The sequence below is a fragment of the Pelobates fuscus genome, chromosome 12 (genome assembly GCF_036172605.1).
Source record: "Pelobates fuscus isolate aPelFus1 chromosome 12, aPelFus1.pri, whole genome shotgun sequence".
NCBI lineage: Eukaryota > Metazoa > Chordata > Amphibia > Anura > Pelobatidae > Pelobates > Pelobates fuscus.
The window spans coordinates 88,222,332-88,366,510 of NC_086328.1; the positions used below are offsets into that span (position 1 = coordinate 88,222,332).

At 43.2% G+C, this 144,179-nt stretch overlaps 4 protein-coding genes and 1 pseudogene across 4 annotated transcripts; all 5 read left to right on the plus strand.

Moving 5' to 3' along the window:
* Positions 1 to 692: 692 nt before the first annotated feature.
* On the plus strand, positions 693 to 44,488 carry LOC134579547 (EH domain-containing protein 1). Its single transcript, XM_063438876.1, has 5 exons — positions 693 to 1,291; positions 19,954 to 20,051; positions 40,178 to 40,590; positions 41,497 to 41,661; positions 42,764 to 44,488. The coding sequence occupies exons 1-5, from the start codon at positions 888 to 890 to the stop codon at positions 43,286 to 43,288; spliced, it is 1,605 nt and encodes a 534-aa protein (XP_063294946.1). The 5' UTR covers positions 693 to 887; the 3' UTR covers positions 43,289 to 44,488.
* Positions 44,489 to 57,809: 13,321 nt separating this feature from the next.
* VPS51 (VPS51 subunit of GARP complex) lies at positions 57,810 to 70,670 on the plus strand. The gene is made up of 10 exons (XM_063438320.1): positions 57,810 to 58,000; positions 59,753 to 59,882; positions 60,628 to 60,774; positions 60,939 to 61,158; positions 68,077 to 68,785; positions 68,945 to 69,160; positions 69,410 to 69,628; positions 69,764 to 69,885; positions 70,003 to 70,090; positions 70,324 to 70,670. The coding sequence occupies exons 1-10, from the start codon at positions 57,818 to 57,820 to the stop codon at positions 70,582 to 70,584; spliced, it is 2,295 nt and encodes a 764-aa protein (XP_063294390.1). The 5' UTR covers positions 57,810 to 57,817; the 3' UTR covers positions 70,585 to 70,670.
* A 20,580-nt stretch (positions 70,671 to 91,250) lies between these two features.
* Positions 91,251 to 97,852, plus strand: LOC134578505 (pre-mRNA-processing factor 39-like). Its single transcript, XM_063437494.1, has 6 exons — positions 91,251 to 91,333; positions 94,804 to 94,921; positions 96,276 to 96,380; positions 96,745 to 96,909; positions 97,054 to 97,180; positions 97,266 to 97,852. Exons 1-6 carry the CDS (start codon positions 91,251 to 91,253, stop codon positions 97,589 to 97,591), a joined length of 924 nt encoding a protein of 307 aa, XP_063293564.1. The 3' UTR covers positions 97,592 to 97,852.
* Positions 97,853 to 103,530: 5,678 nt separating this feature from the next.
* LOC134579288 (toll-like receptor 5) lies at positions 103,531 to 111,113 on the plus strand. The gene is made up of 2 exons (XM_063438514.1): positions 103,531 to 103,611; positions 108,228 to 111,113. The coding sequence occupies exon 2, from the start codon at positions 108,233 to 108,235 to the stop codon at positions 110,180 to 110,182; it is 1,950 nt and encodes a 649-aa protein (XP_063294584.1). The 5' UTR covers positions 103,531 to 103,611; positions 108,228 to 108,232; the 3' UTR covers positions 110,183 to 111,113.
* A 25,330-nt stretch (positions 111,114 to 136,443) lies between these two features.
* On the plus strand, positions 136,444 to 137,450 carry LOC134578506 (large ribosomal subunit protein eL32-like; annotated as a pseudogene).
* The last annotated feature ends 6,729 nt before the right edge of the window (positions 137,451 to 144,179 follow it).

The window sequence follows — 144,179 nt, forward strand, 5'->3', positions numbered from 1 at the left end:
GAGAGCACCCTCCCATAACATTACACATTAGTACATATTTTGGAAGTGAGAGTTTGGAAATCCCTTAGTCAGTCCCCCTCCTCCCCCATCCAAAAGTTATAAGTTATAAGCAACTACAACCCAGACCCTCCTATAGCTCTATCACAGCAGCTACAACCCAGACCCTGCTAGAGCTCTATCACAGCAACTACAACCCAGACCCTCCTAGAGCTCTATCACAGCAACTACAGCCCAAACCCCCCTAGAGCTCTATCACAGCAACTACAGCCCAGACCCCCCTAGAGCTCTATCACAGCAACTACAGCCCAGACCCCCCTAAAGCTCTATCACAGCAACTACAACCCAGACCCCCCTAAAGCTCTATCACAGCAACTACAACCCAGACCCCCCTAAAGCTCTATCACAGCAACTACAACCCAGACCCCCCTAAAGCTCTATCACAGCAACTACAGCCCAGACCCTCCTAGAGCTCTCTCACAGCCCAGACCCTCCTAGAGCTCTAATCACAGCAGCTACAGCCCAGACCCTGCACAGCGGGGTCCTATCAGTGAGTGACTACTATAAGAGTAAAGGACTCGTTTTGGGACCGTCACAAGAAAGTCGGAACATGACGTAAAGGCGCCGAGCTATCTGTCCATCCCATCCCTACAGACAGACAGACAGACAGGACCGCTGAGGTACCGTCCGCGCGCTCCCTACCTGACTGAGGGCCAGCGTGCACCCGCCGCGCGCGCTCCCGGACTGCCAACCAGCTCAGCGCGCCACGCCCAGCCCAGCCAGTGGGAGCTCGAGCCGGGTCCGTTACAGCGAGCGCCGCGTGCCCCAGCCCCGCAGCCCGTTAGAACTGGTGACGTCCCCGGGCCCCCTCAGAGTAACCCACCGCCGCCATGTTCAGCTGGGTGAGCAGCGATGCCCGGAGGAAGAAAGACCCCGAGCTCTATCACACCGTGTCCGAGGGTCTCCGCAAACTGTACACCCAGAAATTGCTCCCGCTGGAGGAGACCTACCGCTTCCACGAGTTCCACTCCCCGGCCCTGGAAGAGGCCGACTTCCACAACAAGCCCATGGTGCTGCTGGTCGGTCAGTACAGCACCGGCAAGACCACCTTCATCCGCCATCTCATGGAGCAGGACTTCCCCGGCATGAGGATCGGGCCCGAGCCCACCACCGACTCTTTCATCGCCGTCATGCACGGCCCGGTGGAGGGGATCCTGCCGGGAAACGCACTGGTCGTGGATCCCAAGAAACCATTCAGGAAACTCAGCGCCTTCGGCAATGCCTTCCTAAACAGGTAAACCAGTGTGACATTCCTGCACACCAGGTGGGGACTACAACTCCCAGTACTGCCAGCCTTAGAGGGGGCAGAGCACTATGGGAATTGTAGTTGTACAACAAATAGGCAGACTACATCTCTTACAGTAAGAATGCTGGCAAAGCATAATGGGAAGTGTAGTTCAAAACATCTGGGGTGCAGAATGTTGCCTACACCCTTTTGGCCATTTGTGATAAGTTTTTTTTTTTTTTTTTTTTTTTTTTTTTTTACATTTGAACAACTTTTAATGGTTGGCTGAGCATCATGAGTAGCACAAGCTATGCCATGTTTGAGATTTTTCATACAGATGTCATCTTTATTACAAAATTCTTAAAATGCTTTATTGGAATAGTACTGAAACCCTAACACAATCAGAAAACTCCAGGATATAGGTATGAATGAGTTTGCTATTGAATATGGACATTATTGGAGCTGAATGGACATTTTGCCTTTTAGAGGCTTCAGGGAAACAAAAATCAAAGTCCACACATAAAAGAGTGCTGTTTTAATACAGTTGGAATCCCCCAAACAACTGCATTGATTAACATTCCTGTGCACCAACAGGGAAATCACTTAAATACTACAAGCATCACTGTTATGCTGTCCATCAGTGTATAAAAGCAATGTGTTTAAAAATGCATGATGGCTCTAACAATAAGTTAAAGTCCACAACAGGTGGAGTGTTAAATGTTACCCATGCGTGTGCATGAACCTCATATGGATTGCAATGAGGATGTTAGATTAAGTGTGTGTGTGTGTGTGTTCTTCTAGATTGTGTCTGTGTTCTTGGTGATTTGCTAAACTGGTATCGGACTAAAATAGTTAATTTAAAGCAATACTACACACACAAACTTCAGTGGTCTTGCGGGATACTCCAGAGACCTTTTTGTGTTGTACTCACACAGGCTTCTGGTGGTTGAAGTTCCAGAAACTGAAGAAAGGTGTTTGCATATACCACCTGCACTGCACCAATGGGCCACTGTACACCAAGCTGCAATGTCACCGAGAGCGTCTTTGCAAAATATGTAAAGACCTCAGAAGGTTGACAGAGCTACTTTAAAGGACCACTATAGGCACCCAGACAACTGCAGCTTAACCCTTTAAGGACACAACTTCTGGAATAAAAGGGAATCATGACGGAATATTTCCGTCATGTGTCCTTAAGGGGGTTCCAGGTCCATCTAGGGGTAACCCTGCCTGCTGTAAACATAGCAGTTTCAGAGAAACTGCTATGTTTACATATGGGTTAATCCAGCCTCTAGTGGCTGTCTCATTGACAGCCGCTAGAGGCGCTTCTCACTGTGATTTTCACAGTGAGAAAACACCAGCGTCCATAGGAAAGCATTGAGAATGCTTTCCTATGGATGGACTGACTGCGTGCGTGGCTCTTGCCGCGCATGCGCATTCAGCCGATGACGTCGGAAGGAGGAGGAGAGTCCCCAGCGCCGAGGGAGCCTGGCGCTGGAGAAAGGTAAGTGTTTAACCCCTTCCTCCAACTTCAGCCATGAGGGTGGGAGGACCTATTAACACTATAGTGCCAGGAAAACGACATTGTTTTCCTGGCACTATAGTGGTCCTTTAACAAAACGGATTCCTTCATACTTATGCTCACCAGTTTGCTCTTTTAATTAGGGATCTTTATAAATGATGCGCACTCCCAAGTATTGGCTATTTTAGAACAGTTCTGTCCTATAATGTATGTATAAAGCTATGTATATATCAAATTGACACTATAACATCAGTTAAATCCTAAGATATAGACCATAACCCCACTCAGTTCAGGTCATATTTTGTATGACTTATCAGTACAGTATGTACTCGAGGAATGCCAGAGACAGCTTGGTACAAATAGTGTTTCTGAACGCCATACATTTTTCTGTGTGTCTCTGTTATTACACAACACAAGTTTCAATGCTGGCATATCTGATATTTGTGATTACCAACACTGTATAGAAAACACGGTTATGCACCATAGCCACAACAGCGAGCTCTGGTGGTGATGGAGAAAGTAGTGCCCTGGCTTCTCCCATTGTTCTTATCTTGGGTCTGCCAGGTGCTGCTCCCACGAGTGCAGGAGAGCTGGTGTATTTTAAGCAAGAATCTCTCCAGCATTAGTACTTGAGGTGGAGAGCAGCACCTGGCAGACACGATTCAGACTTAAAGGATCATTATAGTATCAGGAAAACAAACTCGTTTTCCTGACACTATATCATCCTTAGGACCCCCCACCCTCAGGGTCCCCCTTCCTTGGTGCTGAAGGGGTTAAAACCCCTTCAGTTACTTACCTTAATCCAGCACTGGGCTCCCCCGGCGCTGGTGACCTCTCCTCCCTCGCCGACGTCGACTCCCAAGTGGAGCGGAACGTGCAAGAGCCGCACGCGCATTCAAACAGTCCATAGGAATCAATCAATTTTCCTATGGACGTTCTGCCCGCTGGATGAGATTTTCACATCCAGCATCGCAGAAGCGCCTCTAGCGGCTGTCAGGAAGACAGCTACTAGAGGTTGGATTAACCCTGCAATGGAAACATAGCAGTTTCTCTGAAACTGCTATGTTTACATCTGAAGGGTTAAAACCGGGGGACCTGGCACCCAGACCACTTCAGTGAGCTGAAGTGGTTTGGGTGACTATAGTGTCCCTTTAAACTTTTTGACTTCTTTAAATGGGGAGGAGTCTGGGCACTATTGGCATTATGACCACTACAGCGAGGTTGTAATGGTCATGGTGCATGGATTGGTCCTTTTAAAGGGTAATGTTTTAATTTTTTTTTTTTTACACAACTACTAAAATTGCCTATTCCAATATGTGAAGCAATAACAAAAATGCTATTATGTTTTATTTCTTTATTTATTTTACAAACATTTTTGGCACCGAGTGGAGGGATGGAAAATAGATGGACACTGAGAAAGAACAGATATTTTAAACAAAATTGCAGCCCATGTTCAGTTATAGTGCCTGGTCCCAAGCTAACATAATAATATGCCTTATGTTCCACCTGGTGTCCTCTGTAAGATGAGGACCTGAGAGTAAAATATGCCTAAATAAATTAGAGTATGCCTGGTGAGGAGCTCAGAATAAGTTTGTGGTCAGGCTCAGCAATTGAACTCTAAATACAAAATTATAACTAGAGTCCATATGTCATGGCAAACATGATTTTATTTATTTATTCCTATTTAAAAGTCACACCACCCAGTACAAACTGAGTGTAATGTCTTTTTTGAAAGGAGCTGCCTCTAAAATAGTGATAGGCCTTCTTCAAAAAGGAACTTCACGAAGGTCATTTGTGTGCTTTTGTCTTGCTTGGATCATATCACTAAATATCTATACTGGTTTATACCAGTTTGTTTCTAGTCCCATCAGCATACTTCCTCTAATCAACACTCAACTAGTCAGTCACAGTAATTTAAAGGAATGTATTTGTATCAAAAAAACTATTTATTTGTTTATATTGGAGGACAAACTATGCTTCTCGTTTCTTCTGTGAAAAGTATTGCTACAACCAGTGCAGCGTGTGTATGAGTGCAGCGTGTGTGTGTATATGAGTGCAGCGTGTGTGTGTATATGAGTGCAGCGTGTGTGTGTATATGAGTGCAGCGTGTGTGTGTGTATATGAGTGCAGCGTGTGTGTGTGTATATGAGTGCAGCGTGTGTGTGTGTATATGAGTGCAGTGTGTGTGTGTGTGTGTGTGTGTTGCAGAGCCTTGGTGGGGGGGTGGGCAATGTTTTTTTAATTTTTTGTATTCTTTAAAAAAAATTTTTTTATTATTTTTTATTTTAATTTAATTATTATTATTTTAGTATTGTTATTTATTAATTAATTATTATTATTTTTTTATTATTATTATTATTATTTTTTATTTATTTTTCGTCCCCCCTCCCTGCTTGATACATAGCTGGGAGGGGGGCTCCTTCCCTGGTGGTCCAGCATTGGCAGTTCAGGGGGGGGAGAGGGGGCTGGCAGAGCTGTAACTTACCTTTCCTGCAGCTCCTGTCAGCTCTCTCCTCCTCCGCGCCGTCCGTGCAGCTCCCTCTGTCAGCTCCCAGTGTAAGTCTCTGTAAGAGCCGCGGCTCTCGCGAGATTTACACTGGGAGCTGACCGAGGTGCTGAACGGACGGCGCGTAGGAGGAGAGAGCTGACAGGAGCTGCAGGAAAGGTAAGTTACAGCTCTGCCAGCCCCCCTCTCCCCCAGTCTGTATTATGGCAATGCAAATTGCCATAATACAGACTATTGACTCGAGTATAAGCCGAGTTGGGTTTTTTTAGCACAAAAAATGTGCTAAAAAACTCGGCTTATACTCGAGTATATACGGTGTATGTATGTATGTATGTATGTATGTATGTATGTATGTATGTATGTATGTGTATATATATATATATATATATATATATATATATATATATATAGGGATAAACCGATTATCGGTTTTACCGATATCGACCAATAGTCGGTATTTTCGGTAATATCTGTATCAGTCAATAGAGATACCGATATTGCCGATAATACATACCAGGACCGGAGGAGCACGCAGCAAGCTGTTACTTACCTTTCCAGCTGCTCCTTTCAGCTCCCTGTGTAAATCTCACGAGTCAGAGCGTTGCCACTGGTTACCATGGCAACGCGGCACGCAGACCACGAGAGTTACACAGGGAGCTGCTGGAAAGGTAAGTAAGTTTGCTGCGGGCCCCCCCACTGCTCAGTACATGCCACTGGTCCACCAGGGAATGCCATAGCCCCCCTCCCTGGCCAGGTAACAAGCAGGGAGGGGGAAAAAAATAAAACCTATAAATATTAAAAATTAAATTAAAATAAAAAATACCGCGTCCTTCCCCCCCCCCCCCATTTTACACAAATTACATCTCTTCAGAAACACACACTACACACACTCTGCATTATATACACACCCGTTATGCAAACACTCTGCATTCATTATGTATACACACTACACACACACTTCATTCACTTTACACACACTGCATTCACTATACACACACACACACACACACACACTCTGTATTCACTATATATACACACTACACAAACACACACACTCTGCATTCATTATATACATACACAGCTCCCCTGTCTAAACACACTGCATCCACTACATGTGGTATGTATATTTTGTGCATTTACCTTTAGAAATAGTTTTTTTTTTTTTTTTTAAATTGTAAATTTACTGAATATCAGCAAGTTATCGGCCTGAAAGTTCACAGATTATCAGTATCTGTATCTGCTCTAAAAAATCAATATCGGTCGATCTCTAAAATATCTGTATCTATATATAAAAAATAAAGAGACCTTGCACTCCAACTTACTTTGTAGCAGACCCGGTGCTTGATTGCACAAAATAGATATAGCCAAAGGAAATCAGTGCTGATTTTCTTTGGAGATATAATCTATCTATATATCTTCATCTGACTAGGAGAGGGGTACAGGAATAACTAGTGAAAGAGAAATTAACCAAAAGAAACAGAAACTTGCTGGTACCATTTGTGAAAGTAAGGCATCGCCAAACCTATATGGGTAATAAGTACGATGTAAGGAATGGAAAATGAGGAACAGACACAACCAGTTGAATATACATTGATTCCAGAAAATGGAGAAAATAAGAGACATTCAACATATTGAAGATATAACATAGCATTAAAAGCTTAAACTGTCAGCTGGGATCAATATTGGGCTAAAACAGCAGGGATCTAGCATCCAAACACAAGATCTACATAGTGGCAAGGCAAAGTCTCAGATCCATTCCCAATTTGTTTCCCGTGTGTTGGATATCTGTGACTCCTCTTGGCTTATTGATTGAAATGGAACTTGAGCCCTGCCTATTGCTAGATATTGTCAAAGAGTGTGCTCCCTATAAAAAGTAGTCCTTATTTTTTTCTTAAAGCTTAAAAAAACTAAATTTAATGCAAATAAAAACAAGAGGCATTAGGGGGACAAAAAAGGATCTGTCACTTTCAGGGGTGTTTCCATATTTTGCAAAGACTTTTTGAAGGTAACCTCTCAGATTATAGTCTGTTGGATGTCGGGTGCAGTTGAGGGTAGGTGTACTTACCAGTTCTTCACAGCCACTGACTTCTTTTTCTGGGTCACTGTCCTCAGTTCCTGGTGTTTTCATTGCTAGAACTTGCGTTCGTGCTGTACTATCACACATGTAAGGTCATGCAGCCTCTAAGGAGGATTTTGCAACACTGCAGAAACCTCCATAGATCATGTACTGCCGTCACTTGTGACAGCCGATGGATTGGACAAAAGTTGATGGCAGAGCTCTGTCTTTTGTCGACCTCAGTTACCATAGTCCCTAGTTTGTCTTATACTCATGTTGACTGTGTTGAAACTTCATTTCAATCTAAAGATACAATTTCATAAAGGTTTATATCCTTATGAAATACTCGAAAGTGATAGAGCTGCTTTAATTTAAAATTAAAAGTTCTGCTTTACGTTGCTCAGAATCCGATCTTGTCGTGTTCTCACTCTAGCAGTTTCAAGAATTTACAGATAATGATGTAATGAACATCTCCTAAGTGGCCATTTTGTGGCAAAACTATCTTGATAATGAGAATGGCTAGGCTTGTTCAAATTGCAGATGTGTATGGTATTTTAGTTCTGCTGTTGGTCACTTACAGAAACTATATACCCCTTAACATGGCCAGGCACATTTAACAGTGTTCATAAAAATCGTGAGTTAAGCTTTTTTCCCAAGGTAACCAAAGCTCTGAAACTTAATTTCTGACTCATTTTGTTAATCGTGTGACTGCAGTAATGGTGGCTGCTGTAAGTGCCATCTTAGGAAACTGAGAGCCTATACAGCCTCTCGGGAAACTACAGGCAGGGAGTGTAAGCTATGTTTCTCCAACAGGTACAGGGCTGGACTGGCTCGTCTGGAAACTCTCTGTAACCTGGGCAGCCTGCTGCGTACTGAGTTAGTTACTGGTTGCTTTCAGGGAGGTGCAAGGAGTGCCAGCAGCTCCCTGCTTTGCACAGGGCTGAAGACCACTTTGAAAAAGCATGTTTTCATATTCCCGTGGCTGTGGAGGCAGCCGCTTGTAATTGAAATACTTAATGTGACTGTGCTGTGTTTGAGTGTCAGAGAATAGATAGTGAGTGGGTATCAGTTTGTGTATGGGTCGGTGTTTGTTTTAGAAAGTGTATCACAATCGCATACAGCGAGCACGCACACACATAGACAAACCAAGAGACTATGGGAAGGCGTTAACCACCCAGGGTAATTCCCAAAATTCTTAATTAATGCAAATTAAATCCAACTGGCAAAAATAGCCATGCTGTGACCATAGTAGAGTTGGGTTATGCTTCCAGATCAGCTGTTTGTGCCTCCAGAGTTTAGAAAATAGCCTTATTAATGTCTATGGCTTTTGGCAAGCACTCCATCCAAACTTTGTAATTGAAATGATTTTGTTTCAGGGCAAGTAGATTGGACTACTGCTTTATTCCTATGGGTAAGCAGATATTTTTGACACACATCTGTTGTGGATACAGCTCACTACATTATCTCTAACACATTCAATATTTAATCAAGCTATGAAATTTCACTATTTCCGATAAATGAACTACAAGCTAATTTTGACAAAAATAGTGCTCTCTCAGCATTTTAAACCTGCCCCCATTCGTTTGGATAAATGTTTCTTTATAAATGCAAGTAATTTTCCTCCGTGCGTAAATAAGAGCTGTATATAACCATTTTTCTGACTTGGCTCACTTCTACTCCAATGGGTTTTGCTTTGTCTCCTGTTAAAGGGACACTATAGGCTATAACACTGTCTCCCTATTTGGAGTTAAACCATTTTCAAACAGTTTAAAAAAGCGTCCCTGGCTACCCACAGCCCAGCACCCTAATGGAGGTATCCTAAGGCAGGGGAATAAATTCCACACTTTCTTATAACCATACTAATTAATCCCAGCAATGGGCAATCTGATAGATTAAAGCGGTCAATGGCACTCTCAGACCAGCACAGCCGTCCATTGCTGCTCATGCATAATTATTAGGCCAAACAGCACAGAGGGGATTGGAGTAAAAAATACACATACTAGAACAATTTTGGTTAGAAAAGCAGCTACAGTGCCTGCAGTGTCCCCTTTTTTTGTTTAAATGATGGGGGGCAGGGGTAAACACATTCTCTCTCCTTTTTTATTCATTTTGTTTAATCTAGGGATTCACACAGCATTATAACCTCCAAAGCTTGCTGCTGTGATTATGCCCTTGGGCATGATAATTAGTCAAACCATTTTGGAACAGTTTCACATATTATGGGCACCTGAAGTCCTGCACCTTCTTCAGATATAGCTGAAGAGAAGGTTTTCTTTCTGCATTATTCATTCTTCCTTAATAAATAGAGTTCACTAAGAGTGTCTGTATAAAACATTCGGATTCAACTGTGATATTCAGTAGATTGATGACACAGCTGCTCTCAATTAGATATAGCTTGAAGAGGCATACAAGTTTGCACACCTGTTGAATGGACAAGTGCTAAAAGTCCAGGTGTCCAGTTTTGTCTCAACAGAACATGATTGGAATTCCTTGGTGACAACATTGTTTATTTCACAGGGTGGTAGAACTCGCATTTGTTAACCCCTTCAGGACGGAGTCAATAGTGCACGTTCTGATCAAAACAAAACGTAAACAAAAACTGGAATTTGCGCTATATGTCTGTTCACCCGTAATTCACCGCTGTCACATTAAGTGCACCCACACTTATTATATATCATTTTGTTCAGGAGAAACAGGGCTTTAATCTATCATTAACTATTCATATATGGAACATCATTTATTATGAATAAAAGTAAAAAAAATGTGAGAAAATAAGATTTTTTTTTTAAGTTTGCATTTCCGTCTGACATTTTAACTGTGAATGTCATAATACTGTTAGGTTTTACTGCAAAGAAATGCACATATTTGTAATCAGCGATGTCTCACGAGTACAACAGTACCCCCCATTAACAGGTTTTATGTTGTTTTGGAAAGTTACAGGGTCAAATATAGAACATTACATTTTCAAATTGAAATTTGCCAGATTGGTAATGTTACCTTTGAGACGGTGTGGTAGCCCAGGAATGAGAATTACCCCCATAATGGCATACCATTTGAAAAAGTAGACAAGCCAAGGTATTGAAAGTGGGTATGTTTAGTCTTTTTTAGTAGCCACTTAGTCACAAACACTGGCCAAAGTTAGCGTTCATATTTGTTTTTGTGTGAAAAAAGCAAAAAACGAATATTTGGCCAGTGTTTGTGACTAAGTGGCTACTAAGAAAGACTGGACATACCCCACTTGCAATACCTCGGGTTGTCTACTTTTGCAAATGGTTTGCCATCATGGGGGTAATTCTCATTCCTGGGCTACCATACGCTCTCAAAGGCAACATAACCAATCTGTCAAATTTCAATGTGAAAAAAATGAAATGCAAGCCTTATATGTGACTCTTTAACTTTCCAAAACACCATAAAACCTGTATATGGGGGGTACTGTTATTCTCGGGAGACTTCACTAAACACAAATATTAGTGTTTTAAAACAGTAAAACATATTACAACAATAATATAGTCCATAAAAGTGCCGTTCGTTTGTAAAAAATGCAAAAAACGTCACTTTTACTTAAAATATCATCGTTGTAATACAATTTACCAGTTTGAAACATGAATATTTGAGTTCAGCGAAGTCTCCCGAGTAAAACAGTACCCCCTATGTACAGGTTTTATGGTGTCTTGGAGAGTTACAGGGTCAAATATAGTGCTTGCAAATTAAATTCTCTGCACTTTCTCCCTGTGTTGTCAGGCATGTCAATCAAATTTGAATTAATCAAATCACATAATTACGTTAAAAGATTATTTAAATATACATGTAGAATTTTAATATATATGCATTTATAGGTATTTAAATTCTACGTGTATACTAATGTAATCTTTTATGTAATTATATGTATTTATCTATATATATATATTTGCGGTTATTTGTATTTTATATATATATAGATATATATAGAATGTCATTCTAAGTGTATTTTGTTACCGATATATATATATTAATAACAAAATACAGTTAGAATGAAATTACATATGCATATATAATTTATATTAAATTTTGTTTCAATATTTTATTTATTTATTTTATTATTTTATTTATTTATTATTTTAATTATACGTATTTATATATAATATATATATGTACATCTATTATATATATAATATATATACATATTATATATATATGTAACGTCATTCTAAGTGTATTTTAATATTAATATATATACTTATATTAATATTAAAATACACTTTGTATGACGTTACATGTATATAATATGTATATATATTATATATATAATATATATACATATTATATATATATATATAAAAATATATTTCATTTATTTTTACACTTGTCTTTTATTTTTTTTTTATACTTCCCACCAGCAGGGGGACTGTCTGATATTTCAAACAGTCCCCCTGCTGGCATATCCACAGCCAGCTATAGGGGGCCATGTGATCGCTCTTTGAGAGCGATCACATGGCCCCCGGGGGCCTGATTTGCCGTGGGAGGGCTGCCTGGGCTGTGAGGCAGTCCTCCCGAAGCGGATCGCGGCGGAGGTAAGTATAACTTACCTCCTGGGGCTGCAAGCCGTTACGGCGTGCTATGCCGTCATAACGGCGTTAAAGCCCACTTAACCCGTGACGGCATAGCACGCCGTAACGGCGTTAAGGGGTTAAGACACTTTATAAACCCTGTATATGTAAAGAGAATTGAGTTTTCAAAAGACTCTTAACCCCTTAAGGACACATGACATGTGTGACATGTCATGATTCCCTTTTATTCCAGAAGTTTGGTCCTTAAGGGGTTAAGGGTCCGAAAAGATGGGTAATCTTTTATCTGAATTAGGGATCAACCGTTTATCGGTTTTGCAGATATTCTGTTTTTTTTGTTGTTGCAAGTATTGGTATCTGCCGATAATGAGGTGGGCCGGCGTGTCAATAAGGCGGCACAAGCGGTCGCATTAGGGCACACCAGCCTGGGGGGCGCTATATTGAAGTGACCGGCAGGTGGTGGGCGCACAGCGCTCCCTCCTGCCAGGCCATCTGTTTAGCGTGGCTGAGCGGAGCAGTGCACACCGCGGTTCAGGAACTTATGCTTCGGTCACACTACCAGGAGACACACCAGGAACCAAGGAGGGGGGAGAGAGGGGCACTATGGAACGGGGTTGTGGGGGTGGTAAGGATCACTATGGGTCGGGTGAGGGGGGTAGTAAGGAACACTATGGGACGGGGGGGGGGACATTATGGGGAAGGGGGGACATTAAGGGAGGACACTAAGCTACAGGGGAGGGAAGAGAAAATGAACACAGGGGTAGGGGGGGACCACTAGAAGAGAAGGGAGAGTAACATTAATGGAAAGGGGGGTGGGGGCACTAAGAGACAGGTAAGGGGTATGGGGGGGGGGTGAGTTCCTACCGCACATATTTACACACAAACAAACTGCATCCACTACACAAACACACACACACACACTGCATTTACTAATCAAATTCTCACTGCACCCACTATGCACACATGTAAATATTCTTGAAAACATAAAAAAAAAACCTCTTACTGGCATGTATATTTTGTGCATTTACCACTTAATAAAAAAAAAAAAAAGGATTACGGTAAATGTACAGAATATCGGTAGGCTATCGGCCTGAAAGTTCACAGATTATCGGTATCGGTTCTAAAAATATTGGTCGATCCCTAATCTGAATACCTTAAATAAAGCCAAGTGAGGAGTTACTGATAATCTGAGTTTTGGCTAGGGCAAAGCAAACGATGAGCTACACTTTCCTTTTTCCCAGATTTTTTTTTTTTTTTTTTTTTACTATTACATTTTCCCACCCTTGAGAGGTATGCATGAATCACGTTTAGGGATCAGAGCCAATTCTGTATTTTAGCACATAATTTTTTAAATTTTTTTTTTTTAATTCTTTATTTTTGTAGTGCGCATAAAGTTTACAGGCAGGTGTGAGGTGCCCCGAAAGCAGTCCTCAGGCATTTTCCTCGCTGAACATGCGGGACAAATGAAATACAGGCACAATTTTTATATTTATAGTAATGCTGAGTGATTCCACAGATAACACAGTGCGAACGGTAGTAGTAAAACATACGTTTACAAAAGAGAGAAACAAGATTAATGGCAAAACATATAACAGGCTGATCTATAATTGAGGATCAAAACATACCGAGTATGTGGCTGCACAATAGCTGCACGATTAACATTCTACAGTAGAACAGGCTAGTTACACATGCTTAGATTTGTTTGCTATCTAGTCTGAAATAAAACAGCAGAGAAGACTTAATCTCTTCCATAACATAACGGCAACAGTGCACCATTATATGTTTAGGTTAAGAGTTAACTCAGGTGTACATAAGTTTAGGTGTACGTGCAGGGAAGCCATCGGTTTCTCTATAGGTTTTAAACAGGCTGGAGTCGCCTACGTATTTGGCGCCATCCAGTGAAATGGTGCATAGTAATTGAGCATTTACGTGGCTAAATATGCGTAAATATGTGCTGCCAAGAGAGGGAAGTGTGTCGGTTAAAAAGCAGTTTCAGCTCAGCTTAAAATGTGAAAGAAAAGGGTGATGGTCGCATAGTACAGATTGAGTCAGAGGATCTGTTATGCGATATGCTGGCTCTATATATATTATAAGTAATAGTTTCCCCTGCATGTTATGAGTAGATATGGGCAATATCAGCATAGTGCATGGGATGATGCTTAGCTCAAAGATGGTAATTGCAGACATCTAAAATGAATCAGAGCATGCAGGTTTCAAGCTATAATGCAAGCTATGTATGCCATTGTTGTCTGGTCCTATGACTAGAGATTGCAGGACTTGGTATTTCAAATTGCTCATACAGAATTAGTGGGGTAGCAGAGCAGAGCTGTAAATGAACTGAAAATAAAAATATATAAAAAGGGACATTTATATACGACATCAGCATGGGATTAAAGGTCCCTTATCAGGTATGTCCAGTTACTCAGCTTCCCCTGTAAGTGATTAGACGTCCCTATTGCTGGTTTGGATACTTGATCAGCCGATTAGCACATCTCTTTATGGCTGTCTGCTGTGCTTCCATTAAAGTAATGCAGTGAGTTTTTACGCTGGGTTCCACTGACCGATGAAGTGAATAACCTTGATTATATAGTTACAATGGCATCTGTCAAGGGATGTGATATATAAGGCAGAAAGTGAACAGTCTGTTGTTGAATTTCATGTGTTGAAAGCAGAAACATGAGCAAGCAAAAATATCTGAGTGACTTTGAGAAGGGCCAAATAGTGATAATTAGATGACTGGATCAGAGCATCTCCAAAACGGCAAGTCTTGCTGTGTGTTCCCAGTATGCGATGGTTAGCATCTACCCAAAGTGGTGCCGGTGAACTGGTATTAGGGATCGCCCGATTATCGGTTTTACCGATATAATCGGCCGATATTCGGTATTTTCGGCAATATCGGTATCGGCCAATAGGGATACCGATATTGCCGATAATACCTCCCAGGACCGCCAGGCTCATTACAAGCCCGGCGGTCCTGGGGGGGGCGGGCAGCAAGCGTTTACTCACCTCCCAGCAGCTCCTCCAGCTCCCCAGTGTAAATCTCGCGAGACCCGCGGCCAGCTCTGACGGCCGCGGGTCTCGCGAGATTTACACTGGGGAGCTGCAGGAGCTGCTGGGAGGTGAGTAAACGCATGCTGCCCACCCCACTTCCCTTCCCTCCCCTTCCCCAGCTAAGCCAATGCCACTGGACCACCAGGGATTAACATATCCCCCCTCCCTGGCAAGGCAACAAGCAGGGAGGGGGGACAACAAAAAATAAAAATTAATAATAATTAAATATATATATAAAAAAAATAATTAGAGAGACCCACGTTGATGCACCAATTTCATTATGCCCAACTTAAACACTTCTATCACAACTTGCCGCATAGAACTAGACTGCACAGGGACTTAACGTGGTTTGAACAGTTATGCTTCCAGACACCCGAGGCGGAAGGTACAGTCTCCACAATGTACCAGCGACTGGCGACAGGAGAGAGGGAAAGGAAAGATACCTTCAAGAGGCGCTGGGAAGACGCACTGGACAGAGAATACACAGAAAGTCAATGGGAGCAAGTACTATTGCTGCAACATAAGAGCTCTTCTAGCTCACAATACCAGGAGACGAACTACAAGTTGCTATCTCACTGGTACCGCACCCCATCTCTGCTACACCGAATCAGCCCAGAAATTCCAAACACATGCTGGAGATGCGAGACTGAGACCGGGACCCTCCAACATATCTGGTGGGAATGCGACGGTATTAAGCCATACTGGGTGAATGTTGGAGACGAAATACGAAAGATACTAGGCGAACCTCAGAACCTGACGGCAGACCTAGTCCTACTGCACCACACGGACAAATCGCTCCCAGCATATAAAAAGTCGATCCTTCGACACCTCTTGAACGCGGCGAAGACACTGATACCACTGCTCTGGAAGAAGACGCACCCGCCGACGATCGGACAATGGAGACGTAAAGTGGACGACATCCAAAAAGCTGAATCCATAATAGCCAACCTGCTGGGCAAACAAGAAAAGCATGCAGATCAATGGGGACCCTGGTTCTTCTACCGCTCGCAACACACAGATGATGACTGAAGGGAAGTGGGAATACGGGGCCCGGGCTTGCCTGATACAACTTCCCTACCTCCCCACTGATCTGCCATATCCTCGCCAGGGGCCGGGGGACAGGTGGGCAGGGACCCCGGGGAGACCGGAGCGGAGACCTCGCCACGGGTGGGAATGGAAATTCGGGGGACGGGGTTAAGGGAACGCTATCAGCGCACAGAGTAACCAGAATTGCATGCAACGCGTATAGGGAGATAACTATTTTCTTAAAATATAGAATACACACACACTGACAACCGATGCAACATAAGAGAGACTGACACCACACAGAGCCGCACGGGGGAGGGCAGGCGGATGGAGAGACATGGAGAGGTACATCTGGGACGCACACCACACCTACCACCACATGCACATACCAGCACCTATGACCACCTAGATTGACACCCGAAGCAAGACTGGCCCAGAGATGACTCCCCAGGCGCTGGGTACCTTAGCAGACAGATGGATAGCGGGAACATACTGGCTATGGACCACAGGGAACGCACGACCCGACAGCTACCACTTAGATGGCAGGGACGAATAGGGGAGCAGGGGGTCCACAGACGCTACTCTAGCCCCGCTCTCTACAATGGACACCCTGGTACCAGCAGCACACATGAACAAACCACTGGTGAGTCATATCAACTCCCAAACGCAGAACTACCTCAAGGCACCACATAATTCCCACCGACGGCTACCGGGGAGGGGGTTGGGGGAGCGGATGCCTCATGCACCCAAGAGAACATATGGTAATTGGACCGTGACAGCTAACCCCTGACCCAGCCTAGTAGTAAACTGTGTCCTGTACTGCCATTCCCACCACAACTGCAACCTGATACCTACCAACCCAAGCTCAAGTAGGGATATATAGGCCCATACTCGAAATGCTGGACCCACTCTCCGAGCTCCGAACCAAGTCTTGCACCTAACATCATTAGACCCTGGTGTATGTTGTGGGTAGATAGGTCGCTAAACAGACACCTAGAGTATGTATCTCTCGACACATCCCTCTGTGAAAAGCTATGGATATTACGCTCAATGGCCCCACTTGTCACTTCCAATGGCTCTCCCCGAGATCTGAGTGGCCGCACGCGGGGGGTGGGGGGGGGGTTGGCAGGGGGGGGGGGCGGTATGGGGGGAAGGAAAACAGAAAACAGAATGTTAACATGTTGACAGTTAATGATGATAATTAATGTTAATTAATGATGATATGCTCGTGTTCAGAGGTGACCTGCGTGTCGCTTCAATTGGAAAGATAACTTCCAGTTTTTGCATGTTACCGTTGATGTTTTGATCGCCGGGACCTGCGTGTCCCACTTAATGTCTACTCAAAATTGACTAACTGAACATAACATCTCAATAAACACATATTTACAAAAAAAAAAAAAAAAAAAAAATAATTGAATATAAAAATTAAAAAAAAAATTTTTTAATAAAAAAATGCCCCCTCACACACACTGTATATAATTCAGTGTGTTTGTATAGTGCGTGTGTGTATATATAATGCAGTGTGTTTGTATAGTGTGTGTGTATATATAATACACACTGTATTATATACACACACACTATACACACACACTGCATTATATACACACACACTATACAAACACACACTGCATTATATACACACACTATACAAACACACACTGCATTATATACACACACACATACTATACAAACACACACTGCAGTATATACACACACTATACAAACACACTGCAGTATATACACACACTATACAAACACACTGCATTATATACACACACACTATACAAACACACTGCATTATATACACACACACTATACAAACACACTACATTATATACACACACACACTGCATTATATACACACACACACACTGCATTATATACACACACACACACTGCATTATATACACACACACTATACAAACACACTGCATTATATACACACACTATACAAACACACACTGCATTATATACACACACACTATACACACACACACTGCATCCACTACACACACACTGCACACACACTGCATCCACTACACACACACATACACAGCTCCCCTGTCTAAACACACTGCATCCACTACACGTGGCATGTATATTTTGTGCATTTACCTTTAGAAATAGTTTTTTATTTTCCAAAATGGTAAATGTACAGAATATCGGCAAATTATATCGGCTATCGGCCTGAAAGTTCACTGGATATCGGTATCGGTATCGGCTCTAAAAAATCAATATCGGTCGATCCCTAACTGGTATCCATGTCATGGCTCCCAATGTTAATTGATGTACACGAGGAGCAAAGACTAGCCATCAGATCTGATCAAACTGAAAAGCTACTGTAGCTCAAATTGCTCAAAAACTTATTGCTGGCCATGATAGAAATGTCAAATAAAGATTGTCCAGAAAAAAAGAAATGTCAGAACAAATAGTGCATTACGGTTTGCTGCGTATCTGGAGATCTGTCAGTGCCCATGATGATCCATGTCCACCACGAAAACTCCATTAGTGGGAAATGGGAATGTGAGCACCAGAACTGGACCATATAGTAATGGAAGAAGGTTGCCTGGTCTGAGTCAAGTTTTCTTTTCGTACAGGATGATGGCCAGATAAGTGTGCTTCATTTACCTGAGGAAGAGATGGCAGCAGAATTCACTTTGGGGAAAAAGGCAGGCCAGCAGAGGCAATGTTATGCTCTGGGAATTGTTCTGCTGGGAAATCTTGGATCCTGGCATTCCTGTGTATGTTATTTTGACACTTACCACCTACCTAGAGTGTTCCAATATTAACATTAAACGGAAATTGTCCACAATGAAGTGGTCTGAGTGCCAGGTCCATCTAGTGTTAACCCTGCAGCTGTAAATATAGCAGTTTCTGAGAAACTGCTATGTTTACACTAGGGTTAATCCAGCCTCTAGTGGCTGTCTCACTGACAGCCACTAGAGGCACTTCCGCGCTTCTCACTGTGAAAATCACAGTGGAAAGACGCTGGACCTCCATAGGAAAGCATTGAGGGAACCAGGAGCCCAGCTCTGGAGAAAGGTAAGTGTTTAACCCTTTCAGCCCAGCGGGAGTGGGACCCTGAGGGTGGGGGGGACCTAAAGACCCTATAGTGCCAGGAAAACGAGTTTGTTTTCCTGGCACTGTAGTGGTCCTTTAACTCAGAGAAGCAGTTCTGGTTTATAGATCTAAAGTTTCACTGCTCAATTCTCTGCCATGTAGGAGTTAAATCACATTGTTTTTGCATAAACAAAGTGATTTAACTCCTAAATGGCAGAAAATTGAGCAGTGAGACTTGCAGGGTCATGATCTATATACCAAAACTGCTTCATTAAGCTCAAGTTGTATTGGTAACTAATTATTTTTCTACAATTGAGTTTATAATTGTGGTTTACTTACTTTACAGATCACATGGTATTTTATTTTGTTCACATCACGCAAGTGGTTATTTTCAAAGATGGCTACTGACAAGAATATACATCGTTGGCGTCTTGATGTGTTGTCAAAAAAGAAAGTTACAGGTGTAAAAGTTAGTGGTTGCACAGCTGTCACTATTGTAGGCAAAAGGGGAAGTGCTTCTCAGAAAATGTCCTGGTTACTACTAGAATAATCAGCTGTCATTTTCTGAGCAAAGCTTTTGTGATGTACAATTTGAGGAAAAACTGTAATCCTATTCTGTCTCACTACATATTTGCATATTCAATATTTCCTATTCAAATATCTCTAAATGTGCCTTTACCCATACAGACATTGCAGCTGTTATTGACAGAACACTCAAAGTACCATAACCACTGCAGTTTGCTGTAATGGTTATGGTGCCAGGAGTGCCCATTCGCCACCTCTACTTCTAACTTCTTCCATTAGTGCTTATTATTGCTTTATGTGTGTTGTGCTAAAGTTTTTCTAGTCTAATTTGTTTCAGACTCATTGGTTTGGAGATAATAGAATTTCTTTTTCCATGTTGGCCAGGTTCATGTGTGCACAACTGAATAATCCTGTGCTGGAGAGCATTAGCATCATTGACACACCTGGAATCCTTTCTGGTGAAAAGCAGAGAATTAGCAGAGGTAAGTGTCCATTAAATTACAGCCTGCTTTTATGGATATTAAAGGAACACCCTGGGCGCCACAACTACTTCATACAAATAAAGTTGTTTTATTTGCTGGAGGTCCCTGGTGCTGGTCCACCTTTAGGGGTTAAACTGTTCTCAAACGGTTTACCCCAAAGTATGTGTTGCAGCATCCACGAACAGTGACACTGATTGGCTGAGAGTGATCAGCTGACTCTCATCCAAATAGTGACTCTCAATTCATAATACTGGCTTGAGAAAAGTACATTCCCTTTCCAGACCGTTTTATGACTGGGGAGTTAATGGTTGTCTGAGACGTCAACTGACCGCTTTCAGCCAATCAGCGATGCCACTACCCGATACTGCAAAGATCCTTCTGTTTATTTGATTTTGAGCACATGAAGGGCAGAGGGATCCAGTGCTGGAAAAAAGTCTTTGGGGGTAAACCATTTGAGAACAGTTTAACTCAGAATGATAAGGCGGGGACCTCCATTTCAATGAAGTTGTTGTTGTTGTGCTCAAACTTGAAAGCTTTTAAATCAATTCGTGTGGATAAAATGGTTTACCATTAAATGGAGTGTGGTGCCCACCAACATAGTGTGTACACTTTGCCTTTTACAGTACATTGAGAATACCAATTTGCATCACTGTTCATTTTAACTTACACACAAAGTAAAAGTTCATACAAATATTAATGCAGTGTTATCTCCACTTTGTTAAAGGTTATCAAATTCTCACTTCTTGTTTCTTAGTTCATTGCATTTAATGAAGATTAATGTATTTTATTAATTTATTTGTAAATGTTTGTTTTGTTTCTCATTTTTTTTTAAATTTGGCTGAGCAGCCATCTTGGGTCAGATTCTACTGTTATCCAACCAATTGCTACTACTTTAGGTTCACACAGGAAAATCACAGCTTTCAGGCAGGCGTCACTGTACGGGTGCTTCTGAACCCTGTGTAATCGGAGCACTTTCAGTTTCTGTGCAGTGCTGTTATCTCTCTGTCTCTGCTGCTGTCACTTCTGAAAATATATAACCTTTACTTGCTGTATGAGCTAAGGAGGAAAGTGACACATGCATAGCACTGTTTAAAGGGACACTATAGTCACCAGTGCAACTACATTTATTCCTAACCCATCTAGCCCCCTGGGCCCCTCATCCCTCCATAAATATAGTAAAAAAATCTTACTGTATTCAAGCCAGAAGCTGTAAATCTGCATGCTGAGACTCAGGAAAAACAAGCCGTCTGCTGACGTGGTAGCCTGATCCAATCACAGTGCTAACCCATAGGATTGGCTGAGACTGACAAGGAGGCAGATCAGGGGCAGAGCCAGTATGATTCAAACACAGCCCTGGCCAATCAGCATCTCTTCATAGAGATGAATTGAATCAATGAATCTCTATGAGGAAAGTTCAGTGTCTGCATGCAGTGGGAGGAGATACTGAATCACAGGATGCTCATGCACAGCAGATCTGAATGGATGGAGGCATATAATGCCTCCATCAACTCAGAAGTCCATCTGGTTCACTCTGAGTGACTCCAACTGGAGGTGTTCCTAGCTTTCAATGTAAACACTGTATTTTCTCCGAAAATACAGTGTTTACATGAGAGAGGCTGCAGGGAGCTATAGTTCTCACCTGAACAACCTCGTTAAGCTGAAGTTGTTCAGGTGACTATAGTGTCCCTTTAAGGACTGTGACGTTGTTACAATGAAAATAAATGTCAACACACTAACTCACTGTAAAATGATACCTTTTCAATTGGAAAGCAATTGATTGTGCTTCACCCTCTGTTTATTTGTTTGTATAAACATTGAGGTTTTTTTTTTTTTGGTTTTTTTTTTAAGCTGCTTGTAATAGGTTGAATCTAGCACTTTAGATCCCGAGACCGCAGGATCCTCAATAGACACAGCCAATTCCCTGCAGTTGTCACTGATGACAGCTGCAGGGATTGAAGATTGTGTCAAAAAAAGTAATTCGGAGGAGAAATGCAGAGACAAAGTAGTCCATACTACTTCTGTATATCTCTAGACTGGGTTGGAATTTCAGTGAAATGCCAACATTGTTATGAGTATTTCATATAGATGCTATCTTTATGAAATACTAATTTTTCAGTTTGGGAGGATGACAGTGTTGCTTTAATAATACTATTTATTTTAATAATAGTATTTTCTTTGGTTAATGGGCTGGGTCTGAGGAGAAAATATATATTGCCTAAATTGTCCCCTAATACATTGAATACATCATGTATCCAATGTCATTTTTTTGATAAATACCCAACTTGGCTCCGATCCAACGCCGCCTCATCTTTGTGCGTGTTATTCTAATTCTTCTGCCCTCCTGTCTAAAGCAGTGCAAATTTTTTTTTGACATTCTTTATTTGTAATAGTTTTCAAGACAGGGAGGGAGACAGAAAAAAGAAAAGGGAGGGGGGGGGGGGGAAGCAAGTTACACATTACAGAATACAGTGCATATATGAACAGTTTGACTGGCTACCTAAAGTCAGAAGCGATTACTGTAGTACCTTTGCGATTGATACATAGCCAGCCTGCACCTTGTCCGCATGAGCGGAGTTCCGCTGGGGAGCTGGGCCGTGATGGGGGTAATTGACACATAGAGTAGGCCGGTCTGGGGTTGGCAGAGGGGTGTGTACCTATGTCAAGGTCGGCAGGGGGAGGTCACCCTGCATGGGAGGGTTCCTGACTCGTAATGATGACAGGGCTCTAGCCACTGATGACCGTGGCTTGGTTCGGGCAATGGGGGGGGGGGGGAGTCTGGAACCAAGGTTATCCTCAGGGGGTGTGGAACGGTATAGTAAGTTTAGTCGCCTGGGGTTTGTCGGAGGTAAAGTAGGCTGGTCAGGCCTGTCCTCGGGTGATATAGGACGTCCAGGGATACCATAGGAGAGCACATTTGTCCGAGCGTTCCTGCAGGGACGCGGTCAACATTTCCATGTTGTGTATTTCCTCTACCTTATCCACCCATTGTTTGTATGTGGGCACTGCCTGGCTTTTCCAATTCAGTGGGATGAGACTTTTCGCGGCAGAGAGCAGGTGTATCGTAAGCATTTTCTTATACCTTTGGGCAGACATGGTTGTGTGGTGCAGAAGCATTGGTAGCGGCTGCAGTGGGAGATCTGGGTCTACAATTTCAGTGATCTTGGTATGTATCAACTGCCAGTACGGGACAATGCGGGGACAGGTCCACCATATGTGAAGGTTGGTGCCAGGGGCTGAGCCACATCTCCAGCATTCGCCAGAGGAAGAGCCATACATGCGTTTAAGTATGTCCGGGGTTCTATACCACTGTGTGAGCAGTTTATAGCTCATTTCCTGGTACTTAGAGCTAATGGAGCACTTGTGGGTTAAGAGGAAGATTTTGTCCCACTCCTGGGCCGTCAGGCGCACCCCCGTCTCCCTCTCCCACTTGTCAGTGAACCCCAGAGGGCATTCATTGCCCCGCGATTGTAGTGTAGCGTAAAGGTGGGATATAGCATGTTCTTGGTGTTTCCTGTCGGTGCATAGGCGCTCGAAATCTGTCAGTGGTCTATGTATGTGGTCTTTTCCTCGGACACTGGCCTTAATGCCATACTTCCTAGTCATGCACTATGGTAACTATGCTTGGGAGAGCAGAAAGGACACCGCTGGGTGGTCTCTTCTGCTTTTCTGTTCTCCCTTGTCAGTCGTTGACATAGACTCTATGCCGAATAATTGATTGGGAAGTGGGAGACATATTTTTTTTTTCTCTTCTCCATATGTATACATTTGCTAGCAACAAGGAGCACAATTAAAAATACACATGACCGATACCTTTTAAAGCGGCACTGTCATGCCGAAGCTACCTTTTCCCCAGTAAATTCCTCTTCTCTCCCTGTGTCAAGATCTGTTCTTTCTTCCTGTCTGCTCTAGTTTTCTGTAATACATAAGACAAAGTAGGGACTACTTTGTCTTATGGAGTTTTCCTACGCCTGACCAGCGGAGATGCAAAGTGTGCTTTATTTCCGGTGGTCAGAGCAATTTTCACCTTTCCGCTGTGTTCTTGCGAAACCTCCTTTCACATTTCCCGAACATCCTGTCATTTTAGACAGCACGCCGGTAAAACTACCGAATTGCGTCCTAACAGAAGGAGAACAGCCGCGGCACAAATAGAATCAGTGTTTCATTCAAATGAAATTCCGATGCGAACAAAGTCCAGAAGTACGTCCTAACACGAATGGAGAAACTGTTCTCATTCTGTTAGGACGAAATTCTGTAGTTTCGCTGGCATTTCTGTCTAAAATGACAGGACGTTCCTGAAATGTGAAAGGAGGCTTCGTGGGAACACAGAGGGACTTTTTACTCCGGTAGGGTGGGAGCTTCCCAGAAATGCTCTTATGCACAAGGCTGGAAAGATGAAGAGTGTGTCAGGATTCCAGCAACAGACAGTTTAGCTCTTTTAACATGTCACAGTGGTGGGTAAAGTAATTACATTCTAGTACAAAGCAGCAGAACAAATTATATAACGTATTAAGTTTATTAAGGTGGGTTTGCGGTGCAGGTGCATACACTAAATCTCCATAATCAATGACCGGCATTAGCATTTGTTGCACTATCTGTTACCTTACTGTAGTGCTTAGGTAGGGTTTGTTTCTGTACAGGGCATCTAGTTTTGGGTAAGGTTTTGAAGAGATATTTTCAATGTGAAGGCCAAAAGATAGATTGGGGTTTAGCAACATATCTAGATATTTAAAAGAGCAGTCTGCTGTCAGTGTGCTATTTGAATTTGTTCTGATACACAATTGTTGATTTTGTAGTTTACGTAATTTAGGTACAGTTCCAAAGATCATTGTAACGGTTTTGTCAGTGTTTAGAGGCAGAGTTTGTTATCCGCTATCAATCTTTCTACCTGTGTGAACTGGTTTTGGAGCACAGCCTCAAGCTGCGGTAGCTTGGGTTTACTGGTGTAGTGTACAGTTGAGGATTTGCAGATCATATATAAATAATGTGAATAGCAGGGGGGCGATTAAGGAGCCTTGGGGAACACCACACGTGACTGGAAGAGGGAGGGAAGCGCTATCAGAAATGGCCACATATTGCAATCGGTCTGAAACATACGATCGAAACCAGGTTAGCGGACGATCACCAATGCATGAGTTTTTTATTTTTTGCAAAAGAATGCCATGGTCTACTGTGTCAAGGAAAATAGCTCAAGTTATGTCTCATTGTTCCATGCCAATTTGGATGTCATGGCAAACTTTTAAGAGGGCAGTCGAAGTTGAGTTATTTGGACGAAAGCCTGATTGATCAGGGGTCAGATAATTTGATCGTTGATATTATTCACATAGTTGCGTGTGGACGCATTTTTTGACAATACAGGGAGCAATGATATCGGGCGATAGTTAGATACCAAAGTATTGTCACTATTTTTATAGATAGGTACAACTTTTGCAGTCTTCCAAAGTTTGGGTATGTATCCTGACACCAGGTATTCATTGATAAGGGTAGTGACAGGTTTAGCAATTGCTGGTGCACTGAACTTCAGCAACATTGCTGGGATTTGATCTGGTCCACATGGGTTTTTCATTTTTAAATTATTAAGATGTTTATGAACGACCCTAACAGGGGGTCTAAAATTGAGTTTCTCTCAATGATGATTTAGATGATTTGGCAGGGCCTGATCTTTATTTGCATTCTGAAAATGAGTGTCATTTGTTATCTTGGCAACCAGGGTGGTAGCACATCCATCAAAATATTAACCCTTTCCACTCAGATAAAATCTCAGTGTCGTTCACCAAATTTGGCAAATGTATTTATAGAAATCACTTTGTGGGTTCGTTTTTTTTTTCTTTTTTCTTCTTCAAGTCGCCTTTATCCGATAATGTTATGTCCCTCTGGGTGAGCTGTACGATCGTCAAACTTGTATGCTACTCATATGTCCCACCAGGTGAGACATACGATCGGAATGAGAAAATTAAAATGTCCCACCCTGTGGGCCAGTCGAGGGGAAAGGGTTAAAGGCATTTGCTACATATAGGGGGTGTTGCAGTGTTTGGTTGTCCATTTTGACAGTGGATTGTGGGGGTTTGTATGCTATTTATGATTTTCCAGATGTTTCTTGGGTTTGATAGGTTGTTGTTCAAATGTTCACTGAAATATTGGGCCTTTGCCATCTTTGTTTGTTTTGTGCATGCATTTCGTCTATGTCTGTAACGACAGTGATCGTTAATGGAGCCAGTACGCTTGAACTTTGACCACAGTGAATCTATAAACTGGTACATTTGAATGAGGTCAGCTTTAACCCAGGGCAGGTGTGTCCCTTTTAGTCACACTTTAAGCAGAGGGGCATGCAACTTCCAAACAAGCAAGAGCTCAGACTGAAAAAAATGCAATTGCAGAGTCTAGATCTGGTATTAGACCTAATCTGTGCCATGGTATGTTCTTGAGATCATTTATAAAGGATTCAAGATTAAAAATTTTTGAAAGCCCTTGTGATTATAATCTTGGGAGAGGGTTTAGTGGCCTTTATATTGCGTATGCAGTACACTAGCCAGTGGTCACCAAAACTTTAGTTCTCTGTCTCTGTAGTTGGGTCCAGTCTGATATGATGTAACTTCATGGTATGGCACAAAGTAACTGAAACTTGGAATCTTTGGTTTTGGTTAAAAAAAGACGGTCATGGCCCTTTTATAGACAAATGAATGGCAGGCAATATCTTGGTAGACACTACCATAGAGATTAGCATCGAGAGAGGATGCCCAAGTGAACATTACTGTAGGTAAGTTGAGTTTCTTAAGGAGAGCAACATCTTCATATTTTTCTAGATCAGTGGTGACCTATGGCAGATTCCAGAATATTATTGTTTCCGGTTTTAAGGTCTTTGTGTGATTGTGACTGTTTATGTTATGGTTTGCTACATGGGAAGTAAAATCATCTCTATAGTTGACAGTTGTGGCAAAATATGGGTACGGTCCAATTATTAAAGTGGCAGTCTAAGCATCGTATAGTTTTTATGGTGCCTGGAATCCCATGGCACCATCAGACTGTTAAGATTCAGTGGGTGTGACAGGCTTGACACTTACCTGGGTCCCCCAGGTGCCTGCGTGCAGTCTGGCTCTTCACAGTTCTAGCAAAAGCGAACTCTCCTCTTTTACATTAGAAGTATTGATTTTTGTCCATGTATGTATAGAATTTATTGTCCGCGAGCATAAGCTGACACTTCTGAAAGATGGATGGATGTGATATGGTGTAGTGGCTATAGAGGAAGGTACTTTTCAGGTGTTATTTCATATACATTTGCAGTGTAGTTTGGCTGCTGGTGTATTGCCAAAATATATTTTCCACTGACTTCTAAAGTTCTTGATCACTTGTTCCTGTATTTGTTCCTTTCTTCCTTGCTCGCTCAGCAATTCCTTTATTTCGGAACTAGTGTCCCTGGGAAGATAAGGCTCCAGCAACCTGTATCCAATGAACAGGAAGTTGCTAAACAAAGCTGCAGTCTCTCAGGGATGGTGTGGGGGTTAATTCTTTCAGAGATTCCTTTCTTCCTAGCAGAGTCTGCATACCCAAGAATGCTATCCTTTGCTCTGACGGTTCCCTGAAACCCCTGTTGCATATTTAGTTACTGTGGAAATATTTGTTAATTTTATAGATGTTTCCACTGATGTCAAGATTGCCAAATAGTGTAAGGTAGTGAGTTCACATTTTGATTTATTTAGCAACCTTTTCTGAGTTGTGTATGTATTCCAAATTTGTTGCATCTACACCAGAGTTTGTTGACATGGACTGCAAGTCTGGCAGAGGTTGGTTGAATTGCATTTCCTACCTAAAGTGCATCTGTCATTCCCAACATGATTTGGTATCTTTTTAAACAGCATTATATTTGATCTATGCATTATGTTTGAGATGTACTCACAAGTTTACTATTCTTATTATTTATGAATTAAAAAGCTAAAGAAGATATTGTTCTCCTTCCCTCATTTCTCTATCTATTTTTAGAACACAGAGGCTATAAACATGTCATTTATACTGGCAAGTGAGCTGAGACAAAAAGTAGGGCAGTCTTTTTCTCCTCCACATTCTCTTGCGCGCTTTCATGGCAGTTTCAGCGCATGCCAAGTTTCATGCTTTCCATAAAAGTAACAAATATCAGTCTGACTTACTAAAGCTCCAGCAGTGAACCCAGCATACTGGTTTATTTAATAAATATGTCCTACTTTGAAAAACCTTGATATGCTACCAAGCAAGGCCAGTCTGATAGGAAGTTAGGGTCAAGTAGGAGGAAACAGGGTTTGTGTTGTAGCTAGTGATATATGTGCCTGTTTAAGATTTTTGTCCATGTTGGTCTCCTTATAAAATGGGCATTCTAAGTGCCAGGTGTCTGTCCCCTGGCTCTGTCCCACAATTATAGGGTCACTATAGTCACCAGAACAACTACAGCTTATTGGTGAATAGAATCATTCCCTTCAGGATTTTTGTTGTAAACACTGTCTTTTCAGAGAAAATGCAGTGTTTACATTACAGCCTAGTGATAACTCCACTGGCCACTCCTCAGATGGCTACTAGAGGTGCTTCCTGGGGCAGTGACTGCCATTCAGTGTCTCCAGATCTGACTGATGCAGCCGGAAGTACGGCGAAACGCGTCATCACGTTGATCACGCACGACGCACGTTTTGGTGACCCCTCCCAACCCGAAAGTGTATGTTCGTGGATTTAGAGCGGCAGTATTGGAATATTGGCGGCAATATTGGAAGCACACGAAGGGACTGGTCGACACCCCTGAGTGGTAAGGAGCCTTCTGAATTGGGACATAAGGGAATAAGGAAGAAGGGTTACCTGTACCTGTGTTGGATTGTGCAATAAATTTATGAAAGATGATCATTGTCGTCCGCACAGTTATTACCCAAGAAGGGAATATATTGAAGAGGCTGTTACAGCTAGAGCAGGCTTCAATCTGCTCTACCTTTGTGAGTGCATCCCCCCCCCCCCTTTAATTTGATATAGTTTTTTAACGGTTTTATACTATTATTGTTTTTTCTTGTTTCTCCCTTACATGTATGGTTTGTTATTTGAAGAAGACCCTCAGATGTATGTATGAAATATTTGTTGTGACTTTTATATTATATTATTTAGCACTTGTGGCACTTTTTGAAATGTTTGTCTTAAAGACACAGCGCACCTTATTTGTAATTTTATATTGTGCAAGTGGTTTCTGGAGCTTTTCACTTTTTTTGGTGCAGCTTTTTGTATGTAATTTCTGGCATATTATTGTTTTTAGACTTTTTATTACTAGCGCCTTTATTCTACTTGTTTCTTTGTACATAATTGACTGTCTCAGCCAATCCTATGGGAAAACATTGTGATTGGCTCAGAACAACACTTCTGTTGATGTCGGTAGACAGCAGGCAGTTTAGGGGCAGAGGCAGCAGCTGCAGAGTTGAATACAAGTAAGATTTTACTATATTTAGGGGAGCTAGAAGGTGGTTTTAACCCTAGGGTCAGGAATACATGTTTGTGTTCCTGACCCTGTAGTGTTCCTTTAACAAAGCACCACTGAAATAGATTTTAATCCGTTTAGTAGATATTGGGGATTGGCAGATTATCAGTTTGGTTGATATTCCGCATTTTGGCAAATATCGGTATCTGCTTAAATGATCCTGATATTTGCCGATACCAGGGGGAGGGGACAGTCCGCCTTGGGTGCCCCTCACATTGTAGATGGGGCGGCTCGGACTCAGCACATGCTCTCTTCTCTTTCTGACAGATCCTCTCTCTAACTCTCGCTCATCAAATTGTTGCAGAGAGTTACCGCGGCAATGCTCTGCGCTACATACTAGGTTTGCAAGTGTTGGAAAGAGTACCTTTTGGAAAGAGAGCGTGTGCTGTCACGGCCAACGCCCTCTACAATATGACTTGCACTCAGGGCGAGCCGCCCATTTAACCCTCTCCCCCTTGGAGCGGACCTGCCAACTTTACATCAATAAAACATTGCTACCCCTCACTGTACCACCTGGCGGCCAGCGCACACGCAACCACTGATCCACCAGGGAGTGTAATGCCCCCCTCCTTGGCCACAGGTAAAAGGCAGGGAGGGGGGAAGAATACCGGTTATTGGACAAAAATAGATAAACCAAAAGAAAACCTGCATTGTGTGTGTATTTTTTAAGGTTTGACTCTTAAAGCAACTATGATCCCCTCTCCCTCCCCCTCTTCACAAAAGAATAACAAAAGAGAACTGTCTATGAAGTGTTTCGAGGGATCCAATGTAGACATCAGCAAGGGACAGATACAGGCAAGTATAAACTACCATCCGATGCACCCCTGGGCTATCACACTGCAAGTAGAGCAGTCACCATCTGAGGTCCTTGTAAAATATGCAAATACCCCAGAAAGTGACAGCCGCATTAACGGTAGAGCAGCACCATGGGACTCCTGTCACCATAACCACTACACGACGCCAGTTATGGTGCTTAGAGTGCCCCATTAAAGGACCTCTATAGTGCCAGGAAAACACTAATTTTCCTGGCACTATAGTGCCCTGAGGGTGCCCCCACCCTCAGGGTCCCATTCCCGCTAGTTTTCAAGTACGTCCTGGGGATGTTACCTTAGCCCAACATCCAGGGGTTGTTACTATTACCCAATTTAATGGTACTCATGTGTTGCATGTTCTCCTTACCTTTGCCAGACAGTTTAAAACTTCATTAAAGTATTTTGTAACTGTGTGCAGTGTTCCCCCTTACAGTAGAAGTGCAAATGCACTGGTAGTTGAGTATTACTTTCAGCCAAAGTACTTGAAATTGTTCCTAGTGAAGAATCGGTAATGTAAACATTTTAGAGCATCTAATCTGCAAGAGGATAAGGGTTGTGTTGAGGTCATTGTGGCTGTATGTCATTTAACAGCCACTGCTTTAAAATAAAATAAAGGATTTCCTTCATGAAGAAATGATCTGGTATTTATTAAATACCATAGTAATAACTACATCAAAGGGATATGCTGATGTTATCTCTGAAGCACACAATATTTCTCTATTGTTCATCAGGTAATAGAAGCCTCAGCAAGCTAAAAGTAAGATGTCAGTGATAACAGGTTTATTACTGAGATCGACTGCATTGTGATTGAACAGGAAACAGTGGGGGCAGAATGCTTTTGTGTTTTGTGTATGCGGAGACATCCCTAAGTAAAAGTCCTGCTTTTTCCACATTACTGAACAGAATAGGATACATAGCAGGGAGGAGGTTTATGTAATGCTAAAGGTATGAGGGGGAGAGGTTCATATTTTTTTTTTCTTCCTCTTAGGAGCCAGTTTGTTTAACCCCTTAAGGACCAAACTTCTGAAATAAAAGGGAATCATGACATGTCACACATGTCATGTGTCCTTAAGGGGTTAAACGAATGTTATGTTCCCCTTGATAACCTCTGTTTTCAACCCACACTTTAACCCCCGAACTGTCCAGGATTTAGGGATTACCCTGCTGTAATCCCTAAATCCTGGACTGGTAGGTGGTCCTTGAGGACTGGGTTGAGAACCCCTGGTATAGATAGAAAAATATTGTCATTAATTCACACATGATAGTTCTCTTCTGTAAAATGTAAGACTACATTTGGTTAGGTTTTGAAATCTAAACCATTTGCAGGTAGAATCACCAATTGTACATTTGCAAATGACAAATGCACTCAAGGCTATACTTTGTTCTTACCCAAAGGAGTTTGGCTCTTCAGCACCAGTAATTTGCCTGTAATTATTTAAAGGATCATTAAAGTCACCCAGACCGCTTAATCTCGATGCAGTAGTTCTGATCGCCAACAGAAGAAATAAAAATCACCAGGCAGTCCAAGTGTTCAAGCTACAGAAAGATTAAAGGACCACTATAGGCACCCAGACCCCTTCAGCTCAATGAAGTGGTCTGGGTGCCAGGTCCATCTGGGGTTAACCCTGCAGCTGGAAACATAGCAGTTTCAGAGAAACTGCTATGTTTACACTAGGGTTAATCCAGCCTCTAGTGGCTGTGTCATTGACAGCTACTAGAGGAGCTTCTTACTGTGATTTTCAGAAATGCTTTCCTATGGGCTGATTGAATGCGCGCATGGCTCTTGCTGCGGATGACGTCGGCAGGAGGAGGAGAGTCCACAGCGCCGAGGGAGCCCTTTCCTCCCCCAGAGCCCGGCGGGAGTGGGACCCAGAGGGTGGGGGGACCCAAAGACCCTATAGAGCCAGGAAAATTTGATCGAAGTGGCAAAGCAGCAAGCTTGACAAAGACCTCTTAGCAGGCCGAAATGTTGCTGCTCTTACACTTTGATCCAATGAATCTGCCTGTGGCTTGAATACTGAGTGCCTGGAGATTTTTTTCAGCGCAGTAGACTGTAGGCTTTCTTTAGCATAACTACGTTATAGATTTGCTAGCTGCTGGACTAGCAAAGTATGTAAATAACATTTGTCTCATGTGCGTGAAAATATAGCTTTTAAGGGGTACAATAGGCACCCAGACCACTTCAGCTCATTGAAGTGGTCTCGGTGCACTGACCCAGGTCCATTAACAATGTAAAGGTAATTTTGCAGTTTTTAAGAAACTGCAATAATTACTTTTCATTGATAACTCCACCTTTGGTGGTGGCCTACCAGACAGCCACTAGAGGGACTTTTGGTCGCCTAACGGGCGCTGGACATCCTCACACTATGCATAGCGTAAGGAAGTCCAACGCCAGGAGAATAAAAGCATCCCGCCCAGCGTTACCGGAAACCCCATAGCAAAGCAGTGAATAATGCGTTCAGTAATAAGGCGGACTTGAGCCAGCGCCGTGGGTTATCCGTGCTGGACCCAGGTAAGTGACAGAAGTGGTGTTTAACCCCTTTAGCACCATGGGGGTATGGGGGCAGGATCTGTGAGGGAAGGGGAAGCTAGTGCCAGGAAAACAAGTTTGTTTTCCTGGCTTCTGTAAAAGACCTTTTTCTAGGTTAAACACACTGGCTGTCTTCCTGACGGCTACTAGCGGAGCTTCTTCTACGAAGGCTGAATGAAACTGTTATGTGACTAAATGCAGCTCAGAGGAAAACAATTAATTTAATGGTTTTTTTTATGAAAAGCATTTGATTGGATGCATGTGCTATGCATGCATGGAACATCGGATTTTACCATCACCTAGAGAGCGATGCTTGCTGAAATATTAGCAGCAGGAAGAGAATCTTGTCACTAAAGAAAAGGGTTAGTAACTGTATTTTTATTTTATTTTTTTAAATTCTTTTTTAATAGGATTTTTAATAGGGGGAGGGGAGACACACTCTAATCTAACTGTGGTCTAGTGCACTATAGCATTGGGAATACAGGTTTGTATTTTATGATGCCAGGGATCGCAATTGCAAGAGTTTTTATTTTTTGTTATGTTGACTGTCATTCCTTATCTGATACCTGTGCGACACAAGCAGATTGAGCAGCACGTTCTACAAATTAATTATACAGCGCCAACATATTCCGCAGTGCTGTACAATATTTAAATACAAACTATTTTAACAAAGCATGTTTGATATACAGGAACAGTAGGTGAAGAGGGCCCTGCCCAACTGAGCTTACTGTCAGTTTATTTTTGTAGTCCTTTAAACCAGCTGCTATTTGTGCATTTATCCATAGCAGGAATCCCCTTTAAATAGTATTCCTCATAAATAGCAGCTGGCTCAGCTCATGCCTTATATGGAAATATGTAGTTGATCCTCAACATTGTATTCTTTTGGAAGAATCATGGAAAATCTGGAAATAGCCAGTTATCTCTAAGGGGTATAAAATAATCTACATGTGGGATAGTCTGTTGGTTACAGGGGAGATTCCCCTCATTATTGAAGTAGAGTTCCTTAGCGTGAGCACTGCATTCCTGGTACTGTTCTGGTCCTGCCTGAAAGTTAATACAAAGTAATCTTACTTGCGGTTGAGTAGAGATTTTTGGAATGTGTGTGTTAGGGTGGTTGTTTGTGTATAGTGCAGGAAGGTAGTGACCTACATGACTGACACAATTTATCAAAAAGTCAGCCTTTGTCTAATGGTTAGTATTGACATCCCATATAAACTACATGGCACTGGTGTTGTGTCATTGTTCCCTGTAGGGATTAGTTTCAAGAACACGTAAATATACAAAACTTTCAGTGACAGACTTATCCAAAGGTCAGGAAAAATTATTATCCAGTATTAAAAATAACTGAGGCATGTGAAGAACTGCTCCCTTGCGTATACAAAACACACGTTTATAAAGGATTAGAAATCTATCCATCCAAAGTGACATGATGTACGTTCAACATTAATGCTAGTCTGTTCCAAAGGCAGAAAGTTGGTTTATGAAGGTGCTTTTTTAATCTGAGACTGCTTGGATATATCATACTGGGAGGTTAATGCAAAATTATTTTATATTTTGTCTATGTACGTGTTTGTAATCTCACACCTTAAATGATCAACTTAAATATCAGGGAGTAAATACTTTATTTTATTTTTTTGTCAAGTAACAAAATTCAAACTTAACATTTCTGTTTTGAAAGTTTTTTTTACTTTACCCCATTTTGTAATCACTTTTGCACATTAGTGTGTATGTAAGTTTGTCAGGGTTACTCACTAAAGTGTGAGTTCAAACTCAATTTCCAATTTGTTTAATGCAGCCAAACATTAACAATTCTCTGTCAGCATAGCTTTCAGTTTGGTTACTCTGACCTGAAATCTGAAAATCACCTTGAATTCTCACGTCACGAAATAAGTGTGTGTGTGTGTATTATGTTCAGCAAATAATAAAATATATATATATATATATACAAGCAAAGGAATGGCACTCAAAGGACTTTTAGCAAAAATAATATAAATACAGTAAACCACTACATTTATTAGGTTGACAATTCAATTCAAAACCCATACTGCCATAGAACCCCAGACGTGAACACCACCTGCTGTGAAGAAACTTTTGTTTTACAGTGTTGACCTGAGGTGATAATAAAAGAAAAGATAAAATAATCAAACAATGTTTGCAATTAGCCTGAAATGTTGCTGACAATTCTGCTATAATAGGTGATCTGAGCACTGGTTCTAGAGCATAGTTTTGTGTTTGTTTCTGAATCAGAATCGTGTTTGTTTATTTGTGCTTGCTAAAACTTCAGATGTTCTGAAGAAAATTGATTTGTATAAACAGAAATGGTAAACAATTCTAGTATTTTATTTTTTGCGAAAGCCTTTTGAGTGCTGTTTCTTCACGTGCGTGTATGTGTGTGCATCTCTCTATATATAGCTAACCATCTATCTATATCGATCTCCACGTCCTGCACTGCGGAAGCCAAATAATTTCAATGCCCCGTCCTTATCAGCAAAAATAACAGAAAAGACAGCAAGCACTTCTGGGATGTGTTTTTTTAAAAAATGGTCAAAGTTTGTTATATATGCAAAAAAACTTTTAAATATTAGAAAAAAATGTGTACTTATACCTTGCAATAAGCCATTTTTTTGGCGTGTGTGCCAAAAACTGGCCTTCTGTGTGCCTGCCTGAGCGGCGGCGTGCTCTCCAGCTTGTAGCCATAGCAACTAACATGCTGGGATATGGTAAAAATATTATAGAGGCTCAATTGTCTAGAGAAAAGAGTCCTGTGTCCAGAATATGTTAAAACAACAAAGCACTAGAACTAGACGATGCAACCAAATGGATATATAGTTTGTAACAATGCAGTGTAACCAACGCAAAAGAGGCTATCTCTAGAATATTCACTATGTAGTAAAATGTATTTATATAATAGTACTTATTATTGACATCCCAAGCCAATGCAGGCCTGTATCTGAATATGAACAAGCCCCAGTAATGTTCAAGACAATTACTCAATGCTGCTATTAAAGGATCACTATTGGCACCCAGACCACTTTAGCTCAGTGAAGTGGTCTGGGTGCCAGGTCCCTCTTGTTTGAACCCTGCAGCTCAAAAAACATAGCAGTTTCAGAGAAACTGCTATGTTTCATTGAGGGTTAATCCAGCCTCTAGTGGCTGTCTCACATGTTACTTATATGTTTACGGAACCTGCACGTTCCACAGTTTTACTTCTAATTGACGCAGACCTGGAAGTCCCGCACTACACTGATATGCGAATCTCTTTACAAAGTTAATGAATGGACTCTCCTTTCTAAATAAAAAGATATTAAACAAAAAAAATTCAAGCCCCTTCCCCCCTCTGCACTGATTGCCTTCATACCTCGCTCAATGTCACTGATGGGGCAACGCTGATGTTGGTGCTACTAGTTAATGGGAGGTACATGGTTATAAAAAAAAAAAAACACAGTATAATGTACACTATTATAGTGGAGAGTCATACTAAAAGCTTTCAAAGAAGGCTATTAAAGGGACTCTATAGTCACCATATAAAAGCAAGAAAGACAGGTCCCCCAGCCTTCCTTCTTGCTTTTATATGAACTTTCATTCATTAAAAAAAAAAAAATCGGTGTTTTTATATTAAAAACTTACCTCCGTTCCAGCGCCGAGCTCCCCGCTAGGCCGCGCCCCCTTTTTCGTCAAAATGACGAAATCGCGGGGCCCAATGGGACGGCTTCGCGCTGGACCAATCGCGTTCTTCATAGAGCGGCATTGAATGCCGCCCTATGAAGAACCTGAGCGCTTTACCGCGCATGTGCGCGGAATGCGCGTTCGCGAGCTGAGCTGTCTGACTGACAGCTCAGCTCGCTTTCTAAAATTATCAATAATAATTTAGGGCCCCCACCCGCCCTGTGCGGCGGGTGGGGGCCCTAAAATTATAAATGGGGGGGGACCTACTGTCCCCCCCCCGGCCCCCACCCCTGTGCGGCGGGTGGGGGCCCTAAAATTATCAATGAGGGGGGGACCTACTGTCCCCCCCCGGCCCCCACCCCTGTGCGGCGGGTGGGGGCCCTAAAATTATCAATGAGGGGGGGGACCTACTGTCCCCCCCCCGGCCCCCACCCCTGTGCGGCGGGTGGGGGCCCTAAAATTATCAATGAGGGGGGGGACCTACTGTCCCCCCCCCGGCCCCCACCCCTGAGCGGCGGGTGGGGGCCCTACAATTATCAATAAGGGGGGGGACCTACTGCCCCCCCCCCGGCCCCCACCCCTGAGCGGCGGGTGGGGGCCCTAAAATGATCAGTAAGGGGGGGGGACCTACTGTCCCCCCCCGGCCCCCACCCCTGTGCGGCGGGTGGGGGCCCTAAAATGATCAATAAGGGGGGGGACCTACTGTCCCCCCCCCCGGCCCCCACCCCTGAGCGGCGGGTGGGGGCCCTAAAATGATCAATAGGGGGGGGACCTACTGTCCCCCCCCCCGGCCCCCACCCCTGAGCGGCGGGTGGGGGCCCTAAAATGATCAATAAGGGGGGGGACCTACTGTCCCCCCCCGGCCCCCACCCCTGAGCGGCGGGTGGGGGCCCTAAAATTATCAATAAGGGGGGGGGACCTATTGTCCCCCCCCGGCCCCCACCCCTGAGCGGTGGGTGGGGGCCCTAAATACAAAGGGGGGGGGACCCTAGTTAACCCTCCCCCCCCCCAAAAAAAATATCTCCCTACCTACCCCCCTCACCCTAAAAATAATGAGGGGGGACCATTAACTAAAAACCTGTAAAAAAATGAGATAAAATCAACTTACCATTCGATGTTTTCTTTCTTCTAAAATCTTCTTTCTTCAGCCCCAAAAAAGGCCAAATAAAAATCCATAATAACCGACGCAATTAAAAAAAAAAAAAAAAAAACCCGAGCGCAAAAAAAAATAATCCATCTTCACCCATGGAGGGCTCCGCGCAGACTGAGCTCCGCAGGGCGGGGGAAGGCTTATAAAGCCTTGCCCCGCCCTGCAATTATGCTAAGAACACTCTGATTGGTGGGTTTAAGCCAATCAGAGTGCTCTTTGTCATTTTACAAGCGTGGGAAAGTTCTTTGGAATTTTCCCACGCTTGTAAAATGACACAGAGCACTGTGATTGGATGGATTTCAAGCCATCCAATCACAGTGCTCTGTGTCATTTTACAAGCGTGGGAAAGTTCTTTGGAATTTTCCCACGCTTGTAAAATGACACAGAGCAATGTGATTGGATGGCTTGAAATCCATCCAATCACAGTGCTCTGTGTCATTTTACAAGCGTGGGAAAATTCCAAAGAACTTTCCCACGCTTGTAAAATGACAAAGAGCACTGTGATTGGATGGATTTCAAGCCATCCAATCACATTGCTCTGTGTCATTTTAAAAGCGTGGGAAAATTCCAAAGAACTTTCCCACGCTTGTAAAATGACAAAGAGCACTCTGATTGGCTTAAACCCACCAATCAGAGTGTTCTTAGCCTAATTGCAGGGCGGGGCAAGGCTTTATAAGCCTTCCCCCGCCCTGCGGAGCTCAGTCTGCGCGGAGCCCTCCATGGGTGAAGATGGATTATTTTTTTTGCGCTCGGGTTTTTTTTTTTTTTTTTTTATTGCGTCGGTTATTATGGATTTTTATTTGGCCTTTTTTGGGGCTGAAGAAAGAAGATTTTAGAAGAAAGAAAACATCAAATGGTAAGTTGATTTTATCTCATTTTTTTACAGGTTTTTAGTTAATGGTCCCCCCTCATTATTTTTAGGGTGAGGGGGGTAGGTAGGGAGATAAGTTTTTTTTTTTTGTGGGGGGGGGGGGGGGGGGTTAACTAGGGTCCCCACCCCCTTTGTATTTAGGGCCCCCACCCGCCGCACAGGGGTGGGGGCCGGGGGGGGACAGTAGGTCCCCCCCCTATTGTGAATTTTAGGGCCCCCACCCACCGCTCAGGGGTGGGGGCCGGGGGGGGGGGCAGTAGGTCCCCCCCCTTATTGTGAATTTTAGGGCCCCCACCCGCCGCACAGGGGTGGGGGCCGGGGGGGGACAGTAGGTCCCCCCCTTATTGTGAATTTTAGGGCCCCCACCCGCCGCACAGGGGTGGGGGCCGGGGGGGGACAGTAGGTCCCCCCCTATTGTGAATTTTAGGGCCCCCACCCACCGCTCAGGGGTGGGGGCCGGGGGGGGGGCAGTAGGTCCCCCCCCTTATTGTGAATTTTAGGGCCCCCACCCGCCGCACAGGGGTGGGGGCCGGGGGGGGACAGTAGGTCCCCCCCTTATTGTGAATTTTAGGGCCCCCACCCGCCGCACAGGGGTGGGGGCCGGGGGGGGGGCAGTATGTCCCCCCCTTATTTTTTATTTTAAGGCCCCCACCCACCGCACAGGGGTGGGGGCCGGGGGGGGGACAATAGGTCCCCCCTTATTGATAATTTTAGTGCCCCCACCGGCCGCACAGGGGTGGGGGCCGGGGGGGCAGTATGTGCCACCCTTATTTTTAGGGCCCCCACTCACCGCTCAGGGGTGGGGGCCGGGGGGGGGGGGGAGGAGAGTAGGTCCGTCCCCCCCCCCCCCCCCCCTTCAACCACTATTGTGGCCAGACAGCATCCCTGTGGGTTCGGGCTTCAGCTGTCAGCTGAAGCCACGCCCACAGCAGTGCTGACAGGCTGTCAGCACACAAAGCGCGTTCACAGTGCTTTGTGTGCTGATAGCCCGTCTGATGCATTCACCCAGAATGCATCGGACGAGAGGCCTTTTTAGGGCCTCTGAACTCGGAAGTCCCTCTGGTGGCCGTCTGATTGACTGCAACAAGAGGTGTTCCAAGCTTCCAATGTAAACACTGCATTTTCTCAGAAAATACAGTGCTTACAAGAAAAAGGCTCCGGGTAGCTGTAGCACTCACCTAAACAACCTCATTAAGCTGAAGTTGTTCAGGTGACTATAGTGTCCCTTTAAGTCGACAATAGTGCCGACGTTTAGTTAACCCCTTAAGGACACATGACGTGTGTGACACGTCATGATTCCCTTTTATTCCAGAAGTTTGGTCCTTAAGGGGTTAAAGGTCTTTGTGGTCTGCAAGGTTTTCTATATATGTAATATAAAATGTGTTGGACAATAATGGCTACAATGCTGTGCCAATCAAATTATTTTGTTGCAGCAACCATATATTAGAATATACTCTCTGCTTCGTAGCAACCAACATTAGATTGCTAGCATACAGTTTTGTGCATCAAATGTTACCTCCGGAACTAGGAAGAGCTAAACATGTTAAAGCAATTGAATGGCATCGTTAGTGGCAGGTCTAAAGATTATAAAATAGTCTCCACATAACCATATTGTTGTTTTTCAGGTTATGACTTTGCAGCAGTTCTGGAGTGGTTTGCTGAGCGGGTAGATCGTATTATTCTACTCTTTGATGCACACAAGTTGGACATTTCTGATGAATTTTCCGATGTCATCAAAGCACTGAAGAATCATGAAGACAAAATTCGTGTGGTACTCAACAAAGCAGACCAGATTGAGACCCAGCAACTAATGAGGGTGTATGGGGCCCTTATGTGGTCTCTTGGCAAGATTATTAACACACCTGAAGTGGTTCGGGTATACATTGGTTCATTTTGGTCACACCCTCTGCTTATCCCTGACAATCGCAAACTGTTTGAAGCAGAGGAGCAGGACCTATTCAAGGATATCCAGTCACTACCCAGAAATGCTGCTGTACGCAAGCTGAATGACCTCATAAAGAGAGCTAGATTAGCCAAGGTAAAATTACTTCATATATTTATTTTCTATTATATAGAATTCTGTTGCATATAATTTATAAACATCATAATTCACATCATCAGATGTACTTGCACTACCAAAACCCATTCCCTCTTAACAGTTAGTGTTCATTTAGTGGACTTTGTTTTGCATGGAAAACAGACAAAAGACGACTCTCCTTAGCCTCCATTCCATGTGTTCATTTAAAGGGACAGTCTAGTCACCCAGACTACTTCATCTCAGAGTTGAGCAGCACCAAGGAAGCCATAACGCTGGTAAAAGGTCTCATTATCTGGGTGCCTCAGTTTTTGTTCTCTTCTGTCCATGCTATCTGTAGTTTGCCCATCTGTGAAATGCTTTTGACTTATAGATTGTGGATACATTATCTTGGCCACTGAAACGGAACCTTTCCAAACTCTGCCGATTGCATAAGGTTTCCAAAGATAACAATCTACAAAAAAAGAAAAAAAATAGCCTGATGCTAGAGAGTCAGATAGCTATGGTATGCCGAGAAATATATCTCTCTACATCTCCCATATGCCTACTTCTCCTTAAGATTACACTTGGCAGTAAAAACTATTTTCACATATGTACTGGTGGATTTTTAATTATTGCAAGTGATGTAAGTATGCACTTTCATTTTAATAAAATAACAAATATATAATGCAAATATAATGACACCCATAAAGCACTTTAGCTTGATTTTTGTAAGAACTGCAGCAGTTGCAAGGTATTTTAAGATATACCCCATGAAAAATGCATGTATGTATTCATCGAGGGTATATGTTCTAAACAGTGATTTTTATTTTCTTCATAATTTTGTCTGTGAAGTGGTCTTTAATGTTCTCTTGTCATAGGCCAACATGCCAAATTTTCACACTTCTATATCAATTGTCACCCTTTAAGGTCCATGCCTATATCATAAGTGCTTTAAAAAAAGAAATGCCAAATGTATTTGGAAAGGATAACAAGAAGAAAGAACTAATTAACAATCTGGGAGAAATCTACCTGAAGGTTGAGAAAGAGCATCAAATCTCCCCTGGAGACTTCCCCAGCATCAAGAAAATGCAGGTATGCAACACTACTGTAAAGTTCTGCTATTAAAACACATTATATGCTATTATCCACTTCTAGCCAGTATGGCAGTGACTACTGCCATCTACAGTTATATCTACAAGATATTCCCTCCTAGTTAATGTAATAGATCAAATGGTTGTTGTTTTTTTATGTTTTTGGAGGATTTTTCCTTCACCCAAAAGTGAATTTGTTTAAAAAAAAAATTGGTGCGGTGAAGAACCTTAAAGATTTTATAATGCACTATTTGTGTGTGTTTGTGTACATGTACATGGTTTCTAGTTGTGGAACCTTTTGAATCACAACTCAATGCCATATTTTTTAAAACTGTGCTCCATCGTTAAGGGTGCTGACATAAATGTACACTGAAGTCTGAAACATGACGCCTGTCTGCACTTTTTTGCAGATTTTAGAAACATAATTTCTAGGGATTTTATATTTTGATGATTTTAGAAACATAAGTTCTAGGGATTGTTTTGCTCAAGCAGACGTGTTCTAGTGTCCTACTATGTAGGTGATGCACAACAGTAAATTGTGAATTTGCATAAACCAGTGGGGTTTTTACTATGTTTGATCTTGCAGTTCTAGGAACTGCTAAAATACTTTTAGCTATCTAGCCATTCACATAAATTATAAAAAATCTCAGTAAAATCACTTTAGCAGCACATCTGGTCTTAGTCACAGGATAGCTGAAAAATGCTATTCCCCCAATACAAGACATAATTGGTTAAATTGGCAGTAAACCTCTACATCTGTTTCAACCTATTTAATATCTAAAATGACTGGATTTTCTCACTACCCTCTTAACCTTGGTTTCTTTCTATTGTTGCTAAATAAAGAATTAAGAAAGGGGAAACTTATAAAAAAATATATATAATAGTTTTTTTTGTGTTTTAGTACAACCAGTGGGGGTGGGTTATTCAGCATGTCTTTATTCATATGCTAAAAAAGTAAATTTCACCCCCTTGTTTTTGCCAATTTGGGTGTTTTAGTATTAGGACGATACAAAATAGTTAAGCATGTTACTTTTTATATATTTTAAAATTGATTATACAGTTTTAATACACATTAAATTTATTATTATGTCTCTTATTTGTAGGAGATACTGATGACTCAGGACTTTTCCAAGTTCCAGAGCCTAAAGCCAAAACTTCTGGACACAATAGATGACATGTTAGCAAATGACATTGCTCGACTGATGGTTTTGGTGCGGCAAGAAGAGTCTCAGATGACCCACCAAGATGTCAAAGGAGGTGCATTTGAGGGTACTAAGAATGGGCCCTTTGGTCACGGCTATGGTGAAGGAGCTGGAGAGGGCATTGATGACATTGAATGGGTGGTGGCAAAGGACAAGCCAACATATGATGAAATATTTTATACATTGTCACCAGTTAATGGCAAGATCACAGGTGCCAGCGCCAAGAAAGAGATGGTGAAATCTAAACTTCCCAACACGGTGCTGGGGAAGATCTGGAAACTGGCAGATGTTGACCATGATGGGCTGCTTGACGATGAAGAGTTTGCACTGGCAAATCATCTAATAAGAGTAAAATTAGAAGGTCATGAGCTCCCAACAGACCTCCCATCTCATCTTATACCTCCATCAAAAAGAAGGAATGAGTAAAGTGGCATGATCTATTTTTCTTCCGCAGTCTTCCACTTTGCTTTTCTTGGTTGAAACAAACATTTGCCATGAAAAAAACTCAGACATAAGAAAAAGTGAGAAAAAAACATGTATAGCTATATTCCTATAACACAGCTTTAAATAAAAAGCAGGACTGTTTAAAATGTATGAAACAACATTTTTTTTAGTTCAGAATGACATGATTTGGGGAGGGTCTTTGATGCACACTTTCTTTAAACTGGGGTGGGGAGCAGAATATTCATAATAACCATCACATCTTAATACTTTCATTGTGTGCTCTGTGGAGGCCCAGTTGTAACTTCTCTTCTGCTGAATGGTTACCCTGTTTGTTAATTAGTCAGTCTTAACTTGCTTAATCTGTTCCCATTCCTCCATTTTACTTTTTTTTTCCAGCAAGTGTACCTGCTAATGTACACGTATTATACCAGCAACATGTCAAGTGATTCTTTAAGAGCTCTGTGCTTAATGATTTTATAGCATTTACAGCCATCTGTAATGATTTGCCCCATTTTTCAGTATTAGGAATGCTTAGAGTCTTTCAATGTTTTAAAGATCACATAGGAGCAGCATATGGCTTTGTTCTGGGTTTATTTTGTAGCGTGTATTTTAATTGGGGGGAGGCGAGGTGCCTCCTTTGCTTGGAGCCAATACATTTTGAACAATATCTGCAGTTTGCCTTACATACCCTTTTCTTTGCATAAGTGGAAGAAATTATTATTATTACACATTAACAGTATTTTCAAGGTGTATGTTAAAAAGTATTTGCACCAGACTGTGCCTATCCCTACACATGTGATTCGAATTTTCATCACTACTCTGTTGATATGTAATTTAATGCACTCCAGCCGTTAATAAGACATTTGAGTTTTTAAAGCTTTTATAAACTCTTTATTCGTAACGTTGGATCTCCTGCTTTGGTTGTGTGCTTGGATCAGTGTTTGTCAACAGACGGCCATTTCTCAATATTCAAGCAAGTTGTTGGTCTAACCCTCCGGGTGTTAGATGGGGTTATGGTTTTTTTGTGCATTTGCCAGTTGTATACAAGGGGCTTATTGACATTATTGGCTCTGTAAAAGTTAGCAATAATGGTTCTACACATGCTATGTGCCTCGTTGCCCCTTGGTATTCTTATATGAAATTCCTTTACTTCCTGAAACTAGAAGTGTTTTCAATCATTATTTATATATATATATATATATATATATATATATATATATATATATATATATATATAATTTTTTTTTTATTATTAAATAGATCTTAGCTTTATTTTGGAAGCAAGACTTTCAGTAACATGTACTGATTCTTGAGTTGTGGATGAATAGATTTCAGCTCTACAGTGCATACCAGAGCTCTGGAGTAAAGTAGAAACCTTAAAAAATATATATATATAAGTTTTTCTTTCCATTTTTACATATCTAGACCTCTTAATCAATAGGTAATATTTGAATATTATTTTACTGCAATCCTGTAGCAGTAGTGTACTGGAAACAAAACACGTAGGCTTCTTCAGCGCATCTGTTTTTGTCATAGCAATATGCCCAGCCCAGCATTACTGAATTATGAGATGGAAAAACAAATATACTGAGTGAATGGAAGCAATATGGATCTTCCACTCTTGGTGGAAATCACAACCACTATACCACACTTCCATATGATTTTTAATGAAGATGGTGGAGTGGGGGGGTAGAATTTTGTTATAAACAAAAAAATTGTGCTGCACATGGCAATAGGGTTATTTATTTTATTTTATTTTTAACACTATCTGTCCTTTTAAAAAAGATATGTATACATGTACTTATAGATCAAGTGTTACAGTGTAAGACCGAAAAACTCAATCACAAATGCATGGAATTTATAAAACCGTTCGGTCATGAAGGAGTTATGGAAAAATCAAAGCCAAATTATAACTATTTGTTATTTTATTTTTTTGTTAAAATACTCACTCATACTTGATTAAAAGGCTTTGGTTAAGAATACCAAAATAAAGTGAACAAACTGGTGCTCCTTGTGATACATTGTGTGAAATTAAAGACTTGACACTCACTGGTTTGACACACATGCTCACTAACATACATGCATACTGATTTGACATTTACACAGACAATCGAAAGGTAGTTTCTTGTTTTTGTTTTTTTTATAAAAAAATTGTCCACAATCAAGGAATAATGGTTTAACAATAACACTGCCAGGCGGGATAGCCATTTAGAAGCCACTCTTCACCAATCACTGCCTGCCAAACTATGTTGCTCTCAGGTACCGCTCTCCAAAAATAGAAAATAGCCTAAGAGGACAGGGGTGACTATATTGGGGGGAGGGCAGAACACAACGATCTCCACGATCTCTTTTTTTTTTTCTTTAAAAAAAAAAATCTCACAAAGAGGCATTGTCACTCGTTCGGCAGGCGTTCCGCACACATTGGGCAGTGTGCAGACTGCAGGGGCAAGTCTATGAAGAAGGGATGGTTAGTTGCCAAGGTGACAGCAGGCGGTGAGCGCTGCTAAAATGCTAAAAAATACATGGGGTGTGTGTAGCCATTTCTCCTTTACATCAGCATCACAGCTCTGGCTATGAAGATAATATGCTTATAGGAAAAAACAAAGACTTAATGCAGGTTACAAAAAAACAAAACAAAAAAATACACCCAAACCTTGTCTTCAAAAGTTGCTAAACAAAGTCCAGACTCCATGCCTTAGTGAGAGTGACTGGAAAGACACAAAAGGGATGGAGTGAAACACAAGGTGGGGAGGGATTTTTTTCACATCAATTTGCAGGGACATGAGAGGTTGGTCAATGATGCAATCTGTCACTGATGCATTCATGAATAGAAACTGGGCATTTCCCAGCATGGTAACTTGTTACGAGCAGGATCTTTATTAATGCCACAGGACTGGGTATCAGCCAGCATGTAATTACTGGGAGCCTATATTAATAGGCGATGCCTTGGTCTATATTATAACCCATAAGATAATGTGCGTTTGTGAGGAAGTGTGTAAGACCATTGTGCAAATCCCTATCTTGGCAAAGGGGGTCCTTATGGACCCCCAAATTAATTGCTTTTAAATTTCTATTCCACTGCCCTGGGATAGGAGAGTAGAAGATGGCAGTTTTGTCTGTTATTAAATGACCATCCTAACAGAAATACAGGCATGTATTTCTAATGTTAGGGTTTCCCTGCCTTTTTAGATTGAGTACCCTGAAAAATATTGATAATGAAGATTTTATTAAAGGACACTGAGGCTCCTATTATGCTTATTCTCTTTCTTTATTCCTCAGCAGCAAAAGGAGGGAGGTATTGTAATATTCAAACAAAATTTAAATAACAGTTTACCCTAAAGGGTTAACCCTATACAGTCTATTAACCAATGAGAGTGTTCCTAGCATAATAGAGTCCCATGTGACCTTAAGCCACTCCTCTTTCTTTTGCTGCTGCCTCCTCAGCTAAGTAAATTTTGTGTTTCTCCTGTCATTATTGAAAATATTGTATGGGTAATTTGCACTGTTTGGGCTAATTACCCTCTGTTTACACTTTTGGTACATTGATAACTATATCTAACTGTATTGACTTACTGTTTCTTTAATTTGTGTTTGTTTATTTTCCGACCGTTCTCTTTTTCATTGCGGTGTTACTGCCTCTTACCTGAGGCTCCCCTCACACACCGGGTACCTTTCCTCCCGGCGGGTCACAGCGCCAGCCGTGGCTAGTGCTGATCGCACATGCGCACACGGCGAGTGCGCATCGCGGCGGCCATCTTGCAGTTGGCGAGTTTGCCGCGCTTTTACTAGCGCGACCAATAACGCTCGCCTGAGGGGGTGGGAGTTAACTAGTGTTGCTGGGCAAGTCACCGGTGCTCCCCAGGACCTTATTCCTGAGGGAACACTCGGTGAGCTTGCTCTATTAATCTTTTTGTGCTTATTAAGTTTACACAGGAGCCTGTTTAGCTGTTGCTTGGCTTGTTTAAACAACTAATATACTGTTTTACTCCCTTCTACAACACATAGTGCCCTATTTAAGCTGTTATTTTCTGCCTGTCATTTAGCATAGTTCTGACCATGCAATCAAATAAAATGTCTGAGATTGCTGGCTCTGTCACCAATGCTACCATAACCCCTGACCCCCTTACCCAGTCCAAAACTCCGGCAGCCATTGCAATGTCACAGGAGCAAATGGACTCTGAGGAGTTACACTCTCTCCTGGACGTTGCTATGACAAAGTCCGTGACACAGGCCATCTTTAACGCTATGGGGGCCATGTCAGACAACATCTCGCACTCCATTTCCATGGCGCTGAAATCCACTCAGCTGCCACCTACTACCACTAATAACCCCCCTGAGAATAAACCGGTGGCCCCTAGTGGGCGTAAAGCCGCAAAAAAGTCCTGACACTTGGACGACAATACCTCCAAAACATTACAGACGGACAGGGTACGTCCTGTCAAAGAACATGTGGTTGCGCCCCAACTAAGAGCCCCCCACCGGGCAAAATCGGTGAGGAACTGGAAAAGGCGAGAGCCCTCATTGAATCCTCCGAATCTGAGTCGGAGCAAGAGGAGGTACAGAGCGAGTCCGATGAGGAGGACTCAGATGATCCCAGCACTTATCTTCCGGAACACAGTTCCTTAACTGGTATGGGAACAGACCCCAAAGATGAGGAATGAGTCCGCCCTGGTTGACCCGCAGGGCGAACTACTTTTTGACCCCGACACCTTACAACACCCGAGATCCTCGGAGTGGTACCCACTGGAGCACGTAGCGAAATACATCGCTGCTCGTATCAGGAAACCACTGGACAAGGTGACACGTAGCAAACTCCGGGCAGAATGCCCACGGCCCACTATCCCCGATATGGCATGCGCCACCCCGGACGTGGACCCAAAGATTGCCCAATTTTTGGGGAAATCTGGTTGGAAAGCCAAAAAAGGCCTGGACTTTGCCTGGCAGAATTGCCAGGATAAGGTCCTGGATGTGCTGGGACCAATTGCAAAAATGTTTGACATGGTCGAACTGGCACTGACAGGTGATACACCTTTGGATCTGGAAGCCCTCAGGGGGTGGATACAGCCAGCCGTATGCCTACTGGGCAACGCCAATACGGCAGTAGCCACTGAAAGGCGCAAGGCAATTCTGATAAAAATAGAACCCAAGCTAGTGAACCTAGCTATTTCAGAGCCTGGACCCCAGGCAAAAGCCCTCCTATTTGGTGATAGTTTTGTCAAGGAGTTGGGCACTTATGTAGGCACCTTTACGGCACTTGATAAAGTTTAAGCCAATATGAAACGAGTGTTCCACCAGAGAGTTTTTGGCGGGGCCGGCTGATATCAGGGCCTTCTGCCCGGCCGATCACCCCAGGGTTCATACCGGGGCTATCGAGGCCCCGCACAGTCCAGGATTACACCGCCTGAGATCAGAACTACCACACTGTTCTTCCCAGTTCGGGGCAGACCATGGCAGTCTCGAGGACCCAGAGGTTCTTCCTATGGCCGACGACCTTATGGTAAGTCAAATGCCTCGGCATTTGGCCTCATTGACTATGGTGGGGGGGCAGACTGTGTCACTTTATCAACGCATGGCGCAGGCTCACTGCGGATGCATGGGTCCTTCACACGGTTCAAGGTTACTCGATAGATTTTGTACAATACCCGGTTCAAATGCAGCCCCCCAACCGCATGTTTTTCCCCACCACGACCAGGACCAGATTTCTCCAGGCCCTAGTCTCCAAGGGTGCAATTTCAGAAGTTCACCCTCTAACACCAGGTTTCTTAAGCAACCTCTTCCTAGTCCCCAAGAAAGGCGGCGGCACCCGCCCAGTCATCAACCTACGACCCCTAAATATGTTTGTCACATACCATCACTTCAAGATGGAAGGGATACACTCTCTCAGAGACCTATTACTTATGGGGGCTGGATGGTCAAACTCGACTTGAAGGACCCGTACCTCACGGTCCCGATGGCCGACGAATGCCAAAATTTCCTTCAGTTCCAATGGAAAGGGACCTTATGGCGCTTCAAATGCCTACCATTCGGCCTATCATCGGCACCATGGTGCTTCAGAAAGCTCCTGAAACCAGTAGTCGCCCTCTTACGCAGCAGGGGAGTTCGACTCATAATATACTTGGACGATATCCTCATAATGGCACAGAACCCTCATATACTCCACGAACATTTTTCCTGGACAAGGACTCTACTAGAAAACCTGGGTTTTCTAATCAACTGGGAGAAGTTGGTCACCAAACCCTCTCAATCCATAGAATTCCTGGGATTCACCATAGATGCTGTGAACGGAGCACTCCTACTCCCAACAGCCAAAGTCAAATCTATCAAAAAGGAAATCAGGCGGACCTTAGCACGTCCTGTTCTTACCTTGAGACAGCTGGCCAGGATTGTCTGCCTCCTTTCAGCATCAATCCAGGCCATATTCCCCGGCCCTCTGCATTACAGAGCACTCCAACGACTGAAAGCCAAGTACCTTCGCTTGGGGCACTCATACTCAGACTCTGTTCCTCTCGACTGCAGCGCCAAAGAGGAACTCAAGTGGTGGCTTCAACACATGGAAGCGTGGAACGGCCGAGCGATCTTCGGCACCACCCCAGACATCATAGTAGAATCCGATGCAAGTATGCTCTGCTGGGGTGCGGACTGCGGAGCTACCTCCACCGGAGGAAAGTGGTCCTTAGAGGAACAGGGACTAAACATCAACTGTCTCGAACTGCTAGCCGGATCATTTGCCCTAGGGAGTCTTTTAAGTATATCGACCAATTGCTCCATTCTGTTACGCATGGACAACATGTCAGCGGTCCGCTAGATCAACCACCTCGGGGGCACGAAGTCAACAATACTAGCGGACCTAGCGAAAGAGTTCTGGCAATTCTGTCTGGACCGCAACATCTCGGTACAAGCAGAGTACATTCCGGGGATGTCCAACATTGTGGCGGATTGGAATTCCAGACACCTACAAGATGCCGGCGACTGAATCCTGTCGTCTTCAGCCATTTACAATCACTCTGGGGCCCCTTGGACATCGATCTGTTCGCATCACGCTTGAACACACAGTTGCCAAAGTTTTTCAGCTGGTGACCAGATCCGGAAGCTCTAGCGACGGATGCTTTCCTCCAACCGTGGCCGAATACCCGCCATTACGCTTTTCCTCCTTTCTCCCTCATTGCACGCACTCTACTGCATCTCAGACGTCACCGAACATCCTTGATCCTCATAGCCCCGTTTTGGAAGTCTCAGCCCTGGTTCCCTACACTCATTGAAATGTCCATAGACCTCCCGAGATTACTGCCGGTGACACCCGAGCTCGTACTGGATTCCGACGGGAACTTATACCCCCTTCTACGTCAGGGACATCTCAAGCTCTTAGCATGGCTCCTCTCAGGGGACCCTGCTACATCCCAAATGTTCCACAAGCAACTCTGGAACTCCTGGCAGGGGCTTGGGCCCCAGGAACGAGGTCATACCTACATGCCTGGAAAGCATGGAATAGTTGGTGCATGGAACAACACATGGATCCCGCATCTGTAAGTGTGTGTCAGGTTCTAACTTTCCTTACTTCACTTTTTGACCATGGCCTGGCATATCGTACAATCAACCTGTATAGATCAGCTATTTCGGCGGGCCATCAAGGCTGGAGTAGACTCCAGCCAGGAAAACACCCAGTGGTATGTCGACTCCTACGTGGCATCAAGTTTGCACGTCCACCACGACCTAAGTATGCAACCTTGTGGGATGTTGGCCTAGTGCTTCGACTTTTTGAAAATTGGCCAAAAAATGAGGATCTTTCGATCAAGCAACTCACAACTAAATTGGTGACACTGTTATGTCTAGTCTCATGTAAACGTGTCTCGGATGTCAGAGCATTGGATCTCACGGAACGCTCCTTTACACCAGAAGGCGTCTCCTTCGATATATCGAGACGGACAAAGACATCCATTGCATCAGTATTCTACCCAGCTTTTCCACATAACATCAATCTGTGTCCAGTGCTCTGCCTCAAGGAATATGAAGTAAGGACCGTGATTCCCGGAATCCAGATCTGTTTCTGGCTCTCCGCCAACCTTACCAGCCAGTTTCTACAGTTACCATAGCTCGCTGGGTTAAATGGATCATGGAGTCGTCTGGCATTGATACCTCCACGTACGGAGCGCACTCAGTGGGGGGTGCTATGGCATCAAAGGCTTTTTCTATCGGTTGTAGACTAGAAGACCTCCTCCGTGCAGCTGATTGGTCCAACGAATCTACATTTCGAGAATTTTATTTCAAACCGATTTCTCATTTTTCCTCTTCAGTGATCACACAGCTTTGAACTAGCATAATAGGAGCCTCCGTGTTCTTTAATAACATTACCAGATTTTACTAATTTCATGACGTAAAGTCATGATTTTATAAAGGACACGGCGGCGAGTATTATCCCGCCCAATCCAGGTAAGTGAGGCCCTCCCTGTGCATAATCTATCATATAATGGGTACGAAATGCGTAAGAATGTGATTTGGTTTTCACCTGATAACTAGTGATGAACTGACAGAGGAGTTTCTGGTAGCAAAGGTCGTTATGTGAGATGAAAACAATATCTAAGTCCGGATTTTACCATTCCTTTTCTTGTCTTACAGCTTCCTAATTGGGTTGCCGTCCTGGTCCATGTCTGCTTATGGAAGTTTTTCAATCAGAAGGTTGCCAGTTATATTCGGAGCTCCGTTGCCTGAATTACCCTGGGAATCTCGGTTTGGCACATCTTTGGTTACGTCGTTTTCTGTTTGAGGAAGTGTTCATCGACAACATCAAAAGAAAGAGGAGTGGCTTAAGGTCACATGGGACTCTATTATGCTAGGAACACTCTCATTGGTTAATAGACTGTATAGGGTTAACCCTTTAGGGTAAACTGTTATTTAAATTTTGTTTGAATATTTACAATACCTCTCTCCTTTTGCTGCTGAGGAAAAAAAGAGAAGCATAATACTCGCCTCCGTGTCCTTTATAAAATCATGACTTTACGTCATGAAATTAGTAAAATCTGGTAATTTACTTACATCTCTTCTCTCACAGTGCCAGTCTCCCTGCAGCCAACGCTCTCCCCTAGCTGACGTCATCAGTGACAATTATTTAAGCCAATCCAATGCTACTCCATGGGGAAGTACTGAGGTGTGATTGCTCATGCATGGCAATCACTGTTCTGCGCTAATCCGCATTTACGCAATGCATGCCTATGTGGAGATTTCACCAGCTTAAAAATTGCAGGACCGCAATGAGAAGGGTCTTTAGTAGCTGACTGAGGAAGCGTAGTATATATATAAGAAAAGGGCAGTGTTTGCAATGTGCAGACTGCAAGGACAGTGTCAATGCACCACACCAGAACCACTACATTAAACTGTAGTGTCCCTGTAAAGGTTCAGTTTAGGCACCATAACAGCTCCATCTAAATTAGTTATGGTGCCACGGCCCATTCTTGCCTTCAGGGCATAAACTGTTCTTGAACGGTTGAACTCCAAAGTTGCCTCCAGCGCCTATCTCAACTTCCCTCAAGGTACCATCTGGCTTCTGAAATCTCAGTTTCAGGAAGCGCAGAGTGCCACTGGCCAGTTGCGCCACTGATTGGCTGAGAGTGGCCAGCTAATGCTCTGAGCCAACCATAGACACCCCATTCAGAAAACTGACTTGACCTTTTTCAAGCCAGTTTTATAAATGGGGAGCCACTGATTGGCTCAGAGCATCAGTTGAACACGGTCAGTGGCACCCCTGCCTAGCAGCACTCTAAAAATGGAGATTCAAGAGTTTAACCCCTTAAGGTAAGAGTGTGCCCACGGGCATCTGAGTACTGTAACAACTTTGTTTAGATGAAGTTCTTCTGGTGCTCAGTGTTACTTTAACCCCCACCTTGCTACACTTTTGAACATTTTATTTTATCTTTTTAAGCATTTGTTGGCTTTTATAAATTTCAGAAAAAGTAGAGCTGAACCCCGCTTGAATCTATTTGGAGGAAGAGGAAGTCTTTAAATTTTAGAGTTTGCTAAATTAAGTGTGTTATTGACTGAATTCAACTGTCGATAACTGGCATCCTAATTTGTTGTTCATTGAAGTGTGAATTGTTAATGCAAGGAGAGTATTAAATATTGGTTCAAAATAGCTGAACTAAAAGCATTATTTGAGGGTTTGAATGTTTTTTTTTTATTTCAGACTCTTTGGCCATAAATTTGAAACTCTCTAGATTATTCAGTGAACTCTGAATCGTAGTGAATTACTTTGCTTAGAGCACATTTCTGAGAGTGAGCTTTGTTGGCAGCAAACTGTACACATTGCTGCAGTTATAAGAGAGTCCACTGGAAGCCTTGAACAATTTATTCCAGGCTGCCTTATATTAATTTCATCCATAATGTGCATGAAGTATGTGCACACTACACACTCGCACATTAGTTAAGGCTCTCTCTTGATGCTGGAATAAGCTGGGCTGTGGACTGCACATGTGTTCTATGTGGCTCAGCCAATAACAATACAAAGTCCAATTCACTAAATAGAGGACCAGGTTGTGTATAAACTGATAATAGACTGTATGGCTCCTATCAGTGTGTAATACCGTTCAATACGATCCTTCGGCATCCTGTGTAATGACAGAAACTGCAGGTTAGTGTTATACTGTGTAACATCTGTTTGACTAGAATGAGAGTTTCATGATTGGTGAATCTCTGCTTGATATAGAAAACCCACTTAGGGACACTTTTTTTTTTTGCAGTATTTTTATTGCACTGCCTTTATAATGCATCAGTATAAAGTACAGCTTTATCTTTTTTTCCACTTGGAATTCCTGGCAGTTTACCACTAATCTCTCCAAATATTTTCCTAAATGTTGCCATTTGGATTTTAATTTGCTTTCATTTGAAGTTTAGTGAATAAACCTGCTGGTTTGTGAACTACACCCAAAATGTATTCAGAATTGCCTCTTCCTAAATCTGTCTTGGCAAATATAGAGAGGTGTAATTGGCAAATACAAACCAGAGCTGCAGCACACTAATTATTATTCAACAATAATGCCTATGATCGTGACATAGATCAAAGGATTGGCATTCTGTATTTAGTTAGATCAGTGATGTTTAAAAGAAAGACTAACCTTAAAAATAAATTAATAACTTACATGTGAACTAAGAAATTGGGATAACAATGCAATCAATGACCACAAAAACTCACACAAATGTATAAGTTGATGTTGGGGTTTCACAGAGCACTAGAGGAAGAATATGTTGACAAGTAATATTGTAAAGTGCTACGGAATCTGTTGGCGATGATAATACGTGGTAGCTGATATTTGAATACTGATGCACTATGTTATACTATGCTTATGTCAACTATATAACCAATAGAAATTGAGACATGGGGAGAAAAAATTAATAAATAGATGCATTTATTTTTTTTGTCAATCTGTTTTTATTAGGTATTAGGCAGACATGCGACAAGTAATGACAACACAGCGGCAACATTAACAAAACATGATCGACCACATCATGTACTAGCAATTGCAAACAAATAGCTAATGGCAGCGAAACAAAATGTGTAAAACATTGCTGGTTGAACATGAGAGGGCTGCAAATGCTAACACTGTCTTATTGGTTCAAGCCCGTATCAATTTATGTAATTAAATGTGTGCTTTACAGTACCAATGCTTCCTGGGCATCACAAAAGCTGAAGCACGGCCCTTGCTGAGATTGTGCAACGGGGCGGCAAGTAGTCAGTACAATGAGGAAGACTTGGTAAGGCCCACCAAGATAATATGACAGGCTCTATCAGTGATAGTGTGCATATGGGTTCTATAGGTGAACCTAGGGGCATCCATATAGAGCCCAAAACCATTGTGCTTTGAAAAGCAGGAATTAAGATCTCTATAACCCTGGAACTCTGAAAGGAGAAAAGAGTCGGCGCAAGACTGTGGGCGAGCTTGGGGACTTGGAGGGCATTGTCTAAGCACACAACAGGTAAGGCAAGTAGGAGTGAAACGACTAAAAACCCCTCTAGGGTTCCCAGTAGGTAGATGGTAAGTTACAAATAAAAAACAAAAGGGAAAATTATTCAAACAATCAGCGGTATAAGAAGCTGAGTAAGGCAACTAAAACTGCAAAGTTTTGTATCAACTCTTCGTGCTGATAAATGTATTTTTAATGTTCATGTCACCTACTTTATGATTATGGACTCTTTCAAAAACACTCTGCACATATACTGCCCAAAACAAAAAATAGGCTGAGGCTTTTTCTTCAGACAGTCTTCTCCTTTCCAGGCAATGCTGCTTCTTTGAGGATTGCCACTAATGCTAGTGATGTTGCTGGCACAACCCCATAGACCCACCCCTATCAAATTGAATGCATCACAGTGTTGGGAGGAATGTACAAAGAATTGGTCGATGGACTCTGTGGCTGTCTGGCTTTTCTTATAGAGAAGTATTGTATTAAGTGCATCTCATGATACATGTTATTATACTGTATCTATAAAGTACCAACCTATTCTGCAGAGCTGTCCATGGTTACAAGGTACAAGTAAAACTAAACCGTACATTAGGACTAAGAGACAATACAACATTTGACAAACTAATATAGGAAGAGAAATAAAAACAACAATAAAAAGGCTGCGCCACAAAAAATAATAAGAGATTGTCAAAGTCCAATTAAAAGAAAGTCCAACTTGTGTCCTTACGATTGGTCTTAAGGGAGATTAGTGCAATGATGAGGTCTTCGGATATTGTAGTGGTTCCACTTATATAGAAGATAAAAGAGAGGGACAACCAGTACTATTCCATTTGATAAAGTCTGTTGACGAAACGCGTTATGGAAATTTTATATTGTGTATTTTTGTATTAAAAGTATTTTGGTTATTTGTTTGTGCCAATTATCTTTTTTTATATACACATAATTTGTATTCTACCCTGGCTTTTTATCATTCTATTTTTTTTTTTTAACCTTTTTTGGTTTTATAACCCCTGGAAGTTTCCTGCACCCCAAGAAATCCTAGGTGGGGATTAATCCACCTATGCTGATATCAAAGAGCAGTCGGTCTGCTCTCCACTTGTAAGTACGATTTTAATTAATTTATATTGAGACTGTCAAACAGTGAGCACTATTGGTTGTCTCTTTTATCTTCTCTTTTCTGAGAATTGGACACCGGTGACGGAGAGGTACACACTGCATATCCCATAAACAGAGACAGGGCCGGACTGGGAAAAAAATTAGGCCTGGGCATTTTTCAATCAGTGCAACAAACATTGACAATTTTTTTTTAAAAGCACTTTTTACTTTTTATTTTATTATTTCTTCACTTTTTATGGGACTTATTTCACTGTATTTTTAGGTCATTTTTGGCGCAGCCTTTTTCCTCCTTTTACCTGTACATCCTTATCCCAGAGGGTTAGAGGGTGACCCTCTGTTAGGTTGCTGCCTTTTTTATATATTATTAGCGCTAACCTACTCCCCACTTTTTTCTGATATCAAAGAGCAGTCGGTCTGCTCTCCACTTGTAAGTACGATTTTAATTAATTTATATTGAGACTGTCAAACAGTGAGCACTATTGGTTGTCTCTTTTATCTTCTCTTTTCTGAGAATTGGACACCGGTGACGGAGAGGTACACACTGCATATCCCATAAACAGAGACAGGGCCGGACTGGGAAAAAAATTAGGCCTGGGCATTTTTCAATCAGAGCGGCCCCCTAAGAAGGGGGCGGGGCCAGAGAGGGTGTGTTTTGTCATCACTAATGACAAGCACGCCACCTCTCAAAGTGAGCATGTTAGTTCAATGCGCAGAGCCCGCTGAAGAGCTCTGGCATTAGAAAAAGGCCCTGAATTTGTTCTGCGCAGCGCAAGCATAAAAAACTGCAATAATTACACTTGCAGGGTTAGGAGTAGTGGGAGTTGGCACCCAGACCACTCCAATGGGCAGAAGTGGTCTGGGTGCCTGGAGTGTCCCTTTAAACAACTCTAGCTATTTAGATGCCCGTTTCTCGGTAACACACTGCACATAGAACCAATACATACCAGCACTCTGGGTCTTTGCTGCAAAATCCCTTTATTATATTGCTGTGTCAAGAAAAGTCAACGTTTTAGTTCAGGACATAAAACATATATATTTATTTATTTATGCTATGTAGCCATTTTAATGCCTAATGATAATGGGAACCTAGTCCACACAGCGGCAGTAATGAAAATAGATTAAATCAACACGAATTTATTTTGATTTTTTTGTTAAATATTTATTTAAATATTTTATAAAACTGGGCTCACTTTTTTCTTTTAGACACATTAAAATCACCCGAACGCAGGAAAATAAATAACAAGGAAAACATAATTCAGAGCAATAATGATGGTAAGAATGTTATAATGAGTGAATAAAAGTGAATCCTATTCAGGGCTGCAGTCCTTCAGCTTGCATTGTACGCATGCGCACTGGGCGCGGTCCCATTGGACTGTGGCTCTGTACGAGTTGTCAAAGCGTAGTTACACCGCGCATGCGCACACTCTACATTGAAGGAGACGAAGAAAGATGGCGGCGGCCGCTGCAGTAGCAGCAGCAGCTGAGGACGAAGAAGTAGCCAAGAGGAGGAAGGCTCACGGAATGCTGAAGCTTTACTATGGGATAACAGAGGAGGGCAAAGGTGGCGAGAGGCTGCTCGAGCCTACCGATATCGATGGCGTACACTTCGATCCGGAGCTCTACCTCACCCAGGTGACGTCATGAGAACAAGTGATGTCATTTGTATACAAACACGGCGAACGTCATTACAGCGCACTAAAGAGAGAGTGCTAGGTCAGTCATAGGCAACCATCTGCACTAGATGATTTGGACTACACCTCCCATGATGCTTTGCCAGCATTATTGATGTAAGAGCATTATGGGGGATGGAGTCCACAACATCTGGAGTGCCAAAGGTTGCCTATCCCTGTTCTAGGTCATGGTTTGTAGCCAACCCTGTGTGTAAGATGTCAGAACTCTCCAATGATTACTTGGTGGTTGCACATGAAGCCAGGGATCTTTCAAAATGACACAGCCCCTTACTGGTCTTCTTTACTGACATGGGGGTATCTTTAAGTCCGGTCTGTAACTAAGAAATCCTAAACACCATACATCTGGTTACTTGGTACTCCAACTCTTGTGGACTACGTTTTCCCCAGAGTCTGCAGGGCCACACATTAGCAGGTTTCTTCTTAAATCAATGTGTTCATATAGGAGCCAGGAACCTTTCAGGTTGTGAGAGTTTATTGAGACAGGAAAGGGTTAATATCTCATTTAAACTCCTTATTTTTTATCAAAAGTCTCTTTTTGTGTGGTTTAAATCAATAAACATGCGCAAGGTGTGTGTCCACCCTAAGGTTGGCCGATTCTGCCTACTGTGCTCCTTATTTAGGTATCTTTTGCATCAAGTTTAGTTGCTCACAATCAAGCGAATCATGAAAACTTTACTGTATCTCTATATAATTGGTTATTGCTGAGCAAAATGAAGGCTTTATTTCTTAACTTGGTAAGGAACATTTTATTGGAGAATTTTTAAAGAGGTAATTGCGTATCAGTTTGCTTTGTGAATAAAAAGAAATGTCCTTTAAGAATAAATATTGCTGCGCATGCATAGCAGTTCCCCAAGTCTTCCCTAGAGAGAACCAGTGGAATTGATAAATAAGTGATTTCATTTGTTTTATTTTAGGCTAGGGGGTGCCAACTTTATTTTACCAGATGTTGGGGAATACATTGTTTGCAGTAATGGTGCTTTCGATATCCTTATTTTATTTAGCAAAATAAAATAATGTATACCAGATACATTTTTATACAGTCCCTTTTTTTTATTTGCTGATTCCTGTTTATTGAGGGGAATGTTCAGAACATTTATTGATGTTTATTCATCAAAATGTGGAGAACTGCTAAAGAAATTGCACATTTTACACCAAAATAGCTGAGCTTATGAAGCAGCAGAAACTGGCAATTTGTCTAATTTTAGCTGTTTTGGCTTAAATTTTTTCAAATCTCTTGACAATTCTGTGTTTAGTGACTAATTCTAAATCGTTCAAAGGATCGCTCTTTCATGCAATTGCATGTTTCCTGACTATTAGTGGAATTACTGCACAATCTGCGAGCCATCTTTTAGGGTTAGTCACTAAAGTAAGAAATCAAGGTGAATTTAAAACGAATTTTCGATTTAAGGTGAATATAGCCGAACTGGGAAAATTCTCTGTCGGCTCTGCTTTCAGTTTGGTTACTCTAGCCTTAAATTTAAAAATGAACTTTAAATTCTCATTTTAGTGAACAACCTATGTTCTCAACTGCTTCAGTACTTTGCATAACTGACAACTGGAGACGCATTAGAATTCTTGTATTGTTTTTTAGCAGATTTGTTTAGTTTTTTGGTATTTTATTTTATTACCCAACAGGGAAGAGAGATGTGTTGTTTTTATCTGTTCATTTTTAATTTTCAATTTTTACATGCAGTTAAGAAAAGAGAGGTCCCTGGCTCAGTTGATGGACGTGGAGTCCGACATGGTACGTCAGATCCGAGCCCTGGACAGTGACATGCAGACCCTGGTGTATGAGAACTATAATAAATTCATATCAGCAACAGGTAGGAAGGTCTTCCACTAAGTGAAGTTAGATAGTATTTTATTTAGCCGTCCTTACATTCCTGTCCTCTGCCATGTGATTAGCATTTCTTGTGGACACTTCTTAGCGCAGAGAAATCTTCCTCTATGATGCCAACGTGCTGGATTCACATCCAACACATTTGCAGCAGAATGGGCATCATTTTTATTTTTTACATTTTTTTTTACCCTTGACAAAAACAATACGCCTGAGATGATCAGTGTAGCAGTTCTGACCTATTACAGAGGGATGTGCAATGGATAGATGTATAAAATACATGAAAATGCCTTTTTAATAGTATAGTTCTGTCTAAATAAAACATTTGGGTCATATGCTGAAGCTACCATTGGCATGGGAAAAAATACAGTATTGCTTTTTTTCCCCCTCCCTTCGATATAACCGTGAAAGAAGGTGTTATGATAGAGTGCTTTATGTGTATTGGGGTGTTTGGTGTTTCTTTATAAAAAAAAATACAAGCTATTTTAGGTTTGTATGTAATAGATTATCCTACAGCAAATAAGGTAATCTGTTGATGTTTTAGTCTGTTCATGTCTCATAGTTGTGGTGCTATGGCCTCCATTCACTGGATTTATATCAAACTGTTTTTGAACAGTTTTGCAAACATCCAAGAGTTGTGATTTTTGTCTGCCCTCTTCCCTTATAAACTGTGTGCAGTGACTTTAAGGAAAAACGTGTTCTGATTTTCAATTGCTTTCATAATTCCTTAGACACCATCCGTAAGATGAAGAATGATTTCAAGAAGATGGAGGATGAAATGGATGGACTCGCGGCAAACATGGCAGTAATCACTGAATTTAGTGCTAGCATCAGTAGCACACTACAAGAGAGACACCAACACATTACCAAGCTTAGCGGTATGTATTATTGGGTACAAGACTTAGTTGGCCGATGAAAGGCAAAGTATGAACGTGGATAGCTAATTACTGATATATGATGAACCTTTTATGTAGGAGATGCATCATAAATAAAAATATAGCACATTTCTATACAGAAAATTAACATAGTTGTCCTTTGCCAGGTGTCCACACCCTTCTACGTAAGCTGCAGTTCCTGTTTGAACTCCCTGCCCGCCTAAATAAGTGTATCGAGCTCAAAGCTTATTCACAGGCCGTGTCCTATCACTCCAAGGCCCGCAGTGTGCTCCACCAGTACCAGCACATGCCCTCCTTTCACGGCATTCAGACTGACTGCCAGGCTATCATGGCAGGACTGGCAGATACTCTTCGGCAGAGGTTCAGGTACGGTTATTCATCTAATTTTGTTGGGTATGTTTGCACATAAAGAGTTGGAAACTGTAAGAAGGACCTAGCAATACTCAAAGCATGATTCTTCAAAAATAATGGTTTCCTTATCTTCCTAAAGGTTCATGTTATACATAAATACATAGAAAAAGAAAAACAGGTTGTGCTATTGTTGTTATAGTTCTCTTTAGTGTTGCACACATACATTGAGCGGATAGAGCCTAAACAGTACAGAATGTGAGTAGACGGCCTAAAAGCTCATCTAATTAGTATTTGTTAGATTCCACAGTAAGAGCAGATTAATTTGTGCCTCTAATGCTACTTCATAAACAGTTCAAACAGCTATGTTCATTCTTTGCGGCATAACCCTTTGTGACTCATTAAAAAAATGAGTAAGAAACCGAAGTAGAGTGATAATTTGATTTTAAGAACGATTTCAGTTATATTTTGATCCCATTCTCATATTTCCACTTGCCGCTATTCATAGGCAAGCTGATATAAAGCCCTGGTGAGTATGCCATGGACCCTCCTGACGTGCAGTGGATAGTGACATTTAAGACCTGGCTAGTAGCATAGGACTTGACTGTTTTTTGTTTTTTTTCTCTATTTCTTGGTGCATAGAATAAACTTTACATACGTGCTGGCAATGCCCCAACAGCTGTTGCTGGCGATTCAATCAACATATAACAGCAATTTTTTGGCATGTTTAACCGTGCACATTTTTTATTTTAAGTTATGTAGATAATAGTGTAATGCTAGCAATAAAGGTTAACTGTTCGTGTGGACTGACCAGTAGTGTGTGTATTTATAGAGTAGTCAACTGTTGGTCTAAGCTCGTAGATAGTCGAGTTTCCCCTCCGTAGCCGTGGGCCCCCTCTCTAATCATGAGGGTACTACGGTTGCCTGCCCCTGAGTACCGTTCCGGTTCGTTGTGGAGTGCTCTGTCCGTGCGAGGGTATTGCGTGCCTGTGTGTGTGTGATACCCCAGGTCGGGTAAGTCATAGGTGGCAGTGACTGCAGTGGGCCGTTCTTAGGTCCCTGTTTAAGCTCCTGTTGGTTGGGTATCTGCAGTTTGGTGCTTGCGGTGAAGTTGTCTTCTAGGGGATAGGGGGAAATACAGATCTGTGTGGGTAAGTGAGGGCTATGGTGTTAAGGCGGTTTCTTGGGATTCGATATTCGGGGTGAAACCCGTTGTGCTGGCCATAGGGAGAACTCGGCATGCCTGGGTTACCCTGAGGCGTTCAGGGGGAGGGGGTGTAAAACATCGTGAGGGTGGTTGTCAGGAGGCTGTTGGTGCATTGTGTCCTGGGTTGGGAAACTAATGGAGTGGTTCGTGTTGGGTACATACCACGGTGTCCCATAGAAAATCAAATTAAGTTAAGTTATGGCTCTGACTTGTGGGTTCAAATTGTTGCAAATTGTTTGTCTATCCACAACGTCCCGGGTGGCTGGGTCCCAGCCATGAGGGTTCGAGTGTCCCGATTTCCTGGCCCTGTTGGGGCCAGGGAATCAGGATGAAGGCCCAGTGCTTGTAGGTGTGTAGTCTCTTCAGCTTGGTCATGGATGGAGATGGTGGAGTCCCCCTGTGTGATGACTTGGCTCCATCGGTAGCCAATATTCTTTGCTTGCAGGAGTAGTGTGAACTTGCGAAGTAATCGCCGCCAGACCAGAGACCCCCGGAGAGATCCGCATAAAAGGCTAGGGACATCCCCTCGAAGCTGTATGGCGACTGCCCCTTGATGGCGGACAGTACCGCTGCTTTATCCTTATGACTTTGAAACTGGACTACCAGGTCCCCTGAGGTTGCAAGTGGTGCTTTGGTAGGTCTCGGGAGTCGGAATACTCCCTCTCAGGGCCGGATTAACATAGGGGCTGATGGAGCTGCAGCTCCAGGCTCAGGCCCATGGAATAGGCCCATTTAAAAAAAAAAATGAAAAAAAGTTTTTTGTTTTTTTTTTACACACTACTCTTAGGTTTGCCGCCTGACTGGTATTTTACTGGCACAGCTGGTATTTGAGGCTGCCTGGCCAGTGACAGTATTGCAGTTATACAGGCAATACAAATGCAGGTATTTTTCTCAGTATAAACGGAAATTACTCTGCAATACCAGCACCGGCCAGTAGGGGTCACTGTGTGTGGAGAGAGGCAGGGATAGGTTATAGGTTAAGTTACAGCATATCCCTCCCTGCCTTTCTCTACTACTCACTAATCCATGGGGGAGCAGCTACACAGCACAGAGAGTCCAGACAGGAGCTCTACAGCTCAGGTAAGTGAGGGATGGGGGGAAAGGTAATAGGGAGACATGGGGACACTGAGACACTAGGGAACACATGGGGACACAGACACTAGGGGATACTGGGAGACACAGGGACACTGAGAGAAATGGGGACACTGAGAGAAATGGGGACACTGAGAGAAATGGGGACACTGAAAGACATAGGGACATTGGGAGACACTAGGGACACAGTGTCCCCATGTCTTCCAGTGTCCCCTAGTCTCCCAGTGACTGTGTCCCCATGTCTCAGTGTCCCCATGTCTCAGTGTCCCCATGTCTGTGTCCCCATGTCTCAGTGTCCCCATGTCTCAGTGTCCCCATGTCTCAGTGTCCCCATGTCTCAGTGTCCCCATGTCTCAGTGTCCCCATGTCTCAGTGTCCCCATGTCTCAGTGTCCCCAGTGTCTGTGTCCCCAGTGTGTCTGTGTCCCCAGTGTGTCTGTGTCCCCAGTGTGTCTGTGTCCCCAGTGTGTCTGTGTCCCCAGTGTGTCTGTGTCCCCAGTGTGTCTGTGTCCCCAGTGTCTCTGTGTCCCCTAGTCTCCCAGTGTCTGTGCCCCCATGTCTCCCAGTGTCCTTAGTGACTCAGTATCTCCATGTACAAGTGTCCCCAGTGTCTCCCAGTGTCTCTGTGTCCCCAGTGTCTCTGTGTCCCCAGTGTCTCTGTGTCCCCAGTGTCTCTGTGTCCCCAGTGTCTCTGTGTCCCCAGTGTCTCTGTGTCCCCAGTGTCTCTGTGTCCCCAGTGTCTCTGTGTCCCCAGTGTCTCTGTGTCCCCAGTGTCTCTGTGTCCCCAGTGTCTCTGTGTCCCCAGTGTCTCTGTGTCCCCAGTGTCTCTGTGTCCCCAGTGTCTCTGTGTCCCCAGTGTCTCTGTGTCCCCAGTGTCTCTGTGTCCCCAGTGTCTCTGTGTCCCCAGTGTCTCTGTGTCCCCAGTGTCTCTGTGTCCCCAGTGTCTCTGTGTCCCCAGTGTCTCTGTGTCCCCAGTGTCTCTGTGTCCCCAGTGTCTCTGTGTCCCCAGTGTCTCTGTGTCCCCAGTGTCTCTGTGTCCCCAGTGTCTCTGTGTCCCCAGTGTCTCTGTGTCCCCAGTGTCTCTGTGTCCCCAGTGTCTCTGTGTCCCCAGTGTCTCTGTGTCTCCCAGTGTCTCTGTGTCTCCCAGTGTCTCTGTGTCTCCCAGTGTCTCTGTGTCTCCCAGTGTCTCTGTGTCTCCCAGTGTCTCAGTGCCCCATGTCTCCCAGTGTCTCAGTGCCCCATGTCTCCCAGTGTCTCAGTGCCCCATGTCTCCCAGTGTCTCAGTGCCCCATGTCTCCCAGTGTCTCAGTGCCCCATGTCTCCCAGTGTCTCAGTGCCCCAAGTGTCTCAGTGTCTCAGTGCCCCAAGTGTCTCAGTGTCCCTGGGTCTCTCAGTGACATGGGGACACAGTGAGATATAGGGACACTGGGATTAATGGGAAAACTGAGACACTGGGAGACTAGGGGACTGGGCGACATGGGGACACTGACACTGTGATGCATAGGGACACTGAGAGACTGGGTGACTTGCAAGACTGAGACACAGGGAGACACTGGGAGCAATCCATCTATACAGCAGAATCAAACTGTGAGTAGTTTGTTGGTGATTTTACAGAATTTTCTCTTAGGTCACTCCTCATGTGATGTCACGCATAACTAAGTAATTATTCAAATGTATAAGGCTGGTTTTTTTTTTTCCAAGAAAGGTGGCAACCCTAACTACTCTTCACATACTCTTGCTTAAAGGAACACTAGAGGGTCAGGAACACAATCATGTATTTCTGACCTTATTATGTTAAAACCACAATTTACCCCCCCCCCCCCGGCCCCCTCATGCCTACCTAAATATATTAAACTCTTACTTGTATTCAAGTATGCAGCTGCTGGCTCTGTCCCTGTCTGCCTCTGAACTGACTCTGTCTGCTGACACCATCAGAAGTCGTGGTCTGCGCAAATTACAATGCTTCCCCATAGGATTGGCTGAGAGTGTCAACTAGGCAGATCAGGGGAAGAGCCAGCACAAGTCAAACATAGCCCTGGCCAATCAGCATCTCCTCATGAAGATAAACTGATTCAATGCATCTGTATGAGGAAAGTTCAGTGTCTGCATGCAGAGGGTCGAGACACTGAATGGCAGTGCTGCACACTAGGCAGTACTGCCCCAGGAGGCACCTCTAGCAGCCATCTAAGGAGTGGCCATCATAGTTATTTTCTCTGAAAAGCCTGGAGGGAATGATTCTACTTACCAGAACAAATACAATAAGCTGTAGTTGTTCTGGTGACTATAGTGTCCCTTTAAATTTTGAAGCATGAGAACAAAACCTGTGTGGACTGGCTGACAATAAAATAAGTTTAGATAATGCAGACTTTGGTCTCTCTAACACTGTGGCATGTCCCCTTTCTTCTACACTCACTACACCCACCTTTTCTCTGTCCCAGACTATATACCAGGAACTTCTGCCTGCTAGTAAGATGATAAGGAGACAAGTGGACATGTGAGTGCTAGGGGACAGTCTTTAGAAAGCGTGGAGTAGGTGCATCATCAAGCTCAGGGGGCTGCCTGCATAGTATGCCCTTAGTTGGACAGCCTGCATGATTGGTAGGCAGCCTGACCTGCATTCATGCCAGGCTGGCCCTCCAGTTTTTTGGGCAGTTTACCCCTTTTGGCAGGTCTGGGCACGTGATTTGCGCCAGTGGCACAGTCTTTTACCCTGCACATTGACTTCCTGTTTCACCGGACACTGCTGTTAGGGGATATGGATTTACTTGAAAGATGAAAGCATAAATTAGAGAGAGATTAGCGTAGAGTATGTGTTTTCGTATAGCTACATCCTTTGAGTTTCCCTCCAACACCATCTCCATCAGATACATGATCCTTGGGAGGTATTATTGTTTTAGTGTTTTTGGTCGATAAGATTCTGTAAATAGGCCCATCATAACTGTCAGCACCAGGCTCTCTCTAGAGACACTGCCTTTGCTTGTTTTGGGGTTAGCAGGGCTGCTATGAGGAGTCGGCGAGGTGTGGGAGTTCAGCCGTCGAGACCTTTTCCGGGACACCCCTGATTTTCAGCTTTTTCTGCCTTCTCTTATCCTCCTGGGCGTCAAGCCTGTGTTCAAAGGCTTTGCTCCGTTGCTGCATCTCTTTCATCTCTCTTTGAGTGTGCTCTTGTGTGGTACTTTTCACTAGGCCAAGGCGGCCGGTCAGGCCCCGCAGGTCTTCCCTTATCTGGGCCACATCCGCTGATATTTTTTTGTGGAGGTCCAACATGAGCTCTTTGATAGCCGTCAGTGTCGCTGGTGCGACATCTGTTCCCGGTGGTGGGGATTGCCAGGTGGGCCGTCGCTGGTTTTGGAGTGGAGTTGGTGTGAGAACTTCCTCTGCTTCATCCCACATGTCAGAGCAGCCGCGGTGCCTGCCGCCACAGATCACCAATGCTCATACCCTGCCGGGTTTGTCAGGTTTCCTTTTTTTTGTTTTCCGTCCCATGGGGCAGGTGATGGGTTCTCCCCGTGAATTTTTCAAGCGTTGGCTGGCTATTTTAGTCAGTTTTTCCCCTCCGATATTCCAGAGCTCAGAGGCCATGCGACTGTCTGCTTCAGTAGTTAGGCCACACCCCCAGGACTTGACAGTTTAAGCCTTGTTTTAATTAAAGGGACACTATACTGACAAGAACAAATACAATAAGCTGTGGTTGTTCTGGTTATTATAGTCAGTCCCTGTACGCTTTTTGCAGTAAACACTGTCTTTTCAGAGAAAAGGCAGTGTTTACATTACAGCTTAAGGATATCTCCAGTGGCCATTCCTCAGATGGCTACTAGAGGTGTTTACTGGGGCAGTGCTGCACACTGTGCAGCATCTCCACCCTTTTACATGCAGACACTGAACTTTCCTCATAGAGATACATTGATTCAATGCACCTCTATGAGAGATGCTGATTGGCCATGACTGTGTTTGGCTTGTGCTGGCTCTGCCTCTGATCTACCTTGAACATCTCAGTCAATCCAGTGCTCCCCTATGGGAAAGCATTGTGATTGGCTCAGAACACCACTTCTGATGATGTTAGCCAAGCAGGCAGATCGGGAGAGAGCCAGTAACTATAGTGCTCCTTTAATTAAATTTTTCGCTATTTTTTTTCTTGGCTCCTCTATGCCATTTACATTACCTTTTGAGTTAGCAAAAATTATAAATTGTGCAAATTAGATTATTTATTACACATGGAATGATGGAAAATGCTTTTTTTTGTTTTGTTTTCTGTTAAACGTTAACGTTGGTTAAGCAAAAGTCGGTGTTCTTTAAGCTGTATTCTTAAATTCCTTCTGAAATAACCTTAGACTTAAGCATCCAGTATTACTTCCTTATATAGTTATGTCACATTTGCTCATGTAATGTCCTATCACTTTCTGTAAAATCTATTAAGGTTTCCATTTTTCTTCAGGTGTAAAATTTCAAGCACTTTTCCCTTCTAGAGATGTGCTGATGTCATCTAAATTTGATATATTTCTGATTTACTGAATTTCAGTTCCTTTAGGCACTTCTGATTTTTCAGTGATCACTATATGTCAGCAAATTATTGGTATATTACTTTTTGCACAATTGGATAATCGTTATTATTATTATTTAATATTTTTTACTTTACAGGGATTCTTCATCATCCACGCAGGAGCTTTCAGAATGTGTAGAGTTGCTTCTAAGTCTGGATGAACCTGCCCACCTTCTATGCGATGAGTTCCTTGCCCATGGTCGTGGACGGCTGGCTTCCCACCTTTCTGATTTGGAGGGTTCTGGTGATGTCTTGGAGTTTGTTGATAGGGGCTGTGGTGGTTTCATCAGCGATTCCTGCCTTCTTGCAGCTTCCTACCAAGCACTCTTTTGTAAGGAACCTGGCAGTACAGCACAAATGGCAGAGCAGAAACTGACAAAATTTTTAGAGGAACTAAGTGAAGGATATTTCGAGCTGGTAGAGATCAGACTTCGGCAGGAAAAGAGTCTAGGAGACAATTCTCTGCTAGTGCGTGCCTTGGATAGATTTCACAGACGGCTACAAGCACCATCTAAGCTAGTGCCAGGGTGTGGTTTCAATCGACGAGGCACAGAGATCGTTGTGAGAGTAGCACAAGAAAGATTAGCTCAATACCTGCAGGCACTAAAGGACTTTTTCCAGGGCTGCCTTACCGATGTTCGACAGGCTCTGGCAGCTCCAAGAGTACCTGGGAAAGAAGCTCCAGCACTGGGCGAACTCCTGGCAGGGCTGTCTGCTTCTGTTCTCAACCAGATAAAGACTGTATTGGCTGCTGTGCATCTCTTCACTGCTAAGGATGTGGCCTTTTCTGATAAACCATACTTCAAGGTAAGGAGGTGTCATAATGATAAATATAGGCAAGTACAATGGGGCGTCGTGTTTTTCTTGGTTTTGTCCTGCTACATCAATGCACATTTTCTCCTGGATATTGGTACCTGTTCTGTATATACCCACCTTTCCCCTGTTTTCCTCTTATTCTTTCTTCAGGGAGAGTTCTGCAGCCAAGGTGTCCGCGAGGGACTGATAGTAGCTTTTATCAAATCCATCTGCCAGACAGCACGGCAATTCTGTGAGTCACCTGGAGAAAAGGGTGCAAGTACTCCACCAGTCCTCTTATTACTTCTCTCTCGCCTCTGTCTGGATTATGAGACATCAACCATCAGCTACATCCTAACTTTGACAGACGAGCAGTTCCTTGGACAGGTAATGCTTGAGTACCTTCCAGCACCAGAAGTCTTTTTTTGTTGAGACTTCAAGACATGTGGTGTGTCATTTTTGTCTCTTTTTTTTTTTTTTTTTTTTTTAAATGTTCTATCAGTCACTGTTTTGTTCAAACATCTGTCATCGTGCTGTTATTTTTGTCTCTTTGATAAAGCAGTACCACCATGGGTTATTTCATCTCTCTCTATTACTTAATATAATTTTAGTTGTTTTCCTTGCTAATCTTTTCAGGATCATTCTCCAGTTACTCCTGTGAGTTCTCTCTGCTCCCTGGCTCGCTCCACAGCACAGACACTTCTCAATCAGTATGTCAAGTCTCAAGGTTTAGTTGTGTCCCAGATGCTTCGCAAGAGTGTCGAGACCCGGGATTGGGTGGCAACCATTGAGCCAAGAAATGTTCGAGCTGTGATGAAGAGGGTAGTAGAAGATGTCACTGGTGTTGATGTACAGGTAGTAGAAACAGTTTTTTTTGTTTGTTTTTTTTCTAAAACTAAATCTTTATTTTTAAAATACTCAGAGATGGTATCATACAGTTCAACTCTTTCCTCAACATTTGAACACTAAAGCTATTTCTTGCTTACACAGGTGGGTCTCCTGTATGAGGAGGGAGTACGGAAAGCACACAGCAGTGATTCTAGTAAGCGTACCTTCTCTGTATATAGTAGTTCTCGTCTGCAAGGAAGATATGCACAGAGTTACACCCCAAGGTTAGTTTGTTTGTTTTTATCATGTTATCTGTCTCCGTGTTAGTCCTTAACTGAACATTTGACATGGATGATAAACTTTGTAAGATGTTAATATTGGTCTCCGTTTCTCTGTTATAGCGCTCCCTTGGATACCAACCTTCTGAGTAACATTCAAAAGTTGTTCTCCGAGAGAATTGACATCTTCAGTACTGTCCAGTTCAACAAGGTACTTTGCTTCATTCCATGTGTCTCCATCAAAAACGGTATCTTTACTCATTCAATGTAAACTGTAGCAACAATAATTGTATGTTGAACTCCCTGTCTTTTTAAATAGTTGGCTATGATCGCAGCTGTTACTATGAAAATGTGCATGAGGAACGCTTGTTCTCTCTCATTAAAAAACGTCCTTTACTGATTTACCCAGTGGCCAGTAACACTGCGATAAAATTCTCTCATCAGGTCTCTATCCTGACTGGTATCATTAAGATCAGCCTGAAGACATTCCTGGAATGTGTTCGTCTGCGCACATTTGGTCGCTATGGATTGCAGCAGATTCAGGTGGACTGTCACTACCTGCAGCTATACCTGTGGCGTTTTGTAAGTGATGAAAACCTTGTTCACTGCCTGCTGGATGAAGTGGTAGGCAGTGCGGCACACCGCTGTTTGGATCCTTTACCCATGGAGCAAAGTGTCATTGAAGTCATCTGTGAACGGGGCTGAACCATGATTTAATATTTCTATTCTGTATATATTTCCTTAACACTAAGCCGTATCATGTATATATGGAATAAAGAACTGTAATGCAATCTGTGGCCACTAGGTGTCTGTGTAAATTGCAATGCTGTATGTGTTCACAAAGGATTCTTGACTTTGAGATATTGATAAATAATGCAAAAACATTTAACTTAAACTTAATTGTGTGTGTGTATATATATATATATATATATAATTTTTTTTACATTTTTTTTTTTGTCAATCTGTCTTTTATTGAGACTGCAAGATATAACAATAAAAGAAACTGAGTTGATGCAGATGGTTATAGTGCAAAATTACAGATACATGCACAGTATAGTAAACTCCTGCGTACGTCAGTCTCATTTTTAGTTGCGTAGATTAAACAAATAGGATCAATAGTGCTACCAGGACTGAACATGTGTATACGATATGCTAACATGAAAATTGCAATCAGTCAGGCGCAGTAACTAAGACATAAACTTGTTAATCCTCTAATTTCTTAGAGAATATATAATGCAAGCTGTCAGGCACATCTAGGCTAACAGTGGACATCAAGGGACATTAAGCAAATGTTAACTGGATGTGTGTAGATTATACGGTTGGGTTGAAAACCACTGGACTATGAATTAGTATTACCTGGTTGCACCTAGCTATGTACGATATCAAACAAATGGAAAATTGCGGGCACAGCAAACTTAGAAGCAGGTATAGAAGGGTCGCTGCTAGACAAGCTGATAGTGGTCACAATGGCTATATGGAACCGAATAGCCATCCGAGCATGCGGGTAAGTCCCAGAATGTACGTGGTGGAACTGCTTTGTAAAGTAAGCAGTCAACCTATGCCCAAAACCGGAAAGCATAAGGTATTCCTCCAGCCCCAGGCCGGCATCTTCTTACCAAGGACTCAAATTTCCAAGCTAATCTTACCAAATGTGAACTACTCCCCATACAAACGACACAAGATATAGACACACAACTCCGAGACAAATTTCACTTTGCTTGGGCTCCAATTTCAATAAAATACCTAGGAATACATATCCCACGAAAATTGTCCCAAGCATACAATCTAAACTTCCCGCCCCTACTAACAAACATAATTAATGACCTGAAAAAATGGCGTAAACCTTGCTATGGATGGTTCAGTAGACTGAACATCTTAAAAATGAACATACTTCCACGCATTCTTTACTTATTACAAACTCTCCCTATACTTATCCCAAAAAAGTACTTTGATACCAAACTACATCATACCTCTGGACAGACTCTCACACCAGAATAGCTTACCCTTCTTCTTACGAACCCCCAACAGGAAAGAGGCATTGGACTCCTTAACATAGAGACCTACCACAAAGCTATTCACTTAACAAGACTATTCGAATGGACAAAAAAACAATCCGATCTAACAATGGGTCTCCATAGAAGAAGCCTCCTTGAAAGTCCCCATTTCCACAATCCCATGGCACAAAAATGGACTTGCACAGCTACTGCACAAGCAACACCCAACAATTACTGCCACCCTGAAAACATGGTCCAAAGTAGCTCACCAACAACACCTAGCACCCTACCCCTCACCTCTATACCCACTAACGCACAATCTTCTACTTCAAATCAGTGCCCCACACTGGACAAAACAATTAAGCAAGACAAAACCCTACCTACAACTGTGAGACGTCAAATAAGGCGACACGGTCAAGTACATAAAAACCTTACTCCGGTCCTCCACCCTCTCAAGCACCCATCACTTATTTCACAATCAAATATGTCACATTACTCGTACCCTTTCACTACTCCCAAAGGGTGCAAGGGATATCATGTTGTTTGAACAACTGTGCCAGTCACACTCAATCAAGAAAAAAACCCTATCCACGATGTATAAACTTCTCCAAAAAGAGCAAACTCAAATTCTTCCAGCCTTCACAAGCAAATGGTCGTCAGTTACAATTGTCACTTTCCAACTCACAATGGCATTGCGTCTTCATTAGGGCCCACACAACGTCATCGAACCTAACAACACAGAGTAGAAACCTTTATTTTAATACAGGACTAGATGAGGTTAAATCCTAGAGAAAACTTCTAGAATATTCCAACACACTCATTGGTCCATAAGAAAAGAAAGGGAGAGCTACAGCCACAGAATACTGATTAATAATAGTATATCTGGGATAATCATCCCTGTTTTTCAGGCACTTGATAGGATGTGCCTTGAAGGACCACTATTGGCCGTGAGAAAAGAAAGACCTCTTCCACCGTACACCTGGGATATGAAGGATGTACAGCAAAATCTGAATATACAAATTGCAGGGCAGGGATCTGTAATGTTAACTTTTATAGCAACCTTTTATTTTTCACAGTCGCCAGTAACAATGCATTATATGGTACATGTATCAAAGCACACTTGATCTCTATTTTTAGGTGAACAGAAAGCTTAGGCCAAAGTATATAATCTCTTACAGGTAATAAAAGAGAAACCCTTGTAGTGTACATTGAACAAATAGAACTTGTCAGCACGAGCCAAAGATACACTATAGTTTTGCCAGAGGCATGAGTGGCCATGTTAAGTGAAATGATATAGAGAATGGGTGATCCTGAGCTGGTTTTTTTTTTGCACTTTGTCACTGATTTTATTTTTTTGCCAAACCTTTAGACATTGACAGGTCAGATATCTTTCTTCTAAAGGCAATCGAGCTGTCATTGCTGTTTTAGAAAACAATTTCATTTTGCACACAGCTTGTTTTATGTCATTATTATAAATATTTTATGGGAACTATTGTAAAGAGGTACTGTAACCTAAAAACAACACTCAACGTACCGACTTTATGATGTATGTGAAACAAATGCCGGCTTTTATACATGTTATGACCGTATTGTGCACATTGTATGTCATGTGTCACTTTGAGACGTAAATCATTGTCTCCATGAGATTGAAGTGATCTATATTTACAGTGCATTCAGAGCTCATTTTCACATTTCTTTAATGTTGCAGCAGCAGTTCCCAAACTGGGCTGTGGGCGGCTCCCTGGGGCGCTGCGATGGGCACATGGGCGCCGCAAGATATTTTCATGGTGTTATGATGATAGCACCGGGAACCATGCCTCCCTCTCCCCTGCTGGCTCTGCAGCGATGTAATGCTGGTAGCTGGCAGGGGAGGGAAATAGGACTCGGGGGAGCTCTAAAATGCAGCTCTGCCGGGTTCTCCTCTCGTGAGCTTTGAGCGTTGCCATGGTTACTGCGGCAACGTTCCGAATCTCGCGAGAGTGAACTCTAGCAGCTCCTGAGGCTGCTGAAGTTCACTCTCACCACTTGGACAACCAGGGCTTCTCCACCGGACCACCAGGCATGGCCTTGTACTGTCCCCCTTCCCAGGCAAAGGTAAACAGGGAGGGGAGATATGAAAATAATAGTTTTTAATAAAAAATAAATAAAATGTAAGTATATATCTGCCCTCCTACCCCCCGCAGACCCACAATAACTCCCCTATACACACACTGCCCCTCCATACACACAAACTGTACCCCTCATACAAACTGCCCCACATACACACACTGCATCCTTCACAAACACAATGCACACTGCACCCCTCTCTCACACACACGTGCACATTGCACCCCTCACACACACACACACACACTACTGCCCCTATTCTCTACTACAGCCCTTATCTCGGTAGATCCCAGGTAAGTTGTCAGACTGTTCTTAAACATTTTGACTACTTACTCTGGGAGGGCACTACTAGCACCATAAACACTACAAATATATATAGATATATTTTTAAATCTACCAGTGCCCCTCCCAAGATTAGGTTCTGGATCTGCGCTTGAACAGCAAGCATTTCTGCTGAAAAGGGGCCCAGTATATGCCGCTGCTCTGTACATATATACAACCTAGGGAAATGTTTCAATTTGGGGCACTTTGGAAAAATATTGAAATATTAAGGGCGCCTTAAACCTAAAAAGTTTGGGAACCACTGTGTTGCAGCATTATGCTACAATTATTTTAATTATTTTCTTTTATATCTGTACAAAATACCCCATAACAACAGCAAACAAAACTGATGTTTGAATAAATATTCAGACCCTTAACTCAGTACTTAGTTTAAGCACCTTTGGCATAGATTACAGCCTTTTGGGTATGGCATGAAAAACTTTGTACACCTGGATTTGGATAATTTCTGCTATTTATCGCTGCAGATCCTATCAAGCTCTGTGAAGTTGCATGTGGGCAGCGAATTTCAGGTCTTTCCAAAGATGGCTTATTGGGTTTAAGTTTGGCACTGGCTGGACCACTCTAGGACCTTAATAGCCCCGAAGCCACTCTTTCGTTGTCTTGGGTGTCGTGATTAGGGGCTCGTGATCACCTGTCTTACCAAGGCGTTTCTCCCCTATTGCTTTGTTTTGCCCAACGGCCGTTTGTTTTGCCGTTGGGCAGCTCCAAACTAATTCCTTTAAGAATAATGGAGGCACTGTGCTCTTGGGAACCCTCTGTGCTGTAGGCTTTTCCAGATCTGTAACTCAACACATTCCTGTCTCTGAGCTCTGCAGGCAGTTCCTTTGACCTTTTGGCTTGGTTTTGGCTAGGGATGTGCATGGGCAAAAAATTTGGTTCGGTTCGGCATACCCCAACCCCAATCCTACCTCTATCCGTTTTGCCACTTTTCAGAAGTCCAAAGCACTTTGGCACTTCCGAAATTCGGCACTTCGGCGGTTCGGTTCGGAACTTTGGCCATTCAGAAGTATCCGAATGTCCGAAATTTGTCCTAATTTCCATTCGGACCGTACCAAATTGCACATGTCTAGTTTTGGCTGATAAGCATTTACAGCTGTGAGACCCTATATAAACAGATGTGTGCCTTTCCAAATCATATCCAATCAAATGAATTTGCAGCAGGTGGACTCCACTCAAAGTGTAGAAACATCTCAAAGGTGATCAAGAGAAATGGGAAGAATATGATATAAATTTCAAAGCAAAGTGTTTGCATACAGATGTCAAGGTTTCCTTTTTCAAAGGGACACTATAGTCACCAGAACAACTACAGCTTACTGTAGTTGTTCTGGTAAGTATAATCATTACCTTCAGGCATTTTCATGCAAACACTGACTTTTCAGAGAAAAGGCAGTGTTTACATTACCCCTAGGGACACCTCCAAGTGGCCACTCCTCAGATGGCAACTGGAGGTGCTTCCTGGTTCAGTGCTGCACAGTAGCAGCACTGCCGTTGGAGCGTCTCCACGCTATGCATGGAGATGCTGAATTTTCCTAAGAAAGATGCATTGATTCAATGCATCTCTATGAGGAGGTGATGATTAGTCAAAACAGTGTTTGGCCCTGCCTCCTTGCCAATTCCAGCCAATTCAATGCTTCCCCTATGGGAAAACATTGGATTGGCTAAAAATCGGCAATTCTTATGATGTCATCATGGAGGTGGATCAGGACGGGCCAGCATCGGCAGACCCGTGTGGTGCTGGAAATAAGATGAATTTTCACCTTTTCTAAGGGTGGGGGGAGGGGGGGGGGGTTAGCCACCTTAATAGTGTCTTAAACAGTATAGGGTCTGGAATACATGTTTGGGTTCCTGACCCTATAGTGTTCCTTTAACCCCTTAAGGACCAAACTTTTGGAATAAAAGGGAATCATGACGTGTCACACATGTCATGTGTCCTTAAGGGGTTAATAAACTTGCAAAGTTTTCAAAACTATGATTTTTCCTTTATTGTGGGGTATTGAGTGTAGACTGAAATGAAAAAAAATAATTAATTAATTTATAGAGTTATAACATAATGCTGCAACATTAAAAAAAACATGAAAACATTAAGAGGTCTGAATACTCTCTTAATGCATTGTATGTGCATGAACATCACAAGCAGTTTGCCCTTGGACAGATCTGCAAATTTATTTTATAGTTAACATAATGGTGTCCTCATTTACCCCTCTAAGTTAATGCCATTCACTTGGCATTTTGTATAAACAATCTAGCCCTACCCTGCTTTAATCCTTTTTTCCTGTGCAGAAAGGAAAGAAAAATAAGCCAAGTTTACATTTTGTCTTAGTTTTGCCTCGCGGGCTCCAGTGCTAATGTTGAACCTGCCTTTCATTTCTGTTTGTACACTTACATCTCACTTTGCAGCCAGGTGCAGTATTAATACTGTGGTCGTAAATGATCCAACCTAAGGAGACTTTCCCTAAATGACGATATGACGGGAGCAATGCTGTATTGATGTGTCATGTGGATTTGATCCCTGTATGACAGGAGAAACACCCAGTGTTTGGCTATTGGCCACCTCTGGAGTAGGAAGGGGCTACTTCCGATTTAAATAGGAGTGCCAGTGAGGTGTACTGTTCAGTCCTTTATTGGTCCTTGACGAAGGTGCTGATGGGGCACTCATGCCTCGTTTCCACTAAACAGTATGGTTTGGGTCGGTACGGTTCGGAAGGGTTAGAATGGTCCAGCCTATTCAGTTGAGCGTTTCCACTGCAAGTCTGACTGCCAGGGGGCACGCAGGGTTTTAGACCAAATGCTAAGTGTGTCATTTGTCATTATCATTGATGGTTTCCTGTCCGCCAATCAATGGATTGTATAGTGCAGTGGTAGTCAACCCTTTTCTACCTACCGTCCACTAATTCATCTTTCTTGATGGAAACATTTGCAGAACATGTGAAGAATATTTTTTAGAAAGGAGGGTGTTTTAAAAAAAAAATGTACGTACATTTATCTTTTTATTTCTACTTTATGCATGTTTATACTGTTTTAACTACACAAAGTTTAATGAGAAAACAAAGTAAATTGAAATTACCTTTACTAGTGATTAATTAGATCCTTGAGGTTGATGCTGCAAGACTAAATATTTGATATCTGGTTCGATTTTCGTAAGGAAAAAACAAAGGTCTCCTCTTTCGGTGATATTCAGACGATTTCTCTGTTTGCTCCCCTCCTCAATTCCCCTCCCCACCTTCCCCCCCCACCTTTTTTTCTATACAGCAATGCCCAGTAGGAAGGCTGAGCTAGGTAGCCCACTTACTATTATTAGCCAACAACAATTCTCTCCTTTTTACAAGTACTCTGCTCACAGACACACACACACACATACACACATATACTTACAGACACACACACACACACATATACTTACAGACACACACACACACATACACTTACAGACACACACACACACACACATACACTTACAGACACACACACTCACAGAGAAACACACTCACACATACACTTACAGACACACACACTTACAGAGAAACACATACACACAGACAAACATACACACACTCACACATACACATACACTTACAGACTCTGCTCTCTTACAGATCTCTGCTATGCTCCCTCGCGGGTTGTCTACTGATGCCAGGAGCCGGAATATGACGTCATATTCCGCGGCATCAGCAAACATCGCGCGAGGGAGCAGAGAGGTTAGAGCTCCCTCGCCGCCTCGGATTAGAACTCTGCCGCGCCGGGGGGTCCAGAAGGTGGCCTGCAGGTCACTGAAATCTTGGGCCCCCCAAGCCGCTAGCACCCGCTCGCCCACTCGCCCACTCTAAAAAGGAGAAATCCTCTCAAAAAGAGGATTTAGCCGCCGAAATCCCTGCCGCCCACCTGGAATCCTGAAACGCCCACTTGTGGGCGGTAGGGACCAGGTTGACGAGCCATGGTATAGTGTGACGCCAGTAGCTCTGCCCTAACCATACCGCACCATTTCCTATGGACCTACATCTAAAGGGGGCCCTGGAATGGTGTGGTTTGGTTCACTTATATGGGCCATTTTCATAATGGAAACACTCAAAATAGTGTACCAGACCGTACCGAACTTTACCGCTCAATGGAAACAGGGCATTTAATGAGCGTCAGGCTGCTTAAATATTTTTGATTGTATCCTCAGTCTGTATGTGAATTAGAGGTGTTCGGAATGGGAGATGTATGCACTGCAAGCCTCATTACCATGGAGTAGCCGTTAGTGTGACCACAGCCGCCTTATACATTTTAATTGTTGAGTTCTCTGCAGCTGCTTACAATTTGTAGGCATGCCTTTAATTAGTCTGAATAAGAGCCGAACTCTCTTTACTAACTTTACCTTACTTTTTTTTTTTTGGGTCAATCTGTTTTTATAATAGTGCAAGCATAAACAGTTGAGATAAATATGCCACAACAGCGACATCATAGACAAAGAAAACATAGAATGTGATGGCAGATAAGAACCATTCGGCCCATCTAGTCTGCCCAATTTTCTAAATACTTTCATTAGTCTCTGGCCTTATCTTATAGCTAGGATAGCCTTATGCCTATTCCACGCATGCTTAAACTCCTTTACTGTGTTAACCTCTACCACTTCAGCTGGAAGGCTATTCCATGCAACCACTACCCTCTCAGTAAAGTAATACTTCCTGATATTATTTTTAAACCTTTGTCCCTCTAATTTAAGACTATGCCCTCTTGTTGTGGTAGTTTTTCTTCTTTTAAAATAGGTAATCTATCATGGCATGTAGAACATTAGCACACATTTATTTATTTTTGGGTAAGAGTTGTGACATATTAGCCTAGCAAGTAGAAATCAAAATATATATAGATCACAACCCCTTTAGGATCCCCAATGGGACTAGGCAGGGGTGCCCACTCTCCCCGCTACTGTATGTACTAGCTCTAGAGTCCATTTAAAACACTATAAGGGACCACCCTGACATTTATTGGATAGAGGTCTGTGGACGAGAAGACAAGATTAGTTAATTTGCAGACGATATTCTTCTCTACGTTTCCCAACCCAAAACCTCTTTACCCTCACTCATGGACCTCATTAAGGAATATGGCCTGCATTCATATTACTCCCTTAATACGTCCAAGACCCAGGCATTGAGCATAGAATTACCACTAGCCGACACAGCTACCCTTCGGGATCAATACTCCTTTGAGTCGACGAAAGATAATATTAAATACTTAGGGTTCACCAAAACGCAGCGGAACTGTATACAGGGAACTACATAAGAGTATGGAATGAATGCAAAAAATTTTCCAGCGTTGGGGGGCCACTGTACCTGACATGGATGGAAAGGATAGTGGCACTCAAGATGTCTATCTTACCCAAGCTACAATATGTCTTCGCACACTCCCTATATCAGCCCCTTAGGCTTACTTCAAGAATGTTCACAAAGATATGACTAGATTCATTTGGGCAGGCTCCAGACCTAGAGTGGCCATGAAGGTGCTTCAAGCACCAACGAAGGCAGGTGGTCTGTCGGTCCCAGATGTTAAAACATACTATCACACCACTATCCTAGCCTCAGTTTCTCAAAGGCCCTCTGCCCCAATGGGTGACAATGGAATGCAATTTAATACAACCTTTTGATCTCCCCGGCATATTGTGGCTGCCTCGACTGCTCAGGCTGCCCCTAACTACAGCGCCAACTCAGATAACCTTAAGCATCCAGGTTTGGGATACCCACAGGTCTTACCTGAGCTCCTCGAGTCACCTCTCTTTGACTACCCCCATCATGGCCCTCCCATATTGTATCCCTACCTTTCATGCTAGACCTTGGCAAGATAGGAAGTTGACGCACCTATACCACATCAATTCTCAAGGGAAGTTATTAGGCTTTCCGCTCTTACGAGATATCCATGGGCTACCACGACCCTCACAATTTTCCTATATGCAACTGAAATCATTTTTAACCTGGGGCAACCCACAGGTCCTTTTCTGCACACCAATGTGCAAAATATTACTATCTGGTAACAGATTTGTATCAATAAGCAATTGCCGCCAACCTGTAAGCCCTTCTCCATGTGTTACAAGTTGCTACTAGATTACCTTCCATTCTCCAAATCTACACCTGCACGGCATTGGAACACAGACTTAGAAACTGAAATATCCCAACAACAATGGGGTTTGCTGTTTCACATTAGACAACAATTAATTAAATCCGCTACCCTTCTGAAGCAGCAATGGAAAATGATTTATAGCTGGCATATGGTGTCAACACGTATTTATAATATCTACTCCGATAGTTCTCCGAAGTGTTGGAGGTGTAATTTGGAAGAAGGGACATTCTACCCATTCTACACATTTGGTGGCAACGCTCGGTCATCCAGCCATTGTGGCAAAATGTCCAGACCCTTCTGGGAGCAATGATGGCATGGACATTACCCCTTCGTCCACTCACATACTTAACTATGCTTCTCCAGGAAGGCATCCCTAAATTTAAACAGAAGCTCATACACCTTGTCTTATAATCAGCTCAAAGGTTGATAGCCAGAGCATGGAAGTCTCCACAATGCCCTTCTATGTCCACTTTAATAACGGACATTGATAAACAATGCACTTACAAACTTTGCTTCCACAAATTATGGCCGCCATCTAGGACAGCCCTAGCGGCATGGGCGACTTGGGACACAGAGCCGACCCTATTGTACCTCTGCCTGCACGAATGTAGATTATAATCAATTGAGCGAGGTAAAGTCTTTATCCCGTGGGCTGTAGCACTATACCCACCCCTTGAATTTTTATGTGTAACATTGCTGGTCTTGGAAAACTGCATAATCTCCGTTGTATTTTTTATGTGTAACATGGCTGGTTTGGGAAAATTGCATAATGTAAGTGGTATTGACTATGTATCTACTGAAACCCCCCCCTTCCCTACCCATACCCTCTTTCCTTCTGTATCTCCATTCCTGTCCTATCTGCTTTCTTATTGTGGAAAGGAAAAATTGTCAAATGAAAAAAATAAATAAATATATATGTATATATTTATATAGACCTGAGAACAGCAAGTAGCTTAAATGCCACTGGACATCCAGGCACCCTATTGATATTATAATGTATGCAGGTGAGTATTGCAGAAAACATAATAAAACTATATTAAGCAAGATCAAAAAATAATTTGCGAGCATGAAGTAAAGGATCACACATTTTACAGAACCTAGTGCATAGTGTCCATGGCAAGTAAAACGGAGCTCAAGCATTGGGCCCAGCATCAAGATCAGCCGATCCCTGTCAACGGTAGTGATGGTACCTGTTTAGGAAAGTCGAAGTATGGCATACCAGGGTATTCCTCCAGCCCCGGGCCTGTTTGAGGTGAGGGCCAGCATCCTTGGTCCACGGAGGACTCGACTTCTCTTCTTTACCAAGTCCATCTCCCTTTCGGGGTGTGCAGAGGGTTGAGGTGCTGGGCGCCTTTTACGGCTAATTATCCTCCGCTTGTATGGCAGAGGCAGTGGGGTATAGCCCCGGGGAGCACTCGGCCCAGGCAGGTGGACATGAGGGTGAGTATTCACTTGTGAGCAGAGGTCGCCCGCAGGGGTCCTGTTCCTCCTCTTCAGCGTATTCCTCCCAGAATCTTACCGGTAGTTTGACTGGGTAGCTTAGGACCTCTCCTCAATGTTTTGCCAGAAGGCTCAAAACACCTCCTCCAGCCTTAACAGGATGCTGTCCGAGGAGCCTCCCTGAGGACCGTGGGCTGGATGTATATTTTAATTATATCTTGCTGACTATCTACATTTTATTGAGAGTACTATCGTTGCCCTTTTTTTTTTTTTTTTAAATCTATTTCTGGGTTCCTGATACCATCACTCAAGAACACTCACATCTTAAGTGGAGATTATACTGCTGTACGCCATATGCTAGAGCTAGTTTAAGCTCTGTTAAATGTGAGTTCATCTTTATTATTCTATTGTTTTATCTACTAAAATTAACATATTACACTATTAATTTCTCTGTCTTTTATCATTCCTTCCTATATTTATGAACATCTAAGAAGCACAAAGACTACCAAATTCTGGCTTTAAAAACCCACGTGGTAGCCAAGTATTTTATAAAAGACTTTCTTAATCTGGGACTATATATATCATATACTTTGTACAGCGCTTTGGAATTTGCTGGCGCTATATATATATAATAAAATAATAATAATAATAATAATATACTTTTCTTTTTTTCTTTTTTTATATACATAATTTTATTCTTTATTTTTTTTATTTTTTATTTTTGCAGTGCATATAGTGATTACAACTGGCTCTAGGTACCCCAACGGCATTCCTCGAGCTGCTTGGCATAGATAAGTAGGGTAGTTGCTAGACAGTGCACATTTTTTTGGTATAATAGGAACAGGATAAGGTTACATGCAGATATTACACTCTTTTTGACATTTGCTGGATACTTGCTTTAGTTATGAGAGGCAATATATCACCCCTTAGACCCCTTTAGCTACGCATGAGTGAAGTGAGTAAGGCTGGTGCATTGTGACAGGTAAAATTTCGATATTGCCATGTTTACACCAAGACAAGATAAGATTAGGAGATTTTCAAAGAGTCCCCTTGTGTCTCTGTTTAGCTTGTGCCCTCTGTGGGCTCTACACGTTCCCGCAGCTGTCCGGTGGTCTGTCTGTGTTGCGACTCTTGCGGGGTTGGTTGGCAGGTGCTGTACGACAGTCCGGGAATGGTATGCGGCATCCAGCTCGATGGACCCAGACTGGAGAGCGGCATGTTGCGGGGTAAGGGCTGGTGATCCCTGCTGTTGGGCGAGCGCTGGCTTGCTGTGCCTCTTTCTCCGCCGCCGATTGCTGGCCCATCTCCTTAACGGAGCCGAGAGCTGGTGATGAGGCTCCAGGGGTAAGTAACTCATTAGGGTGCCAGAGTGTGTGCGTGCCGCCAAACTCGTGGGTGTCAGATTTGCTGGTGTTTCTGATCCGCGTTAGTTGCGGCTGATGTGCGGGGACCACTTTCTTGCACTCTGTTCTTGGTGCTGTTGAGCGCGGCTTCCGCCATCTTAGGTTCAGCTCCTGGGTTGTGGGTCGGTTTGGCAGTATTGCTAGGCCTTAGTCATGTAGTAGTGGTTGGGGCACCGGGGTGAGGACCGGGATGACCCCCCCGGTCCAGGGGGGGGGGACAGGACCGGTTCCTCGGGGGTCTGAGCTCTCGGCTGGGCACCGTTGGGCGGGATAGCAGGGCAGCGGCCGTCTGCTCCACTCACCGCCGGAGTAGGCCCGAACTTTGGTAGTGGAGATTTCTCCTCCAGGGGACTAATACTCGTTGAGCCAGCCTCACCCTGGATCCAGTGCACTCTGCCCGTCGAGGGCCGCTGTTGCTGGTCAGCAGAAGGGACAAAATCGTGTTTTTGGTATAATGGTTTAGGTTTTTGCAAGAGCTGGTCTGTCTTGCGACCGACCAGCTTGGCGGTCCGGCCCCGCCCCTGATAATAATATACTTTTCATTGCTATATTGTATTCCTGTGGCGCAGCCCTACTCCAATTTTGTAATTTTCTGTTAGTGACCTGCACTGAAGCTACATTTACACATGTCTTTCTGTATTTGTATGAAGTCACGGTCACTTACTGTGTTGTTGATAATACATTGTTAACATATCTTGCTGGTCAATACTCAATGCAGATTTTTTTTGTTTTAAATTAAGGTTACCTACCATTACCAGTTCTATTTTAATTTAGGAAGCAGTTCCATTTCTGGGGTCCCCCCTTGGGGAACACTTTATGTATGTGTTTATGTCTAATATGGTTTACATGAGATAGTTGGGATAAATAAAATGTAATCCACAAGGTAGCCACAGCTGTGTGCAGTGATGTCTAAAATTATTTTTTAAGATTATAACAAAACATTGCTATGTGCTAGGTCTATATAGACAATGGTAATAGAATGCTAACCATTCCCATGCATTTTTGCCAATGTGGGTACTTCCTATGGAGAAGGAGGGATACTTTCTGATGCAGCGGGTACAGTAACAAACGAATATCTCGAAAAAAAAAGGAATCTGCACTACTTGATGCCCCGGTGAGTGTCATTACTGTCTAAGTTCTGGTTCAGTAACACAGTGATAGAAATTTATATATTTTAGTAACGTGTCAAATTATCTACGAAGTTCAATACACCGTAAATAATATTACGCTACATTTGTTCTCCTTTTTATTGTGCCATTATTCCAGGTATTTTAATATGCATACCGCAAGCGTAATTCATAGGACATTAATGCATTCTAATCATTCTAAAGGCAATGTCAGCAAGGACAGCGAGACAGGTTTTCAGATTTTAATCTACTGGAAAACCCATTACTACAAATATTACGCAAATCACAATTTTATGTAACAGGAAGCGTGTGCTCCATGAACACTTCCTTGAGTGTGTATATATTATTATTATTTTATATATGTATTTTTTTTACCAGAAATATGGATCCTACATGTTTGCTGTTTTCTTAGATTTTTTTTTTTAGCCATGTAGGAGGCTCTTGTAGTTATCTGTGAGAAGAGGGTTAAAAACATGGCGCTTTCCCTGGTGAGCGTTGTGTATGGGTAGGATGGTCTGATGTGCGTCCAGATGTGTGAGTAAATAGCTCCACCTTGGTGTGCGTGTTGTGGGTTTACATGATGGGAGCTGGGGGGTATTAGCTAAGAAATGGAGCCAGCGTGTCCGGGGTGTATGTTTTCTTAGATTGTAATAACCATTAATAACATGGAATCCATGGCCAGAATGGGCACACATTATTACTGAGTTTTGCTATTAGAATTCCTTTCTGATTATTTTGGACTCTTATCTTTGAATAATGTCTTTTCAGTTGTAGACCATCAATGGTGCTGCTATTTTTGGTGCTAAGGAGCAGTGAGTATTTTATTTAAGTATTTCAATCAAGAAAGTTGGGGTGCATACATTACAGTTCTTCTGGGGCACCAAGAACTATATGTTTATTTGTATAAAAGTTACATTTTTAATTTCAGCCCTTTATCAGTACTGAACCAGACGAATTTCAATAATGTTTCTATTCTTTTTTTTTTTTTTTTTTTAATTCTTTATTTTATTTGTGCATGGTTAGACAGTGAGTATGCAGAGCCACGACAGCTGCTGCAGACAGTTTCATAGTATCACATTACGTGGCAGATTAAACAGCACAGTTTTTCTTTTTTCATCATGAAGTTAACAAGCTATAAGACAATTATGGTTTGTGATAAACATGCTAGGCTAAGTGTGTGCATAGTGGAGTCGTAATCGTTTGGTGTTACATTGTGGTAGGTGTCTATGCTTTACTTGTGAAGGAAGATGATTATAACTAGGGCAACATTGCAAGTAGACCTCGCTTGGTGGATTACATGAGCTAGGCTTTGTGTAGACAAGCTTTGTGTAGACAAGCATTTAGAAACTTAGATATTACATGCAGTGTGTCTACATCTAATGTGCTGCATCGCTTTCTCTGTTAACAGCGCTAGTGGAGCCTCTGGGGCAAGCCAAAATTTGCATACACAGGTTATGTGTGAGATACCACCAGGGAAACAGACAGGCTAGCTAAACATGGGGATATATGTATAGGAAAACCAATTCGGTCTAGCTGTCAACACCCAAACACTTTTGCTTATTTATGTGGAGTTACGTGGTATCCGCCCTTGAATGTGTAAGTAATCGAAATAATATAACATAACAAGGAGACAACAGGTCACCAGAAGTTAGAGACTGAGTCCATGCTGGCGTGCAGCAGTCATCCCCCTTGTTAGGGTGGATTACTTTGACTTGTGTCCTCAGCGTAGCCCGAAGTCAGCCAACTCCCGATCTGCCGAGCCGCAGTGGTTGCAGGTAAGCCGGGTTGGAGTTTCTGTGCCCATACGCTCTGTCCTTTGGTGCCCCTGCGGTGGTTGTTGTTTGCACCGGCGTCCGCCGACTGCTATAAGCTTGCAGGAACGTGGAGGCAAAGTCCTTCTGGAGGCTGGTTACGGCTGAGTAGTGCCATAAGCGGGTGATGCGCCGATATGCCTTCCTTGCGACTTCTGCCGACGGCCGTGTATAGGTCCGTCGGGTGTGTTTCCTTTGTAGTAGCGTGCTGTGGGGAGGTGATCTCCGAACCTGGCGGTGCTCGGGCTGATGATGTCGGGTAAGCGATGTGCGGCTTTGAGGTCCGGGCTGAGCCCTCTTTGCCCCCTGCTGTCGCACTCTGGTTGGTGGCTTGGCTGTGCGTTTTAGCGCCGGGCCATGTGCAGGTAGGTTGGTGGACATTTGGGCGGCCTGTATTGCTGTTCGGGGCTGTGTCCGTGCGATATTTTCGAGTGGGGGCTCCTGCTCTGTGGGCCACTGGAGCGCCTCCAGCTTCTCCCAAAAGGAGCTGAATATGCCGTTGAGTCGTAGCTCGGTGGCCTTCCAGGCTGTGCACAGGGTTGCGTTGTGTGAGCCTTCCGCCATTTTGTAAGTTGCACTGTTGCCCTCTGAACTCGGTAAGCTTGTCGCTTGGGCGTCTCTTAATGTGGGGATCGTGTGGGGGTGGCCCGGGATAACTGTCACGTTTAAACATTTCATATGAAGGAACACAACTGCAGATTTCTTATAGTTCGAATATTTATTAGGAGTAATTGGTATTGACTTTAATTCCAATATACAGGTACTGTAGCATTAAGTATTAAACGATAAATGAAGTCCACAGTTACATGCACTGTAGCTTTAAGGAGTAAACGGAACTGAAGCAGCAAGAGTCCTTTAGTAGTATTAGTTAATTAGATGATAAAAAGTTACAATAGCTGTTCCATAGACTTTAAATGAAGAAAGATAGATGCAGCTAACTGAGACAAGTATGTGTTGAAGTTAGCTGTAACGGTTGGCTTTAACGAAGGACTTTGGAGACAGGAAATAACAGCTTTAGATGCAACGTTTATCAGAGAAGTTTTACTTAGCTTCCGGCTTACAGAACACTGGTTCCCGAGATTCCTCAGAGGCAGATTATCCTGCATGGATAGAGTTCAGCTTTAGCCGTGGATGAGGAAAGGTGAAGGGAACTTTGCAGAGTCTTTCAGTCCGGTCTGGTAGCAGAGGCTTTCACAACGAAGTTGTAGCCGGGTTGTGAGTAAGGAACGTAGTTCAATAATCCAGCCCTGATCAGCTGGTGCAGTCAGATTAAATAGGGAGACCGAGTCATGAAGAGGTGTGGCTAAGCTCCGTGGAACCAGGAAGTAAGGGGATATTATAGTTAAGGCATGACAGTATCCCCTCCTTAATGAGCAACCTCTGGGTGCTATTGACTTGGTTTAGAAGGGTAGCGTTTGTGAAACTGGGAAACTAATTTGTCAGCATGAACGTCAGAGGAGTTTTCCCATGTATCTTCATCAACTCCATATCCTTTCCATCTGATGAGATATTGTAAGGAGCCACGATGGAACCTTGAATCCAGTATACTTTGAATCTCGTATTCTTCTTCACCCTGGACCAATATGGGATCAGGAGAAGTAGTGAGATTTCTTTGGAAAGGGTCAGGATGATGAGGCTTCAACAAGGACAATTGATTGGATCTTTGGCATACAGAACAAGATTTGACATAAGATTCGATAGTTTGGTCTTGACGAGGCCACCAACAGTATCTTTTAGACAATTCAAGGGTCCTTTTCATATCTGGATGACCTGCCAGAGGAGAATCATGAATTAATTCAAGTATTTTAATCCTGAAGGAGGGAGGCACGTAAATCCGGTCTTTGAAATAGTAGAGACCGTTTTTCTTAGATAATTTCATTGATTTAGGAAGTTCAAGAGCATCTTCACTGAGACCTTTAATGTCGTCAATAAGAGAAGATAAGATTCCAATGACTTTAGGCGAAGGAGGTACTTGAGGAGTTTTGTGTTGAGAAAGGACAGCTCCAATTGCAAATTCCGAAGCATCCGTTTCAAGGACATAAGGATATGAAGGATTTGGAAGTTGAAGGATAGGAGCTGTTGTAAACTTTCTCTTTAATTCACCAATGATTGTAGGAGGAGGAGACTCCAGTTCGGTGTCAGAACAACATGAGGTTTTAGCTAGTTCTTTCGTAGACTGAAGAATTGGAATACGTTGCAAACATGTTTTCTTGCAATAATCAGAATCAAATGCAAGAGAGAAGGGAAACCATGAGATTTGAGGGTTGTGGTTCCTTAACCAGTTGATCCCCAATATAATAGGAAAAAATGGTGATGAGATGACATCAAATATAAGACTTTCCGTATGAGTATGATTGATGGTTACTTTTAGAGGGATGGATTCATGAAGTATTGGTCCCGATGAGATGAGGGACCCGTCAATCACTTTAACAGGTACAGAAGTTCTTTTACGAACACAAGGAATTTTATTCTTTGTTACAAAGGCTGAGTCGATGAATACTCCATTTGCACCGGAATCGATAACAGCCTTGGTTATAATTCTTTTATTGTCCCACTGTAATACAAGAAAGATAGGGGACATTTGAGTATTTGCTGTAGAGGGAAGTACACTTAGGATGGAAGAGGCATGAGACGGCCTTCTGCCTTTTGTCCGTTTCAATGAAGGACAATCAGAGACTGAATGAACTTGAGAGGCACAATACATGCAGAGGTTTAACATACGTCTTCGATTTTTCTCTTCAGGAGTGAGGGGACTTCTTATTATCCCTATTTCCATAGGTTCGATTGGTTCAGATGGGTTGTCAGGAGGCTTTGGAGCCCCTATTTCCATAGGTTCACTTGGTATGGAAGTCTTATCTGGAGCTTTTGAGGGAGTGAAAGGTTTGCGGTCTTTTGAATGTGAAAGGGCTTTTTCGGCATTTCTTTCTCTTAATCTTCTGTCAATGCTGATTGATAGGCGAATTAGAGCGTTCAAATTAGTAGGGAGTTCTGTTCTAGATAATTCATCTTTTACAGCTTCCGATAAACCAATTCGAAATTGGTTGCGCAATGTGATGTCATTCCATTGCGTTTCTATAGCCCATCTTTTGAATTCAGCAATGTAATCTTCAACGGGTCTATTTCTTTGCTGTAGTGTTCTGATTGTTAAATCAGCTGTAGCTTGTTTGTTAGGATCTTCATAGAGAAGAGACATGGCTTCAAAAAATTCATCCAGTGAATCTAAAATGGGGTCATCGTTTTCCAGAAAGGAATGAGCCCATGACATAGGTTCACCTCTTAGAAAGGAAATAACCGAACAAACTTTAGTTCTTTCTGTAGGATAGGATCTAGGTTTCAAAGCAATTAAAAGTTTGCAAGAGTTGAGGAACTCCCTGTATCTGGAACGATCTCCATAGAACTTTTCAGGGTTACACACAGCAGGATCACTAGCCGAGTGCAGAGTAGTATGAGGAGTATGAGTTTGTAAATCTCTGATATAAGTGAGAAGTCTTTCATTAGTAACTTGCAGGTCTTGCACACTTTGGGCTAGTGCATTAACTCTTTGATTCAGCGTAGCTATAGTAGAATCGAAATCTGCTGGATCCATTACAATGGCTGGATTATTCTGTCACGTTTAAACATTTCATATGAAGGAACACAACTGCAGATTTCTTATAGTTCGAATATTTATTAGGAGTAATTGGTATTGACTTTAATTCCAATATACAGGTACTGTAGCATTAAGTATTAAACGATAAATGAAGTCCACAGTTACATGCACTGTAGCTTTAAGGAGTAAACGGAACTGAAGCAGCAAGAGTCCTTTAGTAGTATTAGTTAATTAGATGATAAAAAGTTACAATAGCTGTTCCATAGACTTTAAATGAAGAAAGATAGATGCAGCTAACTGAGACAAGTATGTGTTGAAGTTAGCTGTAACGGTTGGCTTTAACGAAGGACTTTGGAGACAGGAAATAACAGCTTTAGATGCAACGTTTATCAGAGAAGTTTTACTTAGCTTCCGGCTTACAGAACACTGGTTCCCGAGATTCCTCAGAGGCAGATTATCCTGCATGGATAGAGTTCAGCTTTAGCCGTGGATGAGGAAAGGTGAAGGGAACTTTGCAGAGTCTTTCAGTCCGGTCTGGTAGCAGAGGCTTTCACAACGAAGTTGTAGCCGGGTTGTGAGTAAGGAACGTAGTTCAATAATCCAGCCCTGATCAGCTGGTGCAGTCAGATTAAATAGGGAGACCGAGTCATGAAGAGGTGTGGCTAAGCTCCGTGGAACCAGGAAGTAAGGGGATATTATAGTTAAGGCATGACAATAACCCCCGCCGGTCCAGAGGGGGGGGAACGAGGGCTCCAGGGCAGGATTCCAGCCGTATCCGGCGGCAGGAGAGCGGCTGTCTCTCCCGCGCCAGCCATGCTGGTAGGCCTCTCCAGGCTGGTCGGTGTGCGCCGAGGCAGGTGTCGCTTAAAGGGTATCATTGTGTGCCGCTCGGTTACTCCTTTCCCCAGGAGGCCTTTCGTCGCTGTTTTAATAGCTTTTCTGGGTTTTATTCTCGCTTTTTTGCCCCAGTATGCAGGAGCCGTCGCGGTGAGCGTCCTCTTGGCTCGGCTGTCAGGCCCCGCCCCCTCTATTCTTTTTTTTATTTTGTTTTATTCTTTATTTTTATTGTGCAAGTGTTAACAAAGAAGCTTGATACGCAATGACAGCTATAACAAGCCTAGTAAAAACAAGTAAAAGATATTATCAGCATGGCCTTCATAGAAGCTGCACATTTTTTATATTGAAATAATAACAAAATAAGAGACTTGTGTAAACTAAACTTGTATGGCACATAGAGTAGTCATGCATATTTTAAAGAAATTTATAGAATAACTTGCGGACAGGCGAGTCTAAGTGAAGTGCCAGAGACAGACATGCAATACAAGCTGGTTATGCATGGTTCATCTCTAGGATAAGGGTCTACAGTGTGCTAGGGCAGCTACATAGAGTAAGGAGTACTAAAGAACATGCTAAACTGTGATTGTAATATAACCTGCTTAGTGTGTAGTGTGTAACTGATAGAAACAATAATGGTATCACTGGACCTGAGCCCCCGAAGCGACATCAGCAAAACAAAACTAGATGATTGCCCGCTGTTGAGAGATTTAACAGGGTGAGATGGCCAAATTGGGCATACAAACAATAGCTCGGGAGGGGCGGGGCCGGGCCGCCGGGCCGGCTGGCAGCCATGAGCTTAGGCTCCAGATCCGAGCGCATGAAAAAAGGCATTAAAAGTGGACAGAGCACTCTAAAGATGGCATCGCTGCAGTCAGGGAGAAGAGCATAACCTCAGCATTGAAACAATACCCGCAAGTCTTCAAAGGCAAGCCGGGAGAGCAGATGCCGACATCCCCGGCCTACTCACAGCCAAGAGCCTGGACGTAAGCAGCATTTGAGTGGAGCGGGTGGCGTGAGAGTGCCCCATAAGGACGGACACCACACAGACGGGGCTTGCCTGGCGGTACGGCCCCGCTCCCCCCCATGGTTGGTGGGGGTTAACCCAACCTCATGGCGATGGCCCTCGCAGCGACGGGGCCCCCATGCTGGTCTTGGGCTGCTCGCCTGCACTTGCAAAGGCTGCCCGAAGAACAGCCCGCCAGAGGTTCTGATCAGATGGACATAGGGGCAGACACAACGGAGATCACTTACCCAGATGTAGAGGCTCTTCACTACAGCTCAGAGGACCCGGACGGCTGCTGACCTGCCAATGGGCCCCCGGGCGGCCCAACCCCTGGAGAAGCAGAGGCCCCTGCATCTGGGTTTTGGGGGGCCCAGAGATGGATGTCCCTGGTGCTGAGAGCACTGCAGGACTGGGGTTTACAGATCCCCGGTATATCGGTGGCCAGGGGGAATGTACCGCAGGCTTGAGTGTGAGACCGGCGCCGGGTGAGACACACAGGACCAAACGCTTCATGGAGGCCCAGGTGGCGCTGGGGAGGTGCAGGAGACCGTCAGTACATGGACTTTTGGTAGGGAGTCCAGTGGGCTGATCTGGACTCTGAGTGCCCACGGTGCCACGTAACGCCCCGCTGGGTGTCCGGGCCCGACACGGGAGGCACCGGTGGAGGACTGGCAACCCAAGGGTCACGTGTAAATGAGCGGGAACACAGCTCCCTTGCCTCTTTATTATGCCCAAGCAGCCTACAAACGAACGCTTTCAGAGTCCTTAGCCCTGGGAACCCAGGTGCACAAGTGCTGCAAGTCAGGTCCATTAAGTCAGAAACATGTCTTTAATGTTGTTCAGGTTTCACAGTAATGTTTAATTCCAAGGTTAATTTACATATGTTGGCTTATTTACATACATACATACATATACTTTACAGAGTTCCATGCATATACTCTGCATTGCATAACGACTGCTCACATTCTCATAATTCGGTTGCGATACGAACACTTCCCATACGTGACATTGCCCTCAGAGGCCTTAGCTCAGTGCTATTTGCTACAGCTCACTCAGTATTAAACAGTATACTGCTTGCCTTCTGCGGAGGCCTATTTCTGCCACAGTCGGAGATACATACGAGCATCAATGTTAAGCTTTCTCACATGCATCGACATGCTACAACATATATCGCTCATGTAAGGTTATTTATCAATGAATGACGCCCTATGCGGACCACTGGATACTTGTTATAAAATATAGTTGACGTTGGCGTTTTCCTTTTTTTTTTCTTTTTTTTTTGCATTATTACCTGACAACACTTTTGCAAAGTCCTTATCCGCTGACTAGACGATTTTTTCTTTAAACACAGACCAGTTATTGACACGCTCACACAGCCCGCCTTAAATTCACTTTTTCACTAGGTTTGCCTATATGCATGTTCTTAGCAGGGCACAGGAGAATGTACTTATGCTGTATCTGCCCCTGGCAATATGTCCTTAAATCTGCAACATGCACGTATGCTTGTTTAATATTGGTTTAGGCAATATGCATATGTTTGAATGGATAAGCCTCTGAGCAGGCGATCATATGCTTTCTACAATAACTTGTATTGATATCCGCTTTCGCACTGAGATGGAAATATAGCCTTGTACTCCAAAAAAATAAATAAAAAATAAATAAAAATAACAATAGCTCAGCACCTAAGTAAAGCGGACCCTCACAAAAGACCGCCACCCATAAACCCAGTTCGTCCCGTGGGAGATTGCAGAGTAAAGTCCCAGCACGTTGTCAGCATAGTGTACTCAATACAAGCCGTCCACTGATGCCCTCTGATGCCCTCAGGTCCAGTCCTCCAATGAGCCGTGATGGTGGTGGTTTACTGGTGGTCTTAGCATTGGCGAACACCCTCCAGGGTATAGGGCCGCAATGAAGATTTCCACTCCACTTGGCTTGAGGCTTGGGTAAGCAAGCCTGGGCAGTCTGTCAAGTGTACAGTTTGGCAATGAGCTCTCACAGACTCTCCAGGATATATTGGCTTGGTAGCGAGACCTCTTGGCCTGAGGTATAGCTTGGGGTGTGTCAGGCCGTCTCCTCTCTGTAGGCTGAGTGGTGGGGTCGATCCAGTGGGAATCACTGCGGGGGCCATCTTAGTTCCAGGACATTGGGGGCAGTCTCAGCCAATCTCACCGATATCAGCCCCGGACCCGTCCCGCTGGGACAGGGATAACCCCCTCCAGTCCAAAGGAAGAGGGGAGTCTGTGAGGAGTATTAGAGATCCATTGTGTGGCAGCCAGGTAAGTGAACAGGATGGCGACTGCCCGTCTCGCTCTTCCCCTAAGTAGGCCGCAGGCACCAAAGCTTTGTGTAGCCTGGGAGGGGGGCACAGAAACTCCCGATCTAGGAGTCAACAGTGGTACCAGCAACTGCCTGTGTACTGTACTGCTCCTTTCTGGCTTACATTATTGTTAAAAGTCCAGATTATCAGCCGAAAAGGCCTGAGTCTGCAGGAGCCTGTCCCGCATGCGACCGGTCAGCATGGCGGTCAGGCCCCGCCCTCGTTTCTATTCTTCTTAAATACGTGTACTTGTGTGAGCAAAAAAGACATACAAAATTATTCCACAATCAAACTCAACGATACACCTATTTTAGTGCCTCTACACTAAATGTCTAGGCGCCTCCCTCAATCAATTTAATCATAAACAACACAAAGAGAATTCTATATTTAAAGGACATCTTTCTACTCAAAACTATTATATAATAAACCTTCAAAAATGTTTTATTTTTTTTATGAAAAATTTGTGTAAAAAATGAAGAAAACGCAGTCTACTTTTAGTATATGTCAGTATCCTTCAGATATGTACATGGACCTTGGGTGAGACAATGTTTGAAAACCGACAGTTACAGAGTTATCACTGAAGTTGGAATTCAAGGTCAATTTAAATTTAAAGGGTCCAACCACTACGACCACTTCTGCTTTTCAGAGTGGTTATGGTGGTAGGAGCCAGTAAGTGCATTTTTTTAGCTTGAAACACTAAACATACTGAGATATTGGCATTTGTGTACTGAGGGCTAGTTGCACCCTCGGCACATGTGACTTTGGCAGCCCGTAACTCACTTCCAGGCTACCAAATATAATTTCTGTGCATAAAACACATCCTTTTCTGTTAAATAAAACATGTAAATAAAAAAACTTCCTCCAGCTTCCAACTTAACTTTCATGAGGTAACTGAAGCTGATCTGCAGGCTTCCCCCAAGCACATCCTGTTTCACCCTTCTGCATTCCAGCATGGTACACTTCTTGTGTCTGACCTGCTATTGGTGAGGGTATCTATCGGTTATTTGATTGGCACTTTTCTGGCCGCTCATCCGGAGTCTGGTGTAGTGAACAGTGAGAAATGTAACATAAGGCTCTTTATGAGCAGCCCAAAAAAGTGCCGAGTTCAAGACTGCAGGTGCTCTCACAACAGCAGGTTCAAAAAGAGCATCCTATAGGCTATCTAATGGGGGAATCTGAGGAGTAAACCTGAATTGCCGGAGAGGACCCTACAGTTCTGCATCACCTGCCTGATGAAAACTCAATAAGAATTTTTAGCACAGAGTTTCTTTGTTTTACATTACTGTTTACATTATTCTGTTTTCTCATGTGTGAAATGTATACTACAGACATCAAAACAACTTTAGCTTACAGCTTTTATTGTATAGATCATGCCCCTGCAGTCTCACGGCTCAATTCCCTTCCATTTAGGAGATAAACATATTTTGTTTCTGTTTATACAGTCCTAGCCGCACCTCCCCTGGCTGTAACTGACACAGCTGCATGGGAAAAAAAACGTTTAGTTTTCAGTCAGATCTTAACTTCGTTTAGAAGTTTTTATCTTCTGGTCTATAAGTTTAACTTTAATCACACACAAGAGGCTCTGGCAAGCTATTAACGTAGCAGGAGATAAGACATTCCAAATTAAACAGACTGCAATATAGGAAGTTTAAACATTAGACCTCACTTAAGAATGCTAAATTTGCCTGCATTTCAACAAAAGGGGTCAAAAGAATATCTTATGTTCTCTCTCCTTGTAACTTCTGGGTTTATGTGTATCTTTTTTTTTTTTTCAGTTACAAACAGGCCTTGATTTCACATTTTTGGATAACCTTTTCAAATGATTTTATATTTTTGACTACATGTTTAAAATATCTAAAAATATATCAAACTATTAAAATATTTTTCAAAATATGAAATCATTTGATAAGGTTATCCAAATATATTAGATTTAAGGCTGTAATTTGTTAAATATTCATCCTAGTTTTTTTTTTTTTTTTGAACTTCACATTATCATGTGCAAATTGCAGTATCTTGGAATACCGTTTCCTTTGAACAAATACTATTTATGCTGTTCATCCAGTGGTAAAAATACAAGATGCTGCACTTTTGTTTTGAATACAATCTCAATGGATATCCGAAAGAAATTAAATTGGCATATCAAAGTGGAGTAACATACAAGCTGGATAAAAGGAGGGCCTACGCGGATTTACAGTAAGCTGGATGCCAGGGCAGTTAGTTGGCTATTGACTAAGGTTTCCCAATTGCAGTGCAATATCTGTGTAACGCATGTAACATCCGATATACGGAGGCAAATTTTATGCCAACTGTAAATATTTTCCACCTCTAATTTTCTAGCTCTGCTGCTTTGACCTTTGTTTCCTTGTGCCATGTGCAATATCTTTTATTCCTTTCTGTGCCATAACGAATTTCCATCCTTTGTCTGATAGTAGCAGAACTATGGTAACACTTTCTAACTGACTAGCGCTCAACACGAGCAGGGATTTTCTCTTCTAGGTATCTAGGTATACAGATAAAGTATTGTCGTGCTACAAGCTTCAAACATCTATTATCCCACCATTACGGGAACTTTTCGCTTGGCCTGTGTGAAGATATCCCAGATGGAGAGCTGCAGTTGCTGACTGGTTTCTAAAAGCACAACCAATCATACTTGCCATTGACTTCTGCAAAGTGGCATGTACACAAATAAGTACAATCAGCATATATACATAAACTTGGAACGTTTTTCTTCACTTTACTCATTGACACATCCCTTATACTGCCACCAAACTCTCTTTATAACCATGTCTTACATACTTTTCCGTAGATACTTCGCCCTTATTTCCATGCATTGCCACTCTATCATTCTGAGCTCCAAAACTGGAGGAAATATCTGGAATTTGAGATCTCTGAAGGTCACCACAACCGTATAGTGACTTTATATGAGCGTTGTTTGGTGGCCTGCGCACATTACGAGGAGTTCTGGCTATCTGTAAGTAACGTATTGATTTAATTTGGCTGTGTAGAATGACAGTATCTGCAGTGAACGATAAACGCATTAACTGAGTCACAGGGTGTACCACAACTGACAAATCCTTTTATTTCCTATAATCATGCTACATATCTTTATATACAGTATGCAAAATATATGGAAAATATTTCAGTGGAAGAAACAAGCTCAATATTTCAGCGAGCTTGTCAGATCCACTTACCAAAGAAACCAACTCTAAATTTCGAATGGGCTATGTTTGAAGAAAAGCATGGTAAGTCTTGATGTAGAGACCAGCACTATAATTCACAGTTAGCCAGATGCAGCATCAGCCCATCTGTTTATTCCTCTCCCTCTAGGGAATCTAGATTCTGCACGTTCCATCCTCTGTGACCTAGAAACGCAAGTTCCTCGCCTGGCTATTGTGCGCATGAAGAGGGTGAACTTGGAGCGAAGGAACGGAAACCTGGAGGAGGCAGAGCGGCTCTTGCAGGAAGCTGTAGAAAAGAGTTTAGGAACTGAATTGGCAGCCTTTTACTCTATAAAGCTGTCTCGATTTCTTCTGAAATCTCGAGAAGAGCTTGAGAGGGCTAAAGAAGTAGTCATTCAAGCTTTGAAAGAAGAACCGGTGAGAAAGGGAGTCAATCACTGGGAAATGCAAACGCTTTTTTTAGATTTGGTATAGATCGATTGTTTTCAACACTTTGGTAATGCTGAATGATTTCCCTGTAATATTTTATATTCTTAAAAGGTATCCAGTAATCATTCATCTGCATGCGCTGCAATGCTTTCAAGGTAATGAATATATCTCTCTCTATATATATATATGACTTATCCCATAATCATATAGTGTAGGTCCAGCACTCATATTATGCAACTGATAATGTCTCCCGTCACTAAGTTAGTAGAAACATTACTCGCAGAGTTTAAAATCTCCTATAAAATGCACACTAAATACTGATCTTGTGCATCTTATACTTCAGGATCTCTCACTCCAGAACGTTTTGTTCTGCCAAGATCACCATATAATGCTCTGTTAATAAGGTTGTTTTTTCGGGGAGCTCATTGCCTTGAAAAGCTAGTGAGTAAACATACTGAGATATTGGCATTTGTGTGCTGAGGGCTAGTTGCACCCTCGGCACATGTGACTTTGGCAGCCCGTAACTCACTTCCAGGCTACCAAATATAATTTCTGTGCATAAAACACATCCGCTGTCAGCGAGCACTACAAGCTGGCAAGGAGCATTTTGAGCTTTCCCTTGCTAAATCTGTGCTTTCTAGTCACCGTACAGATGTAGGTACTGCCTAAAAAGCCCAGCTACATACAGATTTTAGCCAATCACAAATAGGCTTTATTACATGTAAGTTTATCAAAACACTTTATATGTTTACTATTTTGGTTACACTATTTGATGTTCATTTTGTTTTTCATGGGCACCCTGTGATACATCCGCTTTAACAAATCGTTAAGGGTAAGCGTAAAATATTTAGAACTCCACAAATTGTTTGGGGTAGTTTCACTGAAATTGCATTTTTTTGTCAAGATCCAGGTGTGGGTTTAAGGAGGTATACCTGCATGAGTGTTTTGAGAAACTTATCGCACTAGTTTAAAATAAGCCATTGGTAACACACAATTTCTTTATTTTTTGGGAAGAATATATATTTTTTTGTGGTGATAGAACTATAGCCTGCCTTATAACCGCTATAGAAAGCTTGCGTGTTTACACACTAATGGTTCTCCCCATCCACTCTAGCTTTGATCATTCTTACAGCATCCATTTAGGCTGTCACACTCCTTTAAGTGATTTATGTTTGTGTTACAAGTGTTTCATACCAACATCCTGGGGACAATTACCTTCTTTACAAACATCCTGCGTAACCGTCCGATGTCCTTAAATAAAGGAAACCCTTATTGCAAAAAAATGCTTACCTCATTCATTGCCAATGGAACATGATATCCTGGGGACATAACTGTATGTCTGCAGGACTTACTTCCCCCAAAAATGGAAAACATGCCAAATGTTGCAATTTCATTTTCTTATCATATTATCTCAAAAAAAAATTTTTTTTATATAATTATTGGTTTTCAATACACTGTAATTTTGTCTTTAGTAAACAAGCCCCTCTAGTATAAAAGGTTTTGCCACAGTTTGGATGGCCGGTCTGATCCAGCCCTGTATGTGCTTCATTGCTACCTTGAGCTTACGTTGCATTACACTCCTCACTTACCGACCGGTTTCCGTTCTTAGTACTCGGTTGTAAAACAAATTTGTCAGTAAGTGAGGATGCGCTACAGAACATGCGCACCAGTGCAGGTCTATGTTCGGGGAAATTTCCCAGAAAAAAGACCAGCGCACCATAATTCCTTGGAATTCCTCCAATCTCTGTCTGGGGAAAATTCCCCGAACATAGACCAGCTCTGTAACGTGGGGAATTCCTCTAATCCCCGCGCTTAAAAACTAGTCGTAGGTCTGAGCAATCGTTAAACACTACAGATTAAAATGAAGACTAACTGTACTGCCCTACTACATCCCTTACCTATACTAAGGGCTGCTGTCCATTTGGCATGTACTCCTGGGAAGCGGATTTGAAATAAGAAAAAGCCAGTGTCAAGATCTATTGTAGTTATTATTTTCTTTTAGACATATTTTATATCCAGACCTGTGAAATTATATAAATTACTTTATGTTATTACAATGCCCCTAGTTATAGCAGCATTCTAGGCAGGTTTAGTGAGAGAAATTCTGGTAGTGTATAACTGTGCAAGGATTCAGGGGAAATATCAATCAGAGGGTAGACAGTAGATCAATTTGAAACTTCTTACTCATAGGAAAATCAGAAAGAGAAGCGCATTGTGTGAGTTCACAATAATTTCTTATTTTATATTGAGAAGTGCCGAAACCAATGTATCTGTGCATGTTAACTCTTATCTTATAATTGTGCAGCACTTAAATTAATAAAAGAACAAGGATTGGAATTTAAGCCGTTTTTTGGTGGTAGAACATTTAGGTGTTCTGAAATTTTATTTAAACGGTCTTGAAACTGTAGACTCTCCCAGGTGATCGGCCCTTGTAGCCTGCCTCTCTGCAGCCTCTCGGACATTCTTCAATATCTGTCTAAAGCCGTGCATGAAAGACAATAAACAGCTGATGGGCCGGACAGTGCGTTTTAAAGATAACGCAAAGTGCGCCCTATATGCGCAGCTGTGGAGGTGCTAGGCTAGGAACCAGGGTGAGGACTGGGTTTATCAAACTACTTGAAAACAATGAATTACAATACCAAGGGACAGAACCATAAGACTGAACACCATAACAAGTCCCTGCTTCTCCTCTATCTCAAGCTTCCCCTGCTTCTCCCCTGCCCTAGGCATATATATTTTTTCTATATATTCTATATTCAGTGCAGATACACAGACACACACATGGACACACATGTAGATACACATTGACAAACACTGACACACATACAGATACAGTCATATGGAAACAAACATTGACATATAGATGCACAGATACACATGCAGATACACGGACAGACAGATGCAAACACTCCCACAAACACAGACAAGCACAGACGCACAGATACAAAAAACTGTCACACATTCATACACACAGACAACCGGATACAAAACACTGGTACATATACAGATACACACAGGAACACATACAGATATACAGACACACAGATGAAATGACACACATAGATACACAGACATATTGATACACACTAGCACAAATTTAGACAGACATAAACAAACAATGAGACACATATAGACACCCAGATGCACACACTTACATGTATAAAGATGCACACATACACCGACACGTGTTGATACACATCCACACAGATACAAACACTGACACACATACAGATGTACAGACATACAGATATAATGACACACACACAAATACACAGATATACAGATGCACACTGACACACAAACAGGTACAGATATACAGGTACAAACACTGACACACATACAGATACACAGATACAAACACTGCCATATATATACTGTGACAGAACAATGTTGTTATTGATACAATGACACACACCCACACAAACACAGACATACAGATACACACACTGACACATATACAGACACACATATTCAAACATGGACTTACATGTGGTTACAAACACACAAAGACATACATACAGACACATAGATACAAACACGTAACACACATGCAGGTACAGACAGACAGAAACAAACAATGACACACATATAGACGCCAAGATACACACACTTACACATATACAGATACAGACACATAGATACAAACACTGGTACACATACAGATAAACAGACACATGACACACACACACACACACACACAGATATACAGACATACAGATGCACCCTGACACACAAACAGGTACAGACATACAGATACACACACTGGCATACATACAGATTCACATATACAAACACTGACATATATACTGTGACAGAACAATGGTTGTTACTGGTCTGTCATCATGTCAGACCTATGTTATACTGTGTTTTGCAAAGATGCCAGGGATCATAACCATGTTCCCCTATTGCTTTATGTACAAAGCATAATTCTAAAGGTAAAGCAGACTCTGCAGGCTTACATTGTAAACGAGTCAGGAGCAATGGGTGATGATGTACCCTCTGCAGTGCAGGTATGTCCTGTTTACACATTTAGGGAGAGAGAGTGGGGTTTGCTAATTGGTTTCATTGTTTCCCCCTATGTCTGGAATTACTTGTACCTGATTCCTTCTGTTAATTATCATTTGATATTTTAATAACACTACTTGTTGTGTGTTGTACCTGAAATTGAATGACCTGTTTTAAATTTGAGATTCACCATGTTATAATTGATTTAATTGTCTCCAATCTGGTGTTGATTGGTCACTGTTGTTTATGTGTTATTTGGAGATCTGCTATATATTCTGTCTATGAACCAGAATAAAGTGTGCTCATGATTTACCACTAATGAGCTTTTGTGTCTTTTGAAGTATCCAGGTATATTGCTGTTTGTCGTCCAATAATAGAGTAGTTACTCATAGAGAATTGCCAGTGGACTAGATACATAGAATATCCTATATGAACCAGTGCTGTCAGTGCAGTATAGCCGCTGGATACACGACTTAAAATTATCAAAGTACTGGATCTTAGTGCCTACTATAGCAGTTAGCTGTGCAGGATTGCAAAAGAACCCCACAGATGATAACTTGCCTAAACTGCTACATCTTCTCTAGCAGAGACACCAGGGCCAGATCGTCACACATACAGATACAGACACACACACACACACACGTAGATACACCAACACACAGATGCATACACTGTCACAGACACACACAAACACACAGATACATACACTGTCACAGATACACACACAGATATAAACACTGACACACATACAGATACACAGACACACAGATACAAACACTGACACATACAGATACACACACATATATAAACACTGACACACATACAGATACACAGACACACAGATATAAACACTGACACACATACAGATACACAGACACACAGATACAAACACTGACACATACAGATACACAGACACACAGATATAAACACTGACACACATCCAGATGCACAGACACACAGATACAAACACTGACACACATGCAGATGCACAGACATATGGATACAAACACTGACACACATGCAGATAGACAAACACACAGACACTCACAAAGACACATACAGATACAGACGGACAAAAACACAAATACAGGTAAAAATTTTAGCCTCCAGTTTCCTATATTTTTAGGTGCAGGAAAGTGGCTTCTGCTGGCTGGGGCTGTTGGCAGTTAGGGGCTTGCTCTCCTGGTCCGCCACCCACCTCCTCAAACAGTGCGGCTCAGTCTCTATTAGCTGAGAAGAAGTGGCAGACTCTCACTTGCTCCCTGCGCTGCCATCATTAAAGGGGCCCGGTCACACTGTTAAAGCACTGCAGCTCACGACACATGTCCATCGGGTAGCCCTAAGTACATGGACCAGCCAATGGGCCCCCTCAACCCGCAGTTCCAAACCTGTACGGTGCGGCTGCACCGGCGGCAGTTCCACCATTACCTATTTATTTTTTCCTGTATCCCTGGGGGAGCTGGTTAGTACCCCTGGTGGTTATGGTATCACAGGTTGGGAATTGCTGTTCTAAAGGTAAAGTGTATTGAAGTACAACTGTGTGACTGACACAGATATGGCGCATGTATGCAATTTATTCTGTTCCTTTGCTGTCTATCAAAGAAGCCAATTCTGGGGCACACACCCCTTCATTTTTATGTTGCACTGGCTAAAAAAACAATACTCCTTAATCTAATGTTTGTGTTTTCTTTTTGGCTGTTATATATAGCATTGCATCACATTAAGGCTTTTATTATACTATTACTAGGATGGGATGAGACGTCATTTGCCTTGATGGCTTTTAAAGTTTGCTCAGGGTGTTTTCTGGTCACTGGAGTAAAATCTTAGGATGTAATCTTTGAATGGTATATCTGGGAATTCCCTCAGAATTTCCTTTGTTTGGTTACTAAAGATTTATTATGTGCTTAATCTACGTCAGTTCATTGTTTCCTCATTGAGAAGTTGCATCTGCCAGAGCCTTAAATACAGAGAATTGCACACTGTGAGGACACTGCCGAGGCCAATCCCAGACTTTCAGGGCTAGGGAGAGAGATATCCGAACTGCAAGACACGGAGAGTCAGTAAGTAAATACCTGCTTTTATTCTAACACATAATCACTTTCCTCTGTCTGTGCCTTCCTATCATTACATATTTTCATATCTCTGCTACTTGCTACGAATTCAATTACAAATAAAACAAGTTCTTATATGGATCGCATTCCCATCTCTTCTGTTTAGACCTAAACTTTGCAATTCTCTTATAAATTATTTGCAATTTACAACTCATCAATCTAAATAAATCAGTACCCTGTCCACCTAATCTAATTTTCACAATGTGGTAAAGATTCAATGATTAGTTATATATGAATACATTGAATAGAAATACTCTTTTAAAAAATAAAATAAAATAAAAACCTCATTTGTGATCTGCACGTGCAGCATTTTACACCCAGAGTAAGAATTGGTTTTAGGGAATATGTTCACGTTTGAATATTATGTTTTTCCACAAATAATGTAAATAAGTTCATATTGTGATGCATTTCATTCACATTTGATTTTCAAAATATTATTTTACTACAATGGAATAGAATATTGCTCCAGTTTTGCATAGTGTTTCTCTAAAAAGTTTGAATACAAACAGATTTTAATATTTAAGGTTAAAACAGCCGAACTGGAAAAATTCTCTAATACAGCTATGCATTCAGTTCGGCTACTCTGGACTTCAATTTGAAATTCACTTTGAATTCTCACTTTAGCAAATCACCCTGTTAGTTTTGAAGTAATCGCTTCCAGTATACATGCCAGAGGGTACTAGCGTCTTATGTCTAGAAACGGTTCCAGCTCTTATGATCTTCAACTGGCAAAGACACTGGCACAAGCTGGAAGATGATATTTTAGTTATTCCTGGTTCATACTATTTTTAAATGCAAACAAATAAATAATAGATTAATTTATTACCCTAGAAATGTAGATATTATTATTATTGTTATTATTATTGTTTTTATTATTGTAGCGCTAGCATGTTCAACAACACTGTACAATTTTACAAAAGAGATAGGGTTATTCATATAAAGGGACACTCCACTGCCCATATTATAACAAATATATATATATCACTGTTTAGTAGACATTTCCCCAAAGCAAACATGCATGTATTTAATTATGCATTTTTTTCAATTGGTGATATATCTGAAAACAGCTTGATAAACCTGCAGGTCTCTTGTCTGCTGCCCTTTACAAGCCCTTCACCTTCTAACCCCGTCCAGACTTTCTGTGGCTGTCCAATCCCAGACTTCCCAATGCAGCTCCATGAGCAGTCTTTGCAAGGCAGGTGCTCTGAGAAACTGCGGTCTCTTGAATTTAGCTCCACTGGTTACAACCAGAAAGTAACAGGACCGGTTTGTCTGATTAACAGACTGGAGGTGTAAAGAGGTTGATTCATAAAAGTAACCAAATTACAATAGTGTCTGACAGGTGCCAATAGGCATGTCACACACAAATAAGCCCCTCTCAAAAATATATGAAAAAAATGATAAATCTTGGTAAAATATGGTAAGGGAACTTGTAACACTGACTAGGAGACAACCAAGCTGCACTGTATATAATTACTTAAAGAATTTGCTACATTTCAGTTCCTCTCTGATACCCAGCCTATTTTTCTGATGTGGTGGATTTTTGTTATGAGTCGCCTTACCATATTTCTTTGCTATTGTTACCCTATTAAGGATTTATTATCTTTTTCATATTTTTTGGGAGAGACGTATTTGTGTGTGACATGCCTATTGGCACCTGTAAGACACTATTATAATTTGGTTGTTTTTGCAAATGGGTTACCCCCTTATGTAAGTCTCTCTAGCTGACTTATTAGTTCTCACTTCAGTAGAAATTTTTCTATACTAATTTATAAAAGTACCAATTTGTATTGAAATTTTTACTTTTTGTAAACTGAAAAAAAAAAGAGGACACACTCTTCGCATATAAGCACTTCGGCCAGATACCTAGAATATTGTGTCCACATCTGGGAACTTTATAATAAAGGAATACTGCAAAAACTGTACCCACTGCAGCCCAGTGTATTGCTTATAGTGCCAGGAGTACCCTCCCAAAGTAAATAGCAAAACTAGTTTCAACACTTACATTGGTCCCACCGGCGCCTCCTCCACTACTAAGGAGCTACTGTTAGCTGCAATGAGCTGGTTCATTGGCTGAGAGTGTCAGCTGATTGCTCTCAGTAAATGAAATCATTAAACTGCTTGGTTACTCACTCTGGGAACACTCCAAACCACTTCATCCCTTTGTAGTTGTTATGGTGGCAGAAGTGCCGAAGTTAAATCAGTTTCAAATGTTTAACCCGAAAGTTGGTCTCCACATCAGCTCCTACTGATCGGTCAGTGATAGGCTGAAAGCATATCCAAGGGTGAACCCTGAGGAGAATATATCTTCATCCAGGGTGACCAAATTTTTTTTTATTTTTTTTTAATTCTTTATTTTTGTTGTGCGGGTTGGTACAGAGTTTTCACAAACGCCACAACAGCGTATATCAACATATATAAACATATAAAAAGAGTATGACAGTGGCTTGCTTGATCGCACATTTTTTCCTATACATAAGCAGGGTTACAATTATTGCCTGTAGTCGGTTCATTATTTAGCATTAGTAGTTTCGCTAAGCAGTGACTCTGTCTATGTATTAAGGTATTGTGGTTGCATGCATAAGTATCTTCACATGGTAGGTGCTAGTTTTTGCAAGCTAAGCAGCGTTACATAGTATGAGGCTTTCCCTATGCTTAGCACACTTTAGTAGATATTAAATTTAAAGGGGATACGCTTAGTCTAATGATTAGACTCATAAAACGGAGAAACAGTTTAGTACATGCTTAAACTATTTGGGTAGAGTACCTTAACGTAGCGATCATTAGATATTATAGCATTGTGAGTCAGCATGAAGATAACGGTTAAGCATCATTGCAGTATATGTTAACTGTCGGCATAGAGTTATAGCAATCACATAAGTCTCATATTTTTATATTACGTCGGAGTGTCAGGTGTTTGGCATCTTGGTATCAGGCAGTTTCTCTGTCATAGGTACTTCACCCGATTCCTGTGTTGGGCGCAGCTCGTATGTTGTCGCTGAGTCCATCGGGCACTGCTAGTGCTGTAGGGGTTCCGCCGGAGTTCACCTCCTCGGTCTGTTCGGGGGATGTTAAGGTCTTCTTGCAGAGGGTTTCTTCTCTTTTCCCTTGTGCTTGCGGGCCGTGTCCCAGGGTCTGTCCTCTCTTGGCCTTCTGCCCAGGATGCTTGGGACGAATTCTGGGCCATCTGGGACTTGAGCAGGTGCCTGTTGGGTGGGTGGTCTGCTTGTCTGGGATCCCCCGTCCTGATGAGAGTGTGAGGCTTGAGTACCAGTCGTTTTTTGCCGTGTTTAAGCGTTTATTTAAGCCAGCTGGTCAGGAGCTCCGGCTTGTTGCGTCCAGCTTGCTCGGAGGTCAGGCTCCGCCCCCACATTTATTTATTTTAAATCACGGTTATTTCGCGAATAGCAGTGGTCAGCTTTTCCATTTTAATGAAAGACCATGTCTTCGCATTAACTGTGCTTGGGTTGAGAAGGTGGTCTCACCCAGGATAGGACCTTAACCCATTAAGGACACATGACATGAGTGACATGTCATGATTCCCTTTTATTCCAGAAGTTTGGTCCTCAAGGGGTTAAAAAGGAGCTTACAATATTAAGGAGCTTGGCAGGCCAAAAAAGCTAGGTGTGCCTGGAAGAACATTTCCCCTGACTAGGAGGTGTCGAATTGTGATCATTTTTTTCACTGTGTATATGTGGCTAAAATATAAATACATTTATACCGGGCCCACTGAGTCAAGAGGTGATCTAGATGTGTTAACATGGGTCCATAGTTTTGCATGAAATGGTCAAGTTGAGTTTTCTGTCTTTTATGTGCCTTTCAAAGAAGGCACATGTTGAGACAAACAACATCAAGAGAAAAGGATATTTAGCAATATATCATTTTAAGTCAATGCAAACTAGCTGGCTGGCATTTTCATCCAATAGTTATTTATTTTATTACAAAATAAAATAATGTTTAGTGACTATAAAATGCCCAAATAGCTTAGCCCAACCCAAAGGTCTGTTACGAAATACAGACTTCCAGAGCAGTAAAACTAGACAGGCCCAATAACTTTTAGATGCATGTTTGAAAGTTTCTAAATGTGCCATTTATATCCATTTATATAAGAAGAACATTCATAATTAGAAGGACTCCAAATAATACACAAGGTCGTATTAGTAAATGTTGTTCACAGTTCTGGGAAGTGTAGATATTTGGGGTATATATACTAAACAAGGTTAAAAGTACAATTTTCACCTAGGAGTGAAAACGACCAATTATTTCAGCAAGACACAGTATGCATCATAGATTGTGCACCGGTACGATACACCTACAACCATAACATTATAATGCATACATCTGTTAACCTGTAACTTGCATAATAAAAAACAATGGGAGCTGTCACTCTACATATATTGCTATTACATGCGCAGTTATCTTGTATCTTTTAATTAAGCACAGTTATCTGTTATGTTGCTACTGCATCACTCCTGACACCCTACCTGTCCCTCACTATTAAATTACATATTTTTCCTTTGTATCTCTCGCCAAGTTAACATAATGTACTTTTTATTTCATTGCAGGTATCATGGCTCTCCCATTTGTCATCCTTTTACGCCTTTGTTGTCTCGCTTCCCTTCCTTTCCTTTCCTACACCTCTAGGTGCACCTCGTTTCTGGCTAAATCTCGCTTGGTTCAGTCCTGCCAAGCCCAAGGACTTCAAGCTATCCCCTCAGATATTCCTCCTGAGACTCAAGTTCTGCTGCTTAATTTCAACAACATTGAGTCTGTCACTCAGCATGCTTTCCCAGACCTCCAGTTCCTACAGGCCCTCTCCCTTGGTGCCCAGAAAACCGTGGGGTCCTTCATCGTTGGGGAAGATGCTTTCCATCATTTGCCAAACCTGACATCTCTTGACCTGGGAGGTAATCGCAATCTCATCCTCCACCCTAAAGCCTTCAGAGGTTTATCTAGATTGGAAATTCTTCTTCTGGACTCCAATGGGTTGAACGAGTCTGTTCTTGAGTCTAGTTTACTTATGGAACTACCTTCTCTCCAGAAAATTGACCTCTCTTTTAATCAGATACACAGACTACGTCCTGATCCCAGCTTCCTGCAGTTAAGTTCAATTTCTTCTATCCTATTGAAGTTCAACAAAATAAGTGCGCTATGTGGAGATGATCTCCAGTATTTGCAAGGAAGGAGAATTAAACTTCTTGATCTTTCCTCCAACCCCCTAAAATATGATAATCTCTCCTGCACCAATCCCTTTAAAAATATAACATTAGGAATACTAGACATTTCATCAATGGCTTGGGATGTAAAAAAGGTGGAAAACTTCTTTAAAACAATTTCAGGGACTCAAGTTGAAAATATCACAATGAGGTATAATGCTTTGCTGGGGAGTGGATTTGGGTTCAAAAATCTGAAAGATCCTAGCAAGGACACCTTTTCTGGGCTGAACTCCAGTAATATACATATATTGGATCTATCCAATGGCTTCATTTCCCATCTGGCCCCTCAACTCTTCACTGGTCTATCTGAGCTGTTGTCCCTTGATCTCTCATCTAATAAAATCAGTGGGCTCAGTCCAGGGGCATTTTTAGGAATGGGAAAACTGGTGAGCCTTAATCTGTCAAACAACTTCCTAGGAGAGATTCTGAGTAATAGTGTTAAAGACCTAGAATCCACCTCTCTAAGAGCTCTGGATCTCAGTTCCAACCACATTGGAGTCATTCAGTATGGATCACTGGATGTCCTTGCTTCCTTGGAATCACTCAACATTAGAAATAATGCCCTTACAAGAATACCACCAGTCAAACTCCCACGTGCTACTCTTGTGATATTAAGACAGAACCGGATTGCAGACACTTTTGGCCTTGCTACCTTTTGTCCTCTTGTCACTTTCTTGGACATTTCAAGCAATCGTTTGACAGACGTAAGGTCTTTGTGGGACATCCTTGAGCTAAGGAACTTGCAATACCTACTGTTAGGTAGAAATCAACTTTCTCATTGCTCCCCTGTAGTTGCTGGCAAACATACAAGAATGAGTGGTTTATTGTTTTTAGACATGTCAAATAATGCCATGGGGACAGTGTGGAAATCTGGTCAATGTGGGGATATCTTTATGGGCTTGGAACAACTCCACACATTAAATTTATCCAAGAATGACCTCACATCACTTCCTGAGAACTTGTTTAGAGGGTTGCTGAGTCTACGCACTCTTGATCTATCCCAGAATCAGCTGACACGCATACAGAGTGGACTATTCCTTGGACTTGGAACAATGAAAAGTTTGAATTTAGGGAGCAATACCCTGATTACCCTGTCAGACTCAAACCTGGAGCCCCTGAGTTCCCTGAAAACCATAGACTTGTCAGAAATTACATTTGTGTGTCACTGCGATTTAGGGAATCTCTTTGACTGGCTTTTGGCCAATAATGTAACCGTGCATTTTGGGGCTAATACGATTTCATGCATTCAGGCCACTCCAAACGTCTCAGACACTTCCCTGATCAACTTCTTAAGCAATTGTTAATAAATTATTTTTTCCTCTTAGTTTGTCATCTTATCTTTCTCTATCATACATTCGGATTTTTTCTCTAACATTCCTATTACTGCCATTGAACTTTGTGGCTCCATCTGCACTCTACCCACAAATCAGAAAGTAAAGTAATGTGTAAGGGGAGAGGTTAAGGATGAACTATGTAAGCTCATGGAGCAGGGCCCTCCACCTCTCTGTTACTGTACGTCCAGTTGTCTGGTTACAATTACATGTCTGTTAGTCCACCCATTGTACAGGGCTACGGAATCTGATAGCACTATATAAATAATAAAATAAAAATTATAACTAATCAAGTAAAATAAATTATAAACAAAACTTCAGAGGAAAGTTCAACAAGTTTCTTCTACAACCATTGGGAGATACGACAAACATTCTGATATAGTTTACTCAAATGTGTCAACGGATGCCTACATGTTTGTTTTGGTTTTGCATCTTTTGCTATAGTAGCTTGGCTGAGACTTGTGAGCTTCTTAGACATCTGTCCCTATCCCTAATGTGACTCAGAGACAGTGATAGTTAATAGTGAGCACTTGGTACTTGGTATCACCATCTGATGTTCAAATATTCCCACTTGATGCAGATCTAAATTTGTTCGCCATGATTGTCATGTTGACTTGAGCAAGTGATCAACCACTACAACTTGAGTATTTATGGTCATGTGTATCAAGGGTAGTCAACAGCTCTCTAATGCTCTACCAAAGATCAGTCAAAGATCAATCAAGGGTTATCATGGATGTTGTAGTTCAAGAACAGCCTTAGAGCTACAGGTTTAATATCCCAATTTTTAAAATAAATGTACAACAACGATAGGCATTATCCATATATGCTGCTGCTGCTTTTAATATTGTAACTCGGGCATGTCAATGTATTTATCGGGAAGAGAAGTTGTTAACAATGTGTCATTTATCTTAACCAAAAATGCTATTCATTCGTAATATAATTTGGCATAATGTATGCAATGCCTTTATTTCTATTTATACTCTACAATAAATTTATGCTCATGGTTTTACATTTCAGTGTCTTTTTATTGTCTGTGTGTGCATTTTGTAAATATATTAAATACCTTTATCAGAACATATTTCTGATGGTTTAATTGTATTTTTTTTTTTTAATTCTTTATTTATGCCAAGGTAAAAACAGTACAGTGAAAACACATTACATCGAAACATTGGAAGATATAGTAACAGTTTGTATGCCATGTCTCCAGTGCATCTGTAAAAACAAAAGAGTGACACTCCTTACATACTTTTTCTACACCGACACTCTTGGAGTGAGTAGAACAAACAATATAGCGTGGACACACTGTCCTCCCTGGTATATTTTAATTTATAACATAAAAGTAAAATCAGATAAGACGTGAATAAACTATAAATCACCACATATACATTTCTTTAGTCGATAGGACATGCCCTATTCTTTCTCAGGTTTTCATATGCGGGTTCCAAAAATCCGCCTCTGAATCACCTAAGAATTGCAATCCGTCTGTTTCTGTGCGTACAGGTCCATGTCCTATTGTAATGCATGTTAGTTACGTATTGAGTGGTTATATTTCAACATTTGCGGTGAATGCTCACGGTAAAAAGAAAATAGAAGAAAAAAGATAAGAGGGGTAAGTAGGAAGAAAGAAAAAGGGAGTACGAGGGGGCGGGGGTGGAGGGTGCAGAGAAGAACTGGCCAGTTCATATCCAATCTATCTAATCCCAGCCTTGGTAGTATCGTTAGCGTGTACCTCAGGCATTCGCTGCGTTGGCTTCCCAAGGGCCCCAAATTTTTTCAAAATTTTTTGTCGAGCCTCTAACCCTGGCTGTTAGGTCATCCATCAGATAATGATCTCTAATCTTCCGAATTACCATATCAATTTCCGGAGCCTCGCTCCGCAGCCACACCTGTGCCAATGCTCTCCTAGCGGCTAGGTTCACCTTATGCAACAGGGTCTGTTCCGCTTTTGTCCAGTTCTCCATAGATCTAGCCAGCAAGAACACCCACGGGTCCAGCTTAACCTCTCTCTCAAATATGTCTTGTATCAATTGTGCAACCTGCCGCCAAATGACCTGTGCTATTGGGCATTCCCACCACATGTGAACGTAAGTGCCCTTGAGGCCGCACCCCCGCCAGCATAAGTCCGTAGTAGTTTGGTTCATACGGCTTGTAGCGGAGAGCTGATATCCCACAGCTATTCTCCACTGACGATTCCAGGAAGGCTCAGGAACAAGGCAATAGTAAATCCATAGGCAGAGTTTCCAGCAGGCAAAATAACACAGCGATATCCCCACAGCAATCCCAATAACTGGACGACACACAGTTTCAGGAACAGAACTGCTGGCTGGTACATCCAGCCTGCCTTTTATTACAACTGTACACAGAAAAGCCACACCCAGGGGGAGGCATAAAACAACCAATGGTATCTTGGGTACAACCCACACATCCCCTCCCCTTAGTGTGACACATAATCCCATTATTGTACAGTTTCAAACATAACTTTTACACAATATTCATAACTTCTATAATATTTGTGCTACAAACATAAAACATGAATTTTCAGAATCAGCAGCCTTTAATTAGTAATCCTCTCAAAAATCGTCCCAATCCCTCCAGCAGATCAAAAGTTAGTTGGAGGTCCCTTTATGACCGACCGCAAGCACATTTTCCTGCCCAAAATAGTTCCATAGATTTGAGCTGTGCGGTCGGTCAATTTCTGGCATAAAAATGTCTAAGTTCCGTTCGAAGTGCAGCCGGTACGAAGTGGAGTCGATGGCAGGGGCGGACTGAGCACTCGGGCAAATCGGTCATGGACCGAGGGCCCGAGGCTCTGGGGGGCCCGCCCGCCTGCCTGCCATGCAGTAAAGTAATAGCTGGGCTGGGGAGTTAAACAATCTCCCCAGCCTGCATGCAGTCAGTCAGGGGCCCGCACGGCACTCCGCGGGCCCCTGTTACAAAATACATATCCCCCATGTTCAGGCAGTAAGAGACAGCTAAAGGGCCCTCCTAAAGACCCACTATGCTGTCTCTCACTGTGCCTGACTGGTGAGCAGAGCAGGAGAGCTGTCTGTAGTGCTGATCAGGCAGCTCCGTGCGGCTCCTGATAGAGGAAATGACATCATGTGTCAAAAGGTCAGGGAGCCATGCGGAGCTGCCTGATCTGTGTTAGAGGCAGCACTTCAGGGAGAGACAGCATGCTCCAGTGCTGCTGGGAGAAGGATTAACCCCTCTGGCCAAAGGTAAGGCTCCTCTTCATCCAGCAGCTCCTACCCCTACAGCCCCTCTACCCTCTGCTGCCCCTTTGCCCCCTACTCCCTGCTGCCCCTCTACCCCCCTAGACCCTCTGCTGCTTCTCACCCCATACTGCCCCTCTACCCCCTGCTGTCTCCCACCCCTCTGTCTCCCTACTGCCCCTCTACCCCCAGTAGACCCTATGCTGTCCCCCTGCTGCTCCTCACCCCATACTGCCCCTCTACCCCCTACTGCCCCCCACCCCTCTACCTCCTGTTGCCTCCCTACTGCCTCTCTACCCCCAGTAGACCCTCTGCTGCCCCCCACCCCTCTACCCCCTGCTGCCTCCCTACTGCCCCTCTACCCCCAGTAGACCCTCTGCTGTCCCCATGCTGCTGCTCCTCACCCCATACTGCCCCTCTACCCTCTGCTGCCCCCCAACCCTCTACCTCCTGCTGCCTCCCCCTACTGCCCCTCTATCCCCTGCTACTCCTCTACCCCCAGCAGCCCACTACAACCCCTATACCTACCACAGCCCCTACCCCTACAGCACCTATACCCTCTACTGCCCCTTTGCCCCATACTCCCTGCTGTCCCTCTAGCTCCTGCTGGCCCCCCTATCCCCTGCTGCCCCTCTACCCTCTGCTACTCATCTACCCCAGCAGCCCCTTTGCCCCCTGCTGCCCCTCCACCTCATGCTGGCCCCCTGCTGCCCCTCTACCTTATACTGGCACCCCTACTCCCTGCTACCCCTTTACCCCCTGCTGCCCCTTTGCCTACTACTCCCTGCTGGCCCCCTTACCTCCTGCTGGCCCCTTTGCTCCCTGCTGGCTGCCCCCTACTCCCTACTGGCACCCCCCTGCTGGCAACCCCTACCCCCTGCTGTCCCATCTACCTCCTTCTGCCCCTCTTCCCACTTACTCCCTGCTGCCCCTCAACCCCCTGCTGCTCCTCTACCCCCAGCAGCTCTTCTACCTACTACAACCCCTATATCCACCCCAGCCCCTACCCCTTACAGCCCCTCTACCCTCTGCTGCCCCAGCAGACCCCTGTCGACCCTCTAGCCCCAAAAGACCAGCCACTGTCCCTCTACCCCCTGCTGCCCCTCTAGCCCCAGCACACCCCCTACTCCCTGCTACCCCTTCTGCCCCTTTGCTCCCTATTCCCTGCTGGCCCCCTTACCTGGTGCTGCCCACCCTACCTCCTGCTTGTCCCCCTACCTCCTGCTGGCCCCTCTACGCACTTACTCTCTGCTGGCCCCCTACTCCCTGCTGCCCCCCATACTCCCTGCTACTCCTCTACCCCCAGCAGCCCTTACCCCTGCGGCCCTTCTACCTACTACAACCCCTATACCCACCACGCCCCTCTACCCTCTGCTGCACCAGCAGACCCTCTGCTGACCCTCTAGCCCCAGCAGACCCCCTGCTGTCCCCCTACCCCCTGCTGCCCCTCTAGCCCCAGCAAACCCCCTGCTGCTCTCCTACACCATGCTGCCCCCCTACTCCCTTTTTCCCCCTACTCCCTACTCCCTGCAAACTCTACAGACCCTGTACCCCATGCAGTCCCTATACCCACTACAGCCCCTTTACCGCATGCACAAACCGCATGCCTATATATTCCTTACAGCCCTTATCCATTATTATATTATTTATATAGCGCCATCAGATTCCGTAGCGCTCTACAATACCCCACTACACCTCCTATAGTCCCTATACCCACTACATTCTCTATATACCATGCACCCACTACAGCCCCTATATCCCATAAAACCACTAGAACCCCTGCAGCCTCTACACCCACTACAGCTGATATACCAACTACAACCCTATATCCATGAAAGCTCCCATGCCCACTACTGCCCTTTTTCCCTGCACCCACTACTGCCTTTATTGCTGTCTGCACTTACTACAGCCCCTATCCCCCTAAAACAACCACAGTCCCTATCACTCCCCTGCACCCACTGTAGCTTCTATTACCCCTTGTCTCCACTGTAGCTTCTATTACCTCTATTACCCCCTGCCCCCTCTATAGTCACTATTTCGCCTTACCCCCACTATAGCCCCTATTATTCGCTGCCCCCACTATAACCTCTATACCCAATACAGCCTCTGCCCCCACTACAGCCCCTATAACCACTACAGTTTCTATGCCCCAGCACCCACTTCAGCCTTTATTCCCCTGCCCCCACGGCAGCCCCATGTCCCCTACACCGACTACAACACCCCACAGTTTTTATCTACTTAAAGGGAAACTATAGTGCCAGGAAACATGTTTTATTTTTCCCTAGCACTATAGCTTCCTAATGTGCCCCCCTCTTTTACAGGGTTAAGGGACCTGGGACACTGTACCTAGACCACTTCAATGAGCGGAAGTGGTCTGGGTTCCTATAGTGTCCCTTCATAGATACTCTGTATTTCGTGTTAGGATATGAGGATTCAAAGGCATACATATATTCACTTACAGTAAATATACACAGAAACATACATTCACTTTACATGCACATACAATCAAATATATTTTGAATCCTAATATCCCAACACGACTTACAGTAAGTATACACAGAAACATACATTCACTTTACATGCACATACAATCAAATATATTGTGAATCCTAATACCTCACACAAAGACATACATATATTCACTTACAGTGAATATACACAGAAACATACATTCACTTTACATGCAAATACAAGGTACATCTGCAACAGTATATATATATATATATATATATATATATATATATATATATATATATATATATATATCTGGAGGGGGCCCAGGTCCTAATTTTGCCCGAGGGCCCAGGACTCTCTCAGTCCGCCCCTGGTCGATGGTACGGGTCGGCGATGTTCGGAGTTAAAATGGCCGCCGCCACGTGGTCCTTTGTTCGATGCCGTGCACTTCGACGACTTCGACAGCTTCGACGGTTACTTCAGCACTTCGACGGTATCCGAAGTGCCCATTTGAAGTAGCAACACTGCCCTGAGGTAATCCAAGGGCCAGGCACAGTATTTGTCTTTAGGGCCAGGGTAGGGTAGATGAGGGCAATCCACAATACAGGGAGGACAGCCACAATAGGGTTCCGCTACACTGCTCCCCCTTGCCCACAAGCCGGCATACACAGTCTGATCCAACACGGATCGGCTTGGGGATGTCCGGGGCTCACGGATCATTTTTCTAGGTCAGTTTGTCTGGACAACCCGTCAGCATTTCCATTCTGCTTACCCGGTCGGTACTGGATATTAAAGTCAAAGGGCTGCAGCGCCAAACTCCAGCGCAGCAGCCTGGCATTGTCCCCAGCCACCCGGTTCAGCCATACTAACGGGTTGTGATCTGTGAGCAAGGAAAAGGGCTTTCCGTACAGATAGGGCTGCAGTTTCTTTAGGGCCCACACCACAGCCAGGCATTCTTTTTCGATGGCGGCGTAGCTTACTTCTCTAGGTAACAGCTTGCGACTGATGTAAGCCACGGGATGTTCTCCGCCATCTGCCCCGACTTGGCTCAGTACTGCTCCCAATCCAAACATAGAAGCGTCTGTGTGAACAAGAAATCGTTTAGTTGGATTGGGGGCTGCCAAGACAGGGGCATTTATCAGTGCATTTTTCAGGTGTTGGAATGCCTGCTCACACTCCGGGGTCCAGTTTACTTGGCGGGGAAGGTTCTTACGGGTCAGGTCTGTGAGGGGTTTGGCCAGGGCGCTATAATTGGGGACAAACTTCCTGTAATACCCCGCTGTCCCTAGAAACGCTAACACCTGGGTCTTAGTCCTAGGGGTGGGCCACTGGGCTACGGCCTCTACTTTGGCAGGTTCGGGCTTCTGTTTACCGCACCCTACTCTATGTCCCAGGTACTGCACCTCAGCCATTCCGATACTACACTTAGCCGGCTTCAGGGTCAAACCAGCTTCCCTTATCCTGTCTAGTACAGCTCCTATATGAGCCAAGTGTTCTTGCCACGTATTGCTAAAAATAGCAATATCATCCAGGTAGGCACAGGTATAGTCCTGGAATCCATCCAGAAGTCGATCTACCATCCTCTGGAAGGTAGCTGGGGCATTTTTCATCCCAAATGGCATGACCTTAAACTGATACCAGCCAAATGGGGTGACAAAGGCCGACTTCGGGATGGCGTCTGGGGCCAGGGGGATTTGCCAATATCCTTTACACAAGTCAATAGTGGTGAGGTATTGGCCCCTGGCCATTCTGTCTAGTAACTCGTCTATCCGGGGCATAGGATAGGCGTCTGACACGGTTTTCTCATTTAATCTCCTATAGTCCACGCAGAAGCGAGTCGTACCGTCTCGCTTCGGCATGAGGACTACCGGAGAGGCCCATGGGCTGAGGGCTCTATCACCCCCAGTTGGAGCATCTCATCGATCTCCTTGCGTATGTTTTCTCTCACTGCTTCTGGGATGCGGTAGGGGGTCTGGCGCATGGGTAGTTGCCCTGGGGTCTCGACCCGGTGAGTTGCCAGAGGAGTGTATCCAGGTACATTAGAGAAAGTTTCTTGCTTCTCTCGCAACAGCTGCTGTACCTCGATACGCTCCTGTGGACTCAGCCGGTCTCCCAGTGCAACTTCTCCTAAATCTCCAGACAGCTTCCCATCTTCCAGCAGATCTGGAAGGGGAAGGCTGTCACACTCGTCGGAGGTGGGTGCACAAATCGCTGTCACCTCCTCTGAACGTTCCCGGTAGGGCTTTAGCATGTTCACATGGAGCATGCGTCGCCCTCCAGTTCCTGTGCAGGGGCCAATTATGTAAGTGGTGTCACATCTCTGTTCCACGACTTTATAAGGGCCTTGCCATGCGGCCTGCAGCTTATCATGTCGGACAGGTTTTAAAATTAAAACTTTGTCCCACCTGGAAGCTACGGTCCCTGGCGCCCCGATCATACCACGTACGCTGACGCGTCTGGGCCGCCTGGAGGTTCTCTCCTACTGTCTTAGTTAGGGCCTCCAGTCGGTCCCGAAGTGCCAACACATAGGGTATGATGGGGGTACCGTCTGCACTCCGGTCTCCCTCCCAATGTTCTCTGATGAGATCTAGGGGTCCTCTTACCCTCCTCCCAAATAATAACTCAAATGGGGAAAACCCAGTTGATTCCTGAGGCACTTCCCTGTAAGCAAAGAGGAGGTGCGGCAGGAATCGCTCCCAGTCCTTATGGGTCTCAGCAAAGGTTCGGAGCATTTGCTTTAAGGTGCCATTAAACCTTTCACAGAGCCCGTTGGTCTGGGGGTGGTATGGGGCACTAATAATGGACTTAAGATTGCACAGCCTCCAGAGTTGTTGGGTGATCTCGGCAGTAAACTGAGTACCCTGATCCGAGATGATCTCCCTAGGTAACCCTACCCGGGAGAAGATCTGCATCAGGGCCTCGGCCACTGTCTCAGCGTGGATATTTGTCAGGGCCACTGCCTCGGGGTATCGGGTAGCGTAGTCTACCACCGTGAGGATGTACCTCTTGCCGGAAGGGCTAGGTTTCCGGAGGGGACCTATGATATCCACCGCTATTCGGTGGAAGGGTTCCTCAATTATCGGTATCGGATGCAGTTTTGCTTTCCGCCGGTCTCCCCTCTTCCCCACCCTCTGGCACGTGTCACAGGTATTACAATACTTCCGTACTTCCTGGCTAACTCCCGGCCAAAAGAAATTTAGCTTCAGTCGGTATCTGGTCCGACTAACCCCTAAATGCCCGGATAGCGGAATGTCGTGTGCTATCCGCAGCAATTCGGCTCGGTACCTCTGTGGTACCACTAATTGTCTTAACACAATCGGGTCTGACCCCTCTACTTTCTTGTCGGACTCTCGGTATAACAGCTGTCCCTCCCATACAAATCTTTCCCCCTCTGCCCCAGGGTGATCAGAGGTGACTTTATCTCTATATACTTGCAAGGTAGGGTCAGTTATCACCTCTACTGCAAATTCGTTAGGGGGGGACCAGGGGACACAGTCTAGGGAAGGGAAAGGTTCTCTTACCTGGACTGCCGGCAGTGTGTTGTAGTCCTGGGTGCGGGCCTGTTGTCGGGTGACCACTGGGTGTGCTTCCTCAGTGGTTGTGGGTTGTGGCTCAAAAGCAGATGTGAGCTTTCCCAAATAATTTCCCAGTACCACCTCTGCGGGTAACTGGGGCATCAACCCCACCTCCACCCTCCCTGCCCCCGCTCCCCAATACAAATGGACGTTGGCAGTGTCCAGCTGGTAGACGGCTCCCCCAGCAACTCTGACGGCTATAGTCCGGTTAGTCTTAGCCTTGTCAGCGACCAAGTGGCTTTTGACCAGGGTTATAGTGGCACCAGAGTCTCGGAGCCCCTGTACTGCTTTTCCCTCCAGGTATACCGTCTGTCTGTGGTGCTGGCGATTATCGGCATGGGCTTGTAGTGGGTTAGCTTCGTGTAGTACCTCCCACTGTTCTATGGTGGTGACAGGAACCGCGGAGCCATAAGCAACTGGTGGCTCCTCCTGGTAGTGATGGGCAGCGGCTCTCGGGGGTGGTGGGGGCCCTGGTCGGATCCATGAGGATCGGTCTCGGAGTTGTGGGCACTCTCTTTTGTAATGCCCCCACTTCTGGCAGTGATGACAGGGCCCAGAGCTAGGTTGGCGGAAACGTGGTTATACAGCCGGTGGTGGTGGTGGTAGCTGTCGGGGTGGTACAGGGGGGTAGTTTGTTCCCCCAAAGGTTTTCATCGTGACTTTTGGGGCTACCGGTTTCTGTGACCTGCGTGCATCTAGGTACTCATCCACCTTCCTAGCCGCCTCTGTGAGGGATACAGGGTTGCGGTCTCTTACCCACTCCTGTACATCCGTTGTTACCCCATCATAGAATTGTTCCATGAGCAACATTTGTATCACATCTTCCATGGATCGAGCCTTGCTGGCTTGCACCCAGCCAAGGGCCGCCCGCTGCAACCTACAAGCCCACTCGGCATGTGAGTCTTTATCTGCCTTTTTCAACTCTCGAAACCGCCTTCGGTATGCCTCTGGTGTTATGGCATACCGGGCCAATATAATCTCTTTTACTCGGCTGTAGTTCCGGATCTCCTCATCTGGTACAGTTCTATAAGCTTCTGCTGCCCTCCCAGACAACCGCCCAGCCAAAATAGGTACCCAATCCTCAGTTTTGATTTTATGCAAGGCACACAGTCTTTCAAAATCTTGGAGGAAAGCATCTATGTCTTCCTCCGCCTCCACATAGTTTTTAAACGCTTGGTAAGGAATTTTTATCTTACCCTCTGTATTGTTGGTATTTGCTGTGTCCCGTACTGTGGATGGTTGTGGCCTTTGGCGCCACATAAATTCTTGCACCTCGGTCATAGTCCTGGAAATAATGTCAAGCGTTTCTTTTCCTCCATAAAAGGCCAGTCTACATTTCACTTGTCTTTGAAATTCTTCTTGTTCTGACCCATCCGATGTGTTTTGCTGTTCAGGGATTGCCCTGTCCTCGGTTTGGTATTCTGCCATGACTTCTGCAATGAGAGTTGTTTTCTTTTTGTTGCTTGCTGCAATCCCTCTTGCTTCCAGTAAGTCCTTTAGCGTGGATCTTTTAAGCTTAGCATAGTCACTCTCCATCCGTATTCCATTAATCCTTGTTCCCTTGTGAGTCTGGATCCCAGCGCTGCCAACCAATGTAGCGGAGAGCTGATATCCCACAGCTATTCTCCACTGACGATCCCAGGAAGGCTCAGGAACAAGGCAATAGTAAATCCATAGGCAGAGTTTCCAGCAGGCAAAATAACACAGCGATATCCCCACAGCAATCCCAATAACTGGACGACACACAGTTTCAGGAACAGAACTGCTGGCTGGTACATCCAGCCTGCCTTTTATTACAACTGTACACAGACAAGCCACACCCAGGGGGAGGCATAAAACAACCAATGGTATCTTGGGTACAACTCACACATCCCCTCCCCTTAGTGTGACACATAATCCCATTATTGTACAGTTTCAAACATAACTTTTACACAATATTCATAACTTCTATAATATTTGTGCTACAAACATAAAACATGCATTTTCAGAATCAGCAGCCTTTAATTAGTAATCCTCTCAAAAATCGTCCCAATCCCTCCAGCAGATCAAAAGTTAGTTGGAGGTCCCTTTATGACCGACCGCAAGCACATTTTCCTGCCCAAAATAGTTCCATAGATTTGAGCTGTGCGGTCGGTCAATTTCTGGCATAAAAATGTCTAAGTCCCGTTCGAAGTGCGGCCGGTACTTCGACGTTAGTCGAAGTGTCGAAGTGGAGTCGATGGTACGGGTCGGCGATGTTCGGAGTTAAAATGGCCGCCGCCACGTGGTCCTTTGTTCGATGCCGTGCACTTCGACGACTTCGACAGCTTTGACGGTTACTTCGGCACTTCGACGGTATCCGAAGTGCCCATTTGAAGTAGCAACACTGCCCTGAGGTAATCCAAGGGCCAGGCACAGTATTTGTCTTTAGGGCCAGGGTAGGGTAGATGAGGGCAATCCACAATACAGGGAGGACAGCCACAATAGGGTTCCGCTACACGGCTCAACTTAACTGGGGTAACATACCATCGAAGCAGCGTCTTGTATGCTTGTTCTTGTATTGAGACACACATAGAAGACTGCGCGGCCGCCTCCCACATTTCCTGCCATTCCACTCCTTCCAGTGTCTCCCCCAAGTCCGCCTCCCATTGATCTATATATGTAATTCCTCCCCATTCTAAAGTGTTATTGCACAACTGTGAGTAAAGAAGCGAAATCAGTTTGCTCGGGAATTGTTCTTTCGCGCACATTCTTTCAAAGAATGTCATCTTTGCTACTGCGGCTTTTTTAACCTGAGTGTCTTGGGCGTAAGCTCTAATCTGGAGGTATCTAAAAAAATCAAAGGTTTGCAAAGATGTTTTGTTGCTCAAATCCTCAAATGTCACCAACGACCCTCCCTCATACAACTGGTATAATCTCTGAAACCCCGCCCGTTCTATGCCTCTAAAATCCCGGGCCGTCATTCCTGGTAGGAATGCCGTGTTCCTCAAGAGAGGGGTCATCGGAGAGGGGGAGGACGCCAGGCCATACTTAGGAGCGGCCGCGTCCCATATCCTCAGAGAGTTGATAATCGCAGGACAGGGCACTGTGATGTGTGGTCTGTGCTCTCTAGGGGTCCACATATAGAACTGAGGCATATCCAGTCCCATAAGGGATGCTTCCAGGTCTACCCATCTCCTTTCTTCCGGTGGAGAGTGCCACATTGCCACCAGTTGGGCTGCCTCATAATAGAAATGTAAGTGTGGAAGGCCCAGTCCGCCCCTGTCCCTAGCTCGGTAGAGGATGTTGCGTGAGACTCTATGTTTTTTGTTTTGCCATATGAATTTGCCTATCGTTTGTTGAAGTGGCCCTAAGTCAGACCTAGTTACTTTAATCGGGAGTGCCTGAAACAGGAATAATATTCTGGGGAGTACATTCATTTTAACAGAATGGATCCTCCCTATCCAAGAAATCGCCTTATCAGTCCAGTTCTCCATGTCCGCTATCAACGTCCGTATCAGCAGGGTGTAATTCTGTTGAAACATTTGAGATGGGTCTGCCGTTAATCGGATGCCTAAATATTTTATGTAATCCCTCGCTATTCGTAGGCTATGTGTCATCCTTATGTAAGTGACGTCCGTCTCTGGCATACCTATAGGTAGTACGCTAGACTTGTCCATATTCACTTTGTATCCGGCCAACCCCCCAAAATCCTTCAGTACGGTCGTTAATGCCGCCATAGAGTCTCTCGGTTCAGTCAGAGTCAATAATACGTCGTCCGCAAATGCCGATACCACATATCTTTGCCCACCTACATCTATCCCTTTAATGTCCGAAGCAACGCGTATTGCCTGAAGGAGTGGTTCTAACGATAAAGCAAATAACAAGGGGGATAACGGGCAGCCCTGTCTAGTACCGTTGCTCAGATCGAATGGCTTTATCCTTGCGCCCGAAATGCGAATTTGCGCCCCGACGTTGGTGTACATGGCTCGCACTGCCGTCGTAAACTGGGCTGGGAAGCCAAAATGATCCAGCAATGTAAATAAATAAGGCCATTTAACCCTGTCGAACGCCTTTTCGGCGTCCAACGACAGTAACATTGTCGGTATTTTCCTGATGTTTTGTCTCCATATGAGATCCACATTACGCCTGGTAATCTCAAAAAGCTGTCTATTTGGTATAAACCCCACCTGATCTGGGTGAACTAATCGAGACAGCATTGGGTTAATCCTGGCGGCCAGAATTTTCGCCAGTAGTTTGGAATCGTGGTTGATAAGGGATATCGGGCGAAAGTTTTCCGGGAATGACAGATCCTGACCTGGTTTCGGCAGTAATACAATATCGGCTAGTGACATGTCTCTATCAGGAGGTCCTCCCTCCAGTAACTCGTTGAACCAAGCTTCCAGATGCGGGACTAGTTCTTCCCTAAAAAATTTATAATAAGAGCCATCAAAACCGGTCCTGGTGCCTTATTGCTCTTCAAGGCAGAGATTGCTACGTCCACTTCCTCTGCCGTGATAGGTTTCCTCAAGTATTCAACATCCGCCTCTTTTAGTTCTGTCAAGTCCAGCGCGGTAAGAAAAGCTTGTAATCTGTCCCTCTCACTTTGAACTCTGGCCGGGTCTGTTGTGGAATGATTGTATAATTGAGTGAAAAATTCTGTAAATACCGTTGCTATGTCTGTTGGGTCTGTGCGGCTTTGACCCGAGGCATCCTTGATTTGTGTGATGTGGGTCCTCTGCTGCTGTCGTGGTCGGAGCGACCTCGCCAGCAGGGTGTCCATCTTGTTAGCTTTTTCGAAGTAGGTCCGTTTAGACCAAATGATAGCCCGCGCCGTCTCGTCAAGTAGCGTTCCTCTGACCGAGTTCCTCAGGTCCTGGACCGCCCGCAAATTAGTGAGTGTAGCGTCCGTCTTATGTTTTTGTTCAGCCTTTCGCAAAGACTCCAGAAGGGATGATAGCAATAGGGCTTTGCGCTTTTTCTTTAGTGTAGCTTCGCGAATCAAAATGCCTCTAATCACCGTTTTGTGAGCCGACCACACCGTCACCTTAGACAGTCCTGATTCGGCTTCTCTGGCAAAATAAGTCAATTCCCCCCTTACCGTCTCAACAATCTCAGAATCACGAAGCATAGACGTATTCAATTTCCAGGACCACGGGGACGCCACACTTAGTCTATCTAGTGTTAAGGACACATCTGCGTGATCCGACCAAGTGATGGAGCCTACAGTCGACTCCGACACCTTGGGAACCGAGGAGGGATTGACCAAAAAGAAATCAATTCTCGAGTAGGTATCGTGGGGTGCTGAATAAAACGTAAAATCGTCCTCATCAGGGTGTTGCGCCCTCCAAACATCAACAAGGCCTGTATCCTGTATGAAGATATGTAGTAATTTGTCTTGCCCGCCCCTGTTGTGTGATCTAGGGAGGTTTTTACCAGATCCCCTATCTCTCGCTGGGCATGGAGCTGCATTGAAATCGCCCCCTACTATCACCATTCCATGTGGCAATGCATTGATTACCTGAGTCAATTCCGCCCAGAACTCCTTGGAGGGGTCGTTCGGGCCATAAAGATTAAGAATATGTATACTATGGGAGTAGAGCGTTCCTGACAGGAGTACGAAGCGGCCTCCCGAGTCTGTGTGTATCTTTGTAACAGTGAGCGGGCATCTGTGATGGATCAAAATTGCTACCCCATTCCTCTTATTTAGAGCTCTAGACTCATAAGTGGTGCGGTATGTATGGTCCCTAAGCGCAAACTTCGCTGACGCTTGAATGTGTGTCTCCTGCAGGAAGGCTATGTCTGGGTTTAATCTTTTGAGGTCCCTAAACATAAGGCGCCTTTTTTTGGGTGCGTTAAGTCCCTTAACATTCAGTGACAATATCTTTACCGGCATGGACCCGCCCTACTGGTTTCGCTATGATAGGGCACATTGTTATGCATGCGCACTAAATTGACCCCAGGTACCTTTCTCGTTGGTGGAAGGACCATGGTTCGCCCGTATGCTCTAGTCTGCTCAGTGCATGCGACATCAATCAATGTTTTCTCACCGGCCATCCCGCTTCCTTTCCTTGATTGGACTTGCACGTCCCTCAGGTGAACTCCATTTAATCTCCGGCCAATCCTTAGGGGTGCCTCCCCCACGCCCCCCTCCAGGGAAAAGTAGGGTAGGGAATGCTAAGGGAACAAAAAGGGAAAGGAAAAAAGTAAAGTGGAAAGAAGGAAAACAAGAATCGAGAAACATATTATATACAACAGGTGCCTGGTCTTACCAGTAGCCAGGCATGTGTGGGGTGTGAGTCCCTGTTCCTCCAGTATTCCTGAAAGGTCCTATAGGAGCAGGGACTCAGACCAACCTAAATTTTTAATTATAAATGAGACCGCATTCTCATAGTAAAGCATCGTAAGCCTCCATTGCCGTTACAGTCGCCTAGTAGGGGCATCTCACCACAATCTGCCGAGGGTCAGTATACTTGTACACCATTCTGGGCTCTCCCCTTCCCCCATCCATCCGCCCATCCCGCGATATTCCCGCCCTCCTGATCCCCTAAAAAGCATAATGTTGCAACCAAAGATAAGAGCTCTGACATAAACCCCTAAGAAAGCCCGGCCAGGAGAGCTATGGAGAGTACAGCGTAGCCCCAGCTCACACTTCAGGAAAAATGTAGAGCCCAAATAAGTATGGTACAGTCCCCGTAATCGAAAATGAGAATTGGAGCAGCTGAGACTCACGAGAACCCCCCTCCCATCACAAAATCGCAAATCCCGCGCCTTACAACGTGTTTAACCCCCTAAGGACACATGACGTGTGATACATGTCATAATTACCTTTCCTTCCTTAAGTTTGGTCCTCAAGGGGTTTAGGGGCCCCCTGAGACAATGCTCTACTAGGTGGCGCGAGTGACACTGACAAAAAGATAGCGAGGAACAATGGTATCCCCCCGCCACCCACCACTACGTATCTTGGTAGTTAGCCTCGGTTTAAGCTAGATGGCAACAATCCAACATATAAATACATAGAAGGATATGAAAACAGGCAATGCATTAAAATAAAGCAATAGTTGTGGAACAGAAAAAAGAAAAAACAAGTTATCTCCCTGGCGGGAAGGTTATGGAGGGCGGCGGGGCGGATTGCGGCAGGGAGATAACTTGTTTTTTCTTTTTTCTGTTCCACAACTATTGCTTTATTTTAATGCATTGCCTGTTTTCATATCCTTCTATGTATTTATATGTTGGATTGTTGCCATCTAGCTTAAACCGAGGCTAACTACCAAGATACGTAGTGGTGGGTGGCCCAAAAACAAGTTATCTCCCTGCCGCAATCCGCCCCGCCGCCCTCCATAACCTTCCCGCCACCCGACGGCTATTTTGAAAAAATTAAGTTCAGGTCCCGAAAATCATCCATGCACCTGCAAGCATCTGCACTGTGTTTCAGTCAAAACCTGGGTGCGGGCATGGATGAGCACTGACCCGAAGTTCCCAAAAGGGCCCCCAAAAAAGGGGGATACTACCCTCAACTTCGCCTTAGGTAGTTCCTGCCAGGAGATAGAAACCCTAACCCTCCCCATGGCAAATCGGAGCCCCCCGTAAGAGAGCCTCAGGCCGAGTGTAGAGGGCCCAATTTTAGTGGGTATAAGAGCCCCCAAACCCCCCAAAAAGATCCAAAAACTGAAGAACTTGCCCGCAAATAGAAAAAAACACCTCCTCCCAAAATCAGGATGCAGAACACCCCCCACCAGCCATCCCCACGAGGAGTTGGCCCCAAAATGGAATAGAACACCCTTCAGACCTCACTCGCCCGCCGTGTACCAATCTCGGGGGAGGGGATGCACCGTCGCCATCGCTGCATCTGGGATCGTGATTCCTCCTGTTTCTTGCACCCCTAGCTCGTGCAGAAATGACACCGGGTCGCCCCCCGGGTGTAAAATCTTAGAGCGGCCGTCCTTAAACGCCATCAGCCGAAACGGATATCCCCATGCATATTTAATGGAATGCCGCTGGAGCAATTCCGTTATAGGCCGCCATTCCCGCCGCTGCCTTAGGGGGTCCGGCGTCAGGTCTTGATATAAGGCCAATTCCGCTCCTTTATACTTAATGTGGCCCTCTCTCCCGCATCTCATCAAAGCTTCTTTCGTTTGAAAAAATTGAAACTTGATGATGACATCTCTGGGCCTGTTATCGTTTGCCCGGCGGGCTCTCAATGCACGGTGCGCTCTCTCTATGTGCCAGTGATTTTCAGGTATATTTGGGAGGAGCGGTTTAAATATGGAGGAGACCACCTCAATCAGGGAGCCTTCCCCCTCCTGTTCTGGCAGACCCCGCAGCCTAATGTTATTCCTGCGCGAGCGGTTACCCAGGTCATCTAACGCAGATTCAGCCGCCGCTAACCTGGACGTTAAGAGGTTAATTTGGGCCGCGTTGTGGGCTCCCACCATGGACTCTACACGCTGTTCTAAGACTGCAGTTCTGGTCCCCAGGGCATGAATTTCCGCCTTGACCTCAGCGGTATTCCTGGCTATTTCCGTTGCCAGGAAGGACCTTACCTCTGCCAAAGTAGCCAGTATCTGCTTAGTATCTGGCTCTTGGGGTCCGGGTGTCGCGCTGGAGCTAGGACTGGATGGAGATCGAGGCCCTCCTGTGCTCTCCCGTCCGCCATCTTGGGTGGAATTCCTCATGACGCGGGAGGCTGCAAAGAGATCCGACACCGTCGCTCCCTGCTCAGCGTGTTTTTTCGTCTGCTTTTTAGGGGCCCGCTTGTCCATCTCGGGTTCCCCCGCAGGCAGCTGCCGGTAAACTCACGGTCTGATTGCTGAAATTCGCTGTTGGTCCGGCGATCCCGGCGGAGCTTCACGCAGGTACGTCCAGCTCGCTCCGACCGCAGACCACACCCCTCTGTATTTTTTTTATTTATTTTTTTAAAGTAGTTTTGCACTTAAGTTGCAAGAGAAAACAGGCTGCTCTCAAAAATTGTTCAAAAATCTAGTCCAAGTACAATAGAATATGAATATATCTGTAATTTAAGATCTATTAAAAAGATACTTTAAATAATACCATGGTCACTACAGTGTGTGTGTTTGGCAGCGTTCTCTGAACCAGCAACAAATGTTATAGCAACATTTATATAATATCACCCCAGTACAGAGGTAGGCAATCCAGATGTTGTGGGCTTCCATTACAGCGATAATGCTGGCAAAGCATCATGGGACCATGAAGACCACAACATCCGTATTGCCTAAGATTTCTTACCCCTGTCCTAGAACATCAGATTCCATGTTCCACTTTTATGCATTAGAAAATTGAGCCACAATATGCTGGCTGTGAAGCCAACGTTTAATGTATTATACAGAAAATGGAATTAAAAAAACAACAAAAAACCATGGGCAGACCACTAGAGTACAAGAAGAGGTTCAACCAATCTGAAGCCATGTTTATGGAATAATTTTCTCTGTGTTATTTAGTGCTCAGACACAGGTATGAGTAGAAAACTACTCAATAAACCATACTACTGCAGCTATTAGTTTATACAGTAGCCTGGTTCACAGTTTCATGACCTGGCCTGAATGCAGTAATCTCCTGAGCCGGTGTTCTATCAGATAAGTATACTTATCATATTTCTATACGGACGTCACCGCCGCTGCACCTGTGTCACTTACGCGCATGCATGCTAGCTGATTTTGGGGTATAGAATTCTGACGGGGGCGCCTCCACCTCCAATGACATGGAATTGGCTGGTCCTCTAATCTGATGGTGTACCGCGCGCATCTGATGGGTGTACTGCGTATGCACTAACACAGTGGAAGTAGCTGAGATGCAGTATTATGGGGGTGACACACTAGGGATGGGGAGGTTAATGGGGGTTATATACTTGGGATGGGGGGGTAATATTGTGACACACAAGGGATGGGGGGTTATACACTGGGGATGGGGGTTTATGGTGTGACACACAGGGATGGGGGATTAATCTCTGTCTGTCACCCCATTAACCCCCTGCATTCCCAGTGTGTAACTCCCATCCCCTGTGTGTCACCCCCATTAACCCCCCACCCCCTGTGTGTCACCTATCCCCATAAACCGCCATCCCCAGTGAATACCCCCCCTGCCATCCCCTGTGTCACAACATTATCCCCCCTATCCCCAGTATATAACGCCCTATTAACCATTCTATATCTGATGGATGTGCAGCGGCGCATGCGCAGTACACCTTCAGATTAGAGGAGCAGCTTATTCTGCGTCATTGGAGGTGGAAATCTGATAAGTATACGGGTGTTTGGGCATGCACACAGCGGTGGCTCGGGATCATTCCAGACTTGTAGACAGGAGGAAATGTATGTGCTTAATGTGCACCCACCCATCTTGGACAAATCTTGTACAAATCGTTCTTTGACATCACTAATCAAGGAGTCTTATTGCTTGCAATGATTCCTACAAATAGATGCAGTTATAAGCCACACAGGGACAGAGTGTCGGGGCTCTCAATGGACAATTAAAGAGCAGTGAGCGTGGGTCGTTCTTGGAGCTTTATATGGATAATGGGAGCTTTCCAGCATTTTGCATAAAAATAGTTTAACCTGTATAATTTGCTCCTCAGCTTCTTTTTCCAGGCCGTTGTGAACACGTGGTTTCTGACTGATTAATATTAAAATGAGAATTAATACTAAATCCAAAGAAAGCTTGTGAGACACTGTTGTGCTTGTTCTACTCCTTTACAAACTTATGGAAGAGCACTTATTGTCTGTAATTGTTCAACCACTTCCTCACTGCCACCAAGGTGAGGAATATCAATGGACAATGATTGTTTGTGTTTCGTTATTTAAACATATTTTGCATAGACTTGTTTTTTTTTTTTATTGTTTTCTCATAGTAAATACAAAACAAGACAACATATTTACTAATAAGATATCTTAAATTGTGCCTTACCTTAAGTTGATAAGACAGATTCACCAATATTTTAAGTCTCTCATTTTCAATTTCTCCGCTTAGAAATTCAAAGTCTGACTTAATGAGACAATGAAAAAAAAATACAAAATTGGCAATGTAATGCAATCGGATACGTGTATCAATATAAATACAGACTTTATACACAACCTTGTTGACATATGGTGGGACATTTTGTTATGAGGACCACCCCTTATCTACAAACAATTATTAGAACAGGAAAGAAGAGTTCTCTTTCAAATTATTAGCACATTATCATCTTCTTTTTCTGGGTATTTCAGGAGCCATTCGTTCCATATCTTATAAAAGAGATATCCCTTACATCTGACATTATAATGACCTTTTTTTAATCAGGAGGTTCTGCATCTTTCCAATATCTATTACCAATTTCACCGCCATCAGAATATGATTTTATTTAAGGGTGACAGATGTACCAAGTCGAAGTGAAACAGCATTTTTTCTGGAGTTACTAGAATTAAAATTCCTGTCATATCAGAAATTAAAGAAAATCCAATAACGTGAATATTTGGTGACCCCAAATTTAAATAGGGTTTTGGGAAAATAATGCCATCTATGTGCCAGTTTGAAATGTAATTCTTGGATGGAAAGGCAATGGATACTTTTTTGTACTGTGATCCTGCTGTCTGGCCAATAGATCTTAATTGTATGGTTATTCAATTCCCTTATCTCTCTAAAGCCTTTTTGTTAACTTGGGAATTTCCTACATCTAGAAAGTCGTACCATGCCCTAATTTTCTTTTTTTGGTGGCTCGTTGTTTAACAATTTCTCTATCTGGTTCTTAACTTTTTTATCATTATTAATATATAAGTGTGATTTTACATAATATTCATTCTAGTTATGGCAAAGTGATCTCTGTCTGTTACTCCATATTCGGCTTTAAGTTGAAATAGGTTCTTAAATGTATTATTATTAAAGAGGTGACATATTTTTATTTTTTTTCCATGGAGACCTACAGGAAGTCTCATGTCTATAAGATTCTATTGTAAAACCTGACATTCAATTATTTCTTGTTAGTCCACAGGAGAATCTCCACGTAATCTAAGTCTATCAGAGCTTGTTCTTTTTCATACCAAACGGGGAATTCAGTATTTATTTCCTGAATCTGGAGAGCGTGGACTAGAAGACTAACTTGGTCGTATCTAAATATGTCTGGAGGTGGAGAATCAGTACCCCCTACTTTTTTCTTACTTTGTAATACTCTTCTTGAGATTCTCGCTCTCTTTCCTGCCCATATAAAATCGCCAGCTAAGGTTTGAAATTGTTTCAGATACTTAATTGGGAAATTCAATGGGATCATTCTGAAATTATAAATCGAAATAGGTAAAATATATGCTTTAATCACATTCATTCTTCCCATCCATGATGTGAATACATTTTTCCATTCTTTTAACTTGCTATTTAAATCTTTCATTAATTGATCATAGTAGACCTCAAGTATGTTTCCTATGTTTGAAGGAATCGTAATACCGAGATATTTAATACCATTAGCTGGCCAGCGAAAGGTATAGTTAGATTTCAATAAATTAGAGTCTGCTTTCCCCATTGAAAAGACTAGTGCCTGTGATTTATCCACATTTAATTTGTAATTAGACAAATTTCCATATATATTTAAGATATTCAATAAAGATTTAAGGGAACTATGTGGGGAGTTTAATGTTAAAATGATGTAATTGGCATTAGCAAGGAACCTGCCTTAACCACTTCTATCGTAGAATCTTGCCTAATCCACTGGAGGAGATGTTCAAAAGCAATTATGTAAAGCAAGGGAGCCAAAGGACATCCCTGCCTCGTTCCGTTCCGAATTTGGAAAAATTTGGTAGCAAATCCAGGGCCTGAGATATTTGCAGATGGATTACAATAAATAGCTATTATAACGTCCCTTATTGATTCCTCAAAGTTGAACATTTTCAGTGTCTCCACCAGGAACACCCAGTTAACCCTGTCAAAGGCGTTTTCGGCATGTAATGACAGGGTCAACATGGGTATTCCCTTAGCCTCCACCAAATCTATAACTTTCCTTGTGTTTTCGTTCAGATGTCTATTCTGGATGAAGCCTACCTGATCTTGATGTATCAAGAAAGAACAATTCCCCTCAATCTGTTAGCTATTATAGAAGAGTAGAGTCCATTAATAAATAAAATTGGTCTGTAATTTGTGACCCTCGTGCTATCTTTATCTGTTTTTGGTATTGGAACCATCGTTGGTTGTAGCATTTCTTTCGGGAAAGATTTTGCGTATCTGACTTCATTAAATATTTCTGTTAGATAGGGGGCAATCATTTTTGCAATTTTTTTGAAAAATACGTTTAAAAATCCATCTGGACCTGGAGTTGTATTAATATTTAATCTAAGAATTGCTTCTTGAACCTCGGATATATTAAAAGGGGCTTCTAGAAAAGCCATGTGATCAGGTTTTTAGTTGGTAAATTAAGTTCTTTCAAAAAATCATTAATCTCGTTCCCATTTTTTGTTTAAACCGGAATATGAACACCAGTTGAACACACAAAATGCCACAATTGGTTTGGTCCTGAAGAACAAAACAAGCAAACTGAAGCCTGTTCGTTCAAGGGTTAAAGTCTTCTTATTGCATGGCGCAGATTACGTGTTTTTTGCAACAATGAAGTTGTTTATTCCATGAATTATGCCACATTGAATGTTGTAAGACATTTTGCAATGTCCCAAGGTCTGGATGGTCACTTTCATGATATTAAATGTGGTAGCGAAATAGCACTAACAGCAAATTTAAAGGAAATACGACAGGCAAAGATCAATAAAAAGGTAAAAAGCTTGCAATGATAAATCTGTACAATTCTATTAAGAACAAAGACAGGGCTATAGGAACAAAGTAACTTAGAAATCAGGAGAATACAAAATCACAGGAACGTAGTACTTCAAGAATTGCCTAGATAACGATTAGCACAATGTAGGCCAAAATAGAAGACATGGAAAAACAGTGTTGTAGAAATTTTTTCAACTATTTTTTACTTTAAAATTTGCAATTCCTCTGTCAGTTCTCTAGAATAACTTGTTCAGTAAATAACTGCAAACCAACATCCCTTAAAATAATTTTGTATGAGCGTTTCTCATCACTATGATCAGAGACGCAACTAGAAACTACCGGGTCCCAGTGCAAAAATTGCCCTTGCCCCTCCCCTATCTGTTTCATTCCCCTTCAGTTCCTCCATGTGTCTCATCCCCCCCCAGCCCCTCCATGTGTATGATTCTCCCTGCCAGCTCCTCCATGTGTCTCATTCTCCCCCAATCTCCTCCATGTGTCTAATCTCCCAGCTAACCCTAGCATTCCCAGGACTCAGGCATGGTCTATGGCGGCTCCTACAGCCTCACAGGATCCTTAATAGACTTTTGCAGCTCATGGCAAATGAAGCATCAGAAGCTGAAGAGTACCAGCAGGAGGACACTGTGGGCAGTCCCTATGTACAATCTTGAGTTAAGTAGAATCTTCCTTCCCCTATGGCCACCAGAACCCAAATTGGATCTGTCCCTTTCGGGGGTCTTTCAGAAATATGGGCAAACCTGTTTCACTCTGGAAGGGAGAAGTTAAGTCGTCAGGAGAAAAGAAACAATTGTAACAAAAATTTGGACAAAAAGATGAAGCCCCCTCACTTGTACTCAGTGTACCAGCTGAGCAATTTAAAATTGGTATCCAACTGCATCATGATTAATTTGAACCAGACAAGGAACCCACAACTAAAATAGCAACGGTCTAGGAGACCCAAATTTTGTGCAAAACGTGGATAGTTAACGCGGCAAGCTAATAGTCATTTGTAATACAGTGTATACTAAACGAAATTCTTAAAAAGACCTTCGTGAGACCTCTTCCTAGGTTGCAAAATATCTCATTTAGATAGCATTAAACAGCACTGCTATAGTGTACTTTACTATAGGTTGTTGCCTTGACAAAAACAACCATGGTCTACCTGCGTCTTACTAAAACTGCATTGTCTCGATCAAGGCATTAACAATCATCGGACTATAGGTTTGTGTAGTGGCTGTGGTGCAAGGACAGGAGCGTGTGTCAAAATTGCAATTAGCAAATAATGGATCTACAACGGCAGACTTGTGCAAACAGGATACTATTTCAACAAGTGTTCTCCTGGCAACATTCCAACCCATAATGGAGTCTTTTGAAATGTGTTACAGGGACCAGAGGGAGCTTGGGATATTGCACACAAACTACTAAGGTAGAATCTCACTTGTACAAATATTTTGGATGCGCAATAATTCAAGCAAAACTTTTTCATGTGACAGTCCAGGCAGAGCAGGTGAGCTTTAAGTGAAGACACTTGAAACCGGAGACAAAAATCTGAGCGACTGCACTGGCTGAGTCCTTTCACTTTAATTATTACAGTGAGCTGTGGTGGTTATAGTACTTATAGTGTCCATATAAACATGCTGTTCAGCAAGAATTGTGCCTGAGTAACTTTGTCTAAATTAATGGAGAAGAATTATATAAATCACAGCTGGGGGAGGGGCAGTTATGTCTGTATGCAACAACAAAATGTATGTTTTTTTGTTTGTTTTTTTAAATTTAATTCATTGTATTTTTATCAATTGTGTTGTGTGTACTGTTGTTTATGGTGTTCTCCTTTGCCGAATGCAACACAATAAAATATTTGGACCTTTAAAGTGTTACGTATCTTATATTGTGTGAGAGAAATGGTCTACGAGTGCACATAATTCAGTTTCAAATCCAGAATGTAGCAATAAAATGTGGGTAACTGTGTTTCCATTCTTTGAACTAATATCTTAATCAGAGTGCACTGTTATTTCCCCAGAATTAAAACTAGATATTACTTTAAGAGAAAACAAAATACTTTCAGGTAAGAGAGCCAGCTGCTACATAAATACGATTGGATGTTCCTTTAATGTCAAGTGCATGTGATGCATATATTGTGCCACTAGGTGGTGGAAGAACACCATCTGTTCCTAAAACAAATCCAATAACATTTTTAGATTAGATAAACTTGCAATTCTACATACCCAGGTATACTTGTAATTATTTTGACTACACGCAGCACAACACTCCCATGTGATATTTCTTCCTTCCTACACCCTGTACTTCTGATAAAAAAACAGTACCAGTGTACCAATTCAGTAACAAATTGAACAGCTTAAACTCACAAGCAGAACACACAACACCCTGACACACAGCAGACTAACAGCACCCTCACAAACACTAGTTTATTCAATAAATATTGAGTTGCAGTGAGCGGACACGGATTTCAAAGCAAATTAAGACAGATAGGCAAACCTCAAAATTCAGCTGGGTTGGACTAAATATTGCTAATTATCTTATCTACGGTAATTGTTTAATTGAATTGGTAATATATCACTGTGAGATGAGACCATTTATTACTTTCATGTTTACGTCACTCCCAATTCTTTCCTATTCTATATTCTTACCGCCATCAGCCTCGGAGCTGTCTATATGACCCCTTTTATGTTTAACCGCCATAAGCTACATATAACCACAACTTGTAACTGACTGTGATTGTTCTTCGACTTGTAGATTAAAGGGACACTATAGGCACTAAAACAACTTTAGCTTAATGACGGCCGTCACACACCCAGTGCACCAGAGACTGATGATAGCGCTCAGCCATCCCTGGCCTAGAGCCTCTGTGCATCAACCACGCAGGCTCTAGATCTTATGACCATCCCCGGCGGGGGAAGAACAAGTTCGTGGATACCTATCTCCTTCGTGCCCCAAGAAGTCTCCTTTTCTCACGGGACACTGGGACAGTGAAAGTAGTGGAATTCTCAGAAATATAAGGCACGCTTTAGAAAATTGGGCTGTGCGCTGTCCCTGTGATATGATTACTGAACACAATGGGTGATATAATTATCACAGGCAGAGAAATACAGTTTTTACAAAATATTAACTTCCAAAATATACATGTCATTCACATAAAACATACATTTTCAGAATCAGCATGCTTGAAATATACACATACTTAAAAATCAGGGCAATCGGTTCAGGGGTTAAAAAGTTAAGGGAAAGTCCTATTTGACCAGATGAAGCATGGCTTTTCTGCCCAAAACCAGTTCCACAGCTCTCTCTTCCTCAGGCCGTCTGCGAAGGAGGTGGACGTGTCGATCTGGAATCATGCCTGCCCTAAGACCTCTGATCAAACCTAGGATCGTCAAGAAAAGGACGAAGAAATTCATTCGTCACCAATCAGACAGATATGGCAAGATTAAGCGTAACTGGCGTAAGCCCAGAGGTATTGACACAGGAGGTTCAAGGGTCAGGTCCTGATGCCAAACATTGGTTATGGTAGCAACAAAAAACACACACTGCCCACAGGATTCCGGAAATTCCTGGTGCACAATGTCAAGGAGCTTGAGGTTCTGATGATGAGCAACAAGTCGTTCTGTGCAGAAATCGCTCACAATGTTTCCTCCAAGAACAGAAAAACCATTGTGGAAAGAGCAGCACAGCTTGCCATCAAAGTTACAAACCCCTATTCTGGAACGGCTGCAAAGGCTATGAATGTGGTTTTCAGGAGCACATGGCGCTCATTGCCCTGATAAGATTATCCATACCAAATCACCTTCCCAGATAGTTTACTCAGTCACAACTCACATGTAAGAAGATCTGGCGCTGTTTATTCATTGTATGATCTGTAGAATGTGCAGTCACAACAGGTAAAAGAACGATTATTCCATACAGGTAGGAGAGATATCACAAGTCACATATAGATGTACAGCATAGAATACACTGGAACAGGAAAGGGGGAGGGGGGAATCTGAAGCATAATGCAAACTATGGAGTGGCCCAAGAGACAAACTTAAGATGAACATTAAAGAAACAGTACATTATAATAAAACAATATCATGTAACATGACACTCCCCGCCTGAAATCTATGGATTTCAAAGCCAATTATATATATATAAAGATAAGTCCAAATGTCTAAAAATCCAACTTGAACCTGTAAGTGAAGAAAACATTGGAAAATACTGGTGTGTAAACCATAAATACAAGATACCTGCAAAACAGAGAAGGTATGCAGTAAATAAACAATAAAACATAAGGTCCAATAACAGATGGCTAAAGTCCTGTAGTCTACGGTTTATAGCCGTGGAGCTTCAACAGTGGCATAGTTAACAGTTATAGTGGCGTTCTCCCCGCCATAGTACCGTACGGTCTGGTACTCTTGCATAAGTCACTCGCTTGGGAGAAGAAGTACCAATTATGTGATTGGTTGTGAGAAGTCCGAGCTGAACCTCCTTTGGTTTTCTTAATCTCAACCTTGTGAACCTTTCCATCGTCGCTGGGCATTACACTTGTTACAAGACCCATAGGCCACTCGTTGCGACAGACTTCTCTATCTTTCACTGTTAGCACGGCTGCACAAAGTTCAAGTCTGGGTATGGTATGCGCAGGTTTTGGTGTAAGCTTTGTCTTGATTAGAACAAAATTGCAATGTATGTCTCCACTGATCCCTGAGGTCTTCAAATAGGCCACTACAGCTTTAGCTTCAACTGATGTGTCTGAGAAAATATGGATTTCCTTCAGGTTAACGGCTGAAATGGAGACTGGGGCATAGCAACGTGGAAATTTGAGCTGTTCTAGTGGCTTCAGACAACCTTTCCATTTCTCCCATCTTTGTTGTTTCTCAATAGGTAACGGAGTGTCCCAATCTATGTTATCAGTAGCAAGCTGTCTTAAAAGCATCTTACCTTGGGTAGTGACTGTGGTTATAAATCCCAGTGGGTCGTAGATGCTATTCACTATGGACAAGACTCCTCTCTTGGTAAAAGGTTTGTCACAGGTTGACGCTTGAAAGGTGGATGTGTCTTCTTTGATGTTCCACAGCAGACCTAGACTTCTCTGCAAAGAAGGCGTGTGACCCAAGGTCAAGGTCTTTCACGCTGGCCGCATAGTCCTCAGAGTGAAATGCATTAATTAGCTCTTGGCTGTTGGATATAATCTTGAGGAGTCTCAAGTTTGCTACGGATAGCATCTCCTTTGTTCGGGTGAGAAGATCAATTGCTTCTTTAGCAGCAGGAAAGGATTTGAGCCCGTTTTCTACATAAAAGTTTATTTCGACAAATTGACGAGCGTCGGATCCATACTCAGCTTCTCCAAGCTGGGCTGTCTTTTTTAGTCCATAGATTGCTACAGCTGGGGAAGGGCTGTTCCCAAAGACATGCACCCTAATTCGGTAATCAATTACCTCTTTGTTGAGGTCATTGTCCTTGTGCCATAGGAACCTGAGGTAGTTTCTGTTGTCTTCCTTGACGATGAAGCAGTGGAACATTTGTTGAATATCCGCCATCACTGCTACAGGTTCTTGTCTAAAGCGAATTAGGACTCCAATCAGGCTGTTGTTCAAGTTAGGCCCTGTGAGGAGCATGTTGTTAAGTGAGATGCCTTCATGTTGGGCACTGGAGTCAAAGACAACTCTGATTTGGTCTGGCTTTCGTCGGTGATACACACCGAAGGAAGGGAGGTACCAGCATTCTTCTTCTTCTTTCAGTGGAGGTGCGGGTTCAGCATGACCTCTATCAAAGATATTCTGGATAAAGTCTACGAAATGTCTTTCCATCTCTGGTTTCCTGCTCAAAGTACGCCTTAAGGAGGAGAATCTTTTAATGGCTTAATGTAGATTGTTGGGTAGCTTCTCTCTCGGGAGGCGAAAGGGTAGGGGTGCTACCCAACTATTGGAATCTTCCTGAAAGAACTCGTTGTCCATTACTTTAACCCCTTAAGGACCAAACTTCTGGAATAAAATGGAATCATGACATGTCACACATGTCGTGTGTCCTTAAGGGGTTAAGGAATTCTTTGTCTTCTACTGAAGGAGCTAACATGTTGTCTTTACTGCTTGCATTGAAAACTGTAGAGCCAAATCTGTCATCGTTTGTGCGGGAAAGGTTTGTGTTGCCATGTTGCAACTTGCAGCTAGTTACCTTCTCCTTTACCCAGTAGTGATGTGGGCATGGCTCAAAGTGAGTATTACGACCATTCGGCAATATATTTGTCTTAAATGAAGAAATGTTAGTAGGCCTTTTCATTTTGCCTATACAGACATTACCTATGATGACCCAGCCTAAGTCCAGGTACTGGGCAAACGGAGCATCTGGGGGTCCGCTGACCTGCCTGTGCACCTTGTGGACCCTTAGAATATCTCTTCCCAGCAGAAGGATTTTAGCATCTTTGTCAAGTGGTGGGATTTCACTTGCTATTGACTTTAGGTGAGGGTGGTAGAAGGCAACTTCTGGTGTAGGTATTTCTTCTTTGTTGGCTGGTATCTGGTTGCACTCTACAAGTGTAGGTAAGGGCAATTGTAAGTTCTCTTAGGGAGGACACAATAAGTCCATGGGCCCTTCTTCCAAAGGCCTCGGTAGTGCCGTTACAAGTGCTTAGGGTGTAAGGGTGAACCTCTCCTCTTATGCAAAATAGATCAAACAGTTCAGGTCGGGCAAGTGATCGATTGCTTTGATCATCTAAGATAGCATACACCTTTAAAGTCTTTTCTGGCTGATCCTTGTGGTGAACGTTCACTAGGCATATTTTAGCACAAGACTTGTCACAGTGGTCTTCCCCACAGACTTCAGTGCATGAGGAAAATATCATAGTGGAATTAGGCACCTGATCTGTACTCTTCCCATCGTGATTTGGCCTGGGAGAAAGGTTTGCAGATTGTGAAGGGTTGGGCTCGAGTGGATGGAGAGCTTGAACATGGTCCTCGGAACCGCACTCTATGCACTTGATAGGGATTTAACATTACTTGGCAAAGTGATCAGTGGAAGCACAGCACCTATAACATACCCCAAAGGTCTTTAGGAGTTCCTTTCGTTCTTGTAGGGGCTTCTTCCTAAAGCCGATAAATTTTTTGAGGGGGATGTGGCTTCTTGTGGAAAGGACATAATCGGTTTGGGTTTTCGATCTTGCCGCTCTTGTTTGAGGCGGGAGCTGAGATGGGAGTGGGAATAATGTCCGTCTTCTTAACAGACACGGGACCTCTACGGTTGCTGATTTGTAGGTTGTCACCTTTCAGTGAGGGAGTACTGAACTCACCAAATGCAAAACTAGGATCGTTCTTGGTGTCAGCAATGTTCCTGACAAATTTGCAGAAGTAGGAGAAAGGGGGAAATGAAACCTTGTTTTCCCGTTTGTATTTTGACCCAATTTGGATCCACTTTTCGCGTAGGCTATACGGAAGCTTGTAAATGATAGGGTTAACTCCTCGAGCAGTGTCCAGGTAACTGAGGCCCGGTAGTTTAGGGTCGGTTTTGGCAAGCTGGACTTCGAGAAGAAGGTCACTGAGTCTCTGGAACTCTATATTGTCCTTACCGGATATCGTTGGGAAATTTTCCAATCGTTTAAGCAATGCATTCTCTATGGCTTCAGGACTACCATAACTCTGTTCTAGACGTTCCCATGCAGCGGTGAGACCTGCTGTTGGATTGTCGATGTAGACTGACCTGAGGCTCTTGACACGTTCTGTAGATTGTGGGCCAAGCCACCTGATCAGCAGATCCAGCTCCTCGGCAGCAGAAATACCAAGATCACCTATGGTAGTTTTGAAGGCAGCTTTCCAGCTTCTGTAATTTTCAGGATGGTCATCGAAGCTTACTAGGCCTGACTTGGTGAGCTCTCTTCGAAGTATATACTTTACAAACTCTGCTGTATCAGTTGTCTCTGACTTTACGAAGGAGCTCGCTGGTTGGATGTTGCGCATTGCGTTGTTTATGGTATTGTTGTAAAGAGACGTTGGAAGATATGGTGCAGCAAGGGCGTTCAGCTGAGTTGTTGGATTAAAGTCTGGAACGGTACTATTAGCAGGAGGTTGGTGACTTGCTTGGAGATTGGTGTGCAATTCTGTGACATATGCAGAATCAGCATGACAGTCAGGCGCTGTACTGGGGTGGTTTTGCATGTAGGAAGTTGCTGAAACAGCTTTTGCCTGGTGGTGTGGTGAAGTCCTTGCATTGTCGTGAAGAATGGAGGCAATTGAGTGCTCGCTGCTGTGGTTTAGAACATAGTTCTTAGTGCGTTCGAAAGGATCTTCCATATCTGCCTTGATGCTGACCCTTTCACTAGCATTTTCCTCTGCACCGATAGCTTGTTCCAAAATCTTTAGTTTTGCTGCAGCTGCCTCGTAGTTGCTCTGTACCTTTAAAGCTTCAATTGCTGCCCTTTGACGTGCTGTCTGAGCTTCCATTGCTGCCCTTTGACGTGCTGCTTTAGACGCTGCCTCAGCTTCCATTGCTGCCGCTTCGGCTTGCATTGCTGCAGCCTCGGCTTGCATTGCTGCAGCTTCAGCCTCCATGACTGCTCTCTTTTTTGCATATGCGGCCTGTACTTTGCTAGCCTCTGCTTCGGCTCGGGCGTTTATAAGCTGTTCACTAAGCGTTGAGTGCCTTGAACTTCGGGATCTAGAGGAACTTTTAGAATGTCTGGTGGATACGGATCTGTGAGATACAGTGTCCTGTGGCTGCATTAATTTTGCTTCTGCCTTTGCTTTAGTTAGCAGGATAAAGCTTTCTCTTTCCATGTTAAGAAGCTGGACATTGTTAAGTTGCTCTAATGATTCCTCAGTGTTAATGTTTTGCAGAATAGTTTTATATTTATTGCTTGTAGTCTGGTACAGTTCATATGAAGCAGAGAGATGCTTTATGGCGCCCTCTAGTTGCAGTACCTTATGGCTGGGGCATGAAATCACATCAATGTGGGTGAGGATTTTATCCCAAATCTGCTTCAAACTGGTTGCTAGTTCAGTTCTCATGGATTCATAGTTCTCTTTAACCTTACAAGTAGGTTTCACAGAGGTTTTAGCCAATGCACTGGGCTCTGGGTCCTCTTCCTGGCTTTCTCCATGTGGTGCATGCTGTGGTGTTTCATCACATACTGAGCCTTTTCCACTCATGATGGCCTGAAGTACACAGGCTTGGCTGTAGCAGTGAAGTGTGTCTGTATACTGTGTGGGGCTGTAACAAGCTGTGCTGGGGTTGTATGCAGACCTCTCATACAATACACACAGTTACACTTCACTATGATCTGTCCTGTGACACAGCAATCTCTGTACAAGCTGCTAGTTTACTCAGTCACAACTCACATGTAAGAAGATCTGGCGCTGTTTATTCGTCGTATGATCTGTAGAATGTGCAGTCACAACAGGTAAAAGAACGATTATTCCATACAGGTAGGAGAGATATCACAAGTCACATATAGATGTACAGCATAGAATACACTGGAACAGGAAAGGGGGAGGGGGGAATCTGAAGCATCATGCAAACTATGGAGTGGCCCAAGAGACAAACTTAAGATGAACATTAAAGAAACAGTACATTATAATAAAACAATATCATGTAACATGACAACCCCAACGCCAGACTGTGCAGCGAAGAGAACGAATAAATGCATGGTCTCTGGTGCTGTTATTTGTGTTTAATAAAAGAAAAGTTAAAACCTCAAAACCAGTTCCACAGAGTCTTCTGTCCTGGAGATAATTGGGAAGTAATCCAATTATCTCCAAGGACAGAGGCAAAACTCCATTAGCCACACGGTAGCAAAATACATAAAAATATATAACTGTGCAGCTATTGCATAAAACAGGTACATTCAACATATCCCCAGATAGCTTAGATCTGAGCGCACATTATTACTGACTGCCGCTCAGATCACATACATACAGTTCAATTGCCATGGAGCCAAAGTCTTTCACATAGTCTTTCGTTATACAAATGGGCTCCATAACATAGCTATCTGGGGTAACACTGCTCACATAGGGAAAGTACCGAATGACCCGACTTTCGGGTCTTTGCAGGGGAAAATCAAGCATTTCAACATGGGGCCATAGTCACAGGGCAGGAGGCTGGCAATCAGTCTTCTCCAATGCCCAGTGGCGAGGCTGGTTCCACCACAACAACCTATAAAGTGTTTTGAAACTTACTGTGCATAATAATGTGGATCAGTACATTGTAAGTTTATGTTTAAAAAAAATACTGTTATCATTAGGAGGTTTGTTCAATAAAATTTGAATTGCACTCTTAATAGTTGATAACATGAGAATTATGCTGACTGTTATTTACATCAATTATTTAGGTAAATGAGAAAAATATCATCTGCATAATAATTCCTAGATTTTACTATTAACATGACGTAAAGTCATGATTTTATTAAAGACACGGAGGCGAGTATTATGCTTCTCTTTCTTTAATTCTCCCTCAGCAGCGAAGAGAGATGAATACAAAAGAGAAAAAAACAATATAACATTTGCATATTCACAGTGCTACCAATAGTATCCACCCCCTTAGTATATAAGGTGTAGCAGTCCATCCTTCTTCCTCTTTCCGTAGCGATCCGAAGACCAGTCCAATAACCAAAACGATAAACTTGACCCGAAACTGGAACATCGGGTAGTAGTCAAACATCCATTCTTTATGGGTGGACTGTAGAACCGTCCTTCGAAACTTCAACACCTTGATAGAAATATTCAGGCTAAAACGAGAGGAGAAAATATGTAATATTTTGGTTGTCATCTGGTTGTATCATATACCTCAACATAGGCTGTTACTTGGGTTTGGAGAAAATTTTATTATCATGATGCCATAATGTATGCTACACATAATCAAGACTATATCTAACTTGATAAATAAACCTATGGCCACTTACCCGTGTAACGCAAGGGAGAGGGCCTAATATGACAAACCTGATTATAAAGACACACCCAATCTGCGATTGACATTTGTGTGAAATCCCAATCCCTCCACACAGGGAGTGCGAGAGGGAATAATACTCGCCTCCGTGTCTTTAATAAAATCATGACTTTACGTCATGTT

Bases quoted from the DNA above. Each gene is read 5' to 3' on its own strand.
- LOC134578505 (XM_063437494.1), top strand. From the start codon at position 91,251: ATGGTATCACTGGACCTGAGCCCCCGAAGCGACATCAGCAAAACAAAA. The intron at 91,334-94,803 runs GTGAGATGGCCA...AACTTCCTCCAG, and splicing joins CTGTTGAGAGATTTAACAGG to CTTCCAACTTAACTTTCATG. The intron at 96,910-97,053 runs GTAAGTAACGTA...CTTTATATACAG, and splicing joins ACGAGGAGTTCTGGCTATCT to TATGCAAAATATATGGAAAA.
- LOC134579547 (XM_063438876.1), top strand. From the start codon at position 888: ATGTTCAGCTGGGTGAGCAGCGATGCCCGGAGGAAGAAAGACCCCGAG. The intron at 1,292-19,953 runs GTAAACCAGTGT...CATGTTGGCCAG, and splicing joins GGCAATGCCTTCCTAAACAG to GTTCATGTGTGCACAACTGA. The intron at 40,591-41,496 runs GTAAAATTACTT...TCACCCTTTAAG, and splicing joins AGAGAGCTAGATTAGCCAAG to GTCCATGCCTATATCATAAG.
- VPS51 (XM_063438320.1), top strand. From the start codon at position 57,818: ATGGCGGCGGCCGCTGCAGTAGCAGCAGCAGCTGAGGACGAAGAAGTA. The intron at 60,775-60,938 runs GTATGTATTATT...GTCCTTTGCCAG, and splicing joins ACACATTACCAAGCTTAGCG to GTGTCCACACCCTTCTACGT. The intron at 69,161-69,409 runs GTAATGCTTGAG...TAATCTTTTCAG, and splicing joins ACGAGCAGTTCCTTGGACAG to GATCATTCTCCAGTTACTCC.
- LOC134579288 (XM_063438514.1), top strand. From the start codon at position 108,233: ATGGCTCTCCCATTTGTCATCCTTTTACGCCTTTGTTGTCTCGCTTCC.